Genomic DNA, 144,179 nt, shown 5'->3' on the forward strand with positions numbered 1-144,179 from the left:
AGATCTGAGCCACGTCTGTGATCTACACCACAGCTCATGGCAACACCGGATCCTTAACCCACTGAGCGAGGCCTGGTATCGAACCTGCAACCTCATAATTCCTAGTCAGATTCATTAACCACTAAGCCACGACGGGAACTCCTTGTTTTACTTTTTGATGAACTGCTAGTTCCCTCCATCCAGTTTCCACCCAGAAAAATGCCAGCTACTTCCACGGAGAAAGCTGCCCGGCAGTTGTCACAACACAAATCCCTTGTCTATCTTGGGGGGGACTGGGTTTGGCAACAGAGCCACCTACTAGAGAAAAGTAGCAGGAGAGCTCCCTGCAGAGGAACTGGGTCTAAGGAAGAAGAAAAAAAAAAAAAAAAGAGTCCATGCTCAGGCATAATTGGATTAGGCAGAAAAGCAAATATCTGGCAGGCTGCTTTAAAAAAAAAGGGGGGGGGGGGAGTCCATGGGGTCTTGGAGACTCCCTCTGGGCAATGAGTCTGGTATCAGGCAGCAACCTGGCCTCTTCCTTCCAGAAGAATCTCAGGGATAATGGAAAGAGCTGCCCGGGAAGAACACAGCTGTAGGAAGCAGAACTCCCTGGCCCCAGGAAGCACGGCTGCCCTTTTGCCCGCTGGCTAGGCTATTATTAGACAGAGGCGGGACTCACTTCCCTCCTTCCCAGAATATGATAAAGACAACTTCATATCCTACCAAAAAATCTGGGATTCCCCCCAAATCACCTCTTTTTCAAGGAGCCCTTCCCAGCTCCCCTATCACAACAACAGGGCCTTTCTCCTGTTCCAGCGAAGTAAATTCAAGATAACTTCTCAGCATGTGTTCTTGGTCCCACGGAACCGCGGTGGTTCCTCCTCCAGCTCTGCTGTTAAGAAGGGCTGCTTTTGTTCACGGGTGCCCTGCTTCCCACCCAGATCTAAGTTTCTTCAAGGTGGAGGCAGTGCTTTCTCTCTGCATCTTGCTTCCCGGGGCTTAGGGAGGTGCCGAGTGCAGAGGATGCATCCGAAAGAACAGGGCTGAGGCATGACATTGTGTATCTATATCAACTATACTTTAATTAAAAAAACAAAAAACAAAAAAACAGTGTGGACCCACAGAAGGATAGGGGGAAGATGGCCTCTCCCTCTTCGAAAGTCCATCAAAACAGGCTTTGTGGGCCTCAGACATCATTAAACAGCACCTAATCCATCCCGAAGTCAATTAAGCTAAGAAGCCAAACTGTGAGTTTAAGAGGAAAAAAAGTTCACACAAGATGGATCGGGCTGAGGCCCCACAAGCTAAGACAGGCCTTGTCATCTGTGTTATATCACGGGGTGATTTGTAGCTCTGGGGTGAGCATAAATCAGGCCTCGAGAGGCAGGCACGGCCAGTTGGCTGGGCCACAGGCATCCTGGCGCTGCCCATCAATCATGCCTGCTGATATCTGGGGTACCCAAGCCCGGGCAGAGCCAGCCGAAGGGACAGGCAAACTGGGTGATTCAGACTGTCAAACAGACCGCATGCTTGATTTCATATATCATCTTTTGCTCATGCATTTTTAAATTCAGATAATTCACCTAACATTACTTTCATAAAAAATATATATGTTCTGTGTATAGGGAACGTCGCCAAGTCCCTACGTGGTTGAGTCATCCGATCCAAGTGACCTTGATGATTCCAACATGAAGCCAGGGCAGAACGCACCAGGCATTTAATGGGGGGCTCGGAGGAAGGAGTGATCAAGGGGGCTCAGGGCTGGAGGAGTTGCGGGGGGGGGGTGGAATCTGCTAGAGAGGAAGGGAATAGGGGTGCTGAGGACATTCCTGCAGGGAGAGACAGCTTCTGACCAATAGGACAAAAATGCCATAGTGAAGCAATTTCCTCAAATGGGAAAAGGCTGGACAACTAGGCTAACATCAGACTCAAGGGAAAATGCAAGACCAGTGTGTGTGTGCGCGTGTGCGTGCGTGTGGGTGTGCGCGCACGTGCACATGTGTGGGACAAAGACAGAGATGCAGGTCAATGTTTAGGAAGACAGATTTCAAGGGCACCTCAAAGAATATTGGAGAGGACTTAAAAGGTGAAATGTGAAATAAGTGAAATGAAAATGACAAAGAAAAACAGGTGTCCGTGCTAACACTCAGACGAAAAATCTGCTGACTGGAAGACAAGCAGTTACACTAGTAGATATCCGGAATTGGAAGAGGAAAATAGTGAATTCTGTTTATAGCTTTAATTTCCCAAATCAGTGAGCCATGCTATGGAGGGCGCATCCTCAATGATTTTCATTCTCTTGCTGGTAGGAACCCCTCCTCTTGATTGTGGGCGGGGCTTGGGGCTCAACTTTAACCAATAGAATAGAGCCCTGATGACACGTCATTAAGTAAGACTCCTTGTCATCAGACTGAACCTTTGAAAAGCAAACTGCCAGGCTGTGAACTACCCCGGGAAGGGGCTGTGGGACAGGAACTGTGGGCAGCCCGTAGGAGCTGAGAGTGACCTCAGGCTGACAGGCAGCAGGAATCGTTGGCTCTCCGTCCCACAACTGCAAGGAAAGGAATTCTGCGACAACATGAATGAGTTAGGAAGCAGCTTCTTCCCCAGACCAGCCTCTGGATGAGAATGCAGCCTGGCCCACATCTTGATTATTATAGCCTTAAAAGATCCACTCAAGAGTGTGAGATCAGTGTGTGTGTGTGTGTGTGTGTGTGTGTGTGTGTGTGTGTTCACAGCCGCACCTGCAGCATATGGAAGTTCCCAGGCTAGAGGTCAAATTGGAGCTGCAGCTTCAGGCCCACACCACAGCTACAGCAACACCAGATCTGAGCTGCACTGGTGACCTACACCACAGCTTGCAGCAACACCTGAGCCTTAACACACTGAGCGAGGCCAGGGATAAAACCGGCATCCTCATGGGTACCAGTCAGGTTCTTAACCTACTGATCTACAGCAGAAACTCCATGTGAGTTGTTTTAAGACACTAAGTTTGTGGTTATTTGTAGTGAGATCCTCAGAAACTGGAGTGACTGGGCTGAAGCCTCAGTAAAGTGGTCAGGTGTGTAGACACGTGTCATCACACGGTGGATGAGAGAACACGTGCTAGGAGCAAATGGCCTGGGCTGAGACCCAGCACTTCCCAGCTATGTGCCTATGGCCAAATTACATATTCTCTCTGGACTTCAATTTCCTCATTCATAAAATGAATAATAGGAGTTCCCATTGTGGCTCAGTGGTTAACAAATCCGACTAGGAACCATGAGGTTGCGAGTTCGATCCCTGGCCTCGCTCAGTGGGTTAAGGGTCTGGCATTCCCATGAGCTGTGGTGTAGGTTACAGACATGGCTCAGATCCCACATTGCTGTGGCTCTGGTATAGGCTGGTGGCTACAGCTCTGATTAGACCCCTAGCCTGGGAACCTCCAAATGCCCCAGAAGTGGCCCTAGAAAAGACAAAAAGAAAACTTAAAATTTTTTAAAAATAAAATAAAATGGATAAGAAGAAGAATAATACCTATCGCCCAAGGTTGCTACTGATGATTAAATTAATTGGTAACTATTGACTGTTTCAAACAATACCTTCCAGAATAAGAACTGGGGGAGGAAAGGTGGGTTAAGTCCTCAAAGGCAGAAAGTGCTGAGAAGAAAAGGGCAGAGAAACAAGCAACGGAAGAAAGAAGATGGGCCAGAGGCAAGTGTTTTTTTTTGTTTGTTTGTTTTGCTTTGCTCTTTATGGCTGCACCTGCAGCACATGGAGGTTCCCAGGCTAGGGGTCTAATTGGAGCTACAGCTGCCAGCCACAGGCACAGCAGCAAGAGATCCGAGCCTTGTCTGTGACCTACACCACCGCTCACGGCAACACCGGATCCTCATCCCACTGAGCAAGGCCAGGGATCGAACTCGCAAGCTCATGGTTCCTAGTCGGATTTGTTTCCGCTGCGCCACAATGGGAACTCCTAGAGACAAGTTAAAGCAGAGCCAGACAGGAAGTGGCCAGGAGGCTGCACAAAATCAGAGTCCAAAAATCTCACTTATTAGGGCAAAAGATAACTTCAACAGGAGGATGTCAAGAATCATAGAAAAGGTGGGACCGAGAAGTCATCGGATAAAAGAGCCGTCATAGAATGAAGACATTTCCTTAAGATAAAAAGGCATCTACCCCAAAAGAGGAGAAAAAAAATTAACTGGCCTACTAAGACTGAATGACCTGGCTTACTGAGCCTCCCAGCTCAAACACACCAGGCTGTGCCTTCCTCGACACTGGCTCTTATTATCTCTTCCCAAATGTTCTTCCTTCCTAGCCATGCTTCCTTCAGTGCTTGCCCAAAAGCCCCTTCTCATCAGGCCAGTCCTGACTAATGTTTGTGTCCCAATGACCTCGTGCCTGGCTCTGCTTTTCTCTATAGTGCTGTCTGTTTCTACCATTCTACAAGATTTAGCATTTGCTATGTTTGTGTTTCTGTCTCCCCTGCTAGAATGCAAGCTCCGCAATGACGGACCTTCCTCTGTCTTTTTTTTCTGATACATTCCCAGGGCTTAGAACAAGGCATGGCTCATAACAGGTGCTCAGAGACATGACAATGAAATGCAATATATCATTCAGAGCTAGACCCTTTTGCTTATAAAGGACATAACAGGCAAAACTGGATTGGGCGTTGGGGCGGAGGAAAGAAAGTTCTCTCGACTTTCTGTGACTGCGTAAAAAATTCTTTTGCATTATTAAAAACTGAAGAAATAAAACTCTGACAGGGTGGTAATAACCAAAAAAGACCTAAAGGGAGTTCCCGATGTGGCTCCTTGGGTTAAGAACTCAATATAGTCTCTGTGAGGATGCCAGTTTGATCCCTGGCCTTGCTTAGTGGATTAAGGCTCCAGCGTTGCTGTAAGCTGTGGCGCAGGTCAAAGATGCAGCTTGGATCTGGTGTTGCCATGGCTGTGGCGTAGGCCTCAGCTACAACTCTGAATCAACCCCTAGCCTGGCACCTTCTATACGCCACAGGTGTGGCTGAAAAAAGACAATGGAAGCAAACAAGCACTAAAAAATGCTCATCACATTATTATAAATATTTATGTATTTCTGGAAAGGGCAAGGAATCAATGGGAGGCAAAAAACAAGAAAGGCAGGAACTTTCATTTTCACTCTGCATGGTTTTTACAAAGAGCATATATTACTTATACAATATTTAAATCATAAAATGTATGCGGGCGAGGGGTGGGGGGAATAAGTTGGTCCACAGATGATTTCTGGGAGGGGGCAGAGAGGAGGGAGGGAAGGTCAGGGAGGGAGACCCTCAGGTTTATTTCCCAGGAGGATTACAACTCCCCAGGAATGCTGCAGGGGCTCTGCAGGCACAGATGGGCAGCCTCCCTGCCCACCTGGTGAGGACAGGCTTCCTCCAGCTCTGCTTCTTACAACTGCCTGTCACTTGGGACAAAGGGACTTGGCCAGGCAAACTGGAGAGCATCTGTTGGGTTCTGAAGAGCCTCTTTGAGATCAGATTTTAAAATTAAGAAATGTCTCTTTTGGAGTTCCTGTTGTGGCTCAGCGGTAACGAAGCCAATTAGGATCCATGAAGACTCCAGTTTGATCCCTGGCCTCGATCAGTGGGTTAAGGATCCCGTGTTGCTGTGGCTGTGGTATAGGACAGCAGCTGCAGCTCCAATTCGACCCCTAGCCTGAGAACTTCCATATGTCATGGATGGCCCCAAAAAAAGACCCAAAAAAAGAAAAAAGAAATGTCTCTTTCTCCAAAAAAAGACATACAGATGGCCAGCGGGCACATGAAAAGATGCTCAACATCACTAATTATTAAAGAAATGCATGATTGTACAACTACAAATGTAATAAATTCATTGAGTAATAAAAAAATTTTAATGAAAAAAAATCAATAGTATTTTTCCTTTCTCGAAAAGGTAGGAATACTGATTTCTAAATTTAGTAATAGAACAGCTAAAGAAACATAGCAGGATAGGCTCACACCTAGGCATTTTTCCACTTTGATAAGAAATAGCAAAATGTCTATTAAATACAAAATTAATAAAGTTTTGGAAGGCAAAAGACATAAGTAAGACTATTTGCAATTGCCAAGACATGGAAACAACCTAAATGTCCATCGATAGAGGAGTGGATAAAGAAGATGTGGTACATACACACAATGGAACATTAAAAGAAATGAAATAACCACATTTTTAGCAACTTGGATGGACCTAGAAATTATCATGCTAAATGAAGTCGGTCAGACAATGAGACACCAACATCAAATGCTCTCACTGACATGTGGAATCTGAAAAAAGGACAGAATGAACTTCTTTGCGGAACAGATACTCACAGTCTTTGAAAAACTTATGGTCTCCAGAGGAGACAGTTTGGGAGGTGGGGGGATGCACTGGGGGTGTGCAATGGAAATCCTATAAAATTGGACTGTGATGATCATTGTACAACTATAAGTGTAATAAATTCATTGAGTAATAAAAAAAGAAATAAGTGCTGAAAAAAAAAAAGAAATGCAAATCAAAACTACAATGAGGTACCACCTCAAGCCAGTCAGAATGCCCCACCATTAAAAACTCACAAATAACAAATGCTGGAGAGGGTGTAGAGAAAAGAGAATCCTCCTATACTGTTGTTGGGAATCTAAGTTAGTGCAATAATTATGGAGAATAATATAGAGGTTCCTCAGAAAACTAAATATAGAATTGCCATAGTATCCAGCAAGTCCATTCCTGGGCATATATCGGACAAAACTATAATTCAAAAAGATACATGCACCCCTATGTTCAATGCAGCACTATTCACAACAGCCAAGACATGGAAACCACCTAAATGTCCATCAGCAGGTGAATAGATTAAGAAGATGTGGTACTGGCAGCTCCCATCTTGGCACAGAAATGAATCTGACTAGGAACCATGAGGTGTCAGGTTCAATCCCTGGCCCCGATCAGTTAGTTAAGGATCTGGTGTTGCTGTGAGCTGTGGTGTAGGTCGAAGATGTAGCTCGGATGTGGCATTTTTGTGGCTGTGATGTAGGCTGGCAGCTGTGGCTCCAAATAGACCCCTTGCCTGGGAACCTCCATATGCCACTGGTGTGACCCTAAAAACACAAAAGACAAAAAAAAGTGGTACATATATACAATGGAATATTACTCAGCCATAAAAAAGAATAATGACATTTGCAGCAACATGGATGCAACTAGAGATTCTCACACTAAGTGAAGTAAGCCAGAAACAGAAAGACAAAAACCGTATGATTGCACTTATATGTGGAATCTAAAATATGGCACAAAAGAAAGAGACCCAGGGACATAGAGAACAGACTTGTGGTTGCCAAAGGGAAGGGGGAGGGAATGGGATAGATTGGGAGTTTGGGGTTAGTAGATGCAAACTACCACATTTTTTTAATGGCCATACCGGTGGCATATGGAAGTTCCTAGGCCAGGGATTGAATCCGAGCCACAGCTGCAACTTATGCCACAACTGGAACCTCAACCCACTTCCACAGCAGAAACTCCACACAAACTACTACATTTAGAATGGATTGACAACAAGGTCCTATTGTACAGCACAGGGAACTATATCCAATCTCGTGGGATAAACCATAATGGAAAGGAATATTTTTAAAAAGAATGTATATACCTGTGTAACTGAATCACTTTGCTTGTGCAACAGAAATTAGCACAACACTGCAAATCACCTATGCTTTAATCAAATAAAGAAAAATAGAGAAAATTCACAAATTTCTCGCACTTGATTTTTTTTTGTCACTGCAAAGAAGTTTGCAATTTACGGAAATTGATCAGCTTTCCTCTTTTTACCTTTTTACTATGGAAATTTGTATTATGAAGACATAATGCCCATGAACCCATAACCCAATTCAACTATTCTGTTTCCCACACACACAGAGTTGGTCCATTCAAACCAACATCTAAACAAGATCCACATATTGCATTTGGTTGATTCTTTGCTTCCTTCATTAGAGGTGCCTCTTCCTCTTTTTATCTCCTTTGCATTGTTTTTCACCATTTCCCCATTTCCATTAAAAGACTACAGAGTTTCAAGTATTCCCCTGTCCCTCCCTTCCTCTGACTCTCCTAATCTCCTCCCTGATTTCCCTTTTTTTTTTTCTTTCCCCTACCCTGCAGCACATGGAGTTCCTGGGCCAGAGATCAGAGGTGAGCCACAGCTGCGACCTACACTGCAGCTGTGGCAACACCTGATCCTTTAGCCCAACAGCACCAGGCCAGGGATCGAACCTGTGTCCTGGTGCTTCAGAGACGCCACTGATCCCATTGCACCACAGCAGGAACTCACCTAATCAACTTTTTAAAAAAATTTTCTGCTAGCCAACATTCTCAGTGAGCCTAGGACAAGAAAATTCTTCCAAGTGTAAGCAAATTCTCCAGAAACACCCACGCAGCCGTGGCCTTGCCAGTAACCACAGCTTGGGTAAACCACTGTCCCTCCTTGGCCCTTAGTTTCTTCATCTTTAGAATAACAGGAATGAACAGGATGATAATGATGATGCTGACATTAACTGGAAATTTATTGCCTCAAGACCCTTCAATACTCCTTTCAGCCAAGACAGTGATCTTTTTTTCTTTTTTTTTTTCTTTTTTCTTTTTAGGGTCGCTGTGCGGCATATGGAGGTTCCCGGGCCAGGGGTCAAATCAGAGCTACAGCTGCTGGCCTATACCACAGCCACATCAACGCAGGATCCAAACTGAGTCTGCGACCTACACCACAGTTCACAGCAATACCGGATCCTTAACACACTCAGCGAAGCTAGGGATTGAACCCACAACCTCATGGTTCGTAGTCGGATTCGTTTCCGCTGCACCACGACGGGAACTCCCAAGACAGTGATCTTGGGTATCAAGCACACACAATACATTAGCACAGGAGGATGTCCTCCTTGGTTAGATGATGGGAAGAGGGAGCAGGAGTGGAGGAGACTATTTCCTAAGTGACAAAGGGAAAAACTACAGACTATGGTGACAAAGACACGGAGACCTCAAATGCAGATTACAAAACTTCAGTCATGGACATAATCTAAATTCAAAAAACACGCTATTGTTGCAAAGCTCTTTCTTACACAGAAGCAAACCGGATCCACACAAATGGATACATGATAAAGGACAGCGTAAAAGGTTAATGACAGAATCTTGCCTACGCCCTAGACCAATGGTTCTCAACCAGGGCAATTTTATGCCACTTCCCCAGGGACATGTGGCAATGTCTGGAGACACTCTGATGGTCACAGCTGGGGCAGGGGAGTGGGCAGAGTCCTAGGATGCTGCTAAACATCCCATAAAACCCAGGACAGCCTGCATCACAGCATGTATCCTGCCCAACATGTCAGCAGTTCTAAGGCAGAGGAACTCTGATCTGGATGTATCTTCTTTTTTTGTTTTGTTTATTTATTTATTATTGGGCGTATCTTCTTGTTACCTACGTGAAACTGTGCTGGGGATGGAGAGAGGCAGGCAACTAGGCAACTCGGGTCTAAAACCACAGTTTTTAGACACTCTGCACCCAATCTAAGCCTCTATGCTGCAGACCATGCCAATGCATAAGACTTGATAAGAAAACTGTCTTTGGTTACATTTAGTTTGATTTGGTTTGGTTTGGTTACCTAGATCAGAACACATATTTCTAAATCTGAACGATTCCCTCAGTGTAGTCACCTAGGAAAACTCCAAGACACTAACCAACAACATAGCCTGCATAGCAGACTTTTCTCTGAATTAGAGCCCCTGAACTGTGGCAGCCTCTGTTGGAGGCCATGTGCCGCTGGTGACCTTGCGAAGGACGGGCAATGAATACACACCAGGCAGTAAGTTCAGCACCAAGGGGTGGTGAACAGCACCCGATGCCACCACCACTGCTGCTCGGAGAAGGGGCCTGGTCGTGGCAGATCACGGGAAAGGAACTCCTGAACCAAAGGAGTGTTGACTAAAAGCTCAGATCTGCCTGGAATGTTCTCTCCCAGGACTCTTACTTGCATCCTTGTGTGCCCTAGTCCTCAATCCTCGGGGAGCCAACTGGCATCAAAGTGGGCAACAGGGAACTTGAGGCTCAGGCTCCAAGCCTGAGAGTCCATTCCCTTCCCCTCTTTTTCCTGGCGGTGCCTTTTCTTGGGCTCCTCATCTCTGGCCATCTCGGCAACAATATCCTCAGAAGCAAATGAGGAGTTGGGTCTAGAAGATGAGCCAACGAGGCTTCTCAGCCTGTTTGAAGCATTAGCCTCAGGATAACTTGACACCTGGGGAAAAAAAAGGTCTCCAGCTGATCTATACCAACTCCCCAGGAAATTGTCCTGTGATCTGAGCTAAAGCCACAGCTCACATTAGGGAGTTTCAGCTCTCCTCTTTTTCCTAATCAACAGGCAGTAGTAGGTATCTGGTAAAGCATTAGAGGGCACACTCTGTCCTAACCTAGTAAATAAATATCTCTCTCCTAGCCTAGTAGGTATCTCTACCAAAAAAAAAAAAAAAAAAAGCTTATAAGTAAGGCAGGTGGCAAGATGCTATAATCCATGAGCAGATTCAGAAGCTCTAATGCAGGAACTAATTCAGACATCACTACATCCTAAGAGGTCCCCTGCCCACCCAAGCTTAAGCTTCATACTTCAAAAAGAGATGGTTAATTACACGTTATAATAGTGCTTATTTCCAAATGCATTATGAAACAGGATCTTTGCTAAGCAATTTTATTGTTTTGTCTTCCCTTCTGTCATTTTTAATAACTTCACTCTGTTTTTTATTATATTAAGATGCAATTAAGACAGAAAAGTCCTTTATATTTTTTTAGTCCTTTATATTTTAAATCCACTTCAATTTTTTTTTACACAACGAATTCCAAAGTCATCAATGATAATGATAATGCAGCACACAATATAGTCAAAAGACAAAAGGAACAGCCTAGATAAAACTAGTCGAGTTCCACTGAGAGGAAAAAAATGAAAGTCTACTTATTCTGAAAACCCTTAGCATGAGACATACACTGAAAGAATGGAGAATTTTTCATCATACAAAGGCAAAACAAACCAGAGTAGGAGTTTCCGTTGTGGCTCAGCAAGTTAAGAACCCAACCTAGTGTCTGTGAGGACTCAGGTTCGATCCCTGGCCTCACTCAGTGGGTTAAGGACCCAGCGTTGCCACAAGCTGTGGTGGAGGCAACAGATGCAGCCTGGATCTGGTGTTGCCGTGGCAGTGGTTTAGGCTGGCAGCTACAGCTCTGATTCAACCCCTAGCCCGGGAACTCGCATATGCCCCAGGAACAGCCATTAAAAGAAAAAAAGAAAGAAGAAGGAAAAATAGAGTAGTACACTGATGAAAGAGAAAGCTTTATACTATCTAAGGAAGGTGGTATAGCAAATCCAGACTCAAATGCGGAATTTTGAGTCAATTGTCAATTACCTGCCTGGTAAAATTACACCATTATTTAATATGAACCCACTCATGCTGAATTTCCACTCAAGCAGAAGGATGATGTCAGCTAATGGGTAGAAAGATGAACAAAGAAAAACAAAATTATTTTAATGATTGAAGTCACAATGTGTGAGCGACAGAATCTCACATTCATATACACTAAGGCTGAGTGGCATTTCAGTGATAAGGGATTATTTTTTGTTTGATCCATAAGCTAAAGCCCTATTCATCGTCTGCTTATCTTCGAGCCCAGAGGTCAGCAAACTTCCCTTTTATAAAAGGGCCAAACAGTAAATATTTGAGGCTTTGTTCAGGCAATTACTCAACTCTGCTGCTGTGGCACCAAAGCAACCACAGACAATACATACAAGAACAGGTGTGTTCCAATAAAAATGTATTTACAAAAACAAGGCTGTGGGCTCTAATTCCCCTACCCCTGTTCTAGTCCAGGGGTGAAGAAAAGCACTTTTAAGATACTCCTGAAAGAAATGGCAGGACCAAGCAAAGAAAGCTGGTAGATCTGAAAGTGCCCACCAAGTCATTGAGCATAATCCAGCCTGCCTGCCTGAGTATTTTCTCAAGCCCTAAACCAAGTCTACATACATGCAGAAATCAGTTCTCAACGACATTTGTTCTCAAGATACAAGCATTTCACCCGCCCATAGCAGCAGCTTCTACTCTGCCCTGGGGCTGGTCTTCTGAACTGGGCGTCCAGTAGAAGTTCAGGGGTGACCTGCCCAAACAGCTTGGCCATGTTTGTAATAGGCAGCTGGCCAGGGCTAGGGGTACAGGCTGTGGTCACCAAATTGAAAAAGGTGACTGGTCCACCAGGAAAAGGACCCATCCAGCAACACATCCATTCATCAGGAATGAAGACTTCAGGGAGTTCCTATTGTGGCTCGGCAGTAATGAATCCAACTAGAATCCATGAGGACACAGGTTCAATCCCTGGCCTCCCTCAGTGGGTTAAAGGATCTGGTGTTGCCATGAGCCATGGTGTAGGTCACAGATGCGGTACCGATCCTGCATTGCTGTGGCTGTGGCATAAGCCGGCAGCTACATCTCCAATTCAATCCCTTGCCTGACAACTTTCATAAGCCTGGGGTGTGGCCCACAAAAGCAAACAAACAAACAAACAAGCAAACAAGATCAGGTCTATCCAATGGCCCCGAAGTGCTGACAATGTCCTGTGACGCCCTGTGCAGCCTGGATCCTTCCATGCCTCCCCACTGCCATGTCACCCCTCGGTCCTCCTCTACTGTTTCATGCTGCGACAGCTACAGCGGCCTCCCTGTCATTCCTCAAACATGCCAGATCCATCTGGACCCATCTGAAACTGGGGGCCTTGGCACATCTCTCACTTATCTTCCCCCTCTCTTTGCTCAGAATTTTCCTCAAAGAGATCCCCTCTGGAGTTCCTGTCGTGGAGCAGCAGTTAACGAATCTGACTAGGAACCATGAGGTTGCGGGTTCGATCCCTGGCCTTGCTCAGTGGGTTAAGGATCTGGCGTTGCCTCGAGCTGTGGTGTAGGTTGCAGACGCGGCTCGGATCCTGCGTTGCTGTGGCTGTGGTGTAGGCCGGCGGCTACAGCTCCGATTCGACCCCTAGCCTGGGAACCTCCATATGCCGTGGGAACGGCCCTAGAAATGGCAAAAAGACAAAAAAAAAGAAAATCACAGCCCACCCCCAGGAAGCTCCAGGGCATCCCTTTGCTCTGTTTCTCCTCCTAGCATGAATCATCAGCCAACAGGCCCTACAGACTACCGTCATTTACTTATTCATTCCAGACTTCACACATACTTGAGGGCATGGGCATGGGAGCAAGAATTTTGTCCTCGGTGCCTGGAGCAGAGACAAGCATGGAGTTGGTGGCAGCCAAAGAGCACTTGTTGAATAAATTAATTTCTTCCTATTGATCTGTCCTGGAGTATCGCAGAAAGTTGCTCTTTTTTTTTCCTTCCATCTCTTATTTGTTAGCCTCTTCCTTTCTTATCCTATGTCCATCCTCATTCCATTGTGTTTACAGATTTCTAATTTCTTCTTTTTCACTCTACATCTTTCCTTCCCTCCTTTCTCTTATTATCTGCAGGTATTTATTAAGCAGAATTTAGACACTGAAAAAAAGACGTGTTTATCTGTGTTTCTATGAAATCCTTAATGCAATGTCAACTATGTCAGGAATCCAAGAATTCATAATATCTTAAAAAAACCAAACAAACAGGGAGTTCCCTTCATGGCTCAGTGGTTAATGCATCCAACTAGGAACCATGAGGCTGCGGGTTCGATCCCTGGCCTTGCTCAGTGGGGTAGGGATCCAGCGTTGCCATGAGCTGTGGTGTAGGTCGAAGATGCAGCTTGGATCCCCAGTTGCTGTGGCTCTGGTGTAGGCCGGCGGCTACAGCTTGGATTTGATCCCTAGCCTGGGAACCTCCATATGCCAAGGGAGTGGCCCTAGAAAAGGAAAAAAGACAAAAACAAAACAAAACACACAAAAAAACCCAAAAACAACTTGCTCTTCATCTTTGAAGGATAATAAGGAACCAATTCATTATTTCAATAAATAAGAACAAAGGATCAAGGCATTATTCTGTCCCTTTTTTTTTTTTTTTTTTACTTCTTAGGGCCCCACATGCCAGCACATGGAAGTTCCCAGGCTCGGGGTCAAATTGGAGCTGCAGCTGCTGGCCTACACCACAGCAACAGCAACAACAGATCTGAACCACATCTGCGACCTACACCACAGCTCTCGGCAATGCCAGATCCTTAACCTACTGAGTGAGGCCAGGGATGGAACTCACCTTCCATGGACACCAGTTGCATTCTTAACCCTCTGAGCCACAACCGGAACTCCTTTTCTGCCTTTTATATACAAACTATACCTCGAGGGAATTTTTTCTAAAGTTTGAAATAAAGTTCCTCCTTATAGAAATCATCCAGCTAATAAATACAGAAGAAATGACCATAAGAATATCACCTTTTTGTAACCCCTAAACAAGGAATGAATCTAGACACCCGTATGAAACAACATTGGCTAAAACTATGAGGGAAAAGGCCGAATGGGACCCAAATACTGGATGATCGGATTAAACAACACCTGTCAATATTAACATTGTCAAAAGAGAAAGACTATGTCACTGGAGTTCCCGTCGTGGCGCAGTGGTTAGCGAATCCGACTAGGAACCATGAGGTTGCGGGTTCGGTCCCTGCCCTTGCTCAGTGGGTTAAGGATCCGACATTGCCGTGAGCTGTGGTGTAAGTCACAGATGTGGCTCGGATCCCAAGTTGCTGTGGCTCTGGCGTAGGCCAGTGGCTACAGCTCCGATTGGACCCCTAGCCTGGGAACCTCCATATGCCACGGGAGTGGCCCAAAGAAATAGCAAAAAGACAAAAAAAAAAAAGAAAGACTATGTCACCGAATGGAAGTTATACTATCATGTATGAGATAGTCTTGCCTCAAAATCGGAACCTAAATCTGATCAAGCCTTTAGTTTATAGGGTGTTTGAGGGAACAATGAAACATGTGAAATGACAACACCAGGATGTTGGCAGCAAAATCTACATCGTAGGAAACCACATAGGACAAAAGATAGAGCTTCTTGAGCACATTTATCATAAGAGAGAACAAGAGCTAGAAAGGAACCTGTGTATTAAAAGAGGCTTAAGAGGAGTTCTTGTCGTGGCTCAGTGGTTAACGAATCCGATTAGGAACCATGAGTTTCAGGTTTGATCCCTGGTCTTGCTCAGTGGGTTAAGGATCCAGCGTTGCCGTGAGCTGTGGTGTAGGTCACAGATGTGGCTCTGATCTCGAGTTGCTGTGGCTGTGGCTGTGGCTGTGGCTATGGCTCTGGCATAGACCATCGGCTCCAGCTCCAATTAGACCCCTAGCCTGGGAACTTCCATATGCCGAGGGTGTGGCCCTAGAAAAGCCAAAAAAATAAAATAAAATAAAAAATAAAAGAGGCTTAAGAGACACATCAACCAAAGGCAATGTGTGGCCTTCACTTAAATCCTTTGATTTCCCTGAGGTTTGTTTTGTTTTGTTTTTACTTTGGCTGCACCTGTGACATGCGGAAGTTCCCAGGCCAGGGATCAAACCTGCACTACAGCTGTAACCAGAGCCACAGCAGTGACAACACTGGATTCTTAACTCACAGAGCCATGAGGGAACTCCCTCCTGGGGTATTTTTAACTAACTGTGAAAATATATTTCTTAGACAACCAGGGAAATTTGAACATGAATATTCAGTAATATTAAGAAATGAATTACTGCTCATTTTTTGTGTGAAAACAGTACTGTGTTGATGCTTAACAAAAAGAATCCTTATTTTTACAGAGTCATATTGAAATATTTATAAATAAATCTGGAGTTCCCGCTGTTGCACAGCGGAAACAAATCTGACTAGGAACCATGAGATTGTAGGTTCGATCCCTGGCCTCACTCAGTGGGTTAAGGATCTGGTGTTGCCATGAGCTATGGTGTAGGTCGCAGACACGGCTCAGATGTGGCGTTGCTGTGGCTGTGACGTAGGCTGGCAGCTATAGGTTCAATTAGACCTCTAGCCTGGAAACCTACATATGCTGTGGGTGCAGCCCTAAAAAGACAAAAGACCAAAAAAAAAAAAAGAAAGAAGGAAGGAAATCTGACTTTCTTTTTAAAGAAATAAACCCTCACCCTAAAATTCTTTCTTCTAGAAAATGACTTTGGTTGTTTTGATCCTATAAAAGTCACTGCTTTTCAAATATACCCAGAAATGAAGTGATGCAGAAAGAATAAAGGGTAAAAATCAACAAGCACTAGGCCCAGATTTAGGGCTAAATGATAAACAAATACATGAAAAAGCTTACATATTTATATAACCTTGGTGCACCCAGAAAGTCCTTCAAAGCATACATACCATGTGGAGGTCAGGCTTCTGATAATGTCAACATTTGGAAAACAGCCATCAATCTAGAAATTAAACAAACAAACAAAAGACTTCTGAGTGATAAACAGCTTTCAAAAAGCCCATGTACTTTTCTCCATGAAAGAAAAAGAAGCCCATCATTTATAAAACAAGGCATCAGCAAGAGCTAAGAACAGACAAAAGAAACAAAGGACTTAGCACTGGAGGCAGAGGAACAGTGCAATCCAAGAGTTGGTGCAATAAGCACACAGTCCACACAGAGGAGAGCCCCCCCCCCGCCGGGCACCACCCCAGTGCAGCCTCTTACAGGAACCATATCCCAGAGTCAGCAACATAGGCTCAACCAGGCTCAAAGGCCTGTTCAAGAACCTAAGAAGGGCAATACAGACACGGTTCAAAACTATCTTCATTAAGATGGTTAAATTTAAGAAGCTAAATTAGGAGTTCCCTGGTGGCCCAGTGGTTGAGTGTCTGGCATTGTCACTGCTGCGGCACACGGTTGATCCCTGGCCTGGGAACTATTGCATGCCGTTGGTGCAGGCAAAAAAAAAAAAAAGCTAAATTATTCTTTCTTTCTTAATTATTCTTTCTTTCTTTCTCTCTTTCTTTCTTTCTCTCTTTCTTTCTTTCTTTCTTTCTTCCTTCCTTCCTTCCTTCCTTCCTTCCTTTCTTTCTTTTTTAAGTCAGACCCACGGCATGTGGAAGTTCCAGGGCCAGGGATCAACCCCATGCCACAGCAGTGACCTGGGCCACTGCAGCGACTCCACTGCATCTTTAACCCACTGCACCACCAGGGAACTCCTAACTTATTCACTTAATGAAGAAGGGAACAGGTTTGAGGAAAGGTGGAATTGAGATCAATGAGTAAAAATGAAGGCAGATTTTGAGCTTGAAATGGAGGCAGAGCTTCTTAACAATGAGAACCAGCCCCCAAGGGAGTGAACAGCCTCTTCCTTTGCTGCCCTGAGGTGCTGGACCCTCACAGTGAGCTCCCCGTGGCTCTCAACCCTGGGTGAGCCTGGACACTGAGGCCCTTAAGGATCCTGAACGATTCCAAGGTTTTCTGGTGAGTAAAGTTAAAGAAACAATTATTCTGGGAGTTCCCGTCTGGTGCAGTGGTTGACGCATCTGACTAGGAACCATGAGGTTGCAGGTTTGATCCCTGGCCTTGCTCAGTGGGTTAAGGATCCGGTGTTGCCCGTGAGCTGTGGTGTAGGTCACAGGCTCAGCTCAGATCCTGCGTTGCTGTGGCTCTGGCGTAGGCCAGTGGCTACAGCTCCGATTAGACCCCATCCTGGTCCTGGGAACCTCCATGTGCCGCAGGAGTGGCCCTAGAAAAGGCAAAAAGACAAAAAAAAAAATCATTCTGATGCTTGTTAAAATGGCAAGACTTTTTGCAGGGCTACTGCAAAACAGGAGAGAGATGGGGCTCAACTCCGAATAGAGCAAAGACACCTGAAGATTTACAGCAAATAAGAAGCGTGAGGGGGTCAGTGGACAGAAAACTACTAAGAGGAGACCGCAGGGGAGGGAGATTCTTGTTAAACAAACAGACAATAGGGTTTCTGCTCAAGGCAACCCAGGGTGATCAGATATCAAAGGGGACCACATATCAAGGGGCAGAGGTGGAGTCTCTCTAAACGGACTTAGCAGGATTCTTGCTGAAACTGGGCTAGGCAGGTCAAAGACAGGGCAGGGACCAAGGTCTAGAACTAGACAGAAAAAAGGACTCACAGGAGTCTGACTAAGGAGAGTCTTTGTCGGTCACGTTAACTCCACCTTACAGATAGAAATGCTGATGTCTAGAGGTCTCCAAGGTCACAGAGCAAGTGTCAGCAGGTGCCAGGAACAGATCCCAGACCTCCCAGATCCAAGCTCATGACGTCAGTTCCATGCACAGCCTCATAACTCCTTACACTGCAGAACACTTTTTAATTTCTCAATTGCCTCCCCACGTAATTTCTCTGTGTGCAAAATCCAGAAATGTGCATTTCTAATATATCAAGCTATCAAAAGAAAACCACCTTTGAACACAATGCCACGTGAGTGATTTATATACAATCCCCTGTAATACAAAAGCAGACTGGTTCCTCATGGTGATGTATAAGGAAGCCTTTCAAAGTGGCCTCGTAGGAGTTCCCACGGTGGCTCAGCAGGTCAAGAACAACCCAACACAGTGTCCACGAGGATGCAGGTTCAATCCCTGGCCTCGCTCAGAGGGTTAAAAAGCCAGGGTTTCTGCAAGCTGTGGCGTGGGTTACAGATGTGGCTTGGATCTGGTGTTGCTGTGGCCGTGGTGTAGGCCAGCAGCTACAGCTCCAATTCGACCCCTAGCCTGGGAACTTCCATGTGTCACAGGTGCGGCCCTAAAAAGGAAAAAATTTAAAAAAGTGGCCTTGTAATAATAGGCATACAAATAAAATAGAAAGAAGCTAAAAGACTGGATTTAAATGCATCTGAAAAGAACAGGAAGCTTTCAGTCACTAACAGGATTACAAAACATCCATAGCACAAGCTAAGCAACTTCCCTAGATGCCTACTCTCTGGGGAGAGCCTGTACAGATGACAGGCCACTTCCTGCACTCATGACAATGCCATCTACAGGATAAAAACATCCTGAAGGGTGACTTAATATTCTCTGGTTGCCCTTCAGGCTACTTCCCATCTTCATCCACTGAGATCTGTGCCCTGGGAGGCTGACCTCTATGACCTGTATCCATCCAGCTCCCTTGCCCTTCAGGCCCTTGGGAGGTACCAGTGGAAGCCAGGAGAGTGGGAGGAGGAGAAGCAAAGAAGGGGCCTGTCTCCCCCTGCTTCCTATCTGCAGGGTCACCTGGGGGGCTCTCCACCACAGGTCACAGCTTCTGTCAGGCGACCCTCTCTCCTTCCTTCTAGGGGGTGCAGGGTGAATTTGGGTGTCCCCCCAAATGCACATGTTGAAATCTAACCCCCAATGTGATGGTTTTAGGAGGTGAGGACTTTGGGAGGTGACTGATGGTCTTAGGAGGGCTCTAGGTGGTAACTGGTGGTCTTAGGAGGTGAGGCTTTGGGAGGTGATTGATGGTCTGAGCAGGTGAGGGCTTCAGGAAGTGATCAATGGTCTTAGCAGGTGAGGGTTTTGGGAGGTGATCAATGGTCTAAGCAGATGAGGGCTTTGGGAGGTGACTGATGGTCTTAGGAGGTGAGGGTTTGGGGAGGTGACTGATGGTCTTAGCAGGTGAGGGCTTTGGGAGGTGATTAGGTCATGAGGGTGGCGCCCTCACAGATGGGGTTAGTGCTCTTATGAAAGTGACCCCTGAGAGCTCCCTCACCCCTCCTGTCATGTGACAGCCATCTGTAAACCAAGATCCAATGGTGCCTTCACCATGGCCGTCCCAGTCTCCAGAACTATGAGAAACTTACAGCATTCACGTCACCCAGCCTTGGTACTTTGTCAAAGCAGCCTGAACAGACGAAGAGGGGGTTCCTCCTGCCTCCCCAGTGGACCTCACTCCCCTTTCTGCTTCTTAACCCCACAACACACTTTTGCTATTATCTCTTATACCACCTCTTTTTTTTTTTTTTTTTTTTGTCTTTGGTCTTTTGAGGGCCACTCCCAAGGCACACGGAGGTTCCCAGGCTAGGAGTCTAATTGGAGCTGCAGCTGCCGCCTACACCACAGCCACAGCCATGCAGGATCCGAGCCGTGTCTGCGACCTACACCACAGCTCATGGCAACACCGGATCCTCAACCCAAGGAGCGAGGCCAGGGATCAAACCTGCAACCTCATGGTTCCTAGTTGGATTCATTTCCACTGCGCCACAATGGGAACTCCCTATCTCTTATATCACCTCTTTGTGCAATATATTCTTCTGCCCAGCTTCTGACAACAATGGAAAGTGAAGAGGAACAGAGGACCAGGAATTTAATTTTCTGTATTTACCCTCGACTGGGGGAGAACTAGTTCTTAAGCTAGATTTCATAATATGTGTATGGGGAACAAGATACATTCAAGAAGGCTTTGCATGTAAGGGTTCCCATGAAAATCCAGAATTTATATACAGAACTTTGTATCCATGTGCATTTTTCTAAAAGAGAAACACAGAAAGAGGTTGAAAATTTAATCGAGTTCTCAAACGTGGACCCCCAGTGAAGAGCCAGTGCTGTAAGAGAAACACAACCTGGAAGCATCCACCATCTGTCCAGGTGAAGAGAAATGACCGTGCTGGCAGGCGGGTACCTGTGCCAGCCTCGGAAGCAAGAACAAAGCGTCTCGCCCTCACCCAGAGGGTCAGGGCTGGTGGAGGAACCACACCTCCCCTCCGCCCACCCCACCCCCCAACACCACCCGCCCCAGGGAAGCAGCTGGGATGGTGCGTGCCTGCAAATTGCTCACAGCTCCCTCCTGACAGTCAAGTGACATTTCAAAAGCTCATCAGCTCAGCAGGTGCTCGGATGTACAAGCAATAGCAAAAAACAGTTCCGGGCTATGGAAAGTCTCGTCCTGAGGTTCTGCAAAGCTCAGGGCATGGAGGCAAGGGGGGTGTGGAAGGCAGCAAAGCAGAAGGGGAAGCAAAGGACTAGCAGAGTGAGTGGACAGGATGTGCCCAGACACTGTCAGCAGGGGTCCCATTTGGGGGCAGGGGTGATTTCCACCATGGAGTCAGCCCTTACCTTGCGTCTGTAAGGGTTATAGACACCAGCCAGGCCCTTCACCTGCTGTGTGACCAAGGATTCGTGGCTCACCCTCTCTGGGCTACAGTTTCCCCCTTTACCATTCAGTACAAACCTCATAGGGTTCTTGGAAGGCAAGGGGTCAAGGAGAAAATGCCTCTAAGACCCAGTAAACGCCTTTCCAGGTAGGCTTTTTGTTTTGTTTTGCTCATTTATTTATTTTTTTTTCTTTCTAGGGCTGCACCTACAGCATATGGAAGTTCCCAGGCTAGAGGGTCACAGAAATGCTGGATCCAAGCTGCATCTGCGACCTGTGCTGCAGCCTGCAGTAACGCCAGATTCTTAACCCACTAAGCGAGGCCAAGGATCAAACCTGCATCCTCATGAATAATAGTCAGCATCTTAACCCACTGAGGCACAACAGGAACTCCTCTTTCCAGGTAGCTTTTAGGAATCAGAGCTCTTCTCCATTTCCTTCGCTACCAGGTTGGGGATCTCAAATACAACAAACAGAAGACTGATAAATTCAACCTCCAACTCCACACCAGTGTGGACGCCAAAAGGGAGAGACGAGCTACGTGGGCAAAGGTGCCCAGAGCCTCCATCCCGTACAGAGTCCATATGTGTCCTTCCCCTGTACCTCTGTCCCTTTCCCAGCTGGACCAGGCGTCAGAGCCCAGAGGCAGAGCCCAGAGCCAGACAGCCTCGGTGGATCTTGCTGCATACTGCCTGGAGGGGCCTTGGGCAAATGAGATCACCCCCACGGACTCAGTTTCCTCATCTGTAACTCAGGTATAAGCATAATCATAGGGCCTACCCTTTTGTGAGGATTTTTTAAATTCGCATCAAATCCTTCAAACTGTCTAGCATACAGTAAGAGCTCAATAAATGCCAGCTGCAGAACTGCTCAGCGCATTCAGCTGGTTACCAAGGCCCATCTCATTAGGAGGCATCTGTACTCTGGAGAGCAGCCAGATACTGGTACCACCAGCCCACGAGCCACCAACCACATGGCCTTGATTCTAAGACGTGTTTCGTATTTTAGCGGTTCCTCAAATTCCAATACACAGGCATATGTAACACAGTAAAATTCCCTCTCATCTAAAAAATGGGATAAATAACAGCATCGAGCTAATGAGTAATCGTGCAAAATGCTTTGAACACGGCTTCACTTTTGCAATCATTCTCTGCAGGTATTACCTTCACATCTGACCTGCTGTAGGCCTGCCCACCCCAACCAAATGTGAAAATTCTTCCTCATTCCCTCCTGGATCCGAGGGTTGCTCAATTCCAGGTAACTGAAGATGCTGAGGACAGGGCCCTAGGAAACCCAAAGAATGTGCAGAATTTCAGGTAGTTGCTGGGTTTTTACCATCCTGCTGGCTTCTTAGAACTGGTTACTTACAGGGCATTGTTTAGAAGTTGCTGAGTTTGGTTCTGGGTTTACTGAAGTTCTCCTTTTTTGGCCTATTAAGTAATGGGCAGGTCACCAGTGGGATTTCCTGGGGACCCCGGAAACCAGCTGGCCTCCCATCGGTCCGAGAGGGCCCCGCAGAAGATGGAGCTTTGGCACAGGCGCGAGAACCAATGGGAAATGGAAAAAAGGCAGCAGGAAGGGCATCCTGCTGCAGCTGATCATCAATGAATGAGCCCCAGATTGAGGCAACCAGTAAATCCATGGGCTCTGCTGTCCACAGACCTGGACAATTAGCCTTCCCTCCTGCCTCTTCACCTGCCTCGCTGCTTTGGAGGCGTGGATGGGGAATGATGAACAAACATATTTGTATTCCACGGAAGGTTAAACCCCCAAGACAACAGACACCGACCAAGGCAGGTTACCTGGTTTCAAATCCCCAACCATAATGTCCCCACCCATTAACCATGTGACCTTGGATCTTGTGATCTTGGACCACGTGACCCTGGGACCTTGGAGGTCCCCAACCATTAGCCATGTGACCTTGGACCAGTCCCCTACCCACTCTGTGCCTCAGTTTCCTCATCTGTAAGATGACGATGGCAGCCGCTAATGGGAGAGTGAGGCTTACATGATATAATAGCACCGAGGGAGACAAGCTCCAGCACCTCCGAGACAAGCCAGGCACACGAGCACTCAGAAATCACCAGCCACCATCACACTGTGGTCCCTGGGCCCCAGGAGCCCTGCAGGAAAAAAACCTAGTTCAGTGACACCGGGGTATTGGAGTGGCGGGTGGGGTCTTTTCTAGCTTCCAGCACCAGTGAAATGAGAAGCCAGTCAGAGACAGATGGGACAGGATTCCACCTGGTCCACTCCAGGTAGAAACTGTTTCAGACATTCCCGGAAGCTCAGCTTCCTCGCGGAGACACATGGGGTTTAGCTCTCTCTCCTCGCAGGGTTGTCGTGAGCAAGGAGAACACACCGTGGAGACGGGCGGGAAATGTTACTTCTTGTCCTCCCTCCTTCCTGGAGTGCCCAGAAGGCACCAAAAGCCAAACCTGGATTCTTGCAACTCTCAGGAACATTCATCACCCACAGATCAAAGCATCCAAGTACCCTGAGATGCCTGCGGGAGGGTTTTCCTCCCAAAAAAGCCAGACAGCAGCCCACTTCTCTGGGGCACGCTCGGGGGGGGGTCTGCCTTCCAGCACTAAGATGTCACCAATTTCCACCCAAAGCCCAGAAAGCAGGATTCAGGGTCAGGAAAACCCTGGAGAAAAGAAGGGAAAAGTCTAGGTTTGGAAAGTCCTCCTCTGCAAAAACCCTTAAGCCAAGGTTAATTACAGGGGCTCTGCAACAGCTACGCCAGTACGGGGAGCCTGAACCATTAGCAAGAAAGGGCTGGAGAAGGGGGCTTTTCTAGAAACATCTGAGGGGTGAATGCAGATGAACAACAAAAACAACACCGAAAACGGGTGCACCCCACTTGCTTACACAGCTTTTTTCCTTCTTCAGACAAATGATAAAACATCCGCGCTCCGGCACAGAAATCATCTTCAATTAAGACATTTCTGTTGGAAAGCGCTTTTGGCAGGACAAACGAAATATTTGCCACTGTTCTCCGACTTAGAGCTTTCAAGGTTGGCAGGGCGATTTATTTTTGTTGATTAAACAAAATACAAATGGAAAGAGCCTAAAAATTGATTCGCCAATTAAACTCAATGATTCTCAACAATAAAATGTGCTCTATTAGCTCTGCCAGCGTTATAAAAATGCCTCCTCGCTTTCCTGCTGTTTTCAAGCGTTACACCATGGATATTTGTGCTGACAGAAAGATTAAGTAAGGACTGGATTATGCAAAATTTGTCTTTCCTTTTGCTGGAAAGGAAGGAAGAGAAATGATTAAGGGCCTGGGCCATTTCAGGAAGGAGGTCTGCTCAGCATGTGTAATTCTTGAAAGAATGATTCGGGTTGCGGAAGCAAGCCACTGTCACTCATTTCATGTGCCCTTATTCTTTGGCAAATTACAGATTGACTAATAGAGGCCAATTTGTTGAGATGACAACAATCACAAATATCCAAACTCTTCATTTTCTCCTGTCACTTTTCAAGGGGACGGGTGTCCAGGGAGGCCGTCAACCAAATGACAGGTGTCAGATGCTTCTGCAAAATGGACCCAATGTACAGAATGGCACCATAACCCTATTTCGGGTCCAGCGCAAATTTTTTCTGAATGGCAACCATGAGGTCCAGGCCACAACTGCAAGAAATGCACAGAAAATAGCCAACAAACGGGGACAGCAGAATGCTGATGCTTCCTGGTGGTCAGAGCACGGATGTCACGGGCTGCTATGCATTTTTAAACTTGATCGTACATAATTGTTAATCAGTGACCCATTCTCCAACCCTCCTGGGCTGGAACATGTTGCTAGGCAACCAATTTTGCTCCAGATACTTTCTGAAAGCCAGAGAGGCAACAACCAAGTGTCAACTCTGTGCATACTAACCATTAGAGACAGGTTCAAATTAAAAAAGGATGCCTGGTTTCCGTAAAGCACGTCCATCTCACATCCTTTCCTTACGTAGACACGTATTTCCATGTCCGACAACTCAGCACATAAGCTCTCTTAGGTTGAATGGGATGAAATTGCCCTTTTGGTAGCTCAATTTGGCAATTCATATAGTTCAACCTTATAATTTCAGAGAGATTCGCACAGCCTCTAAAACAGAGGAACCATAATCCTCTGCCGGTCTAATCACAATTGTGCTTTGTATCAGAAACACGTCATTGACCTAGTCCACGTTTTCTGGAAGTTGTTTTTATAAGAGATGGCTGGGAGAGGGAGCCCACATCATTATACAAATGCCTGAATAAGCAATCGCATTTCTTTTTCCATTTTAGACTATTACAAACTGATCCTTCTTGTTTTGTTTTGTTTTTGTTTTTTAGGGCCACACCCAAGGCATCTGGAGGTTTCCAGCCTAGGGGTCGAATCGGAGCTACAGCCACTGGCCTACGCCACAGCCACAGTAATGCAGGATACAAGCTGAGCCTTCGACCTACACCATAGCTCACGGCAACGCTGGATCCTTAAACCACTGAGCAAGGCCAGGGCTCGAACCCGCAACCTCGCGGTTACTAGTCGGATTCGTTTCCACTGTGCCACAACGGGAACTCCTGATCTATTTCTTGTACAACAATCCACGCGTTCCCTGCCTTTTCAAATGCTTGGAGCCACAGGGAATGGGACTCAATTTATTTTTCCTAATGTGAGATCAGGTATGTCGGAGGACATCCTAAAGGTGAGGCGAGAACTGCCAAGTACAGGAAAGAAGTTCATTTAAGGGCAAAGAGGCAGGAAAGCAGGATCGCTGGTAGCTGAGAACATGATGCTGTTCCAGGAAGGCAGTGAAATCGAGCGGCTCTCCACTTCCAAGGCAACCCAGAGTCAAGGAGCACTGGGAGAACGTGACAGCCCCGTCAGCTCACAGAACCACCAGGAGGTTTTAGAAACTCTATTGTAAGTCCTGAAAAATGGCCAGCTACAGCATACAAGTGCATGATCAACCTCACTAAGAAACCACTCAAGGAGTTCCCGTTGTGGCTGGGCGGAAACAAATCTGACTACTATCCACGAGGACGATCCCTGGCCTCACTCACTTGGTTAAAGATCCGGCATTGCCATTACCTGTGGTATGGGTTGCAAATGCAGCTTGGATCTGGCATTACTGTGGCAGTGGTACAGGCCGGCAGTTACAGCTCCGATTCGACCCCTAGCCTGGGAACACCCATATGCCAAGGGTGTGGCCCTAAAAAGACAAAAAAAAAAAAAAAAAAACCAGATGTGGTACATATATACAGTGGAATACTACTCAGCCATAAAAAATGAAATAATGCCATCTGCAGCAATATGAATGCAACTGAAATTCTCATACTAAGTGAAATAAGTCAGAAAGAGAGAGACAAATACCATATGATATCACTTATATGCAGAATCTAAACTATGGCACAAATGAGCCTATCTACAAAACAGAAACAGACACGGACACAAAGAACAGACTTGTGGTTGCCAAGGGGGAGGAGGGAGGGAGTGGGATGGACTTAAGAGTTTGGGGTTAGTGGATGCAAACTATTACACTTAGAATCAATAAGCAATGGGAACTATATCCAGTCTCTTGGGATAGACCATGATGGAAGAAAATGTGCGAAAAGGAATGTATATATACAAATGACTAGGTCACTTTGCTGTACAGCAGAAATTGGCACATGGCAAATCAACTATAATTTTTTCAAAATGTAAAAAAAAAAAGAAAAGAAACAACACAGAAGCATCGAAAGTTAAAAGGTGGAGAGTTTTCTCTTCAAGTCACCCCTACCTCATGTTCCCTCCCCAGAGGCAACCACCAAATTTGTTTACTTACTTCTAACAAAAGTGGCATCCTAAGGCCTATCCGGACAACCTGCTGTCTTCACTCAACGTGACAACGTAGAAGCTAGTTTTAAACAGAGTACTCTGGAATATTCAATTCACCAGATACTTTCTCCACAGTTTCAAAATAAAGCTTCTCAGATAATAGCAGTCACGCTTCCACTCTCACAGTTGACAATTTAAAGAGCATCAAGGAATAAGCCAACATTTTATAATAACTATGAATGGAATATAATCTTTAGAAATTGTGAATCACTATGTTGCATACCTGAAACTTATGTAATAGTATAAATAATGACATCTTCATTTAAAAAAAGAAATTAAATCAAAAGCAATATGAATTATTCATCTCCCAAAAGCTCCAAGACATGCTTCTAGAAGCCCAGGAAAGAGGAAAGACATTTTCAAATCTGTAGATATTTCCCAGGAAATTCAGCCCAACACAAATGGGACTCCCAAGGAGCAGCTGGTTAGCACCACAAACGGGTGGCTTGAGTTGGAGTTCCAAAAGAGAGACCTCTATATAAAAAGAGCAAGAAATGAAATCCAGAAACATTGGAGACTGAATAAAGATCAAGAACCAACTGCTAAATTAAATTCTGGAGCTCAATGCTACGACTAGGAAAAGCACATTATTTCAACAGGGACATTTCGAACCCCCCTGCAAAGGAAATTGTGAGCCTGCTGAGAACCAGTAACTATCAAGACAAAGAACAACAAAAACATTTTCATGAGCATTAGGACTGTCGCAAAAAAAGCAGAGACTGATAGAACTGTGGTGTATGCAGCATGAATTCCACATTGCCACAACCTTGGAATTACCAAGCCATATCTGAGGTTGTGTTTTCTTTACTTAAGGGAGGCAGCTGCAGGCTTAAATTCTGAAGCCAACAGACCTAATCTCAGTTCCACAAAGAGACTAAGAAAGCCACTTCCTCTCTCTAGATATCAGTTTTCTTGAGAGGAGTTGACTAAAGAAACTCTAATATCTTTAACCTGATTTACTCCTACAATTCCGTTTGGTTAAAATCGTATTCGTGAATGGATGGATGGGTGATGGATTGAAAGGTGGATGGATGGATGGTGGATGGATGAATAAATTAATGGATGGATAGATAATGGATGATGGATGGATAGTGAATAGATGGATGTTTGATGGATGAATGGATGAATAAATGGATGAATAGATGGATGGATGATGGACAGATGAATGGATAGATGATGGTAGACAGACGGATGATGGATTAAAAGGTGGATAGATGGATGGATGATGGATGGATGAATAAATGAATAGATGGATGGACAGATAATGGATATGGATGGATAGGTGGATAGATGGATGTTTGATGGATGAATGCATGAATGAATGAATAGATGGATGCATGGGTGAATTATGGATGGATGAATGGATGGATGGATGATAGATGGATGGATGAATAGATAGATGATGGATGGATGGGAGGCAGCCTACTGAGTGAAACTGTACGGGATTATGACCAATCATTAAAGTTGTAAAAATATTATGGGCAAGTCAACATCATGTTGGTAACTTGAAATAAGCCATGGTGGGAATATTTACACCATGGAAACTGGAAAACACTGCAAAGTAGGCCTTTTTATTCACCCCTTAAGTCACTTTATCAAAACACCACTGAGAGACTGGAAGAAGGAAGGAAAAGAAGGGGAGAAGGGAGATGAAGGGGCAGTATCTGTATGCAAACAGTCCTCCAAGTGGGCCAGCCCTCCCTTATCTCCATGTTGATACACCTACTTTTTTCTCTGCCTGAAACACCATTACTCAGCTTTGCCCAAATAACCAAAATTTGCCCCAAACTCAGTTCATGCATCACCTTTTTTCCTTTTTTTTTTCTTAAATGATTTTTATTTCTTCCATTATAGTTGGTCTTTTCTCTCTCTCTTTTTTTTTTTTCTTTTGGTCTTTTTAGGGCCACACCCTCAACAATTTCCCCAGCTAGGGGTCAAATGGGAGCCATAGCACCAGCCTATGCCACAACCAGAACATAGGATCCGAGCCACATCTGCAACCTACAGCACAGCTCACAGCAACACTGGATCCTTCACCCACTGAGCCAGGCCAGGGATGGAACTCATGTCCTCATGGATACTAGTCTGATTTGTTACCACTGAGCCACAACAGGAATCCCAAGCATCACCTCTTTCAGAAAAGCCATCCCTGACATCTGGCCTTCATCTGTGTGAGATGCCCTCCTCCTCACAATGCACTCCCACAGCATGATAAACCTCCCTCTGCCCTCTCGGGCAACATCTACAAGACAGGGTGCCCACTGTCCACTTAACTAGACCCCCAAACTGTCAGCTATTCCAGAACAGCACCTACGCACTTTAGCACTTGGTGCCCAATGCCTAGCAGAAACCCAGGCACACAGTCCCCATCCAATAAGTCTATTTTTGAATTAAAGCAACAGTTTTAACTGCAAGGCAAAGCAAAAGTGTTTTCTGATAAAAGGTTTAGCCTCAAAGAGCTCCACTTACTCTATCCTGGTCATAATTGGATAATCGGGGATTTTTCAAGGGCTTAAGCTTTTCAAGTCCACTTTTCCTTAGATTGTGGTTTTCCATTAAATCAGTTAACCTACATGTATCACCAAACAGTGCAGGTGTGTCACTGACCCACTTTGTTTCATTTCTTTGCTCCTCAATGACATCCCCATGTTGCTGTGAATTGCATTTTTAAGTAAAGAATTAAATATATGTGCCCTGGATTCACCCAAGCGAGCTTTGAGAGCACAGGGGTGCACCCTGGGGTTCCATTGCCCAATCTACTAAAGCAGCTTCGAGCGAACTGCCTATGCTTTCTCATCCTTAGCTACCCAATCCATTAAGCAAAGACAGAACCCCGGAAATAACAAGACCAAAAGCTACCGCACTACCCTGCGCTAGAGTAAAGGCACACTCACCAGCTCTGACCTCAACAACGGCCAATATTACTTTGAGTGAAACTACCTAAAACTGTCCCCTTCAGAAGAAAGGACAATGTCTTGGTCTTCTCAGGCTGCCATAACAAAACATCACGGGCTGGGTGGCTTGCACAACAGAAATTTATCATCTCACAGTTCCAGAGGCTGGAAGTCCAAGATCAAGGTGTCAGCAGGGTTGGCTTCTGCAAAGGGCTTACCTCCTTGGCTTGTAGCCAGCCACCTTCTCGTGATGTCCTCACATGGCCTTTCCTCTGTGTGCACACAGAGTGAGCTCTGGTGTCTCTTCCTCGCTTTAGAAGGACACTATCCCTACTGGATTAGGGCCCCACACTTTTGACCTCATTTAACCTTAATTATCTCCTTAAAGGCCCTATAGAGAAAGACAGCCACCTGGGGAGTTAGGGTTTCCACTTACGAATTTGCATTGGGGGAGACCATAGTTCAATCCATAAGAGAAAATTTCCAAGCACCTACTGGGTAGGAATACTTACTATTCTTCACGAGGGAAAGAACTTTTCTCTACCTTCCCGAAAGAAAAAAAACTAGACCTCTATTCTGGATTGAACTTTGTCTCCCACCCAAATTCATACGTCCAAGTCCTAACACCCCAAACCTCATAATGTGATCTTATGTAGTAATAGGGTCATTGCAGATGTTATTTGTTAAGATAAGGTCATACTGCAGTAGGATGGCCCTCCATCCAAAACGACTCATAAAAAGGGGAAATGTGGCCACAGACAATTCCACAAGCCAAGGAACATCAAAGCCTGCTAGCTGGAGTTCCCGTCGTGGCACGATGGAAATGAATCCAACTAGGAACATGAGGTTGCATCCCTGGCCTCGCTGGCCTCGCTCAGCGGGTTAAGGATCCAGCATTGCCATGAGCTGTGGGGTAGGTCACAGATGCAGCTCGGATCTGGAGTTCCTGTGGCTCTGACTGGAGCCCTAGCCTGGGAACCTTCATATGCCGCAGGTGTGGCCCTGAAAAGACAAAAGACAAAAAAAAAAAAAAAACAACTTGCTAGCAAACTGCCAAAAGCAGGGGCCGGGGGGGGGGGGGGGGGAGGGGGTAGAGCATGGAACAGATTCTCCCTCACCGCCCTCAGGAGGAGGTCTGACCTTGAACTTCCAGCCTCCAGATCTATGGGACAACACAGTTCTGTTGTTTCAGGTGCCCAGCTGGAGATCCTTTGTTATGGCAGCCCTAGCAAACTAATATAAGCTCTCTTTCAACACCCCCTGACTCATTCCTCCTTCCTGGTTGACGGATGGGGAGAAGATACTGAACAAATGATGCCTGGCCCCTTCTGGATTTTTCTGGAGCCAAGCACCTTCCTGACTTACCTTGTTCTTCCTCTGCCCTGCTCTTGGGGTTAACCAGCCCTGCAAGTGGGGAAGGGAGGTGAGCAAGTCCATTTGGCCCTCCCCTGTTCTCCAACGAACTTATCCTTCACAATGCTGAACTTCTGACCTCCTATCTGTCTGGATTGTCTGTTATATTCATCAATTGGTACCAAACTCTGGGAAGAGAAGGCGGGCGATTATTCAAACCTTGATGGTACCCTTTACGGAGCTCCGCCACTGAATCCTCAGGACCTATCCCACACTCTCATGTACACGGGAAACAGCTAAGACTTGTGAAGATTTATTTGCTCTCCACAGTCCTGGGACTAGTGGGTGGGGAGCCAGGAGACTAACCCACACCTTCTAATAGCAAATCTTGCGTTCTTTCAATAAAAATCACTGTCCTGATTCACCATAGCAAGTCAAGTCTTCAACAACAAGAAGAAAAACATAAATAAATAAATAAATGTCTTATTAAAGATCTTAAGTGAAGCCAAAGAGAAAATCCAGCTGGTTACCAATGAGAACTCATAAAAGTGATGAAATCTGGGCTCTTCCAAGCCAAACTGTACTTAGTCACCTACTAAACTACCCAGGAGGAATAGCTTTTCCAGGGGAGAAAGTCTGACAATTTTAGGCTTATTAGTCAGACTGGTTCAAGTACAGTCCCACTTAAAGATCAAGCCAGAACTACTTGGACGTGGACAATGTCTGTTGGCCTGTGGACTCCAATGAGCTGCCACTATAAAAATAAAATCAAATGGTGGGAACTCACGACCTCCCACGGTAGATCCATTTTTTTCCTTTTCCTCTCCTCTTTCCTCATATCCGTCAACAATCTAGACTTGCTAAGGGCAGCTAGAATCATCAACCATCAGGGTTAAAGAGGCAGGAGTACTTTAAAATGAACAGCTACTTAAGAAACCATCCTATGTCCGTCCAAATTACAAGGGAGTTAGTTCCCGTGGTGGCACAGCGGAAACGAATTTGACTAGTATCCATGAGGATGCGGGTTCGATCCCTGGCCTCGCTCAGTGGGTCGGGAATCTGGCATTGCTGTGAGCTGTGGTGTAGGTCGAAGACACAGCTCAGATCCTGCATTGATGTGGCTGTAGTCAGCAGCTGTAGGTCCAATTCGACCCCTAGCCTGGGAACCTCCATGTGCCGCAGGTATGGCCCTAAAAAGCAAAAAAAAAAAAAAAAAACCTACAGAACAGAAGGAAGTCTCTGCTGTTAACTCACTCACTGACCTGATAGGGGCAATGGAGAGATCTAGACACACTGAAAATAAAATTTCATCTTAGAGCTACCCAAACTTCTATTAGAAACATAAATTTAAACACAATCAACAACAGAAGACGGGTGCAAATTCAATCCCATACCATCCAGATAACTGAACGCTCAAGGAGACGCCTGGGTCATGTGACTGCAAAAGAAGAAAGGAAAAAAAAAGCAAAAACAAAAAAAAAACCCTGCCGGGAACACTAGGTAAAAATCTAGAAAAATGAAGGTTCGTGAAATGATGGGACCTGCTATAGGAAACCCATTTCAAGGAGATCTTAGACAGGAAGGAAGAAGAAAAGAGAAGAAAGCAGCAAGAATCCTATGTGGTCTAAAAACAAAGCCCAAGGAATGAGAGTTACCTGGAAAAAGACATAAAGGGAAAATATAGCAACGATTTTCAGATACTGGAGGGTTCTCGGGCCAACTGGGGAAGGCACTGGAAGAGGGGGTTTCAGCTCAATATCATTAAAATTAGAGATGCCCCCCAAATGGAAAGAGGTTGCTTTGGTTTTTCGTTTGTTTGTTTTCTTTTTACGGACACACCTATGGTATATAGAAGTTCCCAGGCCAGGGGTCGCATCAGAGCTGCAGCTGTGGCCTTCACCGCAGGCATGGCAGCACCGGATCCAAGCTAGATCTGCATCCTACACCGCAGCTTGCGGCACCACCGGATCTGCAACCCAATGAGGGCGGCCAGGGGTTCAACCCACATCTTCGGGGACACCGTGTTGGGTTCTTAACCTGCTGAGCCACGAAGGGAATTCCGAGGCTGCTTTGTGATAAAATATGGATGTCCAGAAGCATCTGGGGAAACAGATAGAGACGCATACGTCATGGAGGTTATAAAAAGGGGTTTCTGCATTAAGAAGAAAGTGAGTTTGGAGTTTCCTGGTGGCCTAGCATTAAGGATCTGGCTTTATCACTGCTGTGGCTGGAGTTTGGTTACTGGCCTAGGAACTTCCGCAGGCCTCAGGCGGGGTCAACAAAAGAAAAAAAGAAAAACAACAAGAAGAAAGTAGGGAGTTCCCGTCGTGGTGCAGTGGTTAACAAATCCGACTAGGAACCATTAGGTTGCGGGTTTGATCCCTGGCCTTGCTCAGTGGGTTAAGGATCTGGCCTTGCCGTGAGCTGTGGTGTAGGTTGCAGACGCGGCTCGGATCCTGTGTTGATGTGGCTCTGGCGTCGGCCAGTGGCTACAGCTCCAACTGGACCCCTAGCCTGGGAACCTCCATATGCCTCGGGAAATGGCCCTAGAAAAGGCAAAAAGACAAAAAAAAAAAGAAGAGAGTAGGTTTGAATGACCATCAGTGTCCTCCAGAGCTCAACAGTAAAAGACTACCCAGACCTCAAGAGCGCTGTCAATACTTTGATCTTGAACCCTAAGCCCCTTGTTGGGGGCCTTTCTTGCTAATCTCACAAACCTCCAGATCCCATCTTCCGGTCCCCCGGGATGTACGTAGCATGGGGAAATCAAGAAAGGGCTTCTTTTTTGTGCCTAAGCTGTACCAGTCGGTTTTGTTTGTTCCATTCTGGTGACGGCTTTGCTGGGAGGGAGGGAGAGAGAGCACAGGGCGGGACCACAGACGCACCACAGAAGGGTGATGCAACGTGCAAGCCGACATTTCGGGACACACCCACCTGCCAGCCCGTGTGCATCTGGCCAAGTTCACTTCAGGCTTGCCAGTCCTTAACACAACCAGAGGCAGCCCCCGGCATGGCCACTCCAACGCTGAAAACATCATGGGAGATCTTGGCAGTGACCCAGAGCAGGGTAAGGACGGTAGCAACCATTAAATTATAACCATAGTGGATACTGTCTATCCAGCTACCACTGTGCCAGGTTCTGTGCCTATATAACCTATCATCCTCCCTGTCAAATACGTAAAGAAGGCATCAGACCAATATTAAAATGAGGGTACCAAAGCCCAGAGGCTAAGTGGCCAAAGCCAGGCCATTGGTTAGAGAAGATTATAAACCCAGGTGTATCTGGTTCCAAAGTCATGGTCCTACCCTTACGCCACGCCATCCTACCTCTTGTGGCTCCTTCCATTAAGTCCTCAGACTTGCATCTAGAAAGAAGCAGGCCTTTTATAAACATTCATGAAGACAAAGCAGACCAAAACCCACACACCCAAAGCAAAGAGCGCTGCAGACCCCAGCACCCTGGGGGCAAACACCAGCCCTCTCCCGTTTGATGAGGTCTGAGGTCTTGAAAAGACACACACGCCCCTCCACCACAGGCTTCCACCCCCAAGAGTCAGTGAGTAAATGGCAGAGTGGGTCCTGTGCCAAGAAGCTGGAGTTGGTTTATTTCCGTCTCAGTGTTAAGACAGCCAGCACCAGGTTGAGGCTGGAAATGCTCCTTCTAATTAAAACTTTATTTTCAAACACATGTCACAGTTTCAACATGGTGAGACTCATGTCTTGCCTCGGAGATGTCTCCGAGTAGAAGCAGCTGCTCTGTGACAGCCTCTTCCATTCATTCGGGGACAACCGGGGGAGCCCCAGGGGCACAGATTCGTGGTGATACCCAGGACCCTGCCAGTACTCAAGAGACCGGCAAAATCGAGACGAAGGAGGGATGCCTATAAACCGAGTCAAAACTGTGGGAGGGAATCTGTACATGTGGTGGAGAAGCAGCCTGACAAATCTGCACAGAGAACCAGAGACAATGTCCCTTGTCCCCAGCAGGTGGAAAAGCGGAGGCCAGCTCAGACTCACGCGGAACCTGGTTCCCAAGCAGCATCGGGGCAGCCTGGGAAAACAGGAGTGAAGCAGGATGTTACAGACCCCTGTTCAGTGCTGAGAACGAAGTCTGAAAACCTCTGAAGCACACTGCACCCCAACCTCCTGTCACTCTCCGTCGCCCCCCACCCCTGACAGACTCCAGCAGGAGGCCGCCAAGCTGGGGACTGTGTCTGCTGCAGTTCCCAACCCATCTAAGCCCACATACCCAACAGGTAGGAGCCTGATACATCCAGACTTCAATACCTGCTTACTGAATGAAAGTCTTGGAGCAGACACCGTGGATGGCCTTGAAACCCAGCTGCCTCTGAACAAGGCCTTTCCTCCCATAGCAGCTCTCCTTTTTCATTTTATTTATTAATTTATTTTCAGCCACACCTGCGTCTTAGAGCTGGGAATCAAGCCCAGGCAACTGAGCTCCATGCTTTTCCCCACGAAACCATGCAGCTGAGTTGATGTCTTAGTCAATTTTCTCACTATTTCAGATGTCTGTGTTCATTATTCAGCAGATCCTTTTTTTTTTTTTTTTTGGCCACATAAGCGCCATGCAGAAGTTCCTCGGCTGGGGATTGAACCTGAGCCACAGCAGTTACAATGCTGAATCTTTATCCAAGAGCAGCTCTTCTTAATCAAGGAGAGGAACAGAAAGAAAAGAATTTGTGGATGTCTGAACAAGCAGAATTCTACGAGTTTCAAATCCTTCATCCACCACTTTCTTTGTGGGTTAAGGCCCAAGACCTGCTCATGGCCCAGCTATCAATCAAACCTCAAAGCCCACAGCACTTTCTGTACTGAAATTTCAGATTCCCACTCACCCAGGATAGGGACCCTACAGCAAGGCCCCTGCCCCCTGCCATGTCATCCTCATGGTCTAAGGCCTTTCCAGGCAGAGCCAGGTCAAGGGCTAGAAAATGAGACTCCATTCCTTTGCCGTGTCCAGTGGCCTAGGAACAGAGCGTGCAGGTAACACTGCTTCAACCAGAAAAAGAAGAGACCAGGAGTTCTCAATGTGGCTCAGGGGTAATGAACCTGACTAATATCCATGAGGATGCAGGTTCGATCCCTGGCCTCGTTCAGTGGGTTAAGGATCTGGCATTGCTGTGAGCTGAGGTATAAGCCACAGATGCAGCTCGGATCTGGCATGGCTTTGGCTGTGGCATAGGCCAGCAGCTGCAGCTCCGATTCGACTCCTAGCCTGGGAACTTCCATCTGTGCCATGAAGGCCTCCCTGGGGATAATAAACCACAGAGGAACAGAGAATCAGGAGTAAGCCTAGGGCACCAAGCTGCCTTCCCATCCATCACTCCCTCGTGTGCAATTCCAGATGGTCCCAGGAACACAGCCCCACATGGTTCTCAGACCCGGTCACTCTTTTTTTTTTTTTTTTTTAAGTTTTACTGAAGTATAATTGATACACAATGTTGTGCTAATTTCTGCTGTACAACAAAGAGATTCAGTTATACACACACATATCCGTTCTTTTTCAGATTCTTTTCCCACAGAGGTTATCTCGGAATACTGAATAGAGGTCCCTGTACTGTACAGCAGGTCCCCATGGAGCATCCATTTCACATACAATAGTGTGCCTATGGGGACTGGGCCATTCTTTATCCTTCCATCACTTATGGTAGAGATTCAGATACCAGGAGGCTGAGCTGTTGGGTGAACATTTTATGTCACTGAGGCATTTTCTAGGTGCCTATAAATTCAGAGGGTAATCTTAAGACAAAGAAGTGGAAGTGTTTCTTAGCAGTGTCACCCGAGAGTGTGGAAATGGGAGGCAGAGAGAAGCCAAAAGACCAACTCTGGAATTACAAGTCAAAATTTAGACCTCAGAGTTCCTGTTGTGGCACAGCGGAAACGAATCTGACCAGGAACCATGAGGTTGCAGGTTCGATCCCTGGCCTCGCTCAGTGGGTTAAGGATCCGGCCTTGCCATGAGCTATGGTGTAGGTCGCAGATGCAGCTCAGATCTGGCGTTGCTGTGGCCGTGGTGTAGGCCAGCAGCAACAGCTCTGATTAGACTGCTAGCCTGGGAACCTCCATATGCCACAGGTGTGGCCCTAAAAGGACAAAAAAATTTAGACCTCGAGATGTGGTGAAAAGGGAACCCTCATACACCATTCATGAGACTGTAAATGGGTGCAGCCACTGTGGAAAACAGTACAGAGATTCTTCAAAAAACTAAAAATAGAACTAACATAGGACCCAGCAATTCCACTCCTGGGAATATATCTGAAAAAAACAAAAACAATAATTCAAATAGATATACGCACCCTAATGTTCATAGCAGCATCGTTTATAATTTCCGGATATGAAAGCAACCTAAGTACCATCCACAGATGACTGGATAAAGAAGAGGTGTAAACACAAACACACACACAAATGGAATATTACTCAGCCAAAAAAAAAAGAATGAAATAATGCCCTTTGCAACCACATGGATAGACGTGGAGGGCATTATGTTAGTAACATAAGTCGGGCAGAGAAAGACAAATACTGTATGATGTCATTTAAATGTGGAATCTAAAAAAATGCAACACACAGTGAATATAATACGAAAGAAGCAGAGCCACAGATATAGAGAACGAACTAGGGGTTACCAGTGAGGAGGGAGGGGCAATAAAGGGGTGAGGGAGGCGATACAAACTCTTGGGTGTACGATAGACTCAAGGACGTACTGTCCAACACAGGGAATATAGCCAATATTTTGTAATAGCTGTAAATGGAAGTAACCTTTAAAAATTATACACTTTTTTAAAATTAATGAATTAAAGACAGGAGATACCTAAAAAAAATTTAGACCTCGAACCTTAAACTTTTTTTTGCTTTTTAGGGCCATACTCACGGCATATGAACGTTTCCAGACTAGGGGTGGAATGGGAGCTGCAGCTGCTGGCCTACACCACAGACACAGCAACACGGGATCCTTAACCTGCTGAGCAAGGCCAGGGATCGAACCCGCATCCTCATGGACCCTGGTCAGGTTCACTAACCGCTGAGCCACGAGGGGAACGCCTCGAACCTTAAACTTCTTACAACCATATTCCCTCTGCTGGACTAGTCGCTGCCAGTGCATCACTAACCTCAACAGAGGCATTTCATTATAATGCCTCATTGTACTGCACTTTGCTTCATGCATTCTGCAAATGATCATTTTTCACAAATTGAAGGTTTGTGGCAACCCTGCATCAAGCACCGTTTTTCCAGCAGCGTTTGCTCAGGTCATGTCCCTGTGTCATGTTTTGGTAATCCTCACAGCATTTCAAACTTTTTCATTTATGTATTTATTATGGCAAACTGTGACCAGTGATCTTTGAGGTCACTACTATGACTGGCTGAAGGCTCAGATGATAGTTGAGCATTTTTAGCAAGAAAGTATTATCTAATTATGGAGGTCCCATCGTGGCGCAGCGGAAACAAATCCGACTAGAAACCATGAGGTTGCAGGTTCGATCCCCAGCCTCTCTCAGTGGGTTAAGGATCCGGCATTGCCATGAGCTGTGGTATAGGTTGCAGATGCAGTTCGGATCCCATGTTGCTGTGCCTGTGGCATAGGCAGAGGCTACAGCTCTGATTAGACCCCTAGCCTGGGAACCTCCATATGCCGTGGGTGCGGCCCTAAAAGGACAAAAGACAAAAAAAAGTATTATCTAATTAAAGTATTACACTTTTTTTTAGAGAATACTATAGCACACTTAATAGATTACACCACAGCATACATACAACTTGTATATGTGCTGGGAAACAAAAACATTCACGTTGACTCACTTGAGGGCAATATTCGCTTTACCGTGGTGGTCTGGAACCAAAGCCACAATATCTCGAGGTCTACCTGGGCCGTGCCCACCTCCCCAAAGAAAGCTTGCACTCTATATAGTACATGTTCTGCATATTTGATGTCCCAGGGCCTCAGCACAGAGTCAAGACTTCAACATGAGTTATTGATTGCTAACCATGGGCCAGATACAGATCTAAGTGCATTCAGTTCTCGGAACACTCCTGAGGGGTAGCAGCTCCTATCATCCCCATTTTGCAGATGAGAAAACCGAGGCAGAGAGGGTAAGTCCCCCGCACAAGGTCACACAACTGGTGAGTACAAGTCACAGCCCACTCTGGAGCCAATCCCCTTAGCGCTGTGTGGCTGGCTAACCATACGCAGGTTCTGGATGTTCTCACACTGATTCGGAGGGTCCGTCCTCATCAGCATCATCTCTCTGGTCCTGTGCAGGTGAACTGCCTGTCAAGGAGTGGAAATCAACAGCACACTCCATCCCTCGACCACTGGACCATCGGCATTTCAAAAATGATGTTCCCCCAGCAGATTCTGAACAGCACATGGAGAGGCACCCTGCCATGTGTCTCCAAGGGGGCTGGGGGCCTCCTGGCCATCCAGACAGGGACACCACCAACCGTTTTCCACTTTGGGTCATTCTGGGAAAAAAATGAAAACCCCTGCCCTCTGCCAGCGGGTCAGTGGCCTTGGAAAACTCCCCACTGCCCCCTAGAGGCCAGCTGTGCCACCACCATCCTGCCACAAAGTCCGAGGAGAACCACAGGTGGGTGGAAAGACATTCTTCAGGGTCAGGATAAGAGGGACCAAAGAAGCATCCTCGGGAGTTCCCGTCGTGGCACAGTGGTTAACGAATCCGACTGGGAACCATGAGGTTGCAGGTTCCATCCCTGACCTTGCTCAGTGAGTTAAGGATCCGGCGTAGCCGTGAGCTGTGGTGTAGGTCGCAGATGCGGCTCGGATCCTGAGTTGCTGTGGCTCTGGCGTAGGCCAGCGGCTACAGCTCCAATTCGACCCCAGGCCTGGGAACCTACATATGCCACAGGAGCAGCCCAAGAAATGGCAAAAGGACAAAAAAAAAAAAATCAAAGAAGCATCCTCAGCGAGATTTATCGACGTGTGACAAATACTCTGCTTCCTGACTGCTGCCCTGGGCTCCGCGGCGTGTTGGTACCAGGAAGCATTATAGCCCACTGGTCCTAGGATGGAGCTCAATGATCTGGCCAGGGGGAGGGCTCCTGCTCCCTCTCTGAGGGGAGAAGAGAATGGCCTTGGCCGCCCTTCCTCACGGGGAGCCCAAGGACCGGGAGAGCCCAGTGGTCCGGTCTCTGATTTAGAGGCGCCTTGGAGAAGCAGCACTTTGTGCAAAGCTGCCTTGCCCACAGCCTGGGACGAAATGGCAGTCAACATCACTGCTGCTCGGAGACCTTCCTGCTGGGTGGCCCCTTCGCCCGATGATTCACTGGGCCACAGGCGTCTCAGTCTGGAGGCAAGAAAGGACAAGCTGTGGCCCTGGCTGTGACGTGGTGACAGCCAGAGCAGGTCTTTCCTTTGATTTTGGGGCAGCTAAATCCTGCTGCCTCAACCCTTTGAACCAAGTGCATAACAGATATTCAGAGCCTGGGAAAGGAGGCGGGCAACGCCTGTGCTTGACTTTCACAGGTGCACATCTTGGCCACCCAGCAGTTCTGTTCTGGGTGGCGACGGGCGGCCCCGAGCCATAAATCCTGAGGAGTCAGCCCCGTGGTTCTCAACCCAAGGCGATTGTGACAATATCTGGAGTTGGGGGAGGGGCGCTCCGGCCCCCAGTGGGTAGAGCCTGGCAAGGCACGGAATGGCCCCATCCTAATAAAGACACATCCAGCCTGAAAGGTCAGTAGCACCAAACCTGAGAAACCCCAGGTCTAAGCTCCCCAGGACATCCTGTTTTGGGGCCAGAAGCTGGGGTTTCCAGCCCTAGTTCACAGTTCCAGGGATTGGGGCCTGTGGAAAGGTATGATGGCATTTAGTCACCAAGACAAAAGGGAACATCAGCCAGGAGACATTAACGCCGGCAAGGGACTGAGCACTCCACAGAGATCTTGACAATGAGTCTTCAAACAACCTGCATCCCCTTTCACCTCTAGGAAACTGAGCCACACAGAGTTCACACACTGCTTAGAGGAAGACTCAAAGCCAATGAGCCCACCCCCAGACCGTGTATTAACTGGAGGGTTGGGGGGATATAAAATTTTATCCAGCCAATTTATGCAAATGAGTAAGGTGTTACACGAGACTCTAAACTTTGACTTAAACCTACTATAATTATCCTCAAATGCCTTTCTGAACATCAAAAACAAACATTTTGAAGTCTGAGATGATAAACATTTTGATAAATAGAGATGTTTTGTCATCCTGGTTGACTATAAAATAGAATATTTCATTTTTAAATTAAGCCATTGTAAATCAATTATATTTGTAAATTAAATACACGAGAATTATAACCAAAAGAAAAGAAAAGAAAACTATATCCATATTCTGTGTGATCGTCTTTATGTGCTGACCAAAAAAGAAAAACAAAAAGGGGCAAGAAAGAAGGGAGAAAGGAGGGAGGAAGACAGAAATGTAGGAGGAAAAAGACTAAAATGTTAACGGTACCTGTTTAAAAGTGATGGAATTTGGGCAACTTTTGTTTTCTTCCCTGTCCCTCCCTGTATTTCTACATTCTCTCCAACAAAAATGACTCGTGGGCAGAAAAGAAACAGTAAACAAAACAAAAATTCCAGCCAAGCACACATTTCAACAGGACAGTCGGTGGCACACGTATGTATCCATCTATAAGGTAATAATAGCTGCACTGAGGAAAGAGGTGTGTCCATGGGTCACCCGGGCTGTCACAGCTTTGATGACAGCCCACACTGGGAAGCCACCCCCCCAGAGGCCATGCACACAGCACACCTGCAAGGGATCTGCTTCTGAGTAAAGATGCTGCCCTGAGTCCAAGACAGCTTGTCAGCTCCTCATCCATCTCACAGCAGAAAGTGCCCAGAAAGGGAGAGCGGGGGGGGCTGCGAGGTCAAACCCCCCACCACGCCTGACTGTTTCCACGCTCCAAATGCTCAAAGATGGCTCCCCCCAAAAAAATCAGGTTTCCAGATCATTAAAATTTCCTTTCAACAGTTTTATGACCCAGTAGGAGTGAAAGAAAAAGAAGCCTTTTTTACTAGAACTTCATATGAAAGTTTGTCTGGGGGGGGGCAAAGAATTCTAAGGGACACCATAAAGTTTGCTTTTCCAATTTTTCACCCATAGAATTTATATCTGCATTATTTTAAAATCTCTTTCCATCATTAAAAAAAAAAAAAACCTGTTATCCTTCCTGTTAATTAAAAAAAAAAAAAACAGGCTGGTTGTTCTCCCCCTCTCACCACGACATAGGGTCATTGTGAGGTCATAGTTTGATAACCATAAAAAATGCTTGCAGATAGCCTAGGAGGATCACACCCAATGCAGCAATTCATAACATCCAAACGTCACCACTGGGTAAGGCAAGGAATAATATAATTGTTTAAGGCCATCAGCAGGCCTAGATCTCTCTTTAAAAATTAATAATAATAAATCAATAGCTGTCAATCCAAGAGCCACCTGCTTGGTGCCTCCCTCCTTGCGGAGAGAACACTGATCAAGTTCAAGTTCTCCTTCTCAGGCCACAATGGACCGGAGAACAGCCCCCTCCCTCCAATAGCCTGAATTAGGCCTGACATGAACCAGTCAGGAGCAGGCTACTCCTCCCAACCTGCCTGTGATTGGGTTAAAGCCAAACATGTGACCTGGCTCTAGCCAATGGAACAAAAGGAGATGTCAGCTGGGTGGCCTGGGAAAAGTTTTCATGGCCTATTCAAAAAAGTAACCTGGAGGAAATTCCTGTTATTTTTTTACCAAGAACTGTTGCCAGTACTTGCAATGCTACAATTCCAAGTGCCATCCTTGCCAGTGTATAGAAATAAACCTAGGATTAAGCAAATCCCCTGAGGATAGTAGAGCAGGAAAATGGAACCAAAAAACTCAATTCTGATGCCATCACTGAGTTGTTGAATTAACCTCGGAACCATTACGTGAGATACTAACCCCCGTATTGTTTTAAGATACATTTTTTTTTCTTATTCTTTTATGGGCGCACCCAGGCATTTGGAAGTTCCCGGGCCAGGGACGGAATCGAAGCTTCAGCTGGGACCTGCACTGCAACTGCGGCAACAGCAGAAACTTCATCTCACTGAGCAGGGCCAGGGATTGAACCAGTGCCTCCCCAGCAACCCAAGCCACAGCAGTCAGATTACCACTGCTGCACAGTGGGAAATCCTTTTAAAATACTTTTTGGGCCTTTTGTTTCTAGCAATCAAAAACAACTAAGGCTCACTGGAAGTCTAAGATCCCACCAACTCCTTAACACTGAAAGAGAATGTTTCAGACCACAGTCACCAGATCCCCAGTGAGATAACAGGGAACTAGAACCTTCACAGTGACTTCCTGTCAATTACCAATCTATTTCCCAACTCTGCCTCCTCTGCACCCTGACTGTAGCTCTCGCCAACAGAAGGTTAAGCAGCTGATATCCTTTAAGACATATTCAAGAGGTAGGAAGTGGGTGCTCTAGGGTCACATGAGAAGGGCAATGAAAGCGAGATTTCAAAAGATCTTACATATTTCTCTCTTCTGCTTTAGCAATTCATAGACTGCCAGCTGTTAAAAGTCCTCTCAGAATTTAGCCCTTCAATAAACGGATTCATGAATCTATAAGATTTGGGGAAAGGAAAACTTCCAAGGCAATTTTTCCAGGAATGGAGGTTGATGAAAGGCACAAGCCGTAGATAATAGCACATAAATCATCTCGCTAAAGATAGGAATTTCATGTAACGCTTTCTATCCTCAGAAAACAGACATATAACAAATGATAACACCATCTGACTAGCTAGAAGATCTCTCTTGTATCTGCCTGCAGATTTATTCTTCAAAAACCAGTTTCCTCAGACTACCTAGACATTAAAAATAAGCAATTACTTTAAAATATACAAATGAAATGTTAAGCGAAAAAAAAAAAATCCGCATACCACATTACATATATACTGATTCGAAAAAAAGTGTACATGTGTTCAGTGAGAAAACAAGAAGTAAATTTTGGTAGCTAAAGTGTGCTTTTTTTTTTTTTTTTTTGGTCTTTTTGCCATTTCTTGGGCAGCTCCCATGGCAATATGGAGGTTCCCAGGCTAGGGGTCGAATCGGAGCTGTAGCCGCCGGCCTACGCCAGAGCCACAGCAACGCGGGATCCGAGCCGCGTCTGCAACCTACACCACAGCTCCCGGCAACGCTAGATCCTTAACCCACTTAGTGAGTCCAGGGATTGAACCCGCAACCTCATGGTTCCTAGTCAGATTTGTTAACCACTGAGCCATGACTCTGATACAGTGTGCTTTAATGAAGTTGCTTTCTGAATGGCGTTAAGTAGATCGTTAAGGTGCACATTTTTTAATGCAGTTGTTTCAGTTATTAATGAATTTATGCACATCCCCGGACATCCCCAGTAGGTGCAACTGTCAATTTACCAAAACTACTCAGCAACCTTCTTCCTTTCGTTGAACTCAATCCTGCAAATATTGAGAGCCAACTACATACCAGGTGCAGTGCAGATCTGCAGAGAATTCAACTATGTTTCAGATACAGCTGTGGTGGCCTTTCTGGAACATGAGAAGTGAGCGTGAGAAGGAAGATGAACTTAGTCTTTTAAGAATGTTAATCTGGAGTTCCTGTCGTGGCGCAGTGGTTAACGAATCTGACTAGGAAGCATGAGGTTGCAGGTTCCATCCCTGGCCCTGCTCAGTGGGCTAAGGATCTGGCGTTGCCGTGAGCTGTGGTGTAGGTTGCAGATGCGGCTCGGATCCCGAGTTGCTCTGGCTGTGGCATAGGCCAGCGTCTACAGCTCTGATTCGACCCCTAGCCTGGGAACCTCCATATGCTGCAGGAAGCAGCCCTAGAAAAGGCAAAAAGGCCAAAAAAAAAAAAAAAGAATGTTAATCTAATCAAAAGAAGAGCGAGGTATGAGGGGGTAAATACACAGACATAGAGGACACACAAACAACTGATGAATAAAAAGAGACATGAGATAGCAGAAGGCTTTAAAAGAGGAAGAGATTTTATTGTTTGGAGAATTTTAAGAAAGGCTTCCCAAGAGAGGCATCAGAGGAAATGGCTCTTTAAGGATGAAGAATTAGGTGGATGGTCATTTTCAGAGTTGGAACAGCTTAAGCAAAGAAACAGAAACTCCAAGAACAATTCTGGGAACAATGCTTAATATCAAGTTGGGCTGGGGAGTTCCCCGTTGTGGCTCAGCAGTAATGAACCCATCTCGTATCCATGAGGACTCGGGTTAGACCCCTGGTCTCGCACAGCAGGTTAAGGATCCAGCATTGCTGTGAGCTGTGGTGTAGGTCACAGACACAGCTGGGATCTGGTGTTATTGTGGCTGTGGTGTAGGTCGGCAGCTGCAGCTCCAACTCGACCCCTAGTCTGGGAACCTCCACATCCCTCATGTTCATCCCTAAAAAGAGTAACAATCACAGAACACTGGAAACCAGCTATAATGGAAAAAAATAAAAATCATTTTAAAAAGAAAAAAAAAAAAAACAATAAAAAAATGGCTTGGTAAGCAGGATGCATACAGGCAAATCATGAATTAAACAAAAAAACAATCAAAAATACAAAAATGACAGTGAGACCTGGTGGGGACTACGCCACGTGCCTTGGTCTGACAATAAAGGGAAGGTCAGGTGAAACAGCATTTGGCAGTGACACACCGGAGCTTCGCCTTAGAAAAACAAATGCAGCAGCAGCTGTGGGCGATAGGTCTGGTGCTGAGATCTCTGCACTAAGCGGGGAATAAAGGCATAGCCTAGAGCCCCAGGGCCGGCAGCGTGGTGGGACAAAGAGGACAGCTCCACAAACATTTGTTAGACTCAACTAGACTTCTTGTTCCTAGGGATCGGGCGGGATTAATTTTTTCTGTACTTTTGACAGGCTCCTAATGCACATCAGGCACTGAACAGCGATGTAGAGTCTCCCTAGGATGCGCCTCCTGCTTCCATCTCCTGCTCCGAGTGATGCGGTCCAAGAAGCAGACAGACAAAGCACCAAAGATCAAGAGGAGCACTCAGGCTCCTACTCTCGAGTCCCCCCAAAATACTCTTTGTCCCAGAGCGGGCGTGAGAAAAGTACAGCTGTCCCTCAGTAACCATGGAGGACTGCTTTTAGGACCCCTGACAGATACCTAAATCCATGTCCCTTATGTAAAATGACAGAGTACAGTCAACCCTCCCTGTGCCACGCATCCCGCATCTGCGAGGTCCACTTCCACGGATTCCCACAACTGCGGGTGGAATGGATTGAATCCAGGGATGTAGACCCCATCCATGCATTCCACGCCTGTGGATCCAGAGGGCTGGCTGTACATAAAAGGCACAAAAACTACAGGAAAGGCTAGAGACGAGGAGGTCCAAGGAAGAACACCCCATGGGCGGAAGGTTAAACGACTTGCTTCATCCTTCTACACACCTGCAAAAGTCACAGTAGATTAGTCCTACACCCACACGGTCCCACATACAGTCAGAATCAGAGAAGTCCCCTTGTGGCTTAACGGGTTAAGGATCAGTGTTGCTGTAGCTGTTGATCAGGTTCAATCCCTGGCCCAGGAACGCCCACATGCTGCAAAGTACATGCAACTGAAGGTTCTGTGAATAATAAAAAGGTATCTCAGAGTTCCCGTTGGGGCGCAACGGGAACGAATCTGATAGGAACCATGAGGTTGCAGGTTTGATCCCTGGCCTCACTCAGAGGGTTAAGGATCTGGCATTGCCGTGAGCTGTGGTGTAGGTGGCAGACTCGGCTCCAATCTGGTGTTGCTGTGGCGGTGGTGTAGGCCAGCGGCTACAGCTCCGATTGGACCCCTAACCTGGGAACTTCCATATACCTTGAGTGTGGCCCAAAAATAGACAAAAAAAAGACCCACTGTCATGTGAGAAAAATAAAAGATCCACAATGAGATATATGGACTGTTACCATTTGCATAAAAGGTAAGAGGAAAGGGGGTAGAAAAAATAAATATACAGACACATAGACATACATGGGTATAGACACACGCACCTATATGTAGTTATTTATACATATCTGTAACGACACATAAGAAATTGGAAACATTTGGAGCTTCCCTGTGGCGGGAAGTGGGTAGTTGGCCGAAGAAGGAGAAGGGAAATTGTCATTATAAACAGTCATGTATTTTTTATTTTGAACCATGTGAGTATATTACCTATCCAAATATATAAACAAAATAAAATTACCTTTTAAAAAATGTTCAGGGAAAATAATAGCGCACGCATATGGTTTGGGGTAGCTCAGACCCAGAGAAACATCGCAAACAGAATTAAAGCCACCTGGCAGGGTGCTGCCCAGATGTGACCCCATGGCGCTGTGTTTGGAGAGCTGCCTGTTCAGAAAGGGCTCGTTCCAGACACACAAAGCTGGGGGCCTGGAAAGTACGTGCTATCAAATTGCAGCCTAAATTGGATAGAAATTTCCCCTAAAATAAACAATGTAATTTATTTCCAAGAGATGATTCCTCGTAGCCCTATTCTCCACGTTAGCATTGCTTCTTCTAAGACTTAACCATCAGGCACACAGTCCGTCTGTCCCGCGTCTGAGCGCCACGGCATGCAAAGCCCTGGTAAGCAGCTCTGCAAGCCGGTGGAAACCCATCCCTCAGTGGGACATGACCAAATGCAAACAACAGCCAACTGCCTTCATTAGCAGCTGCCAGACCTTGGAGATAACGCCACAAGCCACTCAGCGGTGTCACTACAGGAAAAGACCTTCTCAAACCTATGCAATATTTTTAAGGCTGTCCAAGACGCTCATACAGGATTTCAGTGTCTGGCAATTCAATGAAGAAATGGATCTTCTTGCCTGTCCAGACTCACTCTGTTAAACCTCATGAGGACGGAGCAAGTTCTCAGACAACAACAGGAAGATGAGAAGATACCACGTCTGCGGAAGCCACAGTGAGAAGGCGGCTTCTCTGTAGGCAGAAAAAAGGGTGGTTGGTGGACAGTGCTCATCTGACTTTCTGGTTGTCAGCACACCAGACAGGGGACCCTGAGGCACCTCCCGTTCCCTTAAGGAAACCCATGGCTGCTCTCAGAGTCAAGATCGCAGCTCCATTACTTAGTCTCTAGTGCTTTGGGGGAGTACTGGGGTGAGCACCTGTGTGTGTGTGTCTGTGCCTGAAACCATGACAAGAAGTGTAATAAGAAATTTCATTGAGGAGTTCCCGTCATGGACTAGCAATAATGAACCCGACTAGTATCCATGAGGACGCCGGCTTCAATCCCTGGCCTCGTTCAGTGGGTTAAAGGATCTGGCATTGCCATGACCTGTGGTGTAGGTCACAGACGTGGCTCAGATCTGGTGTTGCTGTGGCTGTGGTGTAAGCTAGCAGCTGCAGTTTCCATTAGACTCCTAGACTAGGAACTTCCATATGCCAAAAAAAAAAAAAAAAGAAAGAAAGAAAGAAAGCAGGACGTGAGCTGAGTAAAAGGGGATTCTTCTACTGGACAAAGGAACTCCTGGTTATAGGGGAGGGAGGTGAATATCAATGACAAATTAGTAAGAATGCACTCAGCCCATCTTCCTGGAGCACGACTCCAGGGCCCTAAGAAGGTATGTCCACATGTGGGTGACATCTTGAACAAAGACAGGTGGCAACAGAGAAGAAGAAAGGGCTGACAGACACATGAAAAGAGCATCCAGACGTCAGAAACCTGGATTCCAGCCCAACCTTCCCTGACAGGCTGGATGTGACTGGGCTAGTTATCTTCCGAGACTCAGTTTCCTCCTCTATAAAACGGAAAAAACAAAAACAGAAAAAACAAAAAAACACCTACCTTCAGAACAGTCCTAATAATGAAATTAACTTAGCAGGTGAACCTGAAAGCACCTAACACAGTGCCTGCCATGTAGCAGATCCTTAGCCAGCAAAGCTTTCCCCCTTTGTCTGCTTACATCATACTCAACATATAAAGCCTTGGTTATGGATTGAACGTGCCAAACAGATGAGCTGGAGGCAAAGGTTGGAAGGACGCATATATAAGCTGAGAAGGCCAAAGATTGCCAGCAACCACCAGAAGCTGAGAAGATGCATGGTACAAACTGTTCCAAAGAGCCTCCAGAGAACCAATCCTTCTGACACCTCCACTTTGGAATTCTAGCCTCCAGGCTATGAGAGAGTAAATGCTGCTTTAAGTCACCTAGTTGTGGTACTTGTTATAGAAGCTCTAGGAAATGAATACATCCTCCTCCCTCTTTTAAGGAAAAATGAAATTCCCCACTTGCCTGAGGAAGTAGGACACTTTGACAAATATAAATAACAAATAACATCCCCAGAAGGGTGAGCTTCAACATAAACCTTGGCAAAAGAAGGAGAAATATGAGCACATAAGTGTCTTACGGGTTTTTTTCCTCTTGGCCTCCTCTTCCTCCCGGGCCCCTCCCTACAGGTAGCAGCCACCACGGGGTATTATTCATTCTTCCGAGAAGGATCAAGACACAGTTAAAAATGACCTTCTTGGAGTTCCTGTCGTGGCGCAGTGGTTAACCAATCCGACTAGGAACCATGAGGTTGCGGGTTCGGTTCCTGCCCTTGCTCAGTGGGTTAACGATCCGGCGTTGCCTCGAGCTGTGGTGTAGGTTGCAGATGCGGCTCGGATCCCATTGCTGTGGCTCTGGCGTAGGCTGGTGGCTACAGCTCCAATTGGACCCCTAGCCTGGGAACCTCCATATGCCGCGGGAGCGGCCCAAGAAATGGCAAAAAAGACAAAAAAAAAAATGACCTTCTTCTGGGCGTTTCCACTGTGGTGCAGTGGTAACGAAGCCACTAGTATCCAGGAGGATCTCGGTTCCTCACTCAGTGGGTTAAAGATCCAGCATTGCAGTGAGTTGTGATGTAGGTGGCAGACGCGGCTTGGATCTGGTGTTGCTTTGGCTGTGGTGTAGGCCGGCAGCTGTAGCTCCGATTAGACCCCTAGCCTGGGAACATTCATATACTCAGGTTTGGCCCTAAAAACAAAAATAAACAAACAAAAATTAAACCCACTTTTTTCTGAAATATTTAATTTTTTTACTATAGTTGATTACAATGTTCTGTCAAATTCTGCTGCCCAGCAAAGTGACCCAGTTATACATAAATACACAAAGAATGACTTTCTAATACAAAGGTCCAGACCATGAACCTGACCACTGCAGAGGCAGGTTCACGCCCCACAGACTTTTTACCTCCCTGAAGACCCTGAAACCTGCCCCCTCAGGAAGACTGGTAGCTACATCTTGTTGGGGGGAGGAGAGGGGAGACCTGGATCTTTTGTTTTTGTTTTTTGTTTGTTTGTTTGTTTGTTTGTCTTTTTGCCTTTTCTCAGGCCGCTCCCTCGGCATATGGAGGTTCCCAGGCTAGGGGTCTAATCGGAGCTGTAGCCACCGGCCTATGCCAGAGCCACAGCAACTCCGGATCCGAGACACATCTGTGACCTACACCACAGCTCACGGCAACGCTGGATCCTTAACCCACTGAGCAAGGCCAGGGATCAAACCCACAACCTCAAGGTTCCTAGTCGGATTTGTTAACCACGGAGCCACGACGGGAACTCCCTGGATCTTCTTTAATACAATCTGCTGGCAGCCAACCATGAGTCAGTGAGAATGGAAATAAGACAAAGAGTCACATCAAAACAGAAACTCTTTCTACATGTCTGTGTAGCTAGAGGGAATAGAATCCAACTGACGTTACCCAAGCCCAACCCCTTCCTTTGGTCTTCCATCTCCACCTATGCCATGGTTGAATGTTGGTATCCCCCCAAAATTCACGTTAAAATTGGGTAGAGTTCCCACTATGCCACAACAGGATCAGTGGCGTCTCTGTTGTGCCAGGACACAGGATCGATGCCTGGCCCAGCACAGTGGGTTCAAGGATCTGGTATAGGTCACAACGGAGGCTGGGATCTGATCCCTGGCCCAAGAACTCCCTATGCCATAGGGTGGCCAAAAAGGAAAACAAAAAATCCTGATGTCTAGGGCGATGGTACCAGGAGGTAGGGCCTTTGAGAAGTGCTTAGATCATCAGGACAGAGCTCTTATGAGGGGTTAGTGCCCTTATAACTGAGACCCCGTAGGCTCCTCCATGTGAAGATACAGTGGACATTGGAGTCTGCAACCCAGGAGAGGTCCCCACCAGAACCCGACTATGCTGGCATCCTAAACTTCCAACCTCCAGAACTGTGAGAAATACATTTCTGTTGTTTTGAAGCCATCCAGGCTCTGGTACTTCATTATAGCAGCACAAATGGAGTAAGACAACCTGCAATTCCACCACACCAAGGGTACTCTTGCTGAAATCCACAAAATCCAGTAAGCACTTTGAACCCAGTAACAAAGAAGCCATTTGTTTGAAAATGTGGATCCAACAAGCCACACGCATGGTTTGCAGCTATCTGATAAAATTAAACTGGAGGGAGACAGAGAGGGGGCACAGCTCTGGCCATCGTTTTTATTCTTCTCCCTTCCCCGTTCCACCAGATTTTCCAGCTTTCACCTAGCTGTTTTGAGAATTCAGGGGAAATTTCCAGGGTCAAGGAATGTAACTGCGGAATGAATGACTCGATAGTGCTGGTTCTAATATGGTCAACAAACCAGTCCACCGGGGTAACATGTCTTAGAAAACAGTGAAGAGGAAACACCAGACAGGACACCCTGGGGCCCACAATCCCCGCCAGAAAGCAATAAGAAGGTATGATTTTTAATTTTTTTATTTAACAGCCACACCTGCAGCATATGGAAGTTCCCAGGTCAGGGACTGAATCCGAGCTGCAGCTGCAATCTACACTGTACCTGCGGCAATGCCGGATCCTTTAACCAGGGATGGACCTGCACAGTGACCCAAGCCGCTGTAGTCGGATTCTTAACTGACTGCATCACAGTGGGAACTCCAAGAGGGCACTGATTTCTCCCTCCACCACCAGCACCAGCACCAGCACCACCCGAGTCTGGGGCAGAACCAAGCTCTAGTACAAAAGACAGAACTAAGGGTAGGTTCCCACTAGAGAAAAGAGGAAAGTGTGATACTGAGATAATGGATCAGGTGAAAGGAATTTCAATTCAAGGGAGCTGTCTCAAGATGGTTTTCAGGGAGTTCCCGTCGTGGTGCAGTGGTTAACAAATCCAACTAGGAACCATGAGGTTGTGGGTTCGATCCCTGGCCTCGATCAGTGAGTTAACAATCCGGCGTTGCCATGAGCTGTGGTGTAGGTTGCAGACGTGGCTCGGATCCCGCGTTGCTGTGGCTCTGGCGTAGGCCGGCTACAGCTCCGATTCGACCCCTAGCCTGGGAACCTCCATATGCCACCAGAGCGGCCTTAGAAAAGGCAAAAAGACAAAAAAAAAAAAGATGGTTTTCAGCCAGAACATCTGATTTCCTGGCTCAACCTGGAGAACACCCTCTAATGCATTTCATATTTTCCCTTTACACCCAGATCTTAATTATTTTTCAAGGACTGCTAATCCAGGTGGCAGAAATCTCCAACTCTGCCATTTTTCCAGGGGGGAGCATCTTCTCCCAAGGGAGGGCAAAGGAGGCTTAAGGAAAGGAATCAGTCAAGAAGGGAATCCTCACAGTCAAATCCCTTAGCTGAGTTAGGCTGATGAACCTGCCTTGGCAGGAACTGATTCCAAAACTAGGGAGAAAAATTGCAAAAAAGGAGAAGGAAGATCTCAGAGAGGAAGATCCAGGAATGTTTTACTCTTTTTATTTATTTATTTATTTATTTATTTATTTTTTTTTTTTTTTTAGCTATTTCTTGGGCCGCTCCCATGGCATATGGAGGTTCCCAGGCTAGGGGTCCAATCGGAGCTACAGCTGCCGGCCTACACCAGAGCCACAGCAACGTGGGATCCGAGCCGCGTCTGCAACCTACACCACAGCTCACGGCAATGCCGGATCGTTAACCCACTGAGCAAGGGCAGGGACGAACCCACAACCTCATGGTTCCTAGTCGGATTCGTTAACCACTGCGCCACGACGGGAACTCCCAGGAATCTTACATTTCATTGCTAGAGGTCATCTGGGATCTCAATTTGGTTTATAGATAAGAAAACTGGGAGTTCCCTGGTGGCCTAGTGGTTAAGGAGCACTGCTGGAGCTCATGTTTGATCTGATGCCTGGGAATTTCTGCATGCCGTAGATGCAACCAAAAGAAAAGAAATGAAAACTGGCTCTGAGAATGACCCAAAATCATAAAAATGAGGAGTTCCCACCATGGCTCAGTATTGTAACAAACCCAACTAGTATCCTTGAGGATGCCCATTTGATCCCTGGCCCAGCTCAGTGGGTTAAGGATCCAGTGTTGCTGTGGCTGTGGCATAGGCCGGCAGCCACATCTTTGATTCAACCCCTAGCCTGTGCACTTCCATGTGTCACAGGTGCAGCCCTAAAAATCAAAATAAATAATTTTTTTTAAATCACAAAAGATGATTCCTATTAATGGACTGACCAGGCCTTCCGTCCCCAGCAGGGTACTTCGTACACTGCTCCACTGATAGCATGAACGCACAAGTATGGCAGGAGGTCTGCTCCTAATGCAGGACCAAACCCATGCAAGGTGAATCTTTAAAAGACAGAATGAACATTGCATGAGGCTTTGCTAGCTGTGGTCCATTCCGAGCACCAGTCAGGTCCTAATGACAGGCATTCTTGGAGGAAAGCAATGAAATCAATTACAGTGCAAGGTCTAATGCTTTGAAAGATGGGACTAAGAAGGAAGGAAGGAAGGGGGGAAGGAAAGATCCACGTCTCACCTTCCCCCTAAAAACAGCCCCTGTTCCCACTGCTCACACCACAAGCACTGCCCTCGCCCCAATGGTCTGCATCAAGTGTGTTCAGCTGAGTCTGGATGAGCAACTCTGCACATCACCATAAGAGGACCAATACTGGGCTCAGTGCAAGAAACCAAGCACAGGCGTTCCCATCATGGCTCAGTGGTAATGAACCTGACTAGTATCCATGAGGACGTGGGTTCGATCCTTGGCCTCAGTCAGTGGGTTAAAGATCCAGCACTGCCGAGAGCTGAGGTGTAGATCGAAGATGCGGCTTGGATCCCGTGTTGCTGTGGCTGTGGTGTAGGCCAGAGGCTACAGCTTCAATTTGACCCCTAGCCTGGGAACTTCCATATGCTGAGGGCGCAGCCCTAAAAAGACAAAAAAGGAAGGAAAGAAGGAAGGAAGGAAGGGAGGGAGGAAGGAAGAAGAAACTGAGCATGAAGAAAAGAAAGAAAGAAAGAAAGAGAAAGAAACTGAGCATGAAGAAAAAGAAAAGAAACTGAGCATGAAGGAAGGAAGGAAAGAAAGAGAAAGAAAGAAAGAGAGAAAGAAAGAAAGAAAGAAAGAACGAAAGAAAGAAAGAAAGAAAGAAAGAAAGAAAGAAAGAAAGAAAGAAAGAAAAAGAAACTAAGCATGAAGAAAAAGAAAGAAAAGAAACTGAGCATGAAGGAAGGAAGAAAGGAAAGAAACAAACAAAAAAACAAACAAACAAACTGAGCCCGAAGCAAATGTGAAGGGGTGTGTGAGGACTTGTAGCTTGGTCCTTCCCACATTATTTGAATCTTAGGTTTACGCCTCTTCCTTGACCCCAACCCCGCGTATCTAGAAGGCTGTCTTTCCATTTCCAGTAGCCTCAGGGCTGAGGGCACTGCCAATACAGACTGGGACATTCTAGCACAGATGGTGTGCAATGCTGGGACACTGGGAGATCTTGCTCCAGCCTACTCCAGGGAAGAAGTTATCTGGACCAAATTGCTAGGGAACTGGTTTTCTCAACTATCAAATGTGAGGGCCACACCAGGGTCCCTTCCAATTCTAAAATTCTCAGGATTCAATTCGCTAAGCACTCCGGGGATTCCAGCAGAGGAGTTGGGGGCCTGTCCACTTTCTGAGAACAGACCTCTAATGCTTCTTAGGTATCGCCTGCCTGCAAATGGATGAAGATTCACTCTCTCCTCTTGATCTGCACCCAGTCTGAAAGCAAACGAGAGCCTGAATCTTCCAAAGGAAGTATGACCTCTTTCCAGGTGAGGTCTGAGCAAGCTGATGGTTGGTCCGTGGTCTGCCCTGACTTGCTAGGGGAGGTACAGGTTCCTGCTTGCCTACAAAGGCACGAAGGGGCAACCCGGAACTTCAGCAAACAGCCTCTGTTGGAGAAACTGATCAGCCTGAGATTAGTTGCATTTGCAGCCAAGAGTGGCTCGATTTAACCTTCGTGGAGATGCGAGGGCACATCCACAAGAGGGGTCGTGGCAGCTGAGAGCAAAGAATCCACCCCTTTGGGGTAACTCGCTCTCCTTACACTTTCCAAGGATGAGTTCCCGCTTTGTCAAAAAGAAGGTGGCTCTGATGGTGCAAGTTCTCCGCTGGAAGCCACCCTGAGAACAAACCCCATCCCTCCCAGATCAAATATGCTGATTTAAGAAATGACAGCAGGAGTTCCCACTGTGGCTCAGTGGATTAAGAACCTGACATACTGTCTGCGAGGATACAGGTTCGATCCCTGGCCTCTCACAGTGGGTTAAGGATCGATCTGGCATTGCTGCAAGCTGCGGCATAGGTCACAGACACGGCTCGGGTCTGGCATTGCTGTGGCTGTGGCACAGGCCAGCAGCTACAGCTCCAATTCAACCCCTGGCCCAGGAATTTCTATTTGCTACGGGTGCAGCTATAAAAAAGAAAAAAAGAAAAAAAAAAAACAAGAAAGAAATGAAAGCAATATGGATGGCTAGGATCTAGAACCTTCCTCTGAGAGTTTTGAGAACATGAAACTTGACATGGCAACATGAAAACTTTCAAAGATGGTAAACGTCCTACTTCCTAGTTAGTTCAAAGCAGAGCATCTAAGGCTAGTTCTCCATGTGAGGCTCTGTGGGTGCAAGAGTGGCTGCCGACAGGCTCTGCCGTGGAGGGGAAAGAACCCCAGAACCTAGTACCTGGTGTAGCTTTTCTAAGCTCAGATCCTGAGTCTTTTTTTTTTTTTTTGGTACTTTGTCTTTTTAGGGCCGCACCTGTGGCATATGGAGGTTCCCAGGTAAGGGGTTCAATCAGAGCTGTAGCCGCCGACCTACACCATGGCCATAGCAACGCAGGATCTGAGCCAAGTCTGCGACCTACACCACAGCTCATGGCAACGCTGGATCCTTAACTCACTGAGCAAGGCCAGGGATCGAACCCGCAACCTCTTGGTTCCTAGTCGGATTGGTTTCTGCTGCACCACAACAGGAATCCCCATAAAGGAAACTTTTAGAGGAACCTAACTCTCCTCCCCAGAAGCTAAGAATGTGACCCCTGTGGTCTGCTTAGCACAAGAAATATTCCTTTCCTGACACAGTGAGACAGGAATGATTCCTCTTTTTTTTTCTTTTTTTTTTTTTTTTCCTTTTTGCCATTTCTTGGGCCGCTCCCGCGGCATATGGAGGTTCCCAGGCTAGGGGTTGAATCGGAGCTGTAGTCACCGGCCTACGCCAGAGCCACAGCAACGCAGGATCCGAGCCGCATCTGCAACCTACACCACAGCTCACGGCAACGCCGGATCCTTTAACCCACTGAGCAAGGCCAGGGACCGAACCCGCAACCCCATGGTTCCTAGTCGGATTCGTTAACCACTGCGCCACGACGGGAACTCCAGGAATGATTCCTCTTAAAGAAACTGGACAGTACCTTTGAAAAAACAGACCTATACTGGAGACCTCAGAAGGATCAAAACTAAAAAGATATTGTCCCTGCCATGAAGGGACCCAGGACACAGAAGGCCTGCATCAGCCTAGAGCATTATCCACGGTGTGTTACGTGGCTCAGAACAAACCAGGTTCAAACACCACTCAACCACTGCCTCCGTGGGTGACCTCTAGGCCAAGCAAGAGACTTAACCACTCAGTTTCCTTGTCCATAAAACAGAGATGATGAATCCAGCTCACAGAGCTGACATAACAATTCAATGACACATAACTCATGCAAAAAGCGTAACTATACACAGGAGTTATTATTATCACCATGATATTAATCACATCACCACCATAATACAATCCAAGAAGACCAGTGGAGTTCTCCTGCGGTGCGTTGGATTGAGGATCCAGTGTTGTCACTGCAGTGGCTTGGGTCACTACCGTGGCACAAGTTTGATCCCCGGCCAGGGAAATTCCACATGCAATGAGTACAGCCAATAAATAAATAAGTAAATAAAATATAAAGGGCTGGAGTTCCCGTCGTGGCGCAGTGGTTAACAAATCTGACTAGGAACCATGAGGTTGCGGGTTCGGTCCCTGCCCTTGCTCAGTGGGTTAACGATCCGGTATTGCCGTGAGCTGTGGTGTAGGTTGCAGACGCGGCTCGGATCCTGCGTTGCTGTGGCTCTGGCGTAGGCCGGTGGCCACAGCTCCGATTCAACCCCTAGCCTGGGAACCTCCATATGCCGCGGGAGCGGCCCAAGAAATAGCTAGAAAGACAACAACAACAACAACAACAACAACAAAATATATATATAAAGGGCTAAGGAAAATTTTAAAGGAGACCAGGGAGTTCCCACTGTGGTGCCATGAGATCAGTGTTGTCTCTGCAGCACCAAGGATGCAGGTTCCACACTGGCCCAGCAGAGTGGGTTAAAGGATCAGCCATTTCCGCTGCTGCAGTGTAGGCTGCACCTTAGGCTCAGATCTGATCCCTAGCCGAGGAACTCCATATGCCACAGGAGGGCCAGAAAAGAAGAAGAAAAAACTAGCAGAACAGACAACTGGATAGGAGGAAAGAGAGACTGAGAAAAAATTAAATGTATTCTGTTTTTCTTAAAATATAACTGATGGCATTATAAAGAGTCGGGGGAGTTCCCCTTATGACGCAGTGGAGACGAATCCAACTAGGAACCATGAGGTTGTGGGTTCGATCCCTGGTCTCGCTCAGTGGGTTAAGGACCCAGTATTGCCATGAGCTGTGGTGTAGGTCACAGACACAGTTCGCATCCCACATTGCTGTGGCCGTGGCATAGACCGGCAGCTGTAGCTCCGATTGGACCCCTAGCCTGGGAACCTCCATATGCCGCAGGTGTGGCCCTAAAAAGCAAAAAAAAAAAGAGTGGGAATTCTTGGAGTTCTCTGGTGGCCTAGTGGCTAAGGACTCAGCATGGTCACTGCTGTGGCTCAGATTCCATCCCTCGTCTGGAAACTTCCACATGACACAGGTGCTGCCAAAAAAAAGAGAGAGAGAGAGAGAGGCTGGGAATTCTTGACTGAAAAATGATTCCTTCAAACTTGCCCTCAGGAGCCAGTAGATTTAGGAAAGCACCCACTGAGCACAGACATTACAGAGAATTGTGAAGAAGACGGAAAAAAAAAAAAATCAATGAATCAGCATTACCTAGTGAGATGCTCTGAAACCTCCTTTTTGAGCTGGAAAGATCTTCAGGTTACTATTCCAGCTCCCTTTCCAAGCTGGTGCCCACAACAGGAAACAATTGATTTGTTCAGGATCCCACAGCTAGCTGGAGACGAGTCTGATTACAACCCCAGGCCCTGATAACTAACCAGATGCTTTTCCCCCTGGTCCAACTTTCCGTCACCACAGGCATCACCGGCTCCTCTGGCTGCCTCCCCATTCGTGTCTCTTCCCTTCCTCTGTAACCCTCTCTAAACCCGCTCACTCTCCCTCACACACGGCACATGCACAGAAATGTGCGGTGTCTCTCTTTTTTTTTTTTTGCATCTTTCCATATCATTTTGTGTGAGTGTGCTAAACCACGCAGAATATAAAACTTCTCACCTGAACCATTTTTATGTATACAGCTCGGGGGTACTAAGCATGCTCACACTGCTATGCAATTCCCACCATCCACCTCCAGGACCCCTTCCATCTTTCAAAACGGAAACGCTACCCGTTAAACATCAACTCCCAAAGTTCCTGTTGTGGCTCAGCGGATAACGAACCCGACGAGTACCCATGAGGATGCAGGTTCGATTCCTGGCCTTGCTCCATGGGTTAAGGATCTGGCATTGCTCTGAGCTGTGGTGTAGGTTGCAGACGAGGCTTGGGTCTGGCGATGCTGTGGCTGTGGTGTAGGCTGGTACAGCTCCGATTCAACCCCTAGCCTGGGAACCTCCATATGCCTGAGAGTGTAGCCCTAAAAAGACAAAATATATATATATATCTCCAATTCCCCCCTCCTCCCAACCCCAGGTGAGGGGCCACCACTCTCCTTCCTGGATCTGTGAATGTGAGTCCTCCAGGTACCCTATAAAGTGGGATCATACAATATTCCTCTTTTTAACAGTTGACTTAGCTCACTTAGCATAATGCCCTCAAGGTTCATCCTAGTGTGGGAATATCCTTACGTTTTACAGCTGAATAATATTCCATTGCACATATACACCACAATTTCTTTATCCACTCATCCATCAATGGACCCTTGAGTTGCTTCTACTTTTTTGGCCCTTGTGAATGCTGCTCCTGTGAACATGGGTGTACAAGCACCTCTTCAAGTCCCTGAATATCGGACATACAGCCAGAAGTGGGATTGCTGAATCATATGATAATCCTCGTTTTCATTTTGGGGGAGGCATGTGTATCTTTTTAAAAATTATTCCACATTTCTCCCTAACTATAATTAATAGAAAAGCAAGTTTTCCTTTTTATTCAACTAATCTTTTTTTTTTTTTTTTTTAGTCTCTTTGTCTTTTCCAGGGCCACACTTGCGGCATATGAAGGTTCCCAGGCTAAGGGTCTAATCAGAGTGGCCACCAGCCTACGCCACAACCACAGCAACACAAGATCCAAGCCATGTCTACAACCTACACCACAGCTCACGGCAACGCCGGATCCTTAACCCATTGAACGAGGCCAGGGATGGAACCTGCAACCTCATGGTTCCTAGTCGGACTCGTTAACCACTGAGCCACGATGAGAATTCGGTCAACTAATATTTTAAAACACCAGGAATGGAGTTCCCATTGTGGCTAGCAAGTTAAGAAACCAACACAGAGACTGTGAGGATGAGGGTTCAATTCCTGGTCTCAACCAGTGGGTTAAGGATCTGGTATTGCTGTGAGCTGTAGTGTAGGTGGAAGATGCAGCTCGGGATCCAGCATGGTGTAGGCCAGCACCTGTAGCTCCGATTCGGCCCCTAGCCTGGGAACTGCCATATGCCACAGGTGCAGCCTTAAAAAGAAAAAAAAAAAAATCTGTTTTGTCTTCACACTGAGTGCCATGCAAGATCAAAACAGAGTGTGTACCTCCCTGGAAAGGCAGAAAACAGAGGTTTGACAGAGCAGAGAAGAACGACGAAAAAGATTTATCAGGGAAGGGGTGGGGGGGACACAATCAAAAGAATGGCCCTGAGCTCAAAGAAGAAGAAACAGAGAGACAATAATAAGTTTGATGGAGCACCAGTTTCTCTAACATCAATCATATTATGGGACAGCAGTTTTTTTTCTCTTTTTAGGGCCACATCCACAGCATATGGAGCTTCTCAGGCCAGGGGTCAAATCGGAGCTGTAGCCACTGGCCTACACCACAGCCACAGCAATGTGGGATCCGAGCCGCATCTACAGCACAGCTCACCACAATGGGGATGGCATTTTAGAGTTGCAATGCAATGGCAGTGGTTGGGGGTGTTCTAGGTTCAATCAGGTCCCCCAGATATTTCCCCCAGGTATGCTGAAGTCCTGGTACCTGTGAATATGACCTTATTTGGAAATAGGATCTTTGCAGACAATTACATTAGGATGAGGTCACACTGGACTGGGATGGGCCCTATACCAGTGGCTCTTTTCATTTTTTTTCCTTTTTAGGGCCACACCTGCGGCATATGGATGGAAATTCCCAGGCTAGGGGTCGAATCAGAGCTGTAGCTGCCAGCCTACACCACAGTCAGCAACACCAGACCTGAGCCAAATCTGTGATCTACACTAGATCTTTAACCCACTGAGTGAGGCCAGGGACCAAACCCCCATCCTATTGGGATCCTAGGTCAGGTTCTTAACCCACTGAGCCATAGTGGGAACTCCAATGGCCGGTATCTTCATAAGAAGAGGGAAATGTGAGGACAGAGACAGACCCAGCAAAGGACATGTGAGAATGGAGGCAGAGTCTGGATGATGCAGCTACAAGCAGAGGAATTCTTAGAATTGCCAGGAGCCACCAAGAGCCAGCAAGAAGCAAGGATTCTCTCCTAGGGCCTCCCGAGGGGGTGAGATGCTGCCAACACCTTGATTTCAGACTTCTAGCCTCCTGAACTGTGAGAATAAATCTGTACACTGTTTTAAACCACCCAGTTTCGACTGCTTTGCCACTGCAGCCCCAGGAAACTAATACAGGGTGGAATGTAGGAAAAGCCCCAGACTGGGATTCTTGTGTACCTTCTCTTGGGGTATGGAGGGGAGAGAAAGAAAACCAAAGAACTAGACTTTCATCTTGAAATTCCTAACTAAATAACCCCTTTCCATCCAGGCCTGTTGACCTGAATCTCAGTTTCCAAATCCATTGGGTTAGTAGGTGTCTGGGTTTCAGCATCCCCAAGGGAGTTCGCCAATTCACCAGGGGCAGATCCAGATTGTCCCTACAGGACTACGGGGACACTACCGGCATTTAGGGCAGGACACACTGCGGGATGGTTAGCCAATTGGACTAAATGCTAATAACTCACGCTGCCCCTCCAACGTAATGAAGACACATATTTCTAGTAAAATCAGGGCTGAGTTGAGACCTGGCCCCTGCACGTGTGGAAACAGGCAAACTGATCTCGCCCAAGATGTATGTTTGAACGCACTGGGGGGATATTTGATGGAGATTAGGGGGGAATAGAGAGCAGCCCGCACAAGGATTCCTCAGGACCGCCACTAAACCTTGCCTGCTGAGATGGGATCCCCGCAAGAAGTCTCCCCCACTTAGGGAGCCACCAGTGCACCCTCAGGCCGCCCACTCCCCTCCAGCAAGGGACACGGAGGATGGAGGAGCAAATCCGGTTCTCCCAAAGTCCTGCAAATCCCCTTCCCCCCACCCCACTCCCCCGGGAGCCACGTGAGCGCCAAGTCACCTGCCTGGCACAGGCGACACCTCCCACCCGCTCCACTAGCAACCCAAGTGTTCCAGCGCCCATCACCGCGCCTCCTCCGCCGCTGTCAACACAAACACCCACACCCAGGAAGGAAGCAAAAATAACCAGGCGTCTCATAGCGATGCCTCATCCCCTTTCCCCAGGGGAGCTTTGCCTCTCCCAATCCCCAGAAGGACCTGAGAGTCCAGAAAGCTGGGGGAAGGGGACCGGAGGCGAGGGGAGGAGAGGAAAGGAGGGGAAGAGCGGGGCCAGGAGAAGGGGAATAGCAGGAGCAGGGTGGGCAAGGAGGAGGGGCGTGGCGGGGAGGGGGCGTGGCGGGGAGGGGAGGGGCGGGGCGAGGAGGGGCGGGGCGAGGAATGAGCGCCAGACCCGCATCCCCTGCTTCGTCTGCGGGGTCAGAGGAAGATCATCTTTAAAAAGGACAAACGTCAGAGGCTCTTCCCTTGCGCGGAAGGGGGGTCAGCCACCTAGGATGACAACTCTTGCTACCAGCAAGTTCCCAAGTGTCTCTGAAGCCTGCAAACTTGAAGGATGAGTCAACCACTGAGCTCTGCCTCCAGGGCCCTCCCCAGACCCCAGGAGGCATGTTTATTCCTTCCCGTCAGGTATATTAGTGCCCAGGCTGGAAAGAGGTAAAAAGCTGCCCTTCCATCTAACCCCAGACCAGAAGCAGCATCCTTGAGCACGATCATCAAAAGACCTCCTAATCAGAGAGTCCTTGTTGCGGCTCAGCGGTAATGAACCCCACTAGCATCCATGAGGATGAAGGTGCGATCCCTGGCCTCGCTTAGTGGGATAAGGACCTGGCGTTGCCATGAGCTGCAGTGTAGGTCAAAGATGTGGCTAGGATCTGGAGTTGCTGTGGCTGTGGTGTAAGCCGGCAGCTGCAGCTCTGATTCAGCCCCTAGCCTAGCCTAGCCTGGGCACATCCATATACCACGGGTGTCACCCTAAAAAGAGCCCCCCCCCCCAAAAAAAAACCAAAAACCCCCTAATCTGAAAGGTGAAATCGAATCCTGGTACTGTGTTCAACTGTGTCCCCACAAAAGATATGCTGAAGCCTGGTTCCTATGAATGTGACTGTTGGCCTGCAAGGGTTGTCATAACAAAGTACCATCGACTGGGTGCCTTAAACAACAGAAATTTATTGTCTCACAGTTCTGGAGGCTGGAAGTCTGCAATCAAGGTGTCAGCAAGGCTGGTTTCTCCTGCGTTCTCTCCTTGGCCTATAGATGGCCACCGTCTCTCTGTGTCCTCACGTGGCCTCTCTCTGTGTTCCAGCATCCTGGGTGGCTCCGGGTGTGTCCACATCTCCTCTTCCAGGAAGGACACCAGTCAGTCTTAGGATTAGAGCGCACCCTAAGGGCCTCGTTTCAACTTAATTCCCTCTTTAAAGGCCCCATCTCTAAATACAGTCCCCTGCTGTATTGCTGAGGCTTCAGGTGAAAGTGGGGAACACACACATAGTGCAGCCCTTACCAGTGACCGAATTTGGAACTCATTTACATTTTACAGCTGGGTCACTGCAGCTATAATTAATTAAGATGAGGCTACACTGCAGTAGAACAGGCCCCTAATCCAGTAGGTCTGATATCCTTCTGACAGAGACAAAGACTGGCCTAATGGCCCAGCCAGTCAAGGACGCCATGGATTGTGGGCAACCTTGAATCCAGGAGACAGGGAGGGGACAGATCCCCTAGAGCTTTCAGAAGGAGCAAGGCCCTGCCAACACCTTGACTTTGGACTTACAGCCTCTAGAACAAATCTGAGTTTCTCCGAGGCACCAAGTTTATAGGTCTTTATTAGGGCAGCTCTAGGAGCTCAAGCCTAGAACCCCCGCTTGAGCAGGTTGATGGCTCTGAAGGTTTGGATCTCTGAAGCCACTTGGCAGTAAGTAGAAAGCCTCCATCAAACTGATTAGCTTTATAGGGAGGGGAGGGTGTGGGAGGAAGTGGGAGTTTGGGGTGAGTAGTTGAAAACTATTGCAATGAGATTCTACTGTATAGCCCAGGGGACTATATCTGATCACTTGTGATGGGACAGGATGGAGAATAATGTGAAAAAAGAATGTCAGTATGTGTGGATAGACAGATAGACAGCTGGGTCACTTTGCTGTTCAGCAGAAATTGACAGAACATTGTAAACCAACTATAATAAAAAAATTTTTAACTGATTAGCTTTATATATCAACTGTATTTCACTTTTTTTTTTTTGTCTTTTTAGGGCCACACCCATGGCATATGGAGGTTCCCAGGCTAGGGGTCAAATCGGAGCTGTAGATGCCTGCCTACATCACAGCCACAGCAATGCCAGATCCGAGCCACATCTGCAACCTACACAACAGCTCAAGGCAACACCAGATCCTTAACCCACGCAAGGGCAGGGATCGAATCTGCGTCCTCGTGGATACTAGTCAGACTCACTTCTGCTGAACCAAGATGGGAACTCCTTCTATTTCAATTTTTTAAAATTACTAGTTTTAAATAAAATTCAAAAACTGATTTACGACCCAGCAGAATGATTGTCAGCCCTGTCTCTATAGCCAGAATTCCTGAACTCAGAGCCCTGCTCTGTCACTGACCAGCTACCCAACCTTGGCCAAGTCACACCCTCCTGGCCTCAGTTTTCCTCATCTATAAAAAGGGGATGATGATGCTATAATCCAGCTTTAATAGTAATAATATCACCCAGTTCATACTTTTATGAAAATCAAATGAGGTAATATTTACAAACCACTATATGCCTGGCACAGAGTGGAAGCCATAAAAAGGCTTGATCAGTTCCCATTACAGCTCACTGGTAACGAACCCTACTAGTATCCATGAGAACTCGGGTTCAATCCCTGGCCCCACTCAGTGGGTGTGAGCTGCAGTGTAAGTCACAGATGTAGCTTGGATGCCAAGTTGCTATGGCTGTGATGTGGGCCAGCAGCTGCAGCTTCGATTCAACCCCCAGCCTAGCAACTTCCATATGCCACGGGTACGGCTCTAAAAAAAAAAAAAGAAAGAAAGAAAGAAAAGTTTGATCAATCCTAACAGTTATGTCACCAAAGCATGCTTCTCTCAGTTGTACATGATGTCCCTTAAAACTCTTGGATCACAGAGTTCCCATCATGGCTCAGTGGTTAATGAACCTGACTACTATACATGACGGCACAGGTTCAATTCCCGGCCTCACTCAGTGGGTTAAGGATCACAGCACTGACGTGGGCTGTGGTGTAGGCAGAAGATGCAGCTTGGATCCTGAGTTGCTGTGGCTGTGGTGTAGGCTGAAAGCTTCAGCTCCAATTAGATCCCTAGCCCGGGAACCTCCATATGCCACGGGTACAGCCCTAAAAAGACCAAAAAAAAAAACAAAAAAAAACCCTCTTGCATCAGGCCTCCCTGACCCAGGACTGCCACGTCAAAACTCATCAAATTTCCAGGAAGAGCAGAGCAAAAAGGAAAACATTAATACTAAAACATATTCCAAAAGTATTAAAACCCCAAGCTTACATCTGGTTGCTAGGGCAAGGGGAAAATATTTTTAAGAAACTCCAATTTGAGAATCCATGTGAAATTGATGAGCAGTTGGAACTGACTGGCAGAAATAGGCAAGAGACACCATCTCAGCAGGTGGATGCAAAGGAGGGCTGTGAGTTAGGGTCCAGGGGTGAAACGAGCCCCTACCTTTATCAAGTGAGATGCACTGAAATGCTTTATTCTACAATAAAATTTATTCTGCAGTTTTTGAATGTTATCACAACAGCCTTAAAGAAATCAACAAATGCCTTATAACCCACAGCTGGGAGGCCATTGAAACATCCCTCAGGAAAACCCTCCCCACTCTTTCTGCCCAAAATATTTAACTTCGGAGGCTACAATCTGAGGAAAGCTCTCTGTGCCTTCTTTTCTTTTCAAAAGTCTAATAAGACAATCACAGAGAAAACATGAATGTTCTAGAAACACACTACATAAAATTGGCTGTTAAAGACTAAGCGGGGTTTCAAGAGGGCTAGCAGTTCTGTCCAAAGAAGTCCACTTTTGGAGTTCCCGTCGTGGCTCAGTGGTTAACGAATCTGACTAGGAACCATGAGGCTGCAGGTTCGATCCCTGGCCTTGCTCAGTGGGTTAGGGATCCGGCATTGCCAGGAGCTATGGTGTAGGTTGCAGAAGCAGCTCAGATCCCACGTTGCTGTGGCTGTGCTGTAGGCCGACAGCTGTAGCTCCAATTAGACTCCTAGCCCAGGAACCTCCGTATGCCGCAGGAGTGGCCCTAGAAAAGGCAAAAAGACACACACACACAAAAAAAGTCCACTTTTTCAATGTCATTCTTATCTTCCAGAAAGTGATTTTAATAAACATTTATACACATGTGCTATACGAACGTTCCATACCTACAAACGTATCACGCACCAGGCACTATTTCATATTTTAAGCTCTTCACAAATATCAAGTCATTTAATCTTCACAATGAACCTGTGAGCTAGATGAACCATATATCATGCCCATGTCGCAGATGAGAAAACTAAAACTGTGAGAAGTCACTTAACACTGGGCAAGTGGCTTCTAGGGGTGTTAGAGCTGAAATTCGAATCCAGGCAGCTGAGCTCCATGCTCTTTGGCGCTAGACCACGCAGCTTAGACTGATCTCTTAGTCAATCTTCTCACTAGTTCAGATGTCCATATGCATCATTAAGCAGATTTTTTTTTTTTTGGCCACACCTTCAGCATGTGGAAGCTCCCAGACCAAGGATCGAACCCGAGCCATGGCAGTGACAACACTGGATCCTTAACCCACTGCACTTGCAAGAGAACTCCAAGACGGTTTCCTTTTTGACTCTCAATGCTACCGTCTTGCAAGGCAAACTTTTTAAAATCATTTTTAAATGGAAATATAAGTGTCCGTAACATTATTCGTTTCGGGTATACAACATATTAATTCAATATATGTATGTGCTGCAAACAATTACCACGTGACGTCGCGTTAATATCCATTACTAGATACAAACTCTCAATCACTACAACACAGCCACCGAGAGGACTCGTCATTCCTTCTGTGTTTTTGGCAGTGGAATCAGACTGTCAAAATAAGCTCCTTAGAAACCAGAACACACCTTTCTTGGAAAAGTGAAATTTTGAAATTGTTTTAAAGGAATCTCTTACACAGGAATCATGCTTGTCAGTTGCTATCTTTACATCAAACCAGATCTGCTTGCAAAAACAATGTCAGGCCCATTTCCCCAAAAGATTGCAACAGAGGGAGATTACTGGGGGAGGAGGGGAGAGGGGATGGGGGGTGGGTTGGTCAGAATCCCCTTGAATCTCCCAAGTTGCCCTAATGGCCCCCCTCTCCCCACCCTGCCCCCAACTCCTTCCACCTCACCATCTAAGAGCTGAAATTGAGAACAGACCCAGCAACTGTGGAGTCAAAGATGTTTGCCCCCAAACCTAATGCAAACCCAGGACAAAAGAAAGTAAAAACTGCTTTCAACTGAAAAGGCAATTATCTAACCAAACTGGTTGAACGAGAGAATGCGCACATCCTAAGTTCTTGCTTCTAATGGTTCTAAAGGTGAACTACCAAAGCGGCGGCTGAAAAGGTTAAGTTACAAAGTAGACAGTTAAAAAATTCCTTTTGATTTCAATCTTGATACAACCCCAGTCCTCAAATCCTCCAGGATTTGAACTACAGAGCCTGAGCCTGTAGGTCTGGGTGTGGTCCCTGCCCCTGTGGCTGAGCTGCTCTCTCTCTGCAAGAAGCGGGCCTCCAGGAGCCACAAGCTGGCGGGGACCGCAGGACAAAGCCAACTTTGTTCCGGTAGAAAGCCGGTGTTCAGGAGTTCCCGTCGTGGCGCAGTGGTTAACGAATCCGACTAGGAACCATGAGGTTGTGGGTTCGGTCCCTACCCTTGCTCAGTGGGTTAACGATCCAGCGTTGCCGTGAGCTGTGGTGTAGGTTGCAGACGCGGCTCGGATCCCGCGTTGCTGTGGCTCTGGCGTAGGCCAGCGACTACAGCTCCGATTGGACCCCTAGCCTGGGAACCTCCATATGCCGCAGGAAGCGGCCCAAAGAAATAGCAAAAAAAAAAAAAAAAAAAAAAAAAAAAAGAAAGCCTGTGTTCAAAGTTGGGAGAGTTGGAAAGCGAGATGCAGCCACGTTCTTTCTTCCTTCCAGCCCTCACCATTCCTATCACACACGGACATGCAGCTTCCGACCCATTTCGAGGAGCTCCCTCTGTGGCGTGACAGGACTGGCAGCATCTTGGGAGCGTTGGGACGCAGGTTCCCCGACCCAGCACAGTGGGTTAAGGAGCTGCGGCAACACCAGATCTGATCCCTGGCCTGGGAACGCCAAATGCCTCAGGGTGGCCAAAAAAAAAAAAAAAAAAAAAGGCAGTTGTTCCCCAAATCCACTTCAAGATTCTGACATGGAAGTGAGTGGGGGGACCTTTCCTGGTTTGGCAACTCTTTGCCAAAGGGCAGTCTTGGCTTTCCAGAGATGCGACTGTGGACTATAAAATGATTTTACAGAAGCCCAAGATTCTGTGCCCTTGATCCAAAGACCCTCTAAGGAGTCTATGCTGGCTCAGCAGGCTCAATAGTTTTTTTGTCTGCCTTTGCCCAGTTCTTTATTCTCAAACCACAGGCCACGCCTCCAAAATCATGACCCATCATTCCAATCCCTAACCCCACCACCCACACCTCATTTCCCCTAAATGCCCCCATCTTTTTTTTTTTTTAATTTTGTTGGCATATAGTTGATTGACAATGTTGTATGAGCTTCAGGTGTTGGGCAAAGTGATTCAGTCATACATACACATGCATCTTTTTTCCCATATAAGTTAATATAGAACATTGAGTAGACTTCCCTGTGCCAAACAGTAGGTCCTTGTTAGTTACCTATTTTATATATGGTATAAAGTTTATCACATTCTCCCAATTTACCCCTCCCCTCCCATCGCCATCTTCTTTGGTCCATCAAGGAAAATCTGAGCCATCCTTCAAAGGCCAGGTAGAGTCCCCACCCCACCTCTGTGAAGCCCTTCTGACCTCTAGATTGGATATTTTGTCCTCAAACCCAGCGCACAGTGGTTCTCAAAGTGTGATCCCTGGACCAGCAGCATCAGTATCGAAATCCTCACCCTCCACCCCAGACCCCAGAAATCAGAAACTCTGGGCCAGTAATTCATGCTTTCACAAGCCCTCCTGTTCAAGTGGGTTCTGATGCCCACGCAAGCTTGGCACCTGCTGCTGTAGTTGTCATCAACACTTTATTCCACGTCTACCCACTTAGCTTAGGGAGCTCCATCTTGTTAGCCCCTCACAGTCTGGCTGGCACCCAATAAACACACACTTGCTGAATTAACCTGAGGAACCTCTTCTAGAACCAGAAAGGGAGTGTGAAATCGGCACCGTTACAGGCTCTCAAACCTCCACCACCGCAGACATTCAGGTATATGATGATAGAAATACCCGTTCCTACAGAATGAACCTGGAATTGGTCAGCATTCCCATGCAGCAAGTAATTTTTCAAAAATGAGGAAGGCTAGGGAGTTCCTATTGCGGCTCAGCAGGTTATGAATCTTACTAGTATCCATGAGGATGCAGGTTCGATCCCTGGCCTCACTCAGTGGGTTAACGATCCGGCGTTGCCAAGAGCTGTGTGGTGTAGGTTGCAGATGCGGCTTGGATCTGACATTGCTGTGGCTGTGGTGTAGGCCAGCAGCTACAGCTCCAATTCTACCCCTAGCCTGGGAACCTCCATATGCCTCAGATGCGGCCCTAAAAACACCAAAAAAAAAAAAAAACGATATCACTTCATGCCCATTGGATTGGTCATGATGAAAACACAAAAAATAACAAGTAATGGTGAGAATGTGGAGAAATCAGAATCTTTGGGCACTGCCGTGGGGGGGGGGTGAATTAGCGCAGCCACTGCAGAAACAGTGGGGCAGTTCCTCAAAGAATTAAACACAGAATTTTTGTGACTGCTCCAGCAGCTCCACCCCTGGGTTTATACACCAAAGAATTGAAAGCAGGGACTCGGGCAAATATTTGTACACCCAAGTTCATATGAGTATTCCACACGGTAGTCAAGATATGGAAACAAGCAAAGTGTCTATCATCAGATGAACAGGTAAAGCGTGGTGTACACGCACAGGGAAAATCATTTAGCCTTTGAGGAAGGAAATTAAGAAACGGGCACAACGTAGACAAAAACCTGAGGATATCCTGCAACGTGAAATCAGCCAGTCACCAAAGGACATGCATTGATACTGTATGCACGAAGTATCTAGAACAGTCAAATCAAAGCCACAAAAAATAAAACGGCAGTTGCTGTGGATTGGGGGAGGGAGAAACGGGGAGGGATTGTTTAAGAGGATGTGGAATTTCAGTTTGGGAAGATGAAAAAGTTCCGGAGATGGTTGTACCACAATATCAACTGAACGGGACACTTAAAAATGGACACAATGGTAGAAATTTTGCCATAAATAAATATATACACACACATACATGAATATACATACATATATAATCACAACAAAAAATAACTGAAAACACTAGCAATAGCTGTTTAAGAATGATGAGCTTAGGAGTGAGGTTTTATTTTACTTTATTTTTTTTTACTTTTCAGGGCCATACATGCAGTATGTGGAGGTTCCCAGGCTAGGGGTCGAATCAGAGCTGCAGCTGCCAGCCTACAGCACAGCCACAGCCATGCCAGATCCTTAACCCACTGAGGGAGACCAGGGATCAAACCTACATCTTCATGGATACTAGTCCGGTTGGTAACCTGCTGACCCACAATGGGAACTCACAGTTTTATTTTTTTCTTTGAGTTCTAAATGTTTATTCACGAAATTTAAAAAAAAAAAATTTAAAAATTTAAAAAAAACAAAAAACAGAACACTGTAAACCAACTATAATGGAAAAAATAAAAATCATTTTTTAAAAAGGTGTCTGTGCTATTAAATATCAAAAAAGAAAAAAAATGTGACCATCCCAGGGCACGCCCACTCAATTAGGACCCACTGCTTCAGGGATTCATGGCATTCAAGGTCCTTTCCCACTTCTGGAATATGAATTATCACAAAATGAAAATCCAATTCCCCTCCGTGTTTATGAAAGCCATTCCTTTCAGACAGCTGAAGCAACAAAGCCAGCCAAAAGCACTTCCCAGCCGTCCAACTGCAGATTTATATGACATATAAACATAAGAAACATTATGTAACATAAGCTGTGGGGCAGGAGAGAGAGCCCTGGCCTTAGAATCAGAAGCTGAATTCAAGGCTTGCATTGCCCACCAACTCTCCGCACTGGACCAATTAAAAAACTCCCCAGGCTTCTGCCGGCTTTTCATAGGTAAAGGCACACCTGCTTCACAACGAGGCAATAAATCCTGGAAAGGACCCAGGCCTTACTAATGGCAGGGGTTTATACCCAGCATGAGTGAAAGCACACAGCGTGCCACAGAGCAGGTGCTGAATAAATGCTCCAGGCTCGCTTCCTCTCCGGCCCTCAGTACATGAACTCATCCATCAGGGGGCTTTATGCTCGCCTATTCCTGAACCTCCTCTCAAGGAGGGAGAGACTGCTAGATTTACTCTTAATTACCTCCACTCTGGCACCTTCTCTACAAAGAAACCCTAGGGAGTTCCCATCGTGGCTCAGGGGAAGTGAACCCAACTAGTATCCATGAGGATGCGGGTTCAATCCCTGGCCCCGCTCAGTGGGTTAAGGATCCAGTGTTGCCGTGAGCTGCGGGGTGGGTCACAAAGGTGGCTCGGATCTGGCATTGTTGGGCCCTGGTATAGGCCAGAGGCTGCAGCTCTGATTCAACCCCTAGCCTGGAAACTTTTATATGCTGCAGGTGCAGGCCTAAAAAGCAAAAAATAAAAAAATAAAAAGAAACCCTCATCCTAAAATTCTTAACAAGGTTGGCTTTCTATTTCACGATCAGACAACAGGAAATAAACTGTTTTACATTTCAATGACCCAAAACACAGGTTCAAGAGTCTCTTTTTTTTTTTGTCTCTTTGCCATTTCTAGGGCTGCTCCCGAGGCACATGGAGGTTCCCGGGGTAGGGGTCCAATCGGAGCTATAGCTGCCGGCCTACACCACAGCCATGGCAACACAGGATCTGAGCCGTGTCTGCGACCTACACCACAGCTCACGGCAACGCCGGATCCTTAACCCACTGGGCAAGGCCAGGGATCGAACCCGAAACCTTGTGGTTCCTAGTCGGATTCGTTAACCACTGAGCCATGATGGGAACTCCTCAAGAGTCTTTTTTAAAGATCATATTCTAGATTTCCAGAAAAACAGAAGGCTCTAGCACTCAACTCCTGTGTGTCCTCGGGCAAATTACTTAACCTCTCTGAGCCTTGGTTCCGATGGTGATGCAAAACACATGTTAGCCATGGAGCCCCTAAAAAGTAAAGGCAAATAAGGACTCCAATTGTTAAAAACTGTGAATCATATCCCTATTATGAAATTAGGAAGCATATCTGTTACTTGTTTATGTTCTAGGGAAGCCACTGTTTCCGAGTTTCAGACTCTTTATCAGTAGTGAGTGAACTGGACCACTGGTTTCTAAAACGATGCTTCGAGCACAGATGTTCTACAGCTTTGGAAAGGCCTGTTTTTCCAAACGAAGAAGTCCTTTGGAAATCATTTTGTTCAAATGAGGCCATTGACCATAACATATCAAGAGTTGAATATAACTAGAAAGTGTCTTTCACTTGAACCAATTTAAATAAATTAAAATTCTGTCTCCCCATTCTAGTAAATAACACTCCCCACTATCTCAACATGACTCATCCTTAAGCTACAACCACAAAATCTATCCGTTTTTTTAAGTTTGTATTAAAGTATAGTTGATTTACAAAGCTGGGTCCATTTCTGCTGTACAGCAAAGTGACCTAGTCACACATATACATACATTCTTTTTCTCATATTATCTTCCATCATGTTCTATCCCAAGAGATTGGATATGGCACCCTGTGCTGTACAGTAGGAACAAAATCTAGAGTTTAAATTTAAGAGCAATCCCTGTAATTCACCATCCATCTTGCAAAAGAAATTTTAGCACATTCTCATTCCCTCTCCATGGACCAGCACTATTTCAGGGCTTTAAACACCTCCTTTCTGGCACCCAACATCGTGTTTTTAAACAGCAGTAACGCCTCTGCAAAATAAGATTTCTCTTTTCAACGTTTCACACCCTACAAAAGGTACCTACAAAGAGAAGGAAATCAAATAAAACATCTAAGTGATATTTATTTTTCCTCTACAAATGTTATCAAGCAACAGAGCCGTGGCACCAAGACATAAAGAGGGTGCCCTGAAACTTTATTAGGCGCAATTTTCACCAAATATAGCTTAATGAGCTAAATAATTAAGTGCTTCTCCAGAAAAAGTCCCAAATAGCGCAGTCAGGAGAGGTCTGCAGGAACACAATGCATTTATAAGCAGCAGGAACTTCTTTCTTCTCAACAGAGGACACATCAAATGATGCACCACTCAGTTAAAACTCTTTTAAGAAAGACGTCTAGACTCTGAAAATGAGGAAGGGAAGACCATTATTTTATTTAATTTTGGCTTCTTAGGGCCGCACCCACAGCATATGGAAGTTGCCAGGCTAGGGGTCGAATCGGAGCTGCAGCTGCCAGCCTACATCACAGCCACAGCAACACCGGATCCAAGCTTCATCTGCAACCTACACCACAGCTCTCGGCAACACCAGATCCTTAACCCACCGAGCAAGGCCAGGGATCGAACCCACAACGTCATGGTTCCTAGCCAGATTTGTTTCCCCTGCACCACAGCAGGACCCCCCAAGACCATCACTTTTGAGGAATAGCAGGATCAAATAACAAGAATTTGGGGGAAAGCCTGGACACAGTCTGTAGAGCTTCTAGACTAATTGTGACTAAATGCAAATCTCGGAACCTGTTTGCTCATCAATGCAGTGAACATAACAACACATACCTGGTTTCCCCTCCAGGCATCCTAATTCCCACGGCTCGGATGACAAAAACTAAGACTCAGGGTCAAACTCCATGGCTAGTCAATGCCAGAACCAGGACTCAAAGGTTGGTTCTAACTCCAAAGCCCAATGCTCTCCCCTTGCTACCAGGCCATGAGCACCAAGAGTTCCCTCATTCGCTGGTGATGGTTTTGATCCTGAGAGCTTTGAAACAGGGAAATGACATCAGGACAAATCATCAGAGTTCACTCTCTGCCGCAGTTAATAAGCGCAGAAGCTAGGAAGTTCCTTTGTGGTGCAGCAGGTTAAGGATCCAGCATTGCTGCGACTGGCTTGGGAACTTCCACGTGCCACGGGTATGGCCAAAGAGAAAAAGAGAAAGAAAAAAAAAAAAAAAGCACTTAAGCTAAAATGTATTGGGCCCATACACTGCCCTAATACATTTTTTTTTTTTGGAATTTTTTTCTTCATTTTATTTTCCCACTGTTTAGCAAGGGGATCAAGTTATCCTTACATGTATACATTTTTCCCCCACCCTTTTTTCTGTTGCAACATGAGTATCTAGACATAGTTCTCAAGCCCTAATACATTTTAATGAACTAAATAAGTGCTTCTCCAGAAAAAGTCCCAAATAGTGCAATCAAGAGAGGTCTGTCTTGTATTCATGCCGTTTATGTCATGTCCCTTTAAGTAACAGACTAGAGCAAAAACATACACAGCATTTAGTGTCCATCTTACACTATTCTAGGCTCTCATCATATATGAGAGGAGACATTTATTCCTCCCAATATGCTTGAGAGAAATTTACTTTTTTTTTTTTGCTTTTGAGGGCCGACTCGAGGCATATCGAAGTTCCCAGGCTAGGGGCTGAATCGGAGCTGCAGCTACCGGCCTACACCACAGCTCACAGCAACGCCAGATCCTTAACCCACTGAGCAAGGCCAAGGATTGAACCCTTGTCCTCATGGATTCTAATCGGGCTTGTTACTGCTGAGCCACCATGGGAACTTCTGACATTTACTATTTAATCCTATTTTACAGATGACTCAAGTGACCTGCCCAAAGTCACACAGCTAGCAGAGATGGGGCCAGAATTCAAACCCAGGCAGTTTGGAGCTGGAGCTATGCCATTAACCCCTACACCAGCGACTCATTATCCCTGTCTTCCATGTGAAGATAGAAGCTGAGGTGCCGAGAGGTTAAATAGCTCACCCAAGCCAACCTGGTCTGCCTGGCCTCATCCCCTGGTAACCAGGGAGGGTCCTGCTTTCTGACCTCATCACCTAGGAACTGGGACTCTGGTCTACCTGGCTTCATCACCTGGAAACTCTGAACCTGGTCTATATTACCTGGCGGCTCTGAACCTGATCGACTTGACCTCATCACCTGGTGACTCTGAACCTGGTCTCTTGACCTCATCACCTGGTGACTCTGAATGTACTTTACTTGACCTTATCACCTAGAAATTGTGTACCTCGTCTACCTGGCTTCATCACCTGGCAACTCTGAACCTGGTCTATCTTGACCTCATCACCTGGTGACTCTGAACCTGGTCTATATTATCTGGTGACTCTGAACCTGGTCTATTTAACCTCATCACCTGGCAACTCTGAACCTGGTCTACTTGACCTCATCACCTAGAAATTGTGCCTCTGGTCTACCTGGCTTCATCACCTGGTGACTCTGAACCGGATCCACTTGACCTCATCATCTCGTAACTCTGCACTGGGGTCGACTTGATCTCCTTGCCTGGCAACTCTGAACCTGGTCTGCCCGACCTCCTCACCTGGGCACTTACCTCTCTGCTTTTAGGTCCGGCTGGCAGAGGTGATGCCCAAGCAGCACCAACAGCGGGGGCAGATGAGTTACCATCTGCCAGAGGAGATTTGCACTCTCTCAGCAGTGAACCAAAGCTGAGGCAGAGGGAGGAGAGGATGGGAAGCAAGGGGAGGCAGAGGGGGGCAGGCAGCACAACCAAGGGCCCAATCACCTACTTTGACTGACTCTGATGAACACATACCGCATGATAGAAACGTCTGGAAATTTCTAGACCAGCTTACATGTAACTATTTGGTCTGTGCTCAAAAGCTCTATGAGCTGAGTTCATGCGGCAAATTAATGACCTTCTAAACCTTTTAAGTCAATCTGAACAGAGAAAGCATTGCTCACAGATTCACCTGGAGAGGAAGGTCCCATGACTCCTCTTCCCCCTAAAACAATATACTAACAGTTTCCAACTCCTACACAGACCTCAAAGCCCCTACAAGAGAATCCTTCTGGTGAGTTTACCTTCAGAGCCTCTCTGTGGAAATCTCAAAAGCTTGTAGTCTCTGTATTTCTGGATTTTGCTCTTCTCTGGATCTTGATCTTCTGTCAAGCTTTCAAGAACTTCCAAAGGTGTCCAAGCTAGCTGCTCAGGACTAGACACACCTAAGAAACAGGCTCCATCACAGAGAATCGATTTGACAAAATCCTGCCCAGATGCAGTCACTCTGGCAACAGCTCTCTAGAAGCTCTCCACACCAATACAGACCGCCCCTCACCCCAAATTCCTTATCCCTCCTGCCTCTGGTTAACCCAGCAGCCTGGGCTTCCTGGCCTCGCCTTGAACTGAAACTCCTCATCACACCCACCGCAATGCACTCATGCTGACAAAGGCATTTTCTAGAAAGCTAGTTTTAGGGAGTTCCCTGGTGGTCTAGTGGTTAGGATTCAGCACTGTCACCACTGTGACTGGGGTTCCATCCCCGATCTGGGAACTAAGATCCCACATCAAGCCACTGCATGCTACAGCCAAAAAAAAGGAGTTTCCACTGTATCTTAGTGCGTTAAGGATCTGGCTTTGCTGAAGGGAACTTCCATATGCCCCAGATACAGCAAAAAAAAAAAAAAAGGATTCTGGAAAACAAGTTTTAGTAGAGGAAAGGTGGGGGAAAGATTATTAAACTCTTTAGGAAGGTTATCTGCCTCAACTTTGCAGGAAGAGTGTGCCATACTTACAATGCCTAGTGGAAAATTCTAGAAATAGAACTTTTTTTTTTTTTGCTTTATAGGGCCAAACTTGTAACATATGGAAGTTCTCAGTCTAGGGGTCAATTCGGAAGTACAGCTGCTGGCCTACCCCACAGCCCCAGCAACGCCAGATCTTTAACCCACCTAGTGAGGCCAGGGATAGAACCAGCATCCCCATGGATACTAGTCAGGTTCCTTACCACTGAGCCACAATGGTAAGGAAGAAATAAAGGGCTTTAATGACTCCTAGCAAAGGCAATTTAAGCTACAATTTATTATTTAAATAACAGACAGTTATTGCATACCCACTGAGATCAAGACAAAGATGAATAAGACATTCAAAGAGCATGCAGATCCCTCCAAAATTTATAAGCACCTTCTGCAGCTCAATACCAAAAAAACACACAATTCCATCAAAAAATGGGCAGAGTATCTAAACAGACAATTCTCCAAAGAAGACATACAGATGGCCAAAAAACACATGAAAAGATGTTCAACATCACTCATTATTACAGAAATGCAAATCAAAACCATGATGAGGTACCACCCTACACCAGCCAGAATGGCCATCACCTAAAAGTCTACAAACAATAAGTGCTGGAGAGGCTGTGGAAAAAGGGAACCCTATTACACTTTTGGTGAGATTGTAAATTGGTGCAACCACTGTGGAAAACAGTATGGAGATTCCTCAGAAAACTGAAAATAGAATTACCATTTGATCCAGCAATCCCACTCCTGGGCATCTACCCAGAGAAAACCACGACTCGCAAAGACACATGTACTCCAATGTTCATTGCAGCACTATTTACAATAGCCAAGACATGGAAACAACCTAAATGTCCATCGACAGAGGCATGGATAAAGAAGATGTGGTACATACACACAATGGAATATTACTCAGCCATTAAAAGGAACGAAATAACGGTATTTGCAGCAACATGGATGGACCTAGAAATTATCATGCTAAGTAAAGTCAGTCAGATGGTGAGACACCGACATCAAATGTGATCACTCACATGTGGAATTTTTAAAAAGGACACAATGAACTTCTTTGCAGAACAGATACTGACTCATAGACTTTGAAAAACTTATGGTTTCCAAATGAGACAGGTTGGGGGATGGGAGGATGCACTGGGGGTTTGGGTTGGCAATGCTATAAAACTAGGTTGTGATGATCATTGTACAACTATAAATGTAAGTGAGTAATAAAAAAATGCTCTAAAAAAAAAAAGAGCATGCAGATCTAATAAGCAAATCACTGGCATTTTTGCCACTTTCCCTTTTACCCTGATGGATCTCAGAGCTGACTCTCCTACTTCAGCCACGTACTCCTGGGAAAGTGTTGACACTCCCAGAGGGAAGGGACAGGGCTGAAATCACCCCAGTCAGTCACTTACCCCCACCACACCACATCCTGCCACTTATCACAAAGCCTGAAGCTACCAAAAGGACCTTAGAGGTCACCAAGTCCAACCCCAAACTGGAATCTCTTCAACATCTCTCATCTCCCAATCTCCACCCTCCTAAGCTACTGGCGGTCCACCGTCTGCCAAGGTCAAATCTCTGACCAAGCCCATCATGATCCTTCTGAAAGAAATTCTCCCTAGAAAATGTCTCCTTTGCCTACACAAACAGAAACAGAGTCGGGGAGTTCCCATCATGGCTCAGTGGTTAACAAATCCGACTAGGAACCATGAGGTTGCGGGTTCGATCCCTGGTCTTGCTCAGTGGGTTAAGGATCCGGCATTGCCGTGAGCTGTGGTGTAGTTGCAGACGTGGCTCGGATCCTGCGTTGCTGTGGCTCTGGTGTAGGCCAGTGGCTACAGGTCCAACTGGACCCCTAGCCTGGGAACCTCCATATGCCTCGGGTGCAGCCATGAAAACGACAAAAGATAAAAAAAAAAAAAAAATGAAAAGAAAAGAAACAGAGTGGAAGCTCCACATGTGTTCATTCGACAGTCTGGTTGACTGCTGCTGATACGTGCATAACAGTGTCAACATATCTAAGAAGGAAAGCCCCAAATGGGGTGATTCAAAGCTTCCCAGGGCAAAAGGGGGCGGGAAAGACCTTGGTATTTAAATACCAACAGTCACTCATTCACAGAGAGAAACAGATTACTAGAGAGAACAGGGCCTGAAGGGGGATGAAAGGGTGACGATCAATACACTAAGTATATGGCATTTCTTTTCTTTTCTTTTTTGTTTTGTTTTTTGTTTTTGTATTTTTAAGGCCACACCCGAGGCATATGGAAGTTCCCAGGCTAAGGGTCGAATTGCAGCTGCAGCGACCGGCCTATGACACAGCCACAGCAACACGGGATCTGAGCTCTGAGCTGCATCTGCAACCTACACCACAGCTCACGGCAAGGCCAGGTCCTTAACCCACTGTGTGAGGCCGGGGATCGAACCTGCATCCTCATTCGTTCCTGCTGCGCCACAACAGGAACTCCAAGACTTTTCTTTAAAATATTTCTCCAGGAGTTCTTCGGGGGCCGGGCAGTTAAGGATCCGGCATCGTCATTCAGCCTTGTAGCCCCCCAGGTCTCCACTGTGGCGCAGGTTCATCTCCTGTCCGGGCAACTTCTGCATGCTGTGAGCATGGCCAAAAAAATGATACTAATATTTCTCCAGATAAAATTTCAGTTACATTCATCACATCCTTTTAGGAGACAGGAAAAATGCATGATGGAAAAATATAAATGATGTAAATTAAATCCCTCTTGGAGTTCCCATCATGGTGCAATGGAAATGAATCTGACTAGGAACCATGAGGTTGCGGGTTCGATCCCTGCCCTTGCTCAGTGGGTTAACGATCCAGTGTTGCCGTGAGCTGTGGTGTAGGTCACAGACGTGGCTCCGATCTGGCATTGCTGTGACTGTGGTGTAGGCTGGTGGCTACAGCTCCGATTAGACCCCTAGCCTGGGAAGCTCCATGCGCCATGGGTGCGGCCCTAAAAAGGACAAAAGACCAAAAAAAAAAAAAAAAATTAAATCCCTCTTTAATCCTTCAGCTAGGTCCTTATAGAGTCCAACCATGGCAGAATGTAGAGCCCTGAACTCTGTCCCCAAAGAGTTCTGAGTCCCACTGGATGAAGGCGAGAAAACGAATGCAGATAAAACCATTAGAAAACAATAACCCCTGTAATTAGGGTCTGGTCGGATTTCAGGGTAAGATTTCAGAAACTGGAGGTGTGAAGTCCAGTCACCAGCCCTTTAATACTTTGACTAAAGCCAGAGTCAGGCAGAGGAGGAAGCTGTCAGCAAAAACCTCTTCTTTATCTCTCAGTGTATCTTCTCTATCAGCAGATGGATTTCCTTTCGGCAGTTTAAGACCTTGTGGGTCAGGGCTACCTGCCCAGTTCAGGCCAGAAGGAAACGAAGGAAACAAATTAGGTCACCCATCCAACAATGCTCTTCCCCCCAAAATAGCCCCTCCTCAAAGGCAGAGTGACAGGCATTGCAAAGCAGCCATACAGATGTGTGTTTATAAACGCCACGCTTGTAACCTCCAACCTAGTCATCTTTCTGCCTTCAATTCCATGGAAAGCCTCTCTCCTGCCGCTTCAGGGGAGTGACCACAAGAGACAATTCAAAATAGACTCTCAGGGGGAGGAGCCCACCCTCTGGGGCTCCTGTCAGTTTCTGGTGCATGCATCCAGGAAGTTACATCAATTACTGGTCAATATCTTCGCTTAAGTAAGTACCCATTGTTGCTTTGGTAAGCCCCCTACAAATGTTTATTTACTCAGAAGGCAAGAAGATAATTTGGCAATCAAACAACCACACCAGGAAACTCAAATGGTAACCTCTGTCCTGTGTCAGCTCCACTGCTGGGCCACTCATCACCTTTTTCCCCTGGTTTGTACATAGTGTCAAGGCCATCTCCCAGGACAGCCTTATCTAGGAGCGTCTCCTCTGAACTCATAGTGAAAAGGTTTTGAATACAATGGATAGTCTTCTCTGTGTGTCTTTTTAGGGCTCCACCCACGGCATATGGAAGTTCCCAGGCTAGGGGTTGAGTCAAGGCTGCGGCTGGTGACCTACGCCACAGCCACAGCAACATGGGATCCTTAACCCACTGATCAAGGCCAGAGATGGAACGCATGTCCTCATGGATACAAGTCGGGTTCGCTACCACGGAGCCACGGTGGGAACTCCCTGATCTATACTTACTGCAGAGATAGTGTTGATGCCGCTGAAGTCCACTCCTAAGCAAAGTTCTCTATCTGCATCTCTTTAACCTTCCTGGGCTATTTTACAGATCAGGAAGTTGAGACTGAGAAATGGTGCAACATGGCCAAGATCTCCCAGAGACCTGAATAGACAGCTAATGCCCCAAATCCCCAAATCACAGCTCTTCATCCTTGAGGCCATCCTGTTTCCCAAGCTAAGAGGGCAGTTCCTCAAACTGGCCAATGCAAGCTGGCTCAGAGCAGGAAAGCATATTTGTGTGTGATTCTGGAGCTCCTAGGAATCGGCAGGGCCCTGAAAGCTGGAAATCTACAAAACCTATAAACTGCAGGATAACCTGGGGACCAATGGCAGATGCCTTCCTGCTGGACACACACCCAGAAACAGGGGGCCTTCTGATCCACACCGAGCAGGCAGCTGCCCCACCAGCTGGCCGGCCACACTTCCAGTGGCCAGAACCAGCCTCCAAGATCCTAGACCCCCGGCCACCCTCAGCATCCCGAGCTGAAGAGAATGTAAGCAGATGGGCACAGATTTGGGAGACACACACTTCTTATCAGCTCCCATTTAAGGCTGGGCCTTATAAACACAGCAGGACTGGCTTTACTCGTGAGTCATAAATTTGGGGTTTTAAAAAAAAAAATCAGCAATTACTACTGACTATGGAGAACGAGAAACAGAATTTAACAGTTCTGGCTTCAAGTCAATCCCAGAGCCACTGACTTACGCCCCACAGAGCAGGCTACCGTGGCTAATTTCTCTCCAGATGGCGGCTTGTACTTTTCCAGGCAGCAGCTCATCTCCCGGAGCCTCACCTCACCTTTTCTCGGGCTCTGGGTGTTTTCCCAGCATCCTCTGTGTGCAGAAGGCTTTGCAACACCTCCAAAGGTACTGCTGCCTCCAGACTTAATTAGAAGACTGTTTGCTCCCCCTTCACTGTTTGGAATATCTTAAGTAAAAGCAGGCCTCCACGGAGCCCAGGGGTACCCCGCCCTGGGCCTCCTGCCAGACAGCTCCCCAGTGCAACAGTGTTTGCCCAGCTCCAACCCTGGCTCTGGCCCTTGTCCAAGGCAAGTCTGTGCTGTGAGCCAGCCACTGGGTACCACGTGAGGGCCTCCCAGCCCTGGGGCTGCCTGAGTGAGAAGAGGCTGTGCAGAAGGAATGGCAGAGGTGGTCAAATAAAAATCAATAAACAAAGCAATGCTCAGTTAAGGTAAGGCTTTGTTGGGGTTTTTTTTTCCCCCCAAAGGGTGCAGACAGGCCAGCAGAACACATTTTTAGGACTTCTCCATGTGACCTATTCCTTAGAAGGAAAATAAGCATGGAGAGAGATGGTGGAAGAAACAGAGAGAACAGGCCCAGAGGGGAAAGAAGGCCAAAGAGAAGCAAAATGCATGATCCGCTTTTTCTTTTTTAATTAACCACTAACTATATCCACTCACACAAACTGATCAGGTATTTTATATTAAACAGTACAGGAGTTAGGAGTTCCCTGGTGGCTCAGTGGGTTAAGGATCCAGCACTGTCACTGCTGTGGCACGGATTCAATCCCTGGCCTGGGGAGTTTTTGCATTCTCCAGGACTGGCCAAAAACAAAAAAAAAAAAAAAAACAGAGTTCCCAATGTGGCTCAGCAGTAATTAATCCATCTAGTATCCATGAGGATGCGGGTTCGATCCCTGGCCTCACTTGGTGGATTAAGGATCTGGCATTGCAGTGAGCTGCTATGTAGGTTGCAGATGCGGCTCAGATCTGGTGTTGCTGTGGTTACGGCATAGGCCAGCAGCTGCAGCTCTGATTTGACCGCTAGCCTGGGAACTTCTATATGCCATGGATGTGGCCCTAAAACAATTTAAAAAAAAAAAAAGACAACAAATAAAAATATAAAACAAAGATCTTTCTTTGGGGGGATGTTGGCACCAGCAGGGGAAGCAAATCAGCAACTAACAGCAGCAAGGGAAATAAACATGAAACCAAGAGCGAGCCAGGCAACAGGCATAAAGTTTATTCTTCTACATGCAGTTTAATGATGCAAGGACTAATGAATTATTCTGGCCACAGAGCAGGACTGGAGATGACAGAGAAACATCCCTCTGGACCAACTGCAACCAGACACAGTCATGGATGCCCACATCCAAACAGTGCAACACTGATGGACCATCATGGATATGACAAAGCAACATGTGAGACCTCAGCTTGACAGGCCACACTTCTTCTCCTCCACTATGCTACTGCTTTTATGCTCTTAATTTCTCTTGAACTTATTTTAGGGTTTTGTGACTCTCCATTATTCTTAAGCTTTTGAAAGGAAGTCACAGGGAGTTCCCGTTGTGGCTCAGGGGTTAACAAATCTGACTAGTATCTGTGAGGACAGAGGTTCGATCCCTGGCCTCACTCAGTAGGTTAAGGATCTGGTGTTGCCGTGAGCTGTGGTGTAGGTCTGAGACGTGGCTTGGATCTGGCGTTGCTGTGGCTGTGGCATAAGCGGACAGCTACAGCTCTGATTTGACCCCTAGGCTGGGAACCTCCATATGCAGCAGGTGCGGCCCTAAAAAGACAAAAAAAGAAAAGAAAAGAAAAAAAGAAAAAAAAAAAGGATCCCTCCTCATCTCTTCCAGCTTCTGGTGGCTCCCAGCAGCCCACAGCTTGGGGCTGCCACACCGATTTCTGCCTCCACCATCACAGCCTTCTCCCATGGTGTCTGTGTCTCCAAAGCTGAAACCACTGGCATCAGGGCCCACCCAGCCCCTCTTAACTAATTACATCTGCAAAGACCCAGCTTCCAAATAAGAACACGTTCTGAGGTTCCAGTGGACCTGAGTTTGGCAGTGGCGAGGTGGCAGGGGGATGACTACTCAACCCGATATACAGGGCCTGAATCATGGCAGATTTAATGGGGAGACAGAGAGAGAAGACATACAGCAAGATACAGAAGAGGGAGGAAGAGGTGCAAAAATTAGCATCAACATCTTTATTTACATAGATACATAAATGGGCAAGGATTCACAAGAGACCAAGAAAAAGAGCTGGCTGAGGGTGTAGAAAGAAGGGAGTGAGTGAACAGCAGTAGGGGGACAGCAAAAATTCTTCGTGTACTTCACTATATGCTATGGTGTTAAAACCAGATGGACTTGTCTTGTGGCGCAGCAAGTTAAGGATCTGGCGTTGTCACTGCAGCAGCTTGAGTCACTGCTATGGCATGGGTTCCGTCCCTCGCCTGGGAACTTTCATGTGCCGTGGGCATAGCCAAAAAAGAAAAAAAAAAAAAAGAAACCAGGATTGCAGGTGCTCTCAGAGGTGTGTGAACAGGAGGGGGCACAAAGAAGGTTCTGGGCCTTAGCATGTTCTGATTCTGGAGCTGAATGTTGGTTACGTTACATGGGTGTGTTGTTTGTAAGAATTCATCCAGCCAGATATTCAAAATAACGTACACTTTGCAGTATGCATGTTATTTTCAGTTTTGATATATATATTTTTTTCTTTTGGCCATGCCCATGATAGGTGGAAGTTCTCAGGCCCAGGATCAAATCCACACCACAGTAGTGACCTGAGCCAGAGCAGTAACAATGCTGAATCCTTAACCATTAGGCCTAATTTTAGCCTTTTTTTTGTTTGTTTGTTTGTTTGTTTTTGTCTTTTTAGGGCCGAACCCAAGACTTATGGAGGTTCCCAGGCCAGGGGTTGAATTGGAGCTATAGCCGCCAGCCTACGCCACAGTCACAGCAACACCAGATCAGAGCGGCATCTGCCACCTACACCACAGCTCACAGCAACAACAGATCCTTCACCCACTGAGCAAGGCCAGGGATCGAACCCGCAACCTCATGGTTCCTAGTCGGATGCATTAACCACTGCACCACAACGGGAACTCCTAACACTTTTTTAAAATAAGCACTTATGTACCACAGACATTATAAATAGCTTCCGATCTGCTAAATGAAGATGACATAGCTCTAGCTACAGCCAAGCTGTCCTGGCCTGATGATGACGATAATTCTAAGGCAGATGACACAGAAGGCTGTCGCCATGCAAATCTAATGTCACGGAACTGCACTGAACAAAGTCCATATAACATGCTTTAAAAGTCATCTTTGGGAGTTCCCGTCGTGGCTCAGTGGTAATGACCATGACGCATATCCATGAGGACTCGGGTTTGATCCCTGGCATCACTCAGTGGGTTAAGGATCCGGGGTTGCCGTGAGCTGTGGTGTAAGTCACAGATGTGGCTTGGATCCCAAGTTGCTGTGGCTGTGGCGTAGGCTGAAGCTGCAGCTCCATCTCGACCCCTAGCCTGGGAACCTCCATGTGCCAAAGGTGTGACCCTTAAAAAAAAAAAAAAAGCCCCCCCCCAAATTTTTTTTCCCAAAATAAATGTGAAGACAACCTGCGTTACTGCTTTCTTTGTGTCAGAAAAAAAAAATTTGACCCCCATCGTTAAAAGCTGACATTGCGGCTGCAAGCAAGAAGGCTGGGGGAGGGGAGGCAGGTCCCTGAAAATATTTGTATGCTTTTCCCACTGAAACAAAACACCCAAGATGGATTTTCCACGAGAAGTGGCGGGAGGAGGGGCAGCTGCTTTAGGTCGGAGGCTGAACACATGGTCCCTGCCCGGCCCCCTGGCTCCAGCCACCTACCGAGCCTCCAAGTAATGGAAACACCAGATTTAAACAGGTGTCATAACAGTCCAAGGGCCCCATCAATGAGAACTGCAGAAGGCCTGGAGGAGCTGGACAGCTGGGGCGAGACTGAGGGTTACAGCCCCGAGCAGTCCCCAGACTCCCGGAGTCTGCCATCCCTCGCCTCACACGCACTGAAATATCCATCTGCCTTCATGAGCCCACGCACACACACCACACGTATAAAAATCTCTCAGCAGGAAAGCCCTCCCATTCTTAAATGGTCTTGCCCAAATAAAACACCTCTGACAGAGGGCTCTGAGCTATTGGGTTGCATTAAATGAGAGGAAAAATGAGAGGGGGTTGGTTATCCTGCAATAAACAGTCTGTTCAGTGATGCTAGCTCACGTGGACACCCCGGGCTGCTCCCAGGAGGGGAAAGAAATGAGAAGGGGGCCGGGAATGCAGCAGCTTTGAAAGAGGAAGAATATTGGGTCGGGGGTTGGAATCAGCCTAATCCAGTCCCCATATCAGCCCAGGCGCCAGCACGGGCTGATGAGCTTAGATTTTTGTGGATGCATGAAAGGACTTCTTCATGATGACGCGTAAAGTGGCCAAAAGGCTCAGCACAAAGCAAAAGATCTATAAAAAGGTAGCCAGTCCAGGAGTTCCCCTCGTGATGCAGTGGTTAACACATCCGACTAGGAACCATGAGGTTGAGGGTTTGATCCCTGGCCTTGCTCAGTGGGTTAAGGATCCAGTGTTGCCCTGAGCTGTGGTGTAGGTTGAAAACAAGGCTCGGATCCCGCATTGCTGTGACTGTGGCGTTGGCCGGCGGCTACAGCTCCAATTAGACCCCTAGCCTGGGAACCTCCATATGCTGCAGGAGTGGCCCAAGAAATGGCAAAAAAAAAAAAAAGACAAAAAAAAAATTCAATAAGAAAAGTGGAGAAGAGGGGAGTTCCCGTTGTGGTGCAGCGGAAACGAATCCAACTAGGAACCATGAGGTTGCGGGTTCGGTCCCTGGCCCCACTCAGTGGGTTGAGGATATGGCGTTGCCGTGAGCTGTGGTGTAGATCACAGATGTGGCTTGGATCCTGCGTTGCTGTGGCTGGGATGTAGGCCAGCAGCTGTAGCTCCAATTAGACCCCTGGCCTGGGAACCTCCATATGTTTGCAAGTACAGCCCTTAAAAAAAGAAGAAAAAAAGTGGCAAAGGGGCTGCAATAAGACACTAGAAATGAAAAACGAAGATGGGGACAAAACTGAATTCTCTTCCTGCACTAGTCTGCTGGGGCTGCCATGATAACGTACCACAGACGAGGAGGCTTAAACAATAGAAATGGAGGCTGAGAAGTCTGAAGTCAGGGTGCTGGCAGGTTGGTTTCTCCTGAGGCCTCTCTTCTCAGCTTTCAGACAACAGCCACCTCCTCGATGTGTCCTCTCCTGGTCCCTCACTCTGTGCTCAGGCATTCCTGGTATGTCTGTGTCTCCCCAAATGTTCTCTCCATACATATATATACATACATTTATATATACATTTTTTTCCCCTGCTTTTCAGGGCTGCACCTACAGCATATGGGAGTTCCCAGGCCAGGGGTTGGAGAGGAGCTGCGGCTGGCAGCCTACGCTACAGCCACAGCAACGCAGGATCCAAGCCACGTCTGTGACCTACACCACAGCTCACAACCATGCCAGATCCTTAACCTGTTAGGTAGGATAGGATAGGGACTCAGACCCAGGTGATTTAAAACAGGCCATTTATTGTCACCAAAAACAGGACGTCTGCAATCAAACAATGAAGACATGCAGGTACCAGAAGCACGCTCTTCAGAGCATCTCCCTAGAACCTTTTTCCCACACAAATAACCAGAACCAATCAGAGGATCCAAACACACTCCCCTCCATACAGAGATCAAAACAACACAAAGTGCAGAGGGGCTGGAACAGGAAATTAGTGGATGTGGGGCAAGGGAATAGGGGTCCCCAAAGAGGTCCACGATATAGGAATAGGAATATAAAGAAAGACAGGTGCAACCAGCACCAATCCCTATCCTGGGTGGCCTGCTCTCTCTGAGGACGTATGCTGTACACTGCTACCTACTCTTGATTGCGACCTCCAAGGCAACGTTTTCCACTTGGGGTGACAGACCAGAATGGCTCATTAAAAGAGCCCAGGTCAGGAGTTCCCATCGTGGTGCAGTGGTTAACGAATCCGACTAGGAACCATGAGGTTGCAGGTTCGATCCCTGGCCTTGCTTAGTGGGTTAAGGATCCGGCGTTGCCATCAACTGTGGTGTAGGTAGCGGACGCGGCTCGGATCTGGCGTGGCTGTGGCCCTGGCATAGGCCGGTGGCTACAGCTCCGATTAGACCTCCAGCCTGAGAAATTCCATATGCCACAGGAGCAGCCCAAGAAATGGCAAAAAGACAAAAAAAATAAAAAATTTAAAAAATTTAAAAAAATAAATAAAAGAGACCAGGTCAGAGCTGTTACACTGCTGAGTCAGTTCTAGGGAGAATTCCCTTTGACCCAGAACTGCTCCCATCCTGAGCTGATCGCTCCTGCCTGGAGCGACCTGCTGCCTCCATCCCTGTGCAGAGAGACCACCAGGTCTATCCCAGTGCTGCTGCAGCACCTCCTGGCAGGGACAACCTCCCGCCGGACCGCCTGCCTCCATCCTTGCAAAATGAACCCCGCTGGCTCTATCCTGGCACCGCTACAACACTTCTCAGCCTGCACCTCCAAATCCTTGTTATGTGTAGGCAAGGACTGAGGAAGGGATAGCACAGAGCAAAGGACCCCAACAAACCCACTGAGCAAGGCCAGAGATTGAACCCGCATCCTCATGGATACTGGTTGGGTTCATTACCACTGAGCCACAATGGGAACTCCCAGTGATTTCATCTTAACTTTTCTCTTTAAAGGTTCCATCTCCAAATGGAGTCACATTCTGCAGTGCTGGGGATCAGGGCCTCAATATATGCATTTTGGGGGGACAAAATTCTACCTTTTACACTTTCTTATACCAAAATTTGAAATGCTGAATTGGGTTTCACAAATCTGAAGAATCCATGTGACAGAAACAACCCGAGTGCCCATCAATAATGACTGATTGGCTTAAGATGTGGGGTATCAATGGAAAAATGGGCAAAAGACCTGAAGAGACATTTCTCCAAGGAAGATACACAGATGGCCAACAAGCACATGAAAAAATGCTCAATATCCCTGATTATTAGAGAAATGGAAATCAAAACTACCATGAGATACCACCTCACACCAGTCAGAATGGCCATCATGAATAAGTCCACAAATAACAAGTGCTGGACGGGTTGTGGAGAAAAAGGAACTCTCCAGCACTGTTGGTGGGAATGTAAACTGGTACAACCACTATGGAGAACAGTATGGAGGTACCTTAGAAATCTATACATAGAACTACCATATGACACAGCAATCCTACTCTTGGGCATATATTCAGACAAAACTTTCCTTAAAAAAGACACATGCACCCGCATGTTCATTGCAGCTCTATTCACAATAGCCAAGAGCTGGAAACAACCCAAATGTCCATTGACAGATGATTGGATTAGGCAGATGTGTATAGATACACAATGGAATACTACTCAGCCATAAAAAAGAATGACATAATGACATTTGCAGCAATGTGGATGGAACTAGAGACTCTCATACTGAGTGAAATAAGTCAGAAAGATAAATACCACATAATGTCACTTATAACTGGAATCTAATATACAGCACAAATGAACATTTCCACAGAACAGAAAATCATACCCTGCAGAATAGACTTGTGGCTGCCCAGGGGGAGAGGGAGGGAGTGGAGGGGATCGGGAGCTTGGGGTTAACGGATGCAAACTATTGCTCTTGGAATGGATTTACAACGAGATCCTGCTGTGTAGCACTGAGAACTATGTCTAGACACTTACATCACAACAATGGGAGGAAGAAGTATGTATACATGTATGTGTAACTTGGTCCCCATGCTGTACAGTGGAAAAATAAATAAATAAATAAACAAATATGCAAAATACACAAAAAAAGATGTGGGGTGTATATACAGTGGAATGTTACTCAGTCATAAAAAGGAATGAAAGAGGAGTTCCATGGAGAACTAGCCATTAAGGATCCAGTGTTGTCACCACGGTGGCACAAGTTCAGTCCCTGACCCAGAAATTCCCATATGTCACAGGCATTGGCCAAAAAAAAATTTTTTTGAAACATTGCCTTTTGCAGCAACACAGATGAAACTTGAGAATATTATACTTGGTGAAGTAAGTTGGAGAAAGACAAACATCATATGTATCACTTATATGAGGAGCCTAAAAAATAATACAAATGAATCTGTATACAAAATAGAAACAAGACTTCTGGTTATCAAAGAGGAAAAAGGGGAGGGAGTATAAATCAGGGGTATGGGATTAACAGATACAAACTACTAGACATAAAATAGAAAAGCAACAAAAATTTCCTGTACAGCACAGGGAATTACATCCAATATCTCATAATAACCTAAAATAGAAAATAGTCTGAAAAAATCATAATAAAAATTATATAACGGAATCTCTTTGCTGTACACCTGAAACTAACAAAATATTGAAAATCAACTATATTTTAATTTTTAAAAAAGCAAAATGAATTTTAAAAAAAAAGAGTTTTCATGCTCTTTTAGTTAAATTGACATCTCCCTATGAAAATGTATTACAGGAGTTCCCGTTGTGGCTCAGGGGTTAACGAACCCGACTAGGATCCATGAGGACGCAGGTTTGATCCCTGGCCTCACTCAGTGGGTTAAGGATCCAGCATTGCCATGAGTTGTGGTGTAGGTCACAGACATGGCTTGGATCCCGAGTTGCTGTGGCTGTGGTGTAGGCTGGCAGCTGTAGCTCCAATCTGACCCCTAGCCTGGGAACCTCCATGTGGCCCGAAAAAAAAGACAGAAGACAAAAATAAAATAAAATGTATTACAGAGTCTGAAAAAAAATCTATATGATACAAAGGAGAGATGGAGGAGCAGGGAAGTTTTGCTTGGAAAGAACTACTGTTGTGAGGTGGGGTGAGGCATGCCCGCAAACCACAAATTGTTATGGGGCAAGGGGGTTGGCTTTATGCCCCCATAGGATGGAGCGGGCATCAATCAATGGGAGGGAGTTTCAGGGAGGGGGGACCTCCATTTTCTGCAGGGAACAACTTTGTTTTTTTTTTTTTCCTTTTTAGGGCCACATCTGCAGCATATGGAAGTTCCCAGGCTAGGGGTTGAATCAGAGCTACAGCTGTCTGTCTAGACCACAGCCACCGCAACACCACATGGGAGATGAGTCTGTGACCTACACCACAGCTCATGGCAACACCGGATCCTTAACCCACTGAGCGAGGTCAGGGATCGAACCCACATCCTCATGGATACTAGCCGGGTTCTTAACCTGCCGAGCCATGATGGGAACTCCTGCAGGGAAGAACTTTCTAATATACTTGCTGAACCAAGGTGCCTGAGCATCTGCCTCTTCAGAAGGCCTTTGGTACCCTCCTTCAGTACTGACAAAGGCCAGCCCACAGGTATCTTGTGTCACCCTTCAACCTGAAAGCAGGTACTGCTCCACAAGGGGACCGAAGGGCCAGCCTCAGAAAGGGCAAGTGACTTAGAGAATCCAGGTCGGCACCGGCCTGAAACCCAGACCTCTCTGCCTCTGGGTCTTCCTCCCTCGCCTGGCTCTGTAATGAGAATTGCAGCGAAGCCTTGGGTGACATTCCTCAGCCAGGGTGTCACAGGGAAGAAGATTCCTAGGTTGAGAGGACCTTATCAATCCTTCTCACTCTAAAATCCCACTCAAGGGAGTGCCTGTCATGGCACAGGGGAAACGAGCCCGACCAGGAATCATGAGGTTGCAGGTTCGATCCCTGGCCTCGCTCAGTGGGTTAAGGATCTGGCATTGCCATGAGCTGTGGTGTAGGTGGCTCAGATCCTGTGTGGCTGTGGCTGGGGTGTAGGCCGGCAGCTGTAGCTCTGATGCAACCCCTAGCCTGGGAACTTCCATATGCCGCGCGCATGTGACCCTAAAAAGATAAAAAATAAGTAAAATAAACTAAAATCCCAGTCAAGAGGCGATCACAGGTGAGGCGCAGGCAGGGGACGGTGGGGAAGGGATTCTGGGGGAGGATTCTCAACAATAACGTCCCCTCCTCAAAACCTGCTGCAATTCAACTATATGACACGCTGGAAAAGGCAAAGCGATGGAGAAGGCGAAAATCAGGGGTTGCCAGGGGTTGCGGGGAGAGAGAGATGAAGAGGCAGCGCAGAGAGAATCTTTAAGGCACTGGAACCACTACATGATACGCTCATGGTACATACATGTCCCGACACAGTTATCCAGACACACAGGATGTGCAACCACCAATGGGGAGCTCTAATGTCAACTATGGACTCTGGGTGATGATGTGTCAGTGGAGGTTCCTTGACTGGAACCAACGCACCCCCCTCCTGGAGGGGGGCGGAATGTTGATCCTGGGGGAGGCTGGGGCAGGGGGGGACAGGGAGTACATGGGAACCCTGAACTTTCTGCTCAACGTTGCTAGGAACAAAAACCGCTCCATAAATGAAAATCGAGTAACACAAAACCAAACCAGAAAAACAACCCCGAGGTCACCTGTAACCATTTCCCCAACCCTTGCGCCAGAACTCAGTGGTAAAGTTTGGGTTCCTACATCCAAAGGCACAGGACACTGGAAGCTAGAAAGGCCCTCCGAACAATGTGCTTCAACCTCATTATCTCACAGGCGAGGAATTCAGAGAAAGTGCTTCCTTGTCTTATTTAACTTATGTTGCTCCGGGGAATGTAAAGGATTTAACAGATAAGCCAATAATCACGGTCTCTAAGAGCTTAAAACAGTGCTCAAAATAATAAGCACAACAGGTCCAATCTACCTGAAAAGCAAAGAGAGATTCCTTATACTACAGTCAGAGGAATAAAATAAAATTAAATAACTGAGACCCAGTGTAGGTTAGGCCGAGGTGAGGCCAATATGCTCATATGGATCAAGTGATCAAGACTTTTTAAAGCAGTTAGGAATCTAAACCAAGAACCTTTGTGTGTGTGTGTGTGTGTGTGTGTGTGTGTGTGTGTGTGTGTGTGTGTGTGTGTTTTCGAGGGCCGCTCCCATGGCATACGGAGGTTGCCAGGCTAGGGGTCTGATCAGAGCTGTAGCCACCGGCCTACACCACAGCCAAAGCAATGTGGGATCCAAGCCACGTCTGCGACCTACACCACAGCTCACGGCAACGCCGGATCCCTAACCCACTGAGCAAGGCCAGGGATCGAACCCTCAACCTCATGATCCCTCGTCGGATTCATTAACCACTGAGCCTTGACAGGAACTCCAAGAACCATTTTTTAAATGTCATATTTAATACCACGAAGATACCTCATCTTGAGAATTTATCCTGAGAAAAATAAGTTTAAAAGAGAAAGGGAAAAAAGCAAAATATGCATCAAGAACTTCAAAAGAATCTTCAAACAGTGATGAAAAAAGAAACAATAAATATTCAATTACAGGAGAATGGTTATGTAAGAGATCAGCTCACTGGAGCACATGGAATATGGACATGACGTGACTACTTTAATTTTAATCAATAAAAGTTTACTATCTTACAAAAATGAAAAAAAAAAAAAAGATACCATACAATGATCATACAGTCTGCCTCCTGATTTGAAACCATAGAAGGAATTTAAGGAAGGGATGCTGTGTCAAAAACAAAAGACTAACCCAAGGAAAACATGTTACTTTACAAATCTAATTTGTAGGAAAACGAGTTCGTTGGCCTAGTTTTAAAACTAATCGACAAAATCCATTTTCTTAATGGTCCAGACACTGTGCCAATTGTTCCGATTCGACAGAGCTGCCATCGATCTCCACACTAACTGCAGACACCAGATGTCCTTGTCCTCTGTGGTTTATCTGCACTACAAGTTTGTATCTGTGTGTAAGCAGATTTGTCCATGTGGCTACTTTATATACACTCATGAGGCAACATTCCACAGACAGAAACAAAATACAAAGCACCATCTATGCAAGAGTTACAAATATGTAAAAAGGGAGTGGGTGGAATATGGGTAAGAAAGAACAGAGAAAAACCAAAAGCAACAGTGTGTTCCTATAGTAGCAATGCAGAAGACAGGCCTCTTTTTAAATGTACCTGTTCTTACAACAAACCCACAGTAATGAAATACATTTGAGGAGTTCCCCACGGGGCTCAGCAGAAATGAATCTGACTCGCATCCACGAGGACACAGGTTCGATCCCTGGCCTCACTCGGTGGGTTAAGGATCTGGTGTTGCTGGGAGCTGTGGTGTAGGTTGCAGACACAGCTCGGATCCGGCATTGCCGTGGCTGTGGCATAGGCCAGCGGCTACAGCTCTGATTTTGAGCCCTATCCTGGGAACTTCTATATGCCGGGGGTGCAGCCCTAAAAAGACAAAATAAAATGAAATAAAATACATTTTAAAAAGTAAGCTGATGGGTGCAATACAAAGTCCTTTTAGAAGCCCAGGGCTTCCCCAGCCCCACCTATTGCCCCCACTAGCAAATAGTTTGGGAATGCCAAAGCCGGTGGCCTGGACCCTTATCTGATCTCAACCAGCAATCTAAGACTTCACTTTCCCTAGAGCCAGTCGCCTTCAACCCTCCCTGGTCACATGCAATAAATAAATGGTCTGCCCTCAACCCCACATGCACCACGTGCTATGAGCCACCCCTCAAGGGACCACCCTTCCAGAAGAGCCCCTTTACCCCGTGGTCTCTCGGCTTGTCTTGTGGGGTAGTTTCACCTCCTCGCCTCGCCACAGGACACAGAACCTTGCCTCTGGCTATTTCTACCTGCCCCCATCCCTCACTACTTTCCCCAGTTTCTTCCTTTATTTTCCTCCCAGTATCCAGGTACAAATTTCCTCCCCCATCCAACTGCAGGCTAGGTACTGGGCTGCTTAGCCCTAAGCCCCTGTGACCCTTAGCAGAGTCCAGGTGCCAAACAGCTCACCTGGGCATGCTCTCCGAACTTTCCTTTGTGTTCTGGTTCCTGTGTATTCACTGGTTCCAAACTATACACCTGGCTGCTCACTCAGGCTCTGATCTGTCTCCTCCAAAAACGCATATGGTGAATCCTTAATCTCCCATGTGAGGGTGGAGGGTAGGGAGGGGCTTTGGGAGATAATTAGATTTAGGTGAGGTCAGGAAGGTGGAGTCCCCTTGATGAAATGAATGTCCTTAGAAAGAGGATAAGGAGTTCCCGCTGTGGCACACTGGGATGACAGCATCTTGAAAGCCTTGGAATGCAGGTGTGATCCCCAGCCTGGCACAATGGGTTGAGGATTTGGCATTGCTGCACCTGCGGCTTAGGTAGAGACTGCAGCCTGGATCTGAGTCCTGGCCTGGGAACTCCATGTGCTTGTGGGGTGGCCAAAAAAAGGGGGGGAAAAAAAGACAAGATGCAAGCTCTCTGTGTGTCCATGCACCCAGATAAAGGCTGCATGAAGGCACAGCCAGGAAAAGGGCCCTCCCCATAACCTGACCCTGAACTCAGGACTCTCAGCCTCCAGAACCGTGAGAAATGTTTGCCGTTTAACCCACCCACCCTGTGCTATTTTGTTACAGAAACTCACACTGACGAAGACACCCACCCGCCCAACTCTCCCACCCCAGAGAGCAGGCTGCCTAATTCTGCCTCCTGCTATAGCATCATATTCGCCCTGGCTCAAGACTGCTCACCAGCAACTGAGACACTTTGCCAATGGGTCCCAGGGGAATATGCCTATCCTTGCTCTCTCCGGAGTACAGACCTTTCACCCCTTGGGCATCTCATCCCTCCGTAGCCCACCGCCTTGGCAATGACCAGAGCACCATGCATATATACTGACTGCCGATGCTGTAAATTGGGGGCAAGTTTATCCTGAACCTGTATCAAGCTCCTCTACAGGGGTACTGTGGGCAAAACCAAGAGCCATTTGGCTGAGACCCTGCCCTCAAAGAGTCTGCAGTCTAGGGCCAACCTCACTCTCACATCCCTTCTGTGGATCCCAGAATCCCAGGAAAATTGGGTAACCATTCTGTCTTTGGGGCCTCTCTCTTCAACTGTGATTGGAAGTGTGTGATAACCTCTAGCCCCCGGTACCATGATAATCACTTGCATTTGGTGCCTGGAGACTTGGTGACATTTCCAGCTGGGCCTTTCCACTTGGTTGCTTTGAGCTAGTCATGAATCTTTCTGAGCCACGATTTTTCTGGACGAGAGAATGTGCATAGTAGGACCTTCCTTGAAGCAATTGTGAAATCAAAATGACATTAAACTTTTGAGAGGACTTCCCAGGAGGGGGGAAAAAGAAAGAGTCTGTGGTCCAGGAAAAGAGTTGACAGAAAAGGCAGACTATGATAGCACATCTAAAAGAGCCATTAAACCCACTCCTAGGCATCTACCCAGAGAAAAACATGACTCGAAAAGACACGTGTACTCCAATGTTCATTGCAGCACTCTATGCAATAGCCAAGACATGGAAACAACCTAAATGTCCATCGACAGAGGCGTGGATAAAGAAGATGTGGCACATATACATGGTGGAATATTACTCAGCCATTAAAAGGAAATAATGGCATTTGCAGCAACATGGATGGACCCAGAAACTATCATGCTAAGTGAAGTCAGACAGTGAGACACCAACATAAAATGCTATCACTTATATGTGGTATCTAAAAAAAGGACAGAATGAACTTCTTTGCAGAACAGATACTGACTCACAGACTTTGAAAAACTTACGGTTTCCAAATGAGACAGGTTGGTGGTGGGGGGGGATGCACTGAGGGTTTGGGATAGAAACGCTTTGAAAATTTGGTTGTGATGATGGTTGTACTACCTATAAATGTAATAAAATTCATTAAGTAATTTAAAAAATAAAATAAAAGAGCCATTAAACATTAGGACATCAAGGAAACTGCTTGTGTAAGGATGGTTGAGTTCAACCAGACCTGGAAGAAGGGCAAAGTGAAAACGGGAACAGTGCAGATCTAGAGACAGAGTGAACCAAAAAATAAGAGACAGAGACCAGGATATATTCCAAAGCAAATGAGACTACTGTTTTACTGGCTGTAAGTTTTTTGCTGTTTTTTGTTTGTTTGTTTGGTCTTTTTGTCTTTTCTAGAGCTGCTCCCGCAGCATATGGAGGTTCCCAGGCTAGGGATTGAATCGGAGCTGTAGCCACCAGCCTACACCAGAGTCCCAGAAAAAGGCAAAAAGACAAAAAAAAATTTTAAAAAAAATAACCAATCATTTAGGAGCTTCAGAACAGACGGGAGAGTTCAAGGGATCTTGAGAAAAACTGAGGTCCCCAGGCATAACCACGACTGCAACTGGGGATGCAAGACCACTGTCTAAGGGGAAAGGAGGAGAGTTCCCATCATGGTGCAGTGGAAACAAATCCAATTAGGAACCACGAGATTGGAGGTTCAATCCCTGGCCTCGCTCAGTGGGTTAAGGATCCGGCATTGTCCTGAGCTGTGGTGTAGGTCACAGATGCGGCTCAGATCCGGCTTTGCTGTGGCTGTGGTGTAGGGCAGCAGCTACAGTTCTGCTTCAATCCTGGGCCTGGGAACCTCATATGCGGAGGGTGCAGCCCTAAAAAGACAAATAAATAAATTAATTAATTAAATAAGGGGAAAGGAGCATAAATAAGGGATGCAGTCAACCCTCGAAGGTCAACAGCTTTTGGATGACTGAGGATCTGGGTTCAATCCTCTGCTGAAAGGATCAGTCAACAATGGGGCTAATCCTCCCATTGATATTTAATCACTGAGCTTCTGGGCCGTTTTCTCCATGGGCCTTCTCATCTTTGTTCATTCCAGGGCCAGAATCCACATATTCGCATGGTCTTTATTCTTCCCGTGGTCCTTACTGTTGAGAGGACACTTTGCTATTAATCCCCACATATAAATGGATTACAAAAAGAAAAAAAAAATGAGATTTAGTTTCCTACTAGTTACCACCTACCTAAAGTTGGATGTGTCTTTCACCAACACAGTTTTTCTGATTATAAAAAGTAACCCCTATTCACTGTAAAATCTTTCCATTAGAGAAAATCGTGCCTAAGAAAATAAGATTCCAGGGAGTTCCTGTTGTGGCTCAGGAGAAACAAACGTGATTAGTATCCATGAGGTTGCAGGTTCAATCCCTGGCCTCGCTCAGTGGGTTAAGGATCCGGCGTTGCTGTGAACTGTGGTGTAGGTTGCAGATGCAGTTCGGATCTGGCATTGGTGTAGCTGTGGTGTAGGACAACAGCTACAGCTCCAATTTAAGCCCTAGCCTGGGAACCTCCATATGCCACAGGTGCAGCCCTAAAAAGATAAATAATGAGAAGATTCCCATTTAATTTGAACACTAAGATCCTTAATAGTATTGTGGCTATTTGGCTATATATACTATTGGTACCTGATGTAATTAAGAGAAATACTTCATAATTAAAGGAAAAAAAAAAAAAAACTTTGAAGATGAACTTTTTGGGAAGCATCATCCAGACAAAGAAACTATGGGGAAAAAACCCACAGAATGTCTGAGAAAAAGGAGAAGGGTAGACCCAGATCATCAAAGGCCACTAAATCATTTTAACATTGCTAGCGGTCAGAGATTCTATTCAAATTAAAGGAAGAAATTCAAAAATATGACTCTCGCAGCATCCTGAAGTGAGCTGTAATACTCAGGACATTAAACTATCAAATGTGACTCATGTCCTAATTAAGCTTTCCATTTCAGAATTCCACTAAATAATGTTCACAAGATGAAAAAATTCTATCTCAACGTTTCCTCAAGAGAGTTTCTTTTTTTTCTTTTTCCCAATTATAGTTTTCCAGGAACCATCACACAGCAACCAAGACCATACATATCTTATGCTCTTGGTACCAGTCTCCCCAAAGGCCTAGATACGTAGGTCTATATGGATAACCCTTGGCTGTCTTGGCTGTGGCTGGGCCCCAGCATCTCGGAGGAGCTGGCTCCATCTGCTCTAATAAAGATAAAATCCAGACGCTCCACACTGCTAGCTGCTTGTTGCTAGCAGGCCCATAAATTCACTTTTCCTGACTTGGATGGGATTCAGAACTGCTGGATGAGAGGCTAAGAAGACAATTAAAATTAAAATTCAGTGGTTATCGGTGAAGAATGATGTTAGCCCTTCTCACTCAAATAAGTTAACTAGTCCTGGTTTAAAGAGTGAGCCGTTCACTTGGATCCTGAAATTCTTTAGTTCCTAAGACTAACCTGCAATGTCTACCAAAAAAAAATCCGTCTGGCTTTGACCCCGTTTGCTTCAAGAAAGAGAAGGTCATTTGGGTGTTCTTACTTGAAGTAAGCTGAAAACACACTCCCCCAAACATTTTTCTTTAAGGCAATTTAAAGGGTTTGATACAATTGGTGAGAGTTCACAAGACCAAGGCTGTAGGTATTCAAGGCATTCAATCCCCAAATTAAAGCAATTAACTGTTAGGAAAGGAAAAGGGGGGAAAACCACAGAGTGAATTTTTTTTAATCTATTTTAAAATAATTAGGTCGTTAAACTGTTTAGGTAAGTGAAAACCAGAGTTACAAGGTTTTTTTGTTTTTTGTTTTTTTTTAATTTTTTGCTTTTTAGGGCCGCACCCATGGCATACATTGGTTCCTGGCTCAGGGTCCAATCAGAGCTACAGATGCCAGCCTACAGCACAGCCACAGCAACACCAGATCCCTAACCCACTGAGCAAGGCCAGGGATCGAACCTACATCCTCATGGATGCTAGTCAAATTCATTAACCACCAACCCATGACAGGAATGCACTAATTTTTTTAATTACAATGAAATGTTAAAGTTCAAGACATAATCGTAGACTGGAAGTCATTTCTTTTTTTTCACAGATTTATTGGAGTATAGTTGACTTACAGTGTTATATAGAATTGAAATAATTTCTAATCACAGAGGCTCCAAGATAAGCGTGATCCTAACATTGATAAAACTTTCCTAGAGTTCCCGTCGTAGTGCAGTGGTAAACGAATCCGACTAGGAACCATGAGGTTGCAGGTTCGATCCCTGGCCTTGCTCAGTGGGTTAAGCATCCGGCGTTCCCGTAGGTTGCAGACATAGCTCGGATCCCGCAATGCTGTGGCTCTGGCGTAAGCTGGCGGCTACAGCTCCGATTAGACCCCTAGCCTGGGAACTCCATATGCCACTGGATCGGCCCTAGGGAAAAAAAAAAAAAAAAAAAAAAAAACTTTTCTAAAACCTCACAGCAGATCTTGCACTGCTCTTGGAACATTTTTTTCTAAAAATATTTTTTCATGCTCGATAAACTGCTCAAGAGGAGTAACATTAAAATGATCATCCTGCAAATATTTTTCCTCCCATAATATGAACCACAAGCAGAATTCAAGATATAGTTATTAGCAATATCCGGAAGGCATTAAATAGATAAACTTGCTCAAGCACTGAGAAGCCCAAAATGGCCTGAGATTACTATGAAATGTTTCGAAATTCTCTATTCTAAAAAGGATATTTTACTAATCTAATTCCAGCTTAAATGATAACCAAAGTGTTTTAAATAACCAAAATAACCTGCTGCTTCAAGATAGCTCACTTCCAGAGATCTAAAAAACAGGGAGTTCCCACTGCGGTGCAGCAAAACCAAATCCGACTAGTATCCATGAGGATGCAGGTTCAACCCCTGGCTTCACTCAGTGGGTCAGGGATCCAGTGTTGCTGTGAGCTGTGGTGTATGTTGAAAACCCGGCTGGGATCCCACTTGGCCGTGGCTAATAGCAGCTATGATTCAACCCCTAGCCTGGGAACTTCCATATGCCTCGGGTGCGGCCCTAAAAAGGAAAAAAACAAACAACACATAAGCTCCTCTTCCAAGGAAAGAAACTTAAATGTGTGGTCTCTAATAGCATTTCTTTTGAATGTAAGGTTTTTCAACCTCAGCGCAGATCCAGATGATTCTTACCTGGAGGACTGCCCCCTGCATTGTAGGATGTTAGCAACAGCCCTGGCCTGTACCAGATAGATGCCAGATTTCTCCTTTTATCTAGGTAGATGCTAGGTACTTCGCTAGTGTCACAATCAAAAATATCGCCATATATTTCTAAATGTCACCTGGTGAGCAAAAGTAGCCCCAGTGAAGGACCTGTCCTAATATAACACAATAAAAAAATATCAACCAACAGAAGTGTATCAGCCAAAACCTGATACCCAAAGATAGCTCCGTTTCAAAGTACCTCGCAAATACTCCCTTTTGCAGCTTTGGTAAATAAATGAGTCATTCTCACAGTTATTTAAGTAAATAAAATATTGCTCTTTGTTTACTGTGAAATATAGGAGCTTCGGGAGTTCCCATCATGGCACAGTGGAAACGAATCCGACTAGGAACTCTAAGGTTACGGGTTCAATCCCTGGCCTCGCTCAGTGGGTTAAGGATCTGACATTGCTGTGAGCTGTGGTGTAGGTCACAGACACGGCTTGGATCTGGCATTGCTGTGGCTGTGGTGTAGGCCGGCAGCTGTAGCTCCGATTGGACCCCTAGCCTGGGAACCTCCATATACTGCAGGTGCAACCCTAAAAAGCCAAAAAAAAAAAAGAAATAGGAGCTTTAAAATACAATGTTTCCAGTGCTTCATTTCTCAACCTATAACTGAAGTCATGGTGGTATAACAACAGAAAATACAAAACTAATATACCACCAGGCTATGGAGTGAAAAGCTGACTTTGTTATTGACAGAGTCATAACTAAGTAAACATTTCTGTTGATCCTCAGCTTTTCAAGAGCAAACAGTAAGGAAAGGATGCCATCAGGAAAGCAAGATGACACCCCAAAAATGGAGGAAATGTTTGCACATCATATATCTGATAAGGGACCTATATATAGAATACACGACTCCTTACAATTTAATAAAGCGAGAGAAAGCCAACTTAAACATGAGCAAAGAATATGCACACTGAGGTATATGGAATGATTGGCCAACAGAGACCTGCTGTATCGCACAGAGAACTCTACCCAATGTTCTGTGATAATCTACGTGGGAAAAGAATCTAAAAGAGAATGGATGTATGAATCACTCTGCTGCACGCAAAACTCTCACAATATTGTAAATCAACGATACTTCCATAAGACTTTAAAAATGAAGACAAAGGAGTTCCCGTCGTGGCGCAGTGGTTAACGAATCCGACTAGGAACCAGGAGGTTGTGGGTTCGGTCCCTGCCCTTGCTCAGTGGGTTGACGATCCGGCGTTGCCGTGAGCTGTGGTGTGGGTTGCAGACGCGGCTCGGATCCCGTGTTGCTGTGGCTCTGGCGTAGGCCGGTGGCTACAGCTCCGATTCAACCCCTAGCCTGGGAACCTCCATATGCCGCGGGAGCAGCCCAAGAAATAGCAACAACAACAACAACAACAAAGACAAAAGACAAAAAAAAAAGAAAGCAGAGTCTGAATAGACATTGCTCCAAAGAAAATAGATAATTAGCCAATGAGCAAATGAAAAGATGTTCAGCATCATGAAGTATGAGGGAAATGCAAATCAAAAGCAAAAGGGGTTACCTCCTCTCATCCATTAGGCCGACTATAATCAAAAAAAAATAGATAATAACAGGAGTTCCTGTCGTGGCAAAGTGGTTAACAAATCTGACTAGGAACCATGAGGTTGTGGGTTCGATTCCTAGCCTCGCTCAGTGGGTTAAGGATCTGGCGTGGCCATGAGCTGTGGTGTAGGTTGCAGACGCGGCTCGGATCCCACGTTGCTGTGGCTCTGGTGTAGGCCGGCAGCTACAGCTTCGATTCGACCCCAGCCTGGGAATATCCACATGCCACGAGAGCAGCCGAAGAAATGGCAAAAAGACAAAAAAAAAAAAATAGATAATAACAAATGCTGGCAAGCATATGGGGAAATGGGAATCCTCATTCACTGCTGGCGGGAATATGAAATGGTGCAGGCACTTTGGAAAACAATCTGGAAGTTCCTCAAAAGGTTAAACATAGAATTACCATATGACCCAGCAATTCCACTCTGAAATCTATACCAGAAAGAATTTAAAATAAATATTCAACAACAACAAAAAAGACAAAAGACAAAAAAAAATAAAATAAAATAAATATTCAAACAAGTCTTTGCACACTAATGTTTATAGCAGTAACGATTCACAAAAGTCAACAGGCAGAAACAACCCACATGCCCAATAACTAATGAATGGATATAAATAAAATGTGATACACCCATACAATGAAATATTATTCGACAATAAAAAGGAATGCAGTAGTGATACACTGCAGCACAGATGACCCTCAAAAAACAATACCCTGGAGTTCCCACTGTGGCTCAGCAGGTTAAGGACCCAGCGTTGTCTCTGTGAAGATGGAGGTTCAATCCCTGGCCTTGCTCAGTGGGTTAGGGATCCAGCTTTGCCACAAGCCGCAGCATAAGTCACAGATGCCACTCAGATTCAGTGTTGCCATGGCTGTGGCGTAGGCTGCAGCTGCAGCTGCAGCTCCTACTCAACTGCTGGCCCAGGAACTTCCATCTACCACAGGTGCGGCCTTAAAAGAAAAAAAAAAATGCTAACTGAAAGAAGACAGTCAAAAAAGACCACATTTTAGGAGTTTCCGTGTGGCTGAACCCGACTAGTATCCATAAGGATGCAGGTTCGATCCATGGCCCCAATTAGTGGGTTAAGGAACTAGTGTTATCATAAGCTATAGCATAGGTCACAGATGCAGCTCAGCTCTGATGTTACCATAGCTGTGGTGTAGGCTGGCAGCTGCAGCTCTGATTTGACCCCTAGCCTAGGAACTTCCACATGCTGCAGGTGCAGCCATAAAAAAAAAACAATTAAAAAAGAATAAAAATTCTAGAATTGATTATGGTAAGGGCTGCCCAATTCTGTAAATAAACCAAGAACCACTGAACCGTACACGTCAAAGAACCGAATTGTATGGTATGTAAATTACATCCTAATAAAACTATAAATTACATCCTAACAAAACGAAAACGACGTATAGGCAAGGCACAGAAGACTTCGTCCTGCTTTCAGAACACAGTGTCACCAACACTGGCAGTGACAGAAGCTGGAGCCATCACAGGAAGGAAATTTGATAGGAAAGATAAGCCAGGACACTGACAGTCTCATTTTAAAAGAGGGAGGAGGTAAATGTCACTACCGTTGGTTGATAGAATGAAATTCGTCTACACGAGTAACATAAAGATTGGACTATAAATACAATCATCGAAAATCTGGAGGATAAAGGAAGTAAGAAGCAATAAATAAGCTCAATTGTTCATTTGTCATAACAGGAAGTCAAAAAATAAAAGTGGCATAAGCATGTTATTTAGTGATATAAAGACAACCACTAGAAGACCTAAAAACAAACAAAAGTGATTATTTCTGGAGAGGACAAAAGTGGGTGGGGAAAAAAACAAAACAGGGACAGAATGTGTTTCTCATGATAAGCTCATCTATTCGAGAATTAGTTTGTTAATGCCATGGAATTATTACTTTGCATGTCATTTTTAGAAACAAACTTGTCATTACTTGAGTTGAAGAATTTACATGAAATGTGAATATACTTTGTGAATAGATAAACACGAACCTACTGTATGCAGAGCACAAGGAACTATATGCAATATCTTGTAATAACTTACAATGCAAAAGAATCTGAAAAGAATATACATATATATATAAAACTGAATCACCTGGCTGTACACCTGAAACTAATACAATACAACACGGTACACCAACTACACTTCAATTTAAAAAAAAAAAAAGGAGTTCCCATTGTGGCGCAGTGGTTAACGAATCCGACTAGGAACCATGAGGTTGCAGGTTCGGTCCCTGCCCTTGCTCAGTGGGTTAACGATCCGGCGTTGCCGTGAGCTGTGGTGTAGGTTGCAGACGCGGCTCGGATCCTGCGTTGCTGTGGCTCTGGCGTAGGCCGGCGGCTACAGCTCCGATTCGACCCCTAGCCTGGGAACCTCCATATGCCGCGGGAGGGGCCCAAGAAATGGCAAAAAGACCAAAAAAAAAATTGGAGTTCCCGCTGTGGCACAGTGGGTTATGAATCCAACTACAGCAGCTTTGATCACTGCAGATTTCAATCCCCAGCCCAGTGCAGTGTGTTAAAGGTTCTGGTGCAGGTGGCAGCTATGGCTCAGATTCCATTCCCTGGCCTGCAAACTTCCATATGCCACAAGTGCAGCCATAAAAAAATAATAATAAAGTGTTTCATCATCACCGAAGTTATGATTTAAATATATCACAGCATGGGAGTTCCCATCTTGGTACAGCGGAAACAAATCCGACTAGGAACCACGAGGTTGCGGGTTCGATCCCTGGCCTCACTCAGTGGGTTAAGGATCCAGTGTTGCCGTGAGCTGTGGTGTAGGTCGCAGATGCGGCTCAGATCTGGCTTTTCTGTGGCTCTGCTGTAGTCCGGCGGCTACAACTCTGATTAGAGCCCTAGCCTGGGAACCTCCACATGCAGGAGGTGCAGCCCTAAAAAGCAAAACAAACAAACAAACGAATAAATAAATAAATTACAGCAAACCAAGTTTTATAGCCAGAGACTGCATCCTTAGTAAGGCAGCTTGGAAATGTATGTTAGATCCTTAAGAGAACAAGAAACACACACAAAGTGCCTACCCTCTCTATGGCACTTAAGAAGCATCCAAAGGTCAAAGTTTGGCCATGGCAAGAATATCCAAAATAGCCTAACAACCTCTGAATCCAAAGACATTTGAGATGTTAGAAGGCACATGTGGCAGTCTCCCCACACAGCTTGAACACACTTTTAAAACACTTTAAAAAGAAAAAAGGAGTTCCCGTCGTGGCGCAGTGGTTAACGAATCTGACTAGGAACCATGAGGTTGCGGGTTCGGTCCCTGCCCTTGCTCAGTGGGTTAAGGATCCGGCGTTGCCGTGAGCTGTGGTGTAGGTTGCAGACGCGGCTCGGATCCCGCGTTGCTGTGGCTCTGGCGTAGGCTGGCAGCTACAGCTCCGATTCGACCCCTAGCCTGGGAACCTCCATATGCCGCGGAAGCGGCCCAAGAAACAGCAAAAAAAAAAAAAAAAAAAGAAAAGAAAAAAAAAGGTGGAGGAGTTCCCTGGTGGCCTAGTGGTTAGGATTCAGTGCTTTCACCACTGCAGCCCCAGTTCAATGCCTGCTCTAGGAAACAAAGCCACTGCAAGCCACAGCGTAAATAATAATAACAGTAATAATAATAAAGGTGAATATAGAGGCTGCTTGTCAGAGAACAGAAAGAAATTACTACATAGTTGCTTATAATCAGGATTGCAACTCCAACACTGGGGACTCGGGATTCCAGGCAGCCAAAGTGGGGCATTCTTAAATGTTAGGTGGTAGAATTAATTAGATGTTATGCCAAGCAACACACATGACCAGGAGTGACCAGGGTACCCCAGAGACCTAGGGGCCAAACAGGCGTGGAAAGGGGCCTTGGGGTTAGCAGAATGGGGGCTGGGAGGGAAGCTATGGCACAATAAAGAACTTGCCCACAGGTTCCCACTGTCCAAGGATATCCTTGTGTGGGTGAGGAGATCAAGATGCACATTTTGCAAAAAAAAGACCAAAGCTATCACATTAGCTCAGGAATCAGGTCAGACTCCTACAAAGTCAAAAAAAAAACCCACAAACAAACAAACAAAGCACATCTGAAGGTCATGGCGAGAATAAACCCACAGTTCTGAACCTTTAAAACACTGCACAGGAGTTAGTTCCCCTGTGGCACAAGTTTGATCCCCAGCCCAGCACAGTGGGTTAAGGCGGTAGCGACTTAGATCTGATCCCTGGCCCAGGAACTCCATTTGCTGTAAGGTGGGAAAAAAAAAAAAAAAAAATCCACTGCTCAAAAATCAAGTGGGAACTAGCTAATGAGTTGCTGACTCTCCTACATTTTCCTGCTCAAACTCTCCTTTGGGGAGTTCCCATCGTGGCTCGGTGGAAACGAATCTAACATCCACGAGGACGCAGATTCAATCCCTGGCCTTGCTGTGGTGTCGGTCACAGAAGCAGCTCAGATCTGATGTGGCTGTAGCTGTGGCTGTGGCGTAGGCCAGCAGCTACAGCTCCAATTCGACCCCTAGCCTGGGAACCTCCAGATGCCACGGAGGCAGCCCTAAAAAGCAAAAAAAAAATTATCCTTTTGCCCAGCCCACCACCTCCTCCTCTTCTGAAAAGTACTCACTGGGTGGAAAACCCAACCACTCCATTTCCATGGTCTTAACAACTCCACGGATCCCCAGACCCATGCCTCCCCCTGGCCTCCCGTCCCCCCGGAGGCTGACCTGGTGGCTTTCCAGAGCTTGTTATCACCCCAGCAGTGGGAACCAGAAGCAGCATCCAGAACTGATCCGTCTTTACAAGCTGAGCATCTCCTGGCCCAGGACAAGGGCGATTAGGCAGACAGGAGAGGGGCCATTGCAAAGGCAGGATATCCTGTCTCTGTGGCCCCAGAGAACTATGTTTGGGGTTTTTTAAGGAAAAGCAACTGAATCTCCTTCACCTACTCTCCCATTCATTCTCCGCCAATTCCAAGCCAAGCCTGGTCCCAGGTCTGCTGTCTCCCAGTCTCATCGCCTCATACCTGTACACTCCCCTATATTCTCAGCCTTTGGTCTTTAATAAAATCCAGCTCTAGGGAACAGAAGCTGGAAATAAATTATGCAAGGGGTTTTTTTGAGTTTTGTTTTTTAAAGGAAAGAACCCTGGACCCAGAGTCAGGTTCGTTTATTTATCTATTTGTTTTACTTATTTATTCATTTACTTATTTGCTTACCACCTCTGTGGCATGCTGATTCCAGTGCCAGGGATTGAACCCAAGCCACAGCAACAACAAGGCAGATTCTTAAACATTAGGCCACCACGGAACTCCTGTTTTACTTCAATTTTTTTGGTTGGTTGGCTGGATGTTTTTTAAGGCTGTACCTGCAGCATATGGATGTTCCCAGGCTAGGGGTCCAATTGGAGCTACCACTGCCAGCCACAGCCACAGCAATGCAGGATCCAAGCCACATGTGCAACCTGCATCACAGCTCACAGCAACACCAGGTCCTTAACCCACCAAAGGAGGCCAGGGATCGAACCCACGTCCTCATGGCTACTAATCGGGTTCATTACCACTAAGCCACAATGGGGACGCCTTTGTTTTATTTCTTTAAACCAAAGACACTTTCCCCTCCCTTTCATTTCTCCTCCTTCATGAATTCAAAGTGGCCCAGCCAAAATGCTAGAAACCCCTTCCTCCAACTATATCCAAGTGTCCCTTTAAGGCAAGAAACTCCGTGACAGCACCAAGACTCCGAGGCCTGGGTCCATTCAGAAACTGAGGATGCGCTCAACTGAAAGCATCTTCCTCCCACAGCTCCTCACAGAGTCATCACTCTTTTGGATGCACACAGCTAAGCAGCTCTTATATTGGTCCAGTGTGTTTTGCTGTTGTTTCAATAAACCAAGACCTCACTTGCAGCTGAATGCAAAGCTATGAGCTCAGGCTCAGCTCAACACAGAAGAATCTCTCTCTACCTAGCAAAGGAGCTCCAAGGGCTTCTGGAAGAATCTCACACAAGTCCAGGAGGAATCTCTCCATATCCACAGTCTCGGCCTTTATGAATTTCTTAATGAGGTCCCTGGAGACCACAGGAACAGTGAAAGGCTTATGCTAGAGGGGTGTGGAGGTTGGAGAGGGGACGGAAGGGGAAACCCACCACACTGTGAGTATTTTGTACCTTTTACACTACAGCATTGTTTTATTTTCAGAAAAAAACTCTGTTCCTGGCTGAGTACTGCTTTATTTTTGAGTGCCGCCTTTAATCTTTTAATTTTTTTACATTTTTAAATAAGTGATTTGGCCTACAATGAAGACAGAGAATTTCTTTTTTCACCCAGGAATTATTATTTAGATAGAACTGAATGTTTAGAGATGAAATACTCTGAAGTTTAGCAGGGTGAAAAACAGAAAAATGTTACTGGGGGCCTTGCAAATAGGTATTTTTTTTCCTGGTCCTATGTGGGGGAGGGAAACAGAATGGATACACCCTTTCCATCTGCTTAATTTAGAAAGGAAAATGAGTATGTATCTATGCATGTATGTACACACACACACACACATCCCCAGTGAAACAGTGTTTCAGATACAGGAGTGCAAAGGATCCCACACAGTGAAAACAAGGATCTTTCTCAACCATAAGCCTGAACCTGTGGGATTCAGGATTCACTGTACAGGACTCTGTACACTGCCCGATGAATCAAAGTCTCTTTCTGCTTCCTATATTCTTTTTTTTTTTTTCTTCCGCTTTTTAGGGCTACATTAGGGCAGGGGGGTTGAATCGGAGCCTACACCACAGCCACAGTGATCCGAGCCTCATCTGCGACCTACACCACAGCTCATGGCAACGCCGGATCCTTAACCCACTAAGCGGTGAGGCCAGGGATCAAACCTGCAACCTCATGGTTCCCAGTCGGATTCGTTTCCGCTGCGCCAGAGGACGAGAGAACGCCTCTGCCTCCTGTATTCTCAGGCAGAAGCTCCCCACCACCACGGACTTCCAGGTGAGGCCTGGATGTGATTCCCCATGCTCTGACCTGCACTCCTCATTCACGAAATCCTCCTTCTGGCTTAACTTGTAAGTAAGCTGTTGAGTTTTGGAAAGGAAAGGCGGCGTTACTTCGCAAAGAAGGTGTTACCACGTGCACCCAGCCGGCCCTGGGCAAAGCTCTGGGGGAGGGATTCCAGCTCAGGCACTCCAGAATGCCTGGGGTTCCGTCTGCTCACTAGAACTGCAGGAATTTGGGGGCTGGGGGCTGCGGGGGGGTGGGCACAGGCCATCCAGGCATCCCCTTTCTGGTTTTGGAGGGGGAGGGGAGAGGTGGGGCACTGGGAGAGACTACTGTGGGGGAGGGAAGGTTGAGGAAGTCTTTGTCCAGGCTCTTTGGAGGCACATTAGAGTGGAGTTAAATTGTCAGCTAATGAGATTTCCCAACCACGTGCTCCCTTTTAAGTCTAGCCCCCCCCCCCCAGGGATTTGATCCCCAGACAGCAGCAGGGGGCAAAGCAGCCTTCAAGCGTCCCTAAGGGCCAGAGAATTCCCAGAACAAGTGTGGGAAGGCTCGGAATCACTTCTAGGAGTGGAGCCTGCAATAGGTTATCTTATTTATTCACTGGCATCGAACAGTAGTGCTACTGGCCCCAGAGCCTGTAAGAGGCAGCTTCCGCTTGGGGTAACCCGGGCAGGCCCTGGGGAGCCAAGGGTTTGGGGAACATTCCCTGTGGGCTTCTGCCCCCACTACACAGACCATTCTCTTGAGTAGTTTTTGGTGTTTTGTTTGCTTGTTTGTTTGTTTTGGCCATTAAAGGCCCCTTGGTCTATATTCAAAGGATGTTATTGGACCCAGCTCAATAATTTGCCCCAACAGGCAAAAAAGGGTGTTGAAACAGGAAGCATTTTTCTCCGTATCTTATTCCGGAGCCAAGCCTGAGACTGTCTTTTTCAAACCATGTATTCATCTGATTATGGGTTATTGAGGGGCTTTGCTTGTTTTCGTTTTTCCGGTATGAAACTGGCTTCTCCCTTCGCCTGAAGGAAATGAGCAATGCTGAGCCAGTGGAGCAGAGAAAAAGCAAAGTCAAAACACACTGACAGCATTTTGAAGATATTCAATGAAATCAATTCTCCTCTTCTCCCTTCCCTAGTTAGTCAGCAGCCCCCTCCTTAGGTATATTTCTCTTCTATTCAAAGATAATTACCTAGCAACTCGGGTGTTTACCACTCCAAGACAACCTCCCTGGCTGAAGCTCTTGATGGTGGGGTACAAGACAGCATATTCTAGAAACCAGCGATTGACCCAGCTTCTGCTACAAGACATGGCTCAGATTTCACTTCTACCAGGAAGTGTTCTCTGCTTGCCTCCAGGTACCTCTTTGTTCAAACCTCCCTCCATCCGGGTGTCACCTACTTTGCACAGCGGCCATTGGTTCACCAGGCTCCCCACCTGGCCAAGGATTCCTCCTCCACACCCAAGCCTGGGTCTCAACATAGCCTTTAAGGAAGAAGGAAGGAAGCAGAAACAACTAAAACCTAGTGGAAATCCAAATACAAAAAAAAAAAAAAAGGAACTGTAAGCGATTAGATTAGGTAAGTATACTGAAGCCTAAGGTCAAGTCAACCAAGTCCTGTTTGAAGCTGAAAAAAAGCAATCTCTCCTGCTTTTTAAAATAGAAGAGGAGCTGGGAAAATAGAAAATTGCAGAAAAGGAAAGAGATGAGAGACCTTGCTCTGCAATTGAGTCTCTTTAACAGGAAAACATTATTCCAGCGTTTAGTACGTGGCAGTCACTGTGCCAGTTGATTTATAGTGTCGTTTAACCCCTACTTCCACCGCAACAAATGGGGGTACTCGTTACCCCACTTTACAGACGCGGAAACTGAGACGCACGGAGATTAAGTAGCCCGGGCTGGAATGGATCACCCGGCTCGGGAGTGATGCTGAGTAGGCACTGGAAGCTGGGTTTGTTTGACCCCCGCGCCCAGGCTCTCAATCTCTTCTCCAGCTCAAACAAAGTGGGCGCCAAATCGGCACGCGTGGGTAACCCGATCCACACCGCTCAAGAATGCCCCACAGCTGCTCCGCGGGGCCGCGTGGATACCACTGAAACGGGCACGGATTGGCCAGCGTCCCCAAGGGCTCGCGCGCGTCCTTCAAGACTTCCCAACACGCAGGGAAAGGCAGACTTGGAATCAACCTGGGCTGACTCGGGGACAAGGCCAGAGGATGCTACAGGAAAGGAGGTGAGCGTGGCTCAGTCAGCGCCCCGACGGGCCACCAAGGTGTAGGGGGCCTTAGGGCGCCGTGCGCAGCAGGGACTGGGCGCGAAGGCGCCGTCTGGTCGTCTTTTCCCTGCAGCATCTCGCCAGGAGGCCCGGGGAGGGGGCGTCACCTGACAGCATGCACCAACTTCTCCCAGCTCGGAGGGGGCGCGCAGCGGCTGCTGGGGCCGGGGGAGCGCAGCGCGAAGCTCTAACCCAATGGCGAGGTCTGTAAACAAAAGCGGGCCCCACGCGCGACCCCAGCCAGGCGATGAGCGGCGAGGCTCAGCAGCATCCGAGCCGCTGAGCCCGCAAGAGAGCGAGGTGGGAGCAGGTTCCCGAGCGGGGACCTCACGCACAGACCCGAGGACCCCGCGCCCGGACCAGTCATTGTCTGCGCGCGGGCAGGAGGCCGCTTTAAATGTCCCCTCCCAGGTCTGCCGCGGGTCCCAGGCCCTGTGTGCCGATCCCCGGGCTCTCCGCCTCGTGTGTCGGGTCCCAAGCACTGTACTGATTGCCCAGGTGAGTGTCCAGGCGACGTCGCCGAAAACCTAGGCCTGGAGATGCCCAAGTCAGGGACGGAGACACACACACACAGACACACGCAAGCACACGCACGCCCTCCCCAAAGTTGACAAAAAATCAGCCGACAAATACTAAGTGACGCCGCCGCCGCAGGTCCGCGCTGACCTCCTGCTGCCAGGAAGACCGAATACCAACGCCTGGACACTGTCACTCCCATTTGGCGCCGGGCACCTGAGCGCCACTGACTCGTCCCCCTCTTAACTGCTTCCTCGAGCGAGGGATATCTCCCCTAGCCTCCACGTACAAGCTCTCCACCTCCCAAGTGTGGGAATGCGAAAACAATACGAGTAAAGCCCAACCGGGGGGAGCTAGGACCCACCGGGAGCCCCAGTGTGCGGGAGATGGGGGTCAGGACGTGCCCGTCACGGGCAGAGGGGCTCCGGGCATCCTCAGCGCCGTCCCTCGGGGCGGCTCTGGCCAGCCAGCCTGCGCTCCCCAGACCCGCAGTACTCACCCGCGACGCTCATCCCGGATCTCAGTCACAGGGCCAGGGACAATGCGGGGCCGCTGGGCTCCCGGGGCTGCGGGCGCCAAAGCGTTCGCTGCGCTGCAGAGCTGCGCGCCCGACGGCGGCGGCGCTGCTCCGCCCGGCCGTGCTCCGGACCGTTCGCGGTCTGCCAATGGGAGCTGTCAGGGCGCCTCCGCCTGCGGCCCTGGGGGCGGGGCAGCGGGAGCCCGTGGGAAACCGAGCACCGATTGGGCGGCCTGACAATCGCTCCGCCTCCGGCCGGCCAATCAGAAACGGCGGGTACAGGAGCGGGGCGTTCGGAGTTGGGCTCGGCAGTGACAACAGGAGCACGCTGGGTACCCGGGCTGTATCCCAGCCCCCGACGCGCGGCTGGAGAGATGCTCGCACTACGAGCGCGGGGACTGCCTTCCCACGAAGTTCCGGCGGCGCGGCCAAGGGAAAGCAGGGGAAGGCAGCCTTGGCGCAGCGGGCTGAGCAACGGCGAGGAATCCCCTAACAAAGCAGCTCTGGGAGGGCCGAGCGGCCTCCGCCTCCTCCCGCAATAGGTCCGCAAAGCTGCCTGTCACTGTGCATAGGTGGAGGTGGCCAATGACGTAAAGACAAGGAGCTCGAGTTGGCGCGCGCGCGCGGCTCGGCATCAGTGGGATTGGTCCGAGGTAAAGGATTTTCCTGCCACCTTAGGAGGAGAGGAAAGGGGACCGGAACGGGGGAGGGGAAGAGCCAAAAAACGTCGTACCTGAGACACGTGGTCTGGCTTGGGAGGCGTGTACCAGACTCTAGGGGGAGACAGGAACTTTTTTTACAAGAGGGAAAAAAAAGACCCTAACGTAATCCCTTCCTGTGGATTCCGGGGCTGTTAGACGCTAACCAAGCTCCAGGTAGGTCACGGTGGCCTTACCCGAATCCTGGGAAGTCCAGGACTCGCCGGGTTGACCCACCTTGCCCAGCTAGTACACTTAAAACACAGCCTCACGTTCACCTACTGAGCAGTATGCGACTCGGGCTACGTTCCCACAGACCTCCCGATCTCTTCCGTAAAATCTGGAAACGATGTTTGCCTTTTGAAAGGTTGTGAAGGACGAGGAAGCCCGGACGCTGACAGTAGAGACTCTAAGGAAATCTCTTCCCCACACCCGCCCGTGCTTCGTCCTCACCTTAAGAGCGTTAGACACCACCATGAAGAACAAAGGTTGGGATGAAAATTCATTACTACCTGATTCGGTGGTCCAGTTAGCCTCAGAGGGTAGGAGACCCGCGCTCCCGGGCTGTTCTAGCTGGAAACAGAAGGAAACCGCGAGAATATTTGCCTGTGTCCTAGAGGGTAAAACGAAACTGCAAACCCGAAAGTCACCCTTGACTTCTTCTCCTCCTCCTTCCTACCATCTAGCCTACCTCTCCAAATCCATGCCCTCCTCCCTATCCTCTCTCCCCTGTGACCAAGTCAAGAACCTCCCATGTCTTTCTACCCCAGGCCTTGCCTCCTGAAATCCATTCGCTTTGCAGAGTCATCCTTCCAAAAGATGTACAGGAAAATCCCATTTTGCTCTCTCACTTCTCCATCCCTTCCTTTTACCCAGAACCCACCCACCCCATGCTTTCCTTTGACGTGCCTAATTCCCACCTGTTCCTCAGACTCCATCAGCCAATGCATTTGTGCAATAGACTTTTGCTGAACTCCAACCACAGCGGACAGTCTTGTAGACGCTGGAAATCTGTATCCAGTTAAGGTTATGTACCTATATCTCCTACCCCCAAAGCTCCCACCAGCCTCTATATCATAAGAGGCTGAAACTGCCAGTTAATTCTGGTCTCCTCAATAGCACAGCACTCGATTGGATCCAGACTTTTTGCTCTCTTGCTCTCTGCTGTATTCTAGCCCTTAGCACTATACTCGGCACATTTGGGGCACTTAAAAATACTTGATCCGGGGGAGTTCCCGTCATGGTGCAGGGGAAACAAATCCGACTAGGAATGATGAGGTTGCGGGTTTGATCCCTGGCCTCACTCAGTGCGTTTAGGATGCAGTGTTGCCATGAGCTGTGGTGTAGGTCGAAGACGAGGCTCAGATCTGGTGTTGCTGTGGCTCTGGCGTAGGCCCGTGGCTACAGCTCTGATTAGACCCCTAGCCTGAGAACCTCCATGTGCCGCGGGTGTGGCCCAAAAAAGACAAAAGACAAAAAAAAAAAAACTTGATCCATGAATTATAGAGGAGACAAAAGAGAGGCAAAAGCTTTGAAGATCCCAAGTGTTTCTAAAACATCAGTTTGAGGAGTTCCCTCATGGCTCAGTGGGTTAAGGATCGGCATTGTCACTGCTGTGGCTCGAGTTCAATCCCTGGCTTGGGAGCTTATGCATGCCACGCCAAACAAAAATCAGTTTGAGAAAAATGGTTAGAATAGTTGATCTCACAGTAAGAGTCCACCAGGTTCCACAATGGGTATTGCAGAAATGTTGAGTGAAGTTCGAGTGATTTTCCAAAAAGACGCCCTTTCAAAGAACTACCTCATCTCAGCCAAGACCTTGCCCAATGGCTACACCTGTGGCATGTGGAAGTTCTGGGGCCAGAGACTGAACCTGTGCTACAGCAGTAAACAAGCCACAGCAGTGACAATGCAGGATCCTAACCTGCGCAACCATCAGGGAACTCCCAAAAGAGCAATTCTGAACCTATTACAAGCCACCATCTTGGAAGGGGAGAGAAAAACAATGTATATATAATTTATATATATAATGAAAATAGAGAGTATACACACTTATACACTAACAACAAGACTATTGCATATCAGAGAAGGAAAGATTTGTTTTATTATACCTCTGATACTGAGTGTCTGGTACAGCAGCTGAAATTATATTTAAACAATATTGTGAGCTTCTGTTGCTTGCAACACCCCCCCTCAAAGAAAAATATTTCTTCTCTGCCTCCCTGAGGGGTACTGCCATCATAGCTCTCCTGTTAAGGAGGTAACAGGGTTGCAAGGTGAGCTTCAGATGAGTCCTCAGAGGGGCCATCTGATTGCCATGGTTATAGCTCTTTCTGCTCCTAAGAAATCCACAAAGTGATGGAGAGGCAGAACCCTGGATTTAGACTGGCTGGTTTGAATCCAAGCTCCACGGCTTTCCAGCTCTGGAGCCTTGTGCAAGTTCCTTAATCTTTTGTAAGCCTCACTTTTTCATTCTGTAAAACAGGAGTGATACCACCTAGTCCACAGGGATGTTAAGGGGATTAAAAAGAGGTCACGCATAGCACATACTATGCACTCAGAGAAGTGAGCTCTTGGGTTTAGTTAGCTAAGTTCAACTCTCTGAACCACAGTTGCCTCATCTTTAAAATGGGATAATAACCTTTCATTAGGTGGTTGAAAACCCTGAAGGAGACAATAAAAGAGAAATGCTTAGCCCTGCCCATAAACGCAAGATGGATGCAGTGGAAACTACCATTGGGATCTTTCTGTCAATCATTCTCCCCCGGCCCCACCTACATCAACACATCAGGACTGGCCTCTCAGGATCTGCTCAGGGCTGACTACGGGAGGTCTTGTTCCCAACAGCCGTGGTGCTACCACTGAAATCAGCGGAATTAGACTGACCCAGCCTTTGGGTACATTTCTTGACTTCAAAATCCTGAAAAGCTACTACAGTTTTCCATGTAGTTTCTTGACTCTGCTCAGCAGAGAATGTCACTGCCTCACAGGGTGGCAAAGAGGACGGGGCGTTTTGATTTAAACACAGACAAATGCCATCTGGCGTCCCATCTCCTGAGGGCACTGCTGACATCTAAAAAGAACATAGCATTGGCATTAAAGAAAAAAAAAAATGAGAGTGGTCAAGGGCAGAATTAAGGGTTTCGGATAGGAAAACCGGCAGGAATTCTATTTCTAGTTCCACGGCCCCAACTTCAACTACAAGTCAACAGTTTCTTCCCATCACTTACTGAAAGCCTGACAGACAGTCGTACTAAATACAATCATAGCGAAGTCACAGCAAATGGCCCTCCTCACCATCTTCCCAGTATCTAAACCCCAGAGAGGACGTTGTGGCGCAGCGGAAACGAATCCGACTAGGAACCATGAGGTTGCAGGTTCGATCCCTGGCCTTGCTCAGTGGGTTAAGGATCCGGCGTTGCCGTGAGCTGTGGTGTAGGTCGCAGACACAGCTTGGATCTGGTATGGCTGTGGTGTAGGCCAGCAGCTACAGCTCCGATTGGACCCCTAGGCTGGGAACGTCCATATGCAGCAGGTGCAGCCCTAAAAAGACAAAAAGGCCAAATAAATCAATAAATAAACCACAGAGATGAGCCCACACCCCCCTTTCCAGGCAGCCCTGCTTAGCCTTTATTCCTACCCGGCCTTCCTTTCGAACAGATGCTCCATGGGGACAGGGCTGTGATCTGTTTGGTTTCCTGCTCTAATCCTGACATCCAGAACTGTGACTGGCAGAGAGCAAGTGCTCAGTCAGTATTTACAGAATGAATGAATTAGCCTCTCATGTTCCCTACCACAAAGACTTTGGCATGTATTTTCTTTTCTGGCATTTATTTGTGGATACCCTCTTTTAAGAAAGGGCATGAGGGGGAGTTTCCATTGTGGCACCGTGGAAATGAATCCGACTAGTGTTCGTGAGGTAGCTCTGTCCTGTCCTTGATCAGTGGGTCAGGGACCCCACGTTGCCCTGAGCTGTGGTGGAGGTCGCAGATGCGGCTCGGATCCTGTGTTGCTGTGGCTATGGGGGGCAGCTGCAGGTCCAGTTTGACCCCTAGCCAGGGAACTTCCATATGCTGCGGGTGTGGCCCTAAAAGCCAAAAAAAAAAAAGGCATGAAGGGAGTTTCCTTGTGGCGCAGTGGGTTAAAAATCCAGAGTTGTCACTGCAGCGACCAGGATCCATTGCTATGACATGGGTTTGATCTCCGGCCTGGGAATTTCCACATGCCACAGATATGGCCCAAACCAAAAGACAAACCAACAAATAAAACCACACAACACACACATCCCTAAAAGGACTTCACTCACTCATGTTAGAGAGGGCATTAATAGTGCAGTTTTGTCTCCAACTAAATTTCAGCTCCTAAGGGCATGTTTCACTCTCATGGAGCTTACATGCTGTGTATGTTTAGGAAATATTTGCCCCCACAGCACTTACTGGTTAGCGTTCGCTTGGAAATCCACTGAGGGAGAGAGGTGAGTGGTTTTCCAAAGCAACTTTTTTTTTTTTTTTTAAGGGCTGCACCTGCAGCATATGGAGGTTCCCAGGCTAGGGGTCAAAACAGAGCTACAGCTGCTGGCCTACACCACAGCCACAGCAACACTGGATCTGAGCCACATCTGTGACCTACACCATGGCTCACGGCAATGCCAGATCCTTAACCCACTGAGCGAAGCCAGAAATCAAACCCACAACCTCATGGTTCCAAGTCGGATTCGTTTCCACTGTGCCACAATGGGAACTCCCCAAAGCAGCTTTTGAGTTTGCTCTGATTCATCCTTAGTCTCTTGTCAAACCCCTTCTCTTGCTCAATCACCGCAAGGATTAGTAGACAGTTTGAATTAAAATCTAGAAGGAGAAAATTCAAGTTAGTCATATCTTACAGACAGGGACCTTGGTTTTTTTTACCTTTCTGAGCTTTTCTCTAATCAGTTGGCCAGGTCACAATATCCAGGCCCTGACAATAGGTTCAGAGAAAGTAGAGTCTCTGCCTTTTGGTTGGGGTAAGCCATGGCTAGGATGGTTTTCTTCTGAGGTTCACTCATCAAAAGTTTTGCTATGTATTCTGAGAAACAGCTGGAAGACTACTTTAAAACCTAACTAGGAGTTCCTGTTGTGGCCGGCAGCTGTGGCTCCGCATTGACCCCTAGCCTGGGAACCTCCATATGCCTCAGGTTCAGCCCTAGAAAGGACAAAAGACAAAATAAATAAATAAATAAAAATTAAATTTAAATTGTAGTCATTTTGGAGTTCCCATCTTATCTCAGCAGTAACAAATCCAAGTAGCATCCATTAGGATGCAGGTTTGGTCCCCAGCTTCGCTCAGTGGATTAAGGATCTGGTGTTGCCATGAGCTGTGGTGTAGGTTGCACATGAGGCTTGGATCTGGTGTTGCTGTGTGGGTGGTGTAGGCTGGCAGCTGCAGCTCCAACTTGACCCCTAGCCTGGAAACTTCCATATGCTATGGATACAGCTCTAAAAATCAAAAAATAAAATAAAATTGTAGTAATTTTGTATGCTGATAGGTGGTTACTAGACTTATCATAGTGATCAATTTGTTTTGCATAGAAAAACCAAATCACCATGTTATACACCTGAAACTAATATAATATCATATGTCAACTATACTTCAATTTTAAAAAATTAAAAGGAGGAGTTCCCTTGTAGCACAGCAGGTTGAGGCTCTGGCATCGTCACTGCAGCGGCTTGGCTTGATGCTGTGGTGCAAGTTTGATCCATGGCCTGGGAATTTCCATATGCTGTGGGAGTGGCCAAGAAAAAGATAAAATAAAAATTAAAAAAAAAAAGGAGTCCTGTCTTGGCTCAGTGGTTAATGAACCCAACTAGTATCCATGAGGATGCAGGTTCAAACCCTGGCCTCGCTCAGTGAGTTAAGGATCTGGCATGAGCTGTCCCTGAGCTGTGGTATAAGTCGCAGATGTGGCTCAGATCTTTTGTTGTTGTGGCTGTGGCAGAGGCCAGCTGCTGCAGCTCCAGTTTGCCCTCTAGCCTGGAAACTTCCACATGCCTTGAGTGCAGCCCTAAAAAGACAACCAAAAAAAAAAAAAGAAATCCTGGGAGTTCCCACTGTGATGCAGTGGGTTAAGAATCTGACTGCAGGAGTTCCCGTGTGGCGCAGTGGTTAACGAATCCGACTAGGAACCATGAGGTTGTGGGTTCGATCCTTGCCCTTGCTCAGTGGGTTAAGGATCCAGCGTTGCCGTGAGCTGTGGTGTAGGTTGAAGATGTGGCTCGGATCCCACGTTGCTGTGGCTGTGGTGTAGGGTGGCAGCTACAGCTCTGATTCGACCCCTAGCCTGGGAACCTCCATATGCCATGGGAGCGGCCCTAGAAAAGGCAAAAAGACCAAAAAAAAAAAAAAAAGAATCCGACTGCAGTGGCTCAGGTTTGATTCCCACCTGGTATAGTGGGTTAAAGCTTTGGTGTACGTTGCAGCTGTGGCTCGGATTCAGTCCCTGGCCTGAGAGCCTCCATATGCCAAGAGCGCAGCCAAAAAAAAAAGCTTTGGTTGAATCATCCACACAGAATGTCTGGGCAACACATCAGCTGTCCTGGAAAATGCAAAGTCACCTGGGAGGAATGAGAACATTACAAACGACTTTTTTTTTTTGGTCTTTTTTTGCCTTTTCTATGGCCGCACCTGCGGCATATGGAGGTTCCCAGGCCAGGGGTCTAATCGGAGCTGTAGCCACCGGCCTACACCAGAGCCACAGCAACACGGAATCGGAGCCACAGTCTGCCACCTATGCCACAGCTCACGGCAACGCCGGATTCTTAACCCACTGAGTAAGGCCAGGGATCGAACCTGCAACCTCATGGTTCCTAGTCGGATTCGTTAACCACCGAGCCACGACGGGAACTCCACAAACAACTTCTTAGTAAAGGGATTCCTTTAACCAAGGCTTTCATCTCTGAGGACAGATGTTGGGAGTAGAGTGAAAGAAGGTTCAGAAGAGGATTTGGGAAGTCAGGACATTTTCCCAAGTCTTCAGTTATGGAGAGAAGACCAAGGAAGCGTCAACACCAACACGCAAAGGAACCTGCCCGACCAATACAAAGAAACTCAAAATCGGAGAGGCAGGGCCAGGCAAGTCAGGCCGCCTCTCAGCCAAGCAACCTAGCACGGCCTTGCCTCCCCTTTGCAATGGGCTTGGTTGCATTTTCTTTTCCGTGTTTTCACTGAAATGGCAGTTTGTGGAGAAACTCTCCCACTTGGCTGCGAACAGGCTCTGAGCAACAGCAACACTTCTGCGGAATTGGCAGGGACAGGGCTGTGGAATATTTCAGAAACTTCAAGGCAAGGGGACAAACAAACAACCAGGAAAAAAAAAAAAAAAAACTCTTCAAAATGATGTATTTTGAGGGGAAAGAGCCGAGAATCAAAAACAATGACCAGGAAAGCATCCCCAGGTCTCCAAGGGAAAAACCAGTGTGGTGTTAGTTTTTTCTGCCTTCACCTGCCCCAGCCTGATCGTTAAGGCATCCGCATGGGAAAAAGCAAACTCTTTTTAGAGCAAACTCCAGCTACTGTATGGTGGCGGGTGTCTGGATGATTCATTCACCAGATCGGAGCCTGTTGGATTCTCTCTCCACCCACAAGCACGTTCGCAGATGCTGCCCAGGGGGTGGGGGAGCAGAGACTTTCCCATCCTTTCCCACGCCTCCCACTCCTGAGCAAGGTGTTATGGACAGAACATGCCAGAGCCTGTGTCTGCAGCTCCGCCTGCCCCAGACCACACATTTATTCTCCTTTCCATAGAAGTGTCATCCTCTCGGTCTCACAGGAGGGCATAGCGGTACCGGGAAGCTTGGGACGTGGCCAGGCTGCCTCAGCAAAAAGCCACTAGGCCTCTTGGGAAGGCATAGTGGTGCAGAAGGGCCCGGAAATCAACTCTCCTCTTGGCATAAGGTGACAGCCCCAATTTCTCACCATCCGCATGGAGATGTGCCCCTGCCCGCACACACACACACACACACACACACCAACACACACACACACCACTGTCCAGAGACACAGTAGTTAAAGGCAAAGAGGCATGGTTAAAAGCAAAGATTCTGGAGTTCCCACGGTGGTGCAGCAGAAATGAACTTGACTAATGTCCGTGAGGACATGGGTTCGATTCGATCCCTGGCCTCGCTCAGCAGGTGAGGGAATCCAGCGTTACCGTGAGGTTGCATACACAGCTTGGATCCCGAGTTGCTGTGCCTGTAACCTAGGCCAGCAGCTGCAGCTCCAATTCAACCCCTAGCCTGAGAACCTCCATGTACCACACCTGTGGCCCTAAAAAAAAAAAAAGAAAAGCAAAGATTTTGCCCTAACAAATCTTGCCTCTGTTCGTTTCCAGCAGTGTGACCTTGGGCAAATGACTTAATGTCTCTGTGCTTACCTGCCCTTGTGTTAGTCTTCTTGGGCTGCTGTTAACAGAATACTGTAGACTGGATAATTTAAACATTTACTTTTTTTCCCCCTTTTAACAGTCACATCTGAGGATCAGAGCCTCAGCTGCCAACCTACCCCTCAGCCACTGCAATGCTGGTTCTTCAGCGCACCAAGAAAGCCCAGGGTTCAAACCCGAATGCTGAGGGACACCATGTTGGGTTCTTAACCCTTTGAGCCACAGTGGGAACTCCAAACAGTTATTTTAATCTAAAATAAAGAAATTCAGGAGTTCCCGTCATGGTGCAGTGGTTAACAAATCCAACTAGGAACGTGAGATTGCAGGTTCGATCCCTGGCCTTGCTCAGCGGGTTAAGGATCTGGGATTGCCATGAGCTGTGGTGTAGGTTGCAGACGTGGCTCAGATCCCGTATTGCTGCAGCTCTGGCGTAGGCCGGTGGCTACAGCTCCGATTCGACCCCTCGCCTGGGAACCTCCATATGCTGTGGGAGCGGCCCTCAAAAGGCAAAAAGACAAAAAATAAAATAAAATAAAGAAATTCATTTTCTTACAGTTCTGCAGATGAGAAGTTCAAGATCACGGTGCTGTCAGGGTGGGTTTCTGGGGAGACTGTTCCTACAGCTGCCCTCTCGCTGTGACCTCACAGGGCCTTTCCTGCGTCTGCGTGCTGAGAGATCTCTGGTGTCTTTTCCCCTTATGAAGACCCCAGCCCTACTGGGTTGGGCCCTCATCCTTATGGTCTCATTTAAGCTTAATTACATCCCCCAAAGGGCTTATCTCCAAAGAGTCACATTGGGGGTTAGTGCTTCAACATATGAATGGGGTAGGGGTGGGGTGTGAACACAATTCAGTCTGTCACAGCCCTCGTCTTTTTTGTTTTTTGTTTTTTTGTTTTTTGTTTTTTTTTTTGGCAGCACATATGGCACATGGAAGGGAAGTTCCTGGGCCAGGGATCAAACCTGTGCCATAGCAATGACTCCCACCACTGCTGTGACAATGCCAGATCCTTAGTCCTCTGAGTCACTGGGGGACTCCTTTCTGCAGTTTCCATTTTTATTTTGTTTATTTATTTATTTACTTTTTAGGGCTGCACCCATGGCATATGGAGGTTTCCAGGCTAGCAGTCTAATCAAAGCTACAGCTGCCAGCCTATGCCACAGCCACAGCCACTCCAGATCCGAGCCATGTCTTCAACCTGCACCACAGCTCACGGCAACACTGAATCCTTAACCTACTGAGCAAGACCAGGGATCGAACCCACAACCTCATGGTTCCTAGTTGGATTCGTTTCTGCTGTGCCATGACGGAAACTCTTATTTTTTGTTTTTTTTTAAATTTTTATTACATTGATTCACACTGATTTTCAGTGTTGTGCCAATTACTGCTGTACAGCAAAGTGACCCAGCCATACATATATATGCATTCCTTTCCTTATTCCTTTTATTTATGTATTTATTTATTTTTTAGGGCCGCACCTGTGGCATATGGAGGTTCCCAGGCCAGGGGTCCAATCGGAACTGTAGCCACCTGCCTACGCCACAGCCACAGCAACGCAGGATCTGAGCCACATCTGTGACCTACACCACAGCTCACGGCAACGCCAGATCCTTAACCCACTGAGCAAGGCCAGGGATCAAAGCTGCAACCTCATGGTTCCTAGTTGGATTTGTTTCCGCTGCACCACACTGGGAACTCCCCTTTCCTTTTTCCTATCTGCAGTTTCAGATTCAATTTTTCATTTAATATTTACATCGCCTTTCCAAAATATGTGCTGTAATCTCCATTTAAACGATAAGGAGATGGTGTCATTTGCCAAGGTCAAGAAAGCTAATGCATCAACTCCCAGTTGTTTTCCCAGCTCTGGATTCCCTGGCCTGCCAGGCAGAGTCTGTCGCTCCATCTTCAGAGCTGGCCCACTCATCACAGTGTATCGGAGGGAAATGGGGACAGTTCTAAATGCTCCTTGAGACCACAGCTCCTTCATCGTCCGGTTCCCATGGCCCAGCCCCTTGTTGGCCCCGAGGCAGAAGTTCATCAGTTTTGGAAGAATCCAGTGCGGGATACAGTGTCTAAGGAACCTTGGACAGGAGACCTCATGCCCTATCCTGACCCACTGTCCTCCCTTCCCAGAGGGTCTGCTGGCCCCTCCAGTGTGGACAGGACAGTTATCTTTACCATAGCGTTTGGGGAGGTTAAGGAAAGTGCACTGATTGGTGACAAGCCCCAATTTAACCAGCATTTAAAACTGCCTGCTGGAGGTCCCGTTGTGGCTCAGTGGTTAACGAATCTGACTAGGAACCATGAGGTTGCGGGTTCGATCCCTGGCCTCACTCAGTGGGTTAAGGATCTGGTATTGCCGTGAGCTGTGGTGTAGGTCACAGACGTGGCTTGTATTCTGCATTGCCGTGTAGGCCCACGGCAACAGCTCCGGATTAGACCTCTAGCCTGGGAACCTCCACATGCTACGGGTGCAGCCCTAGAAGAGAGGGAAAAAAAAAAAAAAAAACTATATAGTGTCCTTGAGGATACAGGTTCCATCCCTGGTCTCGATCAGTGGGTTAAAGATCTGGTGTTGCCACAAGCAGCAGCGTAGTTTGCAGGTGCAGCCCAGATTCAGTTTCCCATGGCCGTGACGCAGGCTCCAGCTGCAGCTCCGATTTGACCCCTGACCAGGGAACTTCCATATGCTTTAGGTGTGGCCCTAAAAAGAAAACAAAGAGGAAAAAACCCACAACAACTGTCTGCTCTGTGCTGTGTAACATCTGGGGCTGAAGGAGGGGGGAAATGCAAAGGCAGAGAGGCCACATGTGCCCCAGGCTTCCAAGGTGCACAGACAGAGGACAAAGGGGGGGAGCGAGAATTGGACACTGCCCGCCACCCTGGAAGGGTAGTGCTGAGCCTGTGGCAGGAGCCACCATCCAGCTTCCACGTTGGATTCCGGGAGTTTCCATCTGGGCTGCTGCTAAGTCACAGCAGTGCTCTTCGATGGGGATTAGAATCCAGCTTGCTGAGTATGTACTATATTCATTTGCTCAGGCTGCTCTGACAAATCACTGCAGACTGGCTGGTTTACACAACGAAGATGGATTCTCTCCCTGTTCTGGAGGCTGGCTTCCTGAGATCAAGGTGTGGACAGGGCTGGTGTCTTGAGACCTCTCTTTTGGGTTTGCAGGTGGCCGCCTGTGTCCTCACACTATCATCTGTGTGCGGTTTCCTTTTGTGTCCTGATCGCCTCTTCTTAGAGGGAACCCTGTCAGATTGGATTAGGGGCCATGCTAAGGACCCCACTTTAGTGTAATCACCTCTTTAAAGCCCCCGCCCCTCAAATACAGTCATATGCTTTTTGTGTGTGTTTTAGGGCCACACTTGCAGCATGTGGAAGTTCCCGGGCTAGGGGTCGAATCAGAGCCACAACTGCCAGCCTATGGCACAGCCACAGCAGCACAGGATCGGAGCCTCATCTGTAACCTACACCACAGTTCACAGCAATGCCAGAGCCTTAACTCACTGAGCGGGGCCAGGAATAGTGGAACCCGCATCCTCATGGATACTAGTCAGGTTCTTAACCTGCTGAGTGACAACGGGAGCTCCCTAAATACAGTCACAATCTGAGGTGCTGAGGGGGGAGCACGTTGACACGGGAAGTTGTGGGGGGTACCACCCAGTCCATGGCAAGTACCCCCTCCCCACCCAGTCTTCCTCCCCGTGAAGAATAAACACACAACAGCCGAGTATTTGGGATCGGCGTCAATACCCTCTCCCCATCACGTTTGGGCCAGTTTTCTTAGCTGAATAACTCTTTGTTGGATGGAACTGAATTCTTTCGTGGGTTACAAGGGTCACTGGAAAGGTGGCCTCCCCCCTCTGAAGCCTTTCTTCTCTTCCTTTTGAAAAGGAGGGGGAGATGCGTTATTGAGCTGTCTAAGTGTTTCTCTGAAAAGCCTGAGAGCGAAGGACAATAGTGATTACAGAGCTTTAGAATTTTAAAAGTGTAGGAAACCCTGGGTGCTGTGTCCAGGGCACAAGGTGGAGACACCTCAGCTTGGGAAAAAGAACCTTCTCTCACGGCGTTTGGAATATTCTGAATTATTCCATGTCTGCGACTCAGCTCTGTCTATAGGTGCCTTTCAATAGCTGCATTATTCATTCCTTTCGGCATTTACATTATTTTTTTTCCTTCTAAAACAAGCGTTGCATTTATCGTCTCAAAACTTGCGGTATGTAGGAAGCAACATTCCAGGCTCTTGGAATCCCTGTTACTGCAAGTGGTTTTCTTTGATTGGGCAAACCCCAATTTTCTAACATATAAATTGGTAAGCAAAAAACATGATAAGGAGTTCCCGTCGTGGCGCAGTGGTTAACGAATCCGACCAGGAACCATGAGGTTGAGGGTTCGATCCCTGCCCTTGCTCAGTGGGCTAACAATCCGGCGTTGCCGTGAGCTGTGGTGTAGGTTGCAGACGCGGCTCGGATCCTGCATTGCTGTGGCTCTGGTGTAGGCCGGTGGCTACAGCTCCGATTCGACCCCTGGCCTGGGAACCTCCATATGCCTCAAGAGCGGCCCAAGAAATGGCAAAAAAAAAAAAAAAAAAAAAAAAAAAACCATGATAAAGTGCAGCTACCCAGACATTTTTCCCCCTTGTGTTTTTTTGTTTTGTTTTGTTTTTGTCTTTTCTAGGGCCACACCTGCAGCATATGGAAGTTCCCAGGCTAGGGGTCCCATCAGAGCTACAGCTGACAGCCTACACCACAACCACAGCAACACCAGATCCAATCCGAGTCTGTGACCTACACCACAGCTCATGGCAATGCCGGATCCTTAACCCACTGGGCAAGGCCAGGGATCAAACCCGCAACCTCATTGTTTCTAGTCAGATTCGTTAACCACTGAGCCATGACGGGAACTCCAGCCCCTTGCGTTTTATTTATCACTCTTTTATTATTTCTCTGGACAGCTGATAGAAATATAAAAGGTTCACAACTATTTCCTCCCCATTAGCCACTCCAAGATCATTCCTGATTGGAAATAAAGAGTTTGGACAGTATGGTAAAAATCATTTCTAATAGCCAGTTAATGAAAGACAAATTAATCCCTCCTGCTTTAAAAAAAAAAAAAGTCATGTAATAAACACTGGCTCTTGGAGTTCCCGTGGTGGCTCAGTGGTTAACAAACCTGACTCGTATCCACAAGGACTCGGGTTCTACCCCTGGCCTCGCTCAGTGGGTTAAGGATCCTGTGTTGCTATGGCAGTGGCAGTGGCTGTAGCCCCGATCTGACCCCTAGCCTGGGAACCTCCATATGCCATGGGTGTGGCCCCAAAAAGCAAAACAAAAAACAAAACAAAACAACATATATAATATATATATATAGTATAAAAACAAGGTCCTGTCTCCCCAGGAAACAAAAATAATAGCAAAAATAAATCAATGGGACCTAATCAAACTTACAAGTTTTGCACAGCAAAGGAAACCACTTAAAAAAAAAAAAGACAACCTATGGAACGGGAGAAAATAGTTTCAAATGATGCAGCTGACAAGGGCTTAATATCTAGAATATACAAACAACTTATACAACAGCAAAAAAAAGCCAACAACCCAATGGAAAAATGGGCAAAAGACCTGAAGAGACATTTCTCCAAGGCAGATATACACATGGCCAACAAGCACATGAAACAATGCTCAACATCCCTGATTATTAGAGAAATGCAAATCAAAACTACCATGAGATACCACCTCACACCAGTCAGAATGGCCATCATTAATAAGTCCACAAATAACATATGCTGGAGAGGGTGTGGAGAAAAAGGAACCCTCCTACACTGTTGGTGGGAATATAAATTGGTACAACCACCATGGAAAACAGTATGGAGGTACCTCATAAAACTAAATATAGAACTACCATATGACCCAGCAATCCCACTCCTGGGCATATATCCTGACAAAACTTTCCTTGAAAAAGATACATGCACCCATATGTTCACTGCAGCACTTTTCGCAAGAGCCAACACATGGAGACAACCTAAATGTCCATTGACAGATGAATGGGTTAAGATGTGGTATATAAAAGAACAATATAATGCCATTTGTGGCAACATGGATGGAACTAGAGACTCCCATACTAGATGAAGTAAGTCAGAAAGAGGAAGACAAATACCATATGATATCATATATCTGGAATCTAATATATGGCACAAATGAACCTTTCCACTGAAAGGAAAATTATGGACGTGGAACTGACTTGTGGTTGCCAAGGGGGAGAGTGAGGGATTGGGATGGACTGGGACTTCGGGGTTAATAGATGCAGACTATTGCCTTTGGAGTGGATAAGCAATGAGGGCCTGCTGTGTAGCACTGGGAACTATATCTAGTCACTTATGATGGAGCACGATGGAGGATAATGCAAGAAAAAGAAAAAAAAAATATATATATATATGTATGTGTGATGGGGTCACTTTGCTGTACAGTAGAAAATGGACAGAACACTGTAAACTAGCTGTAATGGAAAAATATAAAAATCGTTATAAAAAAAGAAAATTGACAGAACACTGTAAACCAACTACAATGGAAAAAATAAAAATCATTAAAAAAAAAAACAACAAGGTCCTACGGTATAGCATAGAAAATAATATTCCATACCCTGTAGTAAACCCTAATGGAAAAGAATATGAAAAAGTATATAGATATAACTGAATCACTCTACTGTACAGCAGAAATTAACACATTGTAAATCAACTATACTTCAATAATTTTTTAAAAAATAAGTGAACTCTGTTTCTACTTGACTGACCAGCTACCTTAGTGTCCTCTTGTCGCCATAACAAATTGTCACAAACTTAGTAAAACAACGCAAATGTATTATTTAATAGTTCTGGAGATGAGAAGCCTGAAATGGGACTCACTGGACTAAAAGCAGGGTGTGGGTAGGGCTGCGTTCCTTCCTTGAGGCTCTGGGGGAGCAACTGTTTTCTGCCTTTTTCTAGCTTCCAGTGGCCTCCCACATTCCTTGGCGCTGGGTCGCTTCCACCTTCAAAGCCAGTAACCGTGATTGGCATCTTTCTCCTGCAGTATCACTCTGACACTGAGTCTGTGCTGACTCCTTACCCACTTTGAAGGACGCTGATGATTTTTATTTTTATTTTTTGCTTTTTAGAGCCACCCTCAACATATGGAAGTTCCCAGGCTAGGGGGTCGAATCGGAGCTACAGATGCCAGCCTACACCACAGGCACAGCAACACCAGATCTAAGACATGTCTGTGACCTATACCACAGTTCAAGGCAACGCCGGATCCTTAACCCACTGAGTGAGGCCAGGGATAAAAACCCAAGTCCTCATGGATACTAGTTGGAATCATTTCCTCTGCACCACACAGGGAACTTCCCATGCGATTCTATGGTTGCACCCATCTGGGTCATCCAGAATAATCTCCCCATTTCAAAGTCAGCAGATCAACAGCCTTAATTCCACCTGCAAACTTAGTTCCCCGACTCCAAGTAATGTAACATTCACAAATTCTAGGAATTAAGACATGGCCATCGTTAGGGGCCATTTTTCTTCCTATCACCCCCACTTTATGGGAAATAATGAAAATGAGGTGCATTTCAGGAGTTGTGTGTTTATTTTTATTCATTTATTCTTTTTTTTTTTTTTTTTGCTCTTTTAGGGCCACACCTGAAGCATATGGAAGTTCCCAGGCTAGGGGTCTAAACAGACCTGCAGCTGCCGGCCTACACCACAATCACAGCAAGAGGGAGTCTTGACCCACTAAGCAAGGCTAGGGATTGAATCCACATCTTCATGGATACTAGTTGGGTTTGTAACCTGCTGAGCCACAATGGGAACTCCCCACTTATTCATTTTTTAAAAATTTTAGAATTATTAGAATTTATTTTCCTATCTAGCCACTTGTGATGGAACATGATGGAGGATAATGGGAGAAAAAGAATATATACATATGCCTGGGTCACTTTGCTGTACAGTAGAAATTGATAGAACACTGTAAATCAACTATAATGGAAAAAATAAAAACATATAAAAAATAATTTATTTTCCTATTACTCTTAAAACTCAGTTTTACCAAGTAACAAACCAGACTTCTGGAATAACAACTCTTTCCCAGGCTGTAACCTTTTTGAAAAGGAGACAGAATTTATCAAACACCATGGTTTCAGGATATTTCCACCCCAGAATTCTAAACCAGAGACAGAATCATATCTGCTTAGGTCTTAACTGGAATCAAACAATCTAGACACATGTGCCATAATCACAATAGTGTCTACCAGAGTTCTCCTTGTGGCTCAGCAGTACCGAACCCAATAAGGATCCATGAGGACTCGGGTTCGATCCCTGGCCTGGCTCAGGGGGTTAAAGCCCTGGCGTTATGGTGAGCTGTGCTGTAGGGTGGCAACTATCCGATCCAACCCTTAGTCTGGGAACTTCCTCACGCCACGGGTGCAGCCCTAAAAAGACAAAAAATAAAAATAAAAATTGTAAAAGAAAGTAGTGTATAGCACTTCCTTCCTTTCCTTGCTAAATGCATTCCCTTTTCCCCAAAGGGTTTGTTACTAAGAGAAGTTTGAGCCTCATCCTGTCCAAGAAACCTGTCCCCCAGTTCGAATGCTTCACTCAGAATAAGGGCTCCCTTATTCAAGACAAAATTTAATAGATGGTTGGAGCTAATTGTTCTCAGATTTGGATGAATTAAATGTGTCTTCCTCTACACCTGACTAGGCTTGGCTTTCATCAACCCTTCCTGTTTGCAAAAGTCAAACCCCCTCGTTAAAACTCCTGCACTTTCCATTATGACTTGGAGAAGACAGAGGGCTGGACAAGAAAGTGGGCTTTTTTTGCGGTGGAAGATTCTGAAAAGGGCTGATGATTATGTTCGAGGTCATTAAGGGGGAAAATGGCAGATGTTCTCATCCTGACCATGAAAACGCGGTCCTGGAAGGATAGCATGTGACATTGTTGCTTGAAGTGCATTCAGAATTTATGTTACTCTTGAACTTCTCCTCCCTCCATTTGGGTTCCCAGTTAGGTAGAAACATTGTAAAAAGTTCCTGCATGGAGGTGAGGAGGAAACAATATTTAGGTCCAAGGGCACTGGGGAAATATGTAACGTCTGTCATTCGGATCTCAGCGGATAGTTGTATTTTCCGCTTGAATCTGTAAATGTATTAGAGGAAGGTGATTGTTTTCCACTTCATTCTTTTTTTTTTTTTTTAAGTGTATAGTTGATTTAGGAGTTCTCGTCCTGGCACAGTGGTTAACGAATCCGACTAGGAACCATGAGGTTGCGGGTTCGATCCCTGGCCTTGATCAGTGGGTTAAGGATCCTATGTTGCCCTGAGCTGTGGTATAGGTCGCAGATGCAGCTTGGATCCTGCGTTGCTGTGACTCTGGCGTAGGCCGGTGGCTACAGCTCTGATTAGACCCCCAGCCTGGGAACCTCCATAGGCCATGCGTGGGACCCTAGAAAAGACCAAAAAAAAAAAAAAAAAAGACAAAATAAAGGCTGGTTAGCTTACTAGCTTCCTCAGATACAGCCTGGTGCTAATAAATCACCTCTCAGGCAAAAAAGAGTATAGTTGATTTAGAGCGTTGTGTCAGTTTCACCAAAGTGACCCAGTCATACACACATATACCTTTTTTTTCTTTTCTTTTAAGGGCCGAACTGGTGGCATATGGAGGTGCCCGGGCTAAGGGTCTAATTGGAGCTGTAGCTGCCGGCCTATGCTTCAGCCACAGCAAAGCAGAATCCAAACTGCATCTGCAACCTTCACCACAGCTCACGGCAACATCAGATCCTTAACCCACTGAGCGAGGCCAGGGATCGAACCTGCATCCTCATGGATACTAGTCAGATTTGTTTCGGCTGAGCCACGATGGGCACACCCCCATTGCTTTCCTTTTCATTCTTCTCCTCTTGGATCCTCTCTCCTATTACATCTGCTCCAGTACTGTTATTACACTTCAGACAAATGAGTAGCCCTTCCAAAGATGTGCTATAAAATAAACTCCTCCAAGTGGAGTTGCTCAGACTTGGAAGAGAAAGGCTCAACTGAGTAACTTTATTTACATAGTCATTAAGGAAAAAGAAATAAGATTCCCCACATCCCCAACCACTGCCTTTCCTTTCTGGGCCTGGTTTATTTAAATTATTCCTAACCATTTCTGAATTGATTCCAAGGACTGGCCTCTAGAGAATTCTGACATGGAACACGAGTAGAGACATTCTGACCCAGGTTTTAGCCTTTGGTCTTAGGATGGGCTGCTGGAATATTGCTTTCTCAGATGCTTGTGACAGGAACCACAAGCGCACTCAGGCTCGACACGTGAAGGAAGAGGCAGTTTGTTTGTTGAACAGGCATTCCAGAAGGCTCCTCTGCAGATCAAAATCACAAGGAGAGGAGTTCCCTTGTGGCTCCGTGGGTTAAGAACCTGACATAGTGTCCTTGAGGATGCGGGTTTGATCCCTGGCCTCGCTTAGTGGGTTAAGGATCCAATGCTGTCAAAAGCCGTGTATCCATTGCAGATGCAGCTTGGATCCGGTGTTGCTGTGGCTGTGGTGTGGGCCTGCAGAGGCAGCTCTGATTCGATCCTTAGCCTGGAAACTTCCATATGCCCTAAAAAAAAAAAAAACAAAAAAAAAACTGCAATGAGATATCACCTCACACCTGTCTGAATGGCAATCATCAAAAAGACAAGAGATAACAAATGTTGACAAAGATGTGGGGGAAAAGGAACCCTTGTGTGCTGTTGGTGGGAATGCAAATTGGTGCAGCCGTTGTGGAAAACATTATAGAGGTTCCTCAAAATATTAAAAATAGAACTACCGTACAAGCCAGCAATGCCTCTCCTGGGTATTTATCATAAAGAAAATGAAAACACTAACTCAAAAAAATATAGGCACCGCTATGCTCACTGCAGTGTTATTTACAAAAGCCAAGACATGAGAACAACTTAGTGTCCATTGATGGGTTAGTGGATAAAGAATACATGGGAGTTCCCTCGTGGTGCAGCAGTGGAGTTAAGGATACAGCAGTGTCGTTGCTGTGGCTCAGGCTGCTGCTGTGGCACAGGTTCAATCCCTGGCCCAGGAACTTCTGCATGCTGTGTGCACGGCCAAATAATAAAACTGGGCTGAAGCAAAGATCACATATTCAGGGGGTACATAGACCAGAAGGTAAAAGGAAGGGAGAAGCAGGATGGAAGATGCAGAAAGAAGGAAGCAAGAGGAGATATGGGAGGTGAGAGCCAGCAGGGGTGAGCAGAGGAAGCTAAGAAGAGTGAAGAGAGAGAGAGGAGGAAGGAATAGAAAATGTTTAGGCCCAGGAGTTCCCGTCGTGGCTCAGTGGTTAAGGAATCCGACTAGGAACCACAAGGTTGCGTGTTCGATCCCTGGCCTTGCTCAGTGGGTTAAGGATCTGGTGTTGCTGTGAGCTGTGGTGTAGGTTGCAGATGTAGCTCGGATCCCATGTTGCTGTGCCTGTGGTGTAGGCCAGCAGCTGTAGCTCTGATTAGACCCCTAGACTGGGAATCTCCATGTGCCATGGATACGGGCCTAGAAAAAGCAAAAAGACAAACAAACAACAACAACAACAAAAAAGTAGAAAAGGAAAGAGAAAGAAAGAGAGAGAAAGAAAGAAAGAAAATGTTTAGGCCAAGACCCAGCTCCCCCTGGGCCTCCCTCTCCTCCATAGGCAGGGCCAGCTACATCATTTGTAGGGCCACACCAAAATGTGAGCTGTAAGCAGGGAGGGCAGGGGGTCCCTGGAGAAAGAGAACCAGACATGGCTTTCTTGACATAAGAGAAGCCATTTGGGCCTAAGCCATTCTGTGATCTAAGCCTGGCCACAAGGCGGGCCCTTGAACAGGTCTCAGTAATCACGGATCTTAAAGGAAGTAAGCGAATGTAGGAACAAAGGAAAAGCAGTCAAGAAACAATAGTTCAGCGATAAAACAGAGACCTATTTCCTCCTCAAGGGATGTACACAGCAATCTGAGAGACGTCTTTGAGTCCCGCAGGAACGAAGATTCCCCACCCAGAAGACTCTCCTGACTTCACTCAGCGAAAGCTTGGATTCTCTGGACCTTTGCTCTACTTCTTTGCTGACTTCTCTGCTCCAGCCCCTTCAAGAAGATGCATGTCAGAAAATCATGGACATGGAGAACAGACTTGTGGCTGCCAAGAGGGAGGGGGGGAGGTGGGAGGGACTGGGAATTTGGGGTTAAGAGATGCAAACTATTGCCTTTGGAATGGATAAGCAATGAGATCCTGCTGTATAGCACTGGGAACTATGTCTAGTCACTTATGATGGAGCATGATAACGTGAGAAAAAAGAATGTAATATGTGTGTGTATACCTGGGTCACCTTGCTGTACAGTAGAAAATTGATAGAACACTGTAAGCCAGCTATAATGGAAAAAAATAAAAATCATTGTAAAATTAAAAAATGAAAATAAAAAATGAAGAACCTAGAAAAAACAACAACAACAACAAAGGAATATGCATGTCGGAGTTCCCCTTGTGGCACAGTAGAAACGAATCCGACTAGTATCCATGAGGATGAGAGTTCGATTCCTGGCCTCGCTCAGTGGGTCAGGGATCCGGCATTGCTGTGAGCTGTGGTGTATGTACGTCACAGATGAGACTCAGATCTGGCATGGCTGTGGCTATGGGCACAGGCTGGCAGCTATAGCTCTGATTTAACCCCTAGCCTGGGAACCTCCATATGCCATGGGTGTGGCCCTAAAAAGCAAAAAAAAAAAAAAAAAAAGAATATGCATGTACACTTACCTTAAAACGTCCCCACTTTTGCCATTCAGGGAGACACTGCTTTGGAAAAGATCCTCGGTGTTCTCCTTACTTGCTGCAAATAATAAATCCTTCCTTCTCCTGATCTCTGGCTTGCAGGTGATAGGAATAGAGTTGGATAGTTACACAGGTAGTTGTCGAAGTCCCAGGAGGGGCCATAGATAGAGTGGGAAACCTGGGGAACTTTGGGAGGTCACTGGAAGTTAATATTCAAGAGGTCCATCAGGGAGTTCCCGTCGTGGCTCAGGGGTTAACAAATCCAACTAGGAACCATGAGGTTGTGGGTTGGATCCCTGGCCTTGCTCAGTGGGTTAAGGATCCAGCGTTGCTATGAGCTGTGGTGTAGGTAGAGGACACGGCTCCGATCTGGTGTTGCTGTGGGTCTGGCATAGGCTGGCATTTGCAGCTCAGATTTGACCCCTAGCCTGGGAACCTCCATATGCCACAGGAGCGGCCCTAGAAAAGGCCAAAAAAAAAAAAGAGGGCCATCAGAATGTCATGGACTGAAGCAGCTTAGCTTAACTATAAAACTATAACTAAAAGCACAAGATATGCCTCAGGTCATTCAGCGAGAGAGAAAATGAGGCCTGCATTCAAGTTCAAGAAGATAATGATCCTTCCGATCTGGACAGGAATATAATGGAAAGAGAACATTCCAAAGTAGGAGACCCTCATTCTACAGACATCTGAGCAGATTCAACCTATTTTAGCATGTGTTACACCCTTCTGCTGATACGAATAAGCGCTATGACAGCCCTAGTTTGACCTCATAGGGTTAAATACTCTCTTCCTGGATACAAAGGAAGAGCTAATGACGTAATCGTGACGTCTACTTGAGGAAAAAGGAAGAAGTTGGTCTTTTCCCCTCCCCACTTTCCTTGGATTATAAAAATGTAGCCCACCTAATCCTCAGGGCAAAGCCTCCTTGCCTGCCCGCTTGCATTTCTTGCAAGTGTCTTTTTTTTTTTTTTGCTTTTAGGGCCACACTTGTGGCATATGGAGGTTCCCAGGCTAGGGGTCAAATCGGAGCCACAGCTGCTGGCCTACACCACAGCCACAGCAACACTGGATCTGAGCCACATCTGTGACCTACACCACGGCTCATGGCAACGCCGGATCCTTAACCCACTGAGCAAGGCCAGGGATCAAACCTGCAACCTCATGGTTCCTAGTCAGATTCATTTCCGCTGCGCCACAGTGGGAACTCCTAAGTGTCCTATCCTAATAAATCTATTTCTTGGGTATCACTTTGTCTCTTGCTGAATTCCCTCTGTGCTGAGACACAAAGAACTGAACTTCAGTAAATCCAGACACCAGGTGAGTGATTCTAATTAAAAAACCGTGCATTCAGGGAGTCCCTGTTGTTTCTCAGCCGACTAAGAACCCAACTAAAATCCATGAGGATGCAGGTTCAATCCCTGGCCTCACTCAGTAGGTCAGGGATCTGGCGCTGCCATGAGTTGTGGTGTAGGTCACAGATGCAGCTCGGATCTGGCATTGCTGTGGCTGCGGTGTAGGCCAGCTGCTGTAGCTCCGATTAGACCCCTAGCCTTGGAACTTCCATAGGCCACAGATTATGCCCTTAAAAAGCAGAAAAACAAAACAAAACCCCCATGTGTTCAAGTTACAACCTGGCTTTTGGCTGGGTTTGAGTCCTGGCACATGGGTTTAAGTCCCAATCCGAGTTCTGGCTGGGTTCAAGTCACAGGTGTTGTCAGTTTCAGCTGTGTAGTTTGGCTCAACACCCACCAAGAGGTGAACCCAGTTTTCAGGTAAGAGAACCCCTTGTTCAAAACTACTAAGAATTTCAAGATGGTGACAGCACAGCATTGATGCAATCTTAGGCTCTGTGACTGCTGTCACTGACCATGAAGCTGGCACTGTCTGCAGAGCGAGATGAGCTAGATTCAGATTTTCACAGGATGTTCTTTAAGCCTCAGATGCTGCAGGAACAAAAGGTTCCTTCATCCCCTGAGAAGCAGAGCACAAGCCCCATTCTTAAAGATCCCCCACGCACATGACACCTCCAAGAAGTCTTACAGAAAAGAAACTTCTGTGACTTTTTTTTTTTTTTGGTGGGGGGTGGGGGGCACACCAGAGACATATGGAAGTTCCCAGGCTAGGGCTCGAATTGGAGCTACAGCTGCTGGCCTCCGCCACAGCCACAGCAATGTGGGATCCGAGCCTCATCTGCGACCTACACCACAGCTCATGGCAATGCCAGATCCTCAACCCACTGAGCAAGTCCAGGGATCAAACCCGAATCCTCATGGTTCCTAGTCAGGTTCGTTAACCACTGAGCCACGAAGGGAACTCCCTTCTGTGACTTCATTTAAACCAGCATTTCTCAGATCGGATTGACCATGGAAATATCTCCCCCTAATCCTCCATGTTACTATCCCACAGAACCCATTTTGCAAAATTCTTACAGGGCTGGTTGACCTTGAGGTTCCTGGAGACCACCCCCGGCAGCCCTTCCTACCCTGCGATCTGATGCTCAAGAACCTGCTCTGGTTGGCCTTGAGGTGACAGCAACATCCTTGTGCCAGACTGGATGGTGGGGGGGGAGGGGTGAGAGTAGCCCCCAGAGTTTACTGTGGCTACAAAACCTGTGGGAGGTTCTCCAAGATGAGATATCAACTCCAGAAACTCCCCTCCACTCAGGCAAAAAAAGCCTTTGCTGGAGTTCCCTGGTGGTCTAGTTCGTTAAGGACCTGGTGTTGTCACTGCTGTGGCTTGGGTCTGATCCCTGGCCCAGGGAATTTCCAAATGCTCAGGTGTGGCCCCCAAATCAAACAAAAAAGCCTTTGCTTTAATCTAAATGTACTCAAAATATTCCCTCTTTCACTAATATCTAACCTCCCCAGAAAATTTTCAAAGGGAACTTTGATACCACGTGCAGGACAGAAACTCCTTAGCCATAGTATAGAAATACAATGTTTGCAGAAGCCTTGCAATGGCTCACAGATAATTGTATCCTAGGTGTATCATTGTATTTGGGAGAAAGCCATGGCCAGAACTCTCTGCATTCCAGCACCTTTGATCAGGAACCCAGGAAGTCCTCACTATTAAGCCACAATCCTTGACAAAGAGGAGTTAATGTTTCAATGTCGTTGAGAAGTACAAGGTTTAACACCAAAGAGAACCCAGGTGTGGTCTTCCTGCTTTTCTATACACCGTAGGGCAAAGACTGGGGTTTTGAGTAGAAGCTCAAGGTTGGGTCTCATTTCTCTCCCTCACTATCTTTGTTCCCTGGGGCAAGGCACTCAAGTCTCTTCTGTGCCTTTGTGTTCTCATCTGTAAAATGGGAAGAGTCATAGTAAAGGTTCTTCTAGAGGTAGGATAATGCATGAGAAAGCCCTCTAAAAATCCAACGGCCCTAGGCTTTGCTAAAGCACCTCCTACTTTCCAATTGCAAATGTAAAGACCACGTTTCCACAGGACAGATGGTTTTTAAATCAGAAAGAAAAGAAAAGAAAAGGGTTATGAAAATACTGAGCAAGTACTCCCCCCTCAGTGGTCATTTTGCTTGGAGGTCCAAACTATAACAGAATGCTATGAAATATGCTTACTTTGGCAATTCTAAAATCTCCCTTGACATGAATCTCTTCATCCGAAATCTGTCCACTGGTTCTTAGCGGGGAAATCATTTCAGCAGGGACTCTCGGAATGCGCTGGTGCCACCTGCTGGATCGGGGTGGTATGGCATGTGTGCTCCACACAGACAAAGGAGGAAGTCTGGAACTCTTAAATAGAAAGTTTGAGGAACCTGGGCTGCTTGGAAATCTTCTGACCAGGAGCCTCACTGTTCAAACTGTGGTCGTCTGGCTTTTAGCAGTTGCATCACCAGGAGCTTGTTGGAAATGTAGAATCAGACTGCATTTAAATTAGTTCCTTAAGGTGATGTGTACGTGCACTGGGGTTCAAGAAACATGTTCTGGAGGATTTAATCTAGTGACTTAAGATCAAAGGGGAGGGCTTAATAGATGCAAAGTATTGCATGTGGAGTGGATAAGCAAAGAGATCCTGCTGTATAGCACAGGGAACTATATCTAGTCACTTATGATGGAACATGATGGAGGATAATGTGAGAAAAAGAATATATATATATATATATATGTATGACTGGGTCACTATGCCATGTAGAAGAAATTGAAAGAACACTGTAAACCAACTATTATGGAAAAAATAAAAATCATTAAAAATTTTAAAAAAGTTCTAATATTAAAATAAATTATCCACTCTTCAAAAAAAAAAAAAAAAGATCAAAGGGGAATTCTAGAAGTAGGAAGTTTATTTATTTATTTGTTGGCTGCACCTGCAGCATGCATAAATTCCCTGGCCAGGGATCCAACCTGAGTCCCAGCAGTGACAATGCTGGATCCTTACTGAGCCACCAGGGAACCCCCTAGAAATAGGAAACACCTTTAAAGAAATTTAGAAAACAAAACAAAAATCCCAGCTATGGATAGCAACTCACAGAAAGCTTAGCGCTTATGCCGAATTTGGTTCAAGCCCTTTGTCACACCAACGAGGAAACTGAATGCTTTGCCCCATAGCTCTGCTTTTCTTGAATATCACTTTCGTCGTATTTCCTATTTATTCTTTTGAAGGTTTTTCCTTCCACAGAATTATTTCTACAGTTTTATGATAAAATTACCCAGGAAAACAGGATTCCTTCCCACTACAGAAAATATGTTTTACTATTTTACTCCAAGAAGGAACAGATAATAGGCAGGCAAAACCAATAGATGTTCTCTACACACACGTTATTTTCTGAATGGCTGTCTTAGAGTTCTTTGGTTGCAAGCAGCAGAAATGGATTATGGGAAATGTAAGCCACAAAACATGTTAGATGTATATGGTGATAGCTCATAGAATCAAAGGAAAAACCTGAGCAATGAGGTCTAAGTGGAGTTCCCTGGTGGCTCAGTGAGTGAAGGATCCAGTGTTGTCACTGCTGTGGTTCAGATTCAATCCCTGGCCTGGCAATTTCTGCATAGCACGGGCACAGCCAAAGAAAAATTTAAAAGATGTCTAAGAAAGTATAGGAAGCGGGTGTTTCCAGAGCAACACCTTCTGAATACACCTGTGCCAGCTGCTTTCAGCTCTGCCTGTGTCATGGATCATCACGCAAATTCTCAGGACAGAGTTTGTTGGGCCTTGCTAGGTTCATACCTGGCCCTTGGAGAAGGAAGGGCAGGCCTCTCAATTTCAAGACTCAGGGAAAATGTTTCTAATGAAAAAGACTGGGTTTAGCAGCTGTTAGAGATAGCATCCATCCTGATTGGTTAGGCATGATCATACCACGTCATTCTAGTTGTTACATATTTGGACTATCGTGCCTGCAGAGGGGTGGGTCCCCAAGGAAAACTTAAGTGTTTTGTTGTTGTTTTGTTTTTTCTTTTTCTTTTCTTTTTTTTTTTTTTTTTTTTTTTTTGCTTTTTAGGGCTGCACCCACAGCATATGAAAGTCCCCAGGCTAGGGGTTGAATCACAGCTACAGCTGCCGGCCTATGCCACAGCCACAGCAACCTGCACCCTCATGGATACTAGTTGGGTTCATAACCCACTAAGCCACCATGGGAACGCCTCAAATTTGAGGTGTTTTAGCTGAAGAGGAAGGAACGGATAATAGGCAGGCAACACCAAAAGATGGTCTCTACACACACCTATTGTGAGATACACATACACCAAGGTAGTGATTGAAGAGGATATTGAAAATGTATTTACTCTAAAACCATGTATCTGTATTTATTATTCCAAGAGGTTGGGGTGGGGGTGGATTTAACCCTGTATGCACATGATTGGCACATGGAGTGAAATCTTAATGAGATCTGGCTCTCCAAGGCAACCCTGCTTTCTATTACATCATCAGATGAAAACAGAAATTATAATTGTGGAAACGGCTCCTACCTGCCAAGACTCTGGCATTCGTCAGCCCTCTAACATTCTAATGTATTCATGGGAAATATACAAATGGTAGGAGTTATTTGTTTGTTTGTTTTTTAAAGAAGGGAGACTAGGAGTCCTGTTGTGGCTCAGCAGGTTAAGGATCTGGCATTTTCTCTGCAGGGGCTCAGGTCGCTGCTGAGACTTAGGTTTGAGTCCCGGCTCAGCACAATGGGTTAAGGATTCCTTATTGCCATGACTGTGGTGTAGGTGACAGCTGCCATTCAGATTTGATCCCTGACCCGGGAACTTCCATATGCCATGGGTGCAGCAAAAAAATAAATAAAAGAGAGAAAGTAAAAAAGGATTGTATAGCTACGAAAAATACACACTGTTACCCGAGCTGCATCACAGTTTTTTTTCAGAAAACATCTTGGGGGAATAAATAAATAGCTGCAGTCTCATAGCAACATGCAGTTCAACAAAAGCTCAGAGCGGAAAGAGAACTTGGGTTAGGGATTCATGCCTACAGAAGGATGCCACCCAGAGTTACTCACCGTTAATTATGGATGATAAAGTCAGTCCACAGCTGGGGAAATGCGCCTCAATCACGTAAGTCCTTCTGCTTCCTTGGCTTTTGCAAGGACTGACCAATGTCCTCATAAAGTTAAATGAATGAACCTGTATGTCATAGCAAGGGCTCCGTGACATACCAGTAACCTGACAAAGGCTTCCAAGCTGGAAGAAAATGTTTTCTTTTATGTCCTGGGCACTGGTCACACTCTACAAAGAGCTAATAATAAAGAAATAGCATGAAGGAGAAAAAGAATTGTACCCCCTTCCATAGATACTTCCCAGAGACTCATCCCTACACACGGTGCTCTTACATTCCCTAAGTCTATTTGAAGTCTTCTGTCTCTGCTCTAAAACTGTTCCATAGGTTAAATCCTCTATTTTTTTTTTTTTTTTTTTTTTGCTATTTCTTGGGCCGCTCCCTCGGCACATGGAGGTTCCCAGGCTAGAGGTCTAATTGGAGCTCACGGCAACACCAGATCGTTAACCCACTGAGCAAGGGCAGGGACTGAACCTGCAACCCCCTGGTTCCTAGTCAGATTCATTAACCACTGCGCCACGACGGGAACTCCTAAATCCTCTATTTTCATACCCTTGGAGGGATCTGGCATCCATGGTCCCAGTAGTTCGTAAACGCACATTTCCTGGATCGTCTTGTTTTTATCTTCAAAATCCAAGCGGTTTTTGCATTCTATGCCATAATCTATTCTTGTATAGATTATGGCTTGGCGGGAATGAATCTGACTAGCATTCATGAGGATGCCGGTTCGATCCCTGGCCTCGATCAGTGGGTTAGGGATCTGGCGTTGCCATGAGCTGTGGTGTAGGTCACAGACGCAGCTTGGATCCGGTGTGGCTGAGGCTGTGGCATAGGCCGGCAGCTGCAGCTTCAATTGGACCCCTAGCCTGGGAACTTCCATATGCCTCACTTGCGGCCCTAAAAAAAAAAGCAAAAAAAGTAGCCAGAAAGCCACCTCTTCTACATGTATTTGGGCTCTCCCAGGAATCTACACGGGGAACTTTTCTTTACCACCCCCATCTCTGGTCCACAGCCTTCAGGGAGCAGGTCCAAGGAATTAAGTTATTGAACTGAAAGCCAAAAAATGGGAGAAAGAAGGAGCCAAGAGTTTATCCTTTAAATACCAAATCCTCAGTTAGGCTGCTGTCCACCCTCTGTTCTCTCTTTATCTGGACTGAGCAGCCATGGCTGCACTGAGGCCTCATGCACAGCAGTGCTTGTCCTCGCCTGTTGGGCACTGGTCTTGCCGAATGCAGGAGATGGAGGCTTATCGAGAGCACAGAGGGATACACAGGATCCTGGGCGACTGAATTAAGATTGGAAAATATCTTGAAGGCTGGAATCATGGATGAAAGCTAATGTTCAAAAGTAATCGGATAAATGGAAAGTCTGGCCCACAGGTTTGGAATACTGAGTGCACAGAAATAGCTGATCTGATGAAAAAAAAAAAAAAAAAAGGCCTAGAATGTTCGGTTTATTCCAATCTCCGTCTGTGCCAACAGGATCAATAGGATGACCTGGCACCACATCCACCACCCAAATCAAAGCCAGCAGCACAGTGGGGGCTTGGCCGAATAAAGTTAAGGCAAGCAAGAGAAGAAAATCGTGCACCACCCTCAACTCAAGCCACATCTTTGTGGTTATGACTGACGGGAAGGAAAACAGACCAACCCGAGAGAGAAAGCAGGAGTTTCCTGCTGTGGTGCAGAGAGTTAAAGAATCCGGCACTGGCTCTGCAGCAGCTCAGGTTGCTGCTGAGACACAGGTTCGATCCCCAGCCTGTGGCAGTGGGTTAAGGAAACTGCTTTGTCACAGCTGTGGCCCAGGAACTTCTATGTGCCTCAGATGTGGCAGAAAAAAAGAGAGAGAGAGAGAGAGAAAGCAGACTGCAGTTGGGGGTGGGGTGGGGGGGACTTTGCAAAGCAGGAAGACCATAAAAGAATCCAGAACAATTTTTTTTTTTTTAAATCATTTTGGGGCCAAACCCACAGCACATGGAAGTTCCCAGGCTAGGTGTCCAATGGGAGCTGCAGCCGCCAGCCTACACCACAGCCACAGCAATGTGGGATCCAAGCTGTGTCTGCGACCTACACCACAGCTCACCGCAATGCTGGATCCTTGACCCACTGAGCGAGGCCAGGGATCGAATCCATGTCCTCATGGATGCTGGTTGGTTCATTACTGCTAAACCATGATGGGAACTCCAAGGAAAAAAATTTTAAAAACACCACTATTTACTAAAGTATAACCACATATCTAAGTATAGGTCTAGGAGTTTCCATTGTAGCTCAGTGGGTTAAGAACCTGACATAGTGTCTGTGAGGATATGGGTTCGATTCCTGGCTTTGCTCAGTGGGTTAAAGGCCTGGTGTTGCTGAAAGCTATGGCATAGGTTGAAAATGTGGCTCGGATCTGGGTTGCTGCGGCTGTGGCATAGGCTGGCAGCTGCAGCTCCCATTCGACCCCCAGCCTGGCAACTTCCATATGCTGCAGGTGCAGCCGAAAAAAGACACCCCCCCCCAAAAAAAAAAGTGCTAGAAGAATTTTTACAAAATGAACACACCCGCAGAATAAGAACCCAGATCAAGATACAGAAGAAAAGCCCTGTCACCCTCCACTCGCATCACCGCCTCTCCCCCAGGGCAACATCTATCCTAACTTCTGATGACACAGATGTTTTGCACGTGATAGAAATGGCACCAAGCAGTAAATTCTCTCGTGAGAGTCATCCACGCGGTGTGTGGTTGCGGATCATCCAGTTCATTGTGAGTTAGTATTCCTTTGGGTGAATTCACCACATGTTATGTCCATTGTTGATGGGTATTTGCGGAGTTGCCAGGCAGGGGCTGCTATTAACCACACTGCCCTGAACTCCCAGTTCCTGAGCTTTGGTGGTAATGCGGG

The sequence above is a fragment of the Phacochoerus africanus genome, chromosome 1 (assembly GCF_016906955.1).
Source record: "Phacochoerus africanus isolate WHEZ1 chromosome 1, ROS_Pafr_v1, whole genome shotgun sequence".
In the NCBI taxonomy this organism is placed as follows: domain Eukaryota; kingdom Metazoa; phylum Chordata; class Mammalia; order Artiodactyla; family Suidae; genus Phacochoerus; species Phacochoerus africanus.